The 141,026-nt window shown below is 43.4% G+C and overlaps 6 protein-coding genes and 2 long non-coding RNA genes across 15 annotated transcripts; 4 read left to right on the top strand and 4 right to left on the bottom strand.

The window, feature by feature from the left end:
• Window positions 1-21,512: 21,512 nt before the first annotated feature.
• Window positions 21,513-24,287, top strand: LOC135444930 (uncharacterized). Its single transcript, XR_010439363.1, has 4 exons — window positions 21,513-21,655; window positions 22,489-22,545; window positions 23,284-23,483; window positions 24,224-24,287. It is a non-coding gene; the product is annotated as an uncharacterized LOC135444930 (long non-coding RNA).
• Window positions 24,288-27,991: 3,704 nt separating this feature from the next.
• On the top strand, window positions 27,992-37,129 carry LOC135445699 (uncharacterized). Its single transcript, XR_010439580.1, has 3 exons — window positions 27,992-28,058; window positions 28,313-28,579; window positions 30,099-37,129. It is a non-coding gene; the product is annotated as an uncharacterized LOC135445699 (long non-coding RNA).
• A 638-nt stretch (window positions 37,130-37,767) lies between these two features.
• On the bottom strand, window positions 37,768-46,679 carry PSMB1 (proteasome 20S subunit beta 1). Of its 2 annotated transcripts, XM_064708571.1 has the most exons (7): window positions 46,514-46,672; window positions 45,193-45,300; window positions 43,969-44,050; window positions 43,379-43,508; window positions 41,723-41,829; window positions 40,175-40,372; window positions 37,768-38,102 (listed from the first exon to the last, which is right to left on the bottom strand). In XM_064708571.1, exons 1-6 carry the CDS (start codon window positions 46,615-46,617, stop codon window positions 40,187-40,189), a joined length of 717 nt encoding a protein of 238 aa, XP_064564641.1. In that variant the 5' UTR covers window positions 46,618-46,672; the 3' UTR covers window positions 37,768-38,102; window positions 40,175-40,186. The 2 variants fall into 2 exon arrangements, with proteins under 2 accessions (XP_064564641.1, XP_064564640.1); XM_064708570.1 differs by lacking the exon at window positions 37,768-38,102 and having other exon boundaries at window positions 40,096-40,372; window positions 46,514-46,679.
• A 1,857-nt stretch (window positions 46,680-48,536) lies between these two features.
• Window positions 48,537-58,270, top strand: TBP (TATA-box binding protein). Of its 2 annotated transcripts, none has more exons than XM_064708567.1 (8): window positions 48,537-48,604; window positions 50,206-50,442; window positions 51,097-51,428; window positions 52,495-52,582; window positions 54,519-54,610; window positions 55,775-55,942; window positions 56,247-56,341; window positions 57,533-58,270. In XM_064708567.1, the coding sequence occupies exons 2-8, from the start codon at window positions 50,389-50,391 to the stop codon at window positions 57,610-57,612; spliced, it is 909 nt and encodes a 302-aa protein (XP_064564637.1). In that variant the 5' UTR covers window positions 48,537-48,604; window positions 50,206-50,388; the 3' UTR covers window positions 57,613-58,270. The 2 variants fall into 2 exon arrangements, with proteins under 2 accessions (XP_064564637.1, XP_064564638.1); XM_064708568.1 differs by lacking the exon at window positions 48,537-48,604 and adding an exon at window positions 48,607-48,676.
• Window positions 58,271-60,100: 1,830 nt separating this feature from the next.
• Window positions 60,101-64,648, bottom strand: PDCD2 (programmed cell death 2). Its single transcript, XM_064708566.1, has 6 exons — window positions 64,324-64,648; window positions 63,994-64,245; window positions 63,448-63,624; window positions 62,339-62,454; window positions 61,035-61,151; window positions 60,101-60,519 (listed from the first exon to the last, which is right to left on the bottom strand). The coding sequence occupies exons 1-6, from the start codon at window positions 64,622-64,624 to the stop codon at window positions 60,355-60,357; spliced, it is 1,128 nt and encodes a 375-aa protein (XP_064564636.1). The 5' UTR covers window positions 64,625-64,648; the 3' UTR covers window positions 60,101-60,354.
• Window positions 64,649-64,870: 222 nt separating this feature from the next.
• GNPAT (glyceronephosphate O-acyltransferase) lies at window positions 64,871-84,817 on the bottom strand. Of its 3 annotated transcripts, none has more exons than XM_064708562.1 (16): window positions 84,547-84,817; window positions 80,999-81,190; window positions 78,419-78,595; window positions 77,458-77,587; window positions 75,136-75,263; window positions 74,602-74,677; window positions 73,872-74,023; window positions 73,651-73,781; window positions 72,750-72,973; window positions 70,412-70,657; window positions 69,922-70,001; window positions 68,056-68,196; window positions 67,067-67,166; window positions 66,880-66,973; window positions 65,872-65,933; window positions 64,871-65,571 (listed from the first exon to the last, which is right to left on the bottom strand). In XM_064708562.1, exons 1-16 carry the CDS (start codon window positions 84,781-84,783, stop codon window positions 65,528-65,530), a joined length of 2,214 nt encoding a protein of 737 aa, XP_064564632.1. In that variant the 5' UTR covers window positions 84,784-84,817; the 3' UTR covers window positions 64,871-65,527. The 3 variants fall into 3 exon arrangements, with proteins under 3 accessions (XP_064564632.1, XP_064564633.1, XP_064564635.1); XM_064708563.1 differs by having other exon boundaries at window positions 80,999-81,187; XM_064708565.1 differs by lacking the exon at window positions 84,547-84,817 and adding an exon at window positions 84,413-84,453 and having other exon boundaries at window positions 80,999-81,187.
• C3H1orf131 (chromosome 3 C1orf131 homolog) lies at window positions 84,755-91,424 on the top strand. Its single transcript, XM_064708569.1, has 7 exons — window positions 84,755-84,905; window positions 85,050-85,342; window positions 87,439-87,495; window positions 88,529-88,624; window positions 89,314-89,400; window positions 90,404-90,456; window positions 91,088-91,424. The coding sequence occupies exons 1-7, from the start codon at window positions 84,770-84,772 to the stop codon at window positions 91,215-91,217; spliced, it is 852 nt and encodes a 283-aa protein (XP_064564639.1). The 5' UTR covers window positions 84,755-84,769; the 3' UTR covers window positions 91,218-91,424.
• A 2,082-nt stretch (window positions 91,425-93,506) lies between these two features.
• Window positions 93,507-134,037, bottom strand: TRIM67 (tripartite motif containing 67). 4 transcript variants are annotated; one of them, XM_064708561.1, is made up of 11 exons: window positions 133,631-134,037; window positions 132,844-133,522; window positions 127,693-127,788; window positions 123,818-123,940; window positions 122,471-122,581; window positions 120,149-120,302; window positions 112,529-112,686; window positions 109,563-109,701; window positions 108,293-108,596; window positions 101,550-101,712; window positions 93,507-99,426 (listed from the first exon to the last, which is right to left on the bottom strand). In XM_064708561.1, the coding sequence occupies exons 1-11, from the start codon at window positions 133,756-133,758 to the stop codon at window positions 99,361-99,363; spliced, it is 2,121 nt and encodes a 706-aa protein (XP_064564631.1). In that variant the 5' UTR covers window positions 133,759-134,037; the 3' UTR covers window positions 93,507-99,360. The 4 variants fall into 4 exon arrangements, with proteins under 4 accessions (XP_064564631.1, XP_064564628.1, XP_064564629.1 ...); XM_064708558.1 differs by having other exon boundaries at window positions 120,143-120,302; window positions 132,844-134,037; XM_064708559.1 differs by having other exon boundaries at window positions 112,529-112,674; window positions 120,143-120,302; window positions 132,844-134,037.
• Between the last annotated feature and the right edge of the window lie 6,989 nt (window positions 134,038-141,026).

Raw genomic sequence — 141,026 nt, 5'->3', positions numbered from 1 at the left:
CTTTGTCTGAAAAAAACACCAACAGCACTGCATCCCCAGAAGACATGCAGGCCAATCAGTGCCCTGCAAGTGTCAGTCCCAGGGGAGAACACTATTATATTTCTGTCAGGGAGTGATGCTTTGTGGCTGCTTTCTGACTTTCTCAGGCATTAGCCAAGATCTATAATTCTGCTGGGTTGTGCCCATTGTTTGAGCATGCAGTGTAACACACATCTTCCCTCTCTGAGAAGTCCTGCGTTCTTGTGGTGGTCTCTGACTAGGGAGCAAGAGAGGATCACAGTGGAATTGAGATGTACTTTACTGTTGTGATTTACACCCACACCCCCACACTATCTTTAAAGAAAGAATTTCATGACGTTTGACTTGCTGATGGGACAAAAAAACCCACTTGTCTCTAATTTGGATTTCACGTCCTGCAGTTGTATCCTTGAAATATTTGCTGGCAGAGGATCCTCTTGGATTTCTCAGCACCTTTTGTTGTTATTGTCTGGTAAATGCTTTACAATGTTTTAACTTTATGACTTTCTGCACCTTCGTATGGTTCAAATGAGCAGAGATGCCTTGTTAATACCACTCAGCCTTTGGACAAGTCTTTGTTAATAACACAGACAGATGGGATAGTGATGGTTTCAGGGGGGCTTTGGTGGATTGCTTTTTTTTTTTCCCATCTGACTAAATAAACTAAGTCTTAGTCAAAGAGGTTTATCCATTGCTCTGTTCTTGCTGATGGGCTTAAGTCTTCCGTCTATCCTGTTAGCATTGTATGAGGAAGCCATGTGCGTTCGACTTAATTCAGTTCTGAGCACTGAAAAGGCCACAGCTCACTCTCACTGCAGACTTTGATGTCTGCTGTCCCCTGTAAAACTGCTCTGCACAACACCACTCGGATGCCTATTGATTTTTACTTGGTTGCTTTCAGCTCGGTGCTCAGCACTAAATTATCTTTGGCAAGCATATCCATCAACAAGTTGTCTGGATATGTGATTTGTTTTCCCTTTGTCACCCTGGCTGATACATACCTAGTGTCTCCTTCAAACCTGTTCTTTTGGGCTCCAAGGGCTTTTTTTCTCAGCTTAACTATTATTTATTGGTTTCTATTTTTTCTCTTTCAAAAGAATCACTCTTGCTTTGAGATGTAAGTTGCTATCATATCTGGACTGACAAAGACACTTCATGAAAAATGCAAAGATAGCCTGGTATGCAAAAGGGCTTTTCCCTGTGAAATATCCAAATTTGTATTATCCATTTGGTATTTTTCAGTGCTGTTATTTTGGTTGCCTTTGCTTGAAAGTAAAACAGCAACACCACCAGAAACTAGTGAACTCTTGCAGCCACAGTTTCTCTATTGAAAATGCAAGGACCCTGGTTCTTTGCAATGTTCCTTGAGCATCAGCACATGATCTATTGCATCTTACAGGCAATTGCAACTCCTCTGTCTTCTCAAGTATCATGTGCGGGGAGTATTTTTGGAGGGCTGTGGGTTTTGAGTTTTGTGGGTTTTTTCTTTCTGAAGACAAATTCATACCACTTGGATCCTGGCATTTTGTTTTTCTGGAAATGTCTCCCTGTGCAGCCATTGCTGCTTTAACCCTTTTACCCAATGACACTCCAGAAGATCCATTTTTGGCCATGGTTATTCATATTTTTCATTATCTTGAATATGTGATGCTTCACTTTTGTTCAAGCCTCAGGCAGCATCCTGAAACAGAATCTGGTTGCAGATTTAAGCAGCTTTCAGAAGAGTATTTTCAAATGAACAGTCGAATGTGACTTTAGCTTGGAGCTTAGCATTCCAAAATTATGTGAAGTGTTTGGACCCTCACATACTCTCTCTGTTGTTTCAGAAACATTGACTTCTCTCTCCACTGCTTACCTTCACTGATATAACAAATTTGCAATAGAAGATGTGTACAGGAGGCAGCAGCAAAGTTAACCCTCATGTAAACATAAGCAGAATGAGCACATGCACCATGAAAACTGATATTGGGGTATTCAGTTTTCATTTATTTGGTTACCATCTTGGAAAAGCTAAACCAGATTGACAGCAGTAATTTGTCATCTAGCTACTAAAATGCCTAGGTAAGTTCTGTAACAACAGCCAAACCAAAGAGATGATGAAAAGTCTGATGATTCATATAAAAATAAATTTAATAAAACCTTCCTAACTTAAAATTTGGCCCTTTGAATTATACACTGAGTTACCAGAGTAATTGATTAAGAATAGCAATGCTCTATTTCCACCTCAGATAACACTTGAACAGGAATAGGAGGAGGAATGCAGCTATTCTTTACACTATCTCTGACTTCCCCTAATCACACAGAGTGTGTGAAATTTTAGCAAAAAGGCGGAATTTGACAACTTCAGTAAGATAAAACAGCAAAAAAATGCAAATATGTACTTCCATCAGAACAAATTGCTTGCATTCAAATTTTTGCTTTATTCAACTCATATAAATTTCTGATATTCTCTTATTTTTCTGTCTCCCCTTTGGAACCAGATAGAGAAGTCTCCTGCTACTGGATTTTCACAGTCTTGAAAACTGAAACCTTTCCATTCATTCTTTACTGTCTCTGTAATAGGAAGTGACTAGACGGATCTGGACCAGAAAATCATTGAAATGAATATGTTCCTGGGAAGAATTTAATCTTTATTAAAACAACATATATAGCAAAAACTTATGGGGTTGCAAATGCCCTCTTTAGGCCCAGAGAGCAGTATTTGGTAGTGCCATAAATTAAATAAATATTACCCTCAGAAAGCAACACCCTGTGCAGAACACTGTTAGTACACTTCTCCCACTCACCTTTCTTTGATCACCTGCATTTGGATGCAAGACTAAATAATCTGATTGGTAAGGCAAATTAACTGCCTCTATAATGTTTTGTATTTTTGCTTTCATTTAGATGTTTCAAAAGGCCCATAATGAGCAAGGCAGGGAAACTTGGGAATCGTGCACCTAAGCAAATTAGTTAAAATTTGAGGCGAGAAATTCACAGCAAGAGTAGAGAAACTGGAAGAGCATGATGTCTGTAGGATTTCTCCTTTGTGTTTGTATACTCTGATGTTTAATAAAATATTGTCTCTAATCGAGGTTTTTCCCCATGTCTGAGAAATTTGTGATGTCTCCCATGCAGATTCCCTGCACCTAGTAAGCTTTAGCATTTGATAGGGACTTGTCTTCAGTGAGGCCACAAACAGAACCACCTTCCTCAACCGAGGTGTCTATTTACATAGAGACTTGAAAGAATTTAATAATTTGTAGTGCAATTTCAACTTCCATCAAATCTGGTGGAGAGTGGCCAGGCAACTCGAAGGATATTCAAAGGGCTGAGTGTACATGAATCTGGGCAAATGTACAGAAAAATTATTGAACAAACCTCTCTTTTAGTAAACTTGTTTTAAAATGGCTGTTAAAGATCAGGCTCTTATCTTTGTTTAATAATATTCTGTCGTCCTCCTGCTTTTGTTGCAGTTGTGAATCCCTGATGTATTGGGCACTTTCTTACCTGCTGATGTGTCCATTTAGGAATGTGATGCCAAGGTCACTTTTCCTAACAGCATATCTCCTTTGAAAATTTAGGCAACTCCAATGAACACAGATATATGTCTCCAAATGTGAGGTTTTGTCCTATTTCAAACAGCTCTGCATGCTTGAAACCATTGGTCATTCTTGCCTATTTTTTTTTTCCTATGCCTTGGAAAACTTGAGAGTCAAACACAGGGAGTAGATCTGTCTTAGAGCAGGACAATTAAGGTAATTAGCCAAAGCAACCACTCAGTCTGTGTAAAGCAGAGCTGAGGAAAATAGGAGGGAGTTCTCACCATGAAAGGAGTAATTGAAGTTACCTCCATACTCTCGGTAGCTGCTGTCAACTTGAGAATTTAGCCACATGCAAACCCAAAAGAACAATGCCCAAGCAAAAGCAAAAGGGAAAACAAGGCATTTAAGGCTATCCCAGAGGAGATTAGACGAAGATCCCACTACAGGAACTCTTGACACTCCAGCCCAAAGCTTAAGAGAGTGCCGTGAATTAGAGGTGTCAGAAAGCAGAGCTAACAAAGGCCACTGTGCCAGCAGGCTGAGCCCTGCTCCCCAGGGGCCTCAGTGCCCATCAGAAATGAGTCACTGGGACAGAGGAGGTGGAAGAAAGGGAGCCTGCAAGTCCAGTGAGCAGCATGGGCAGGAGGTGTCCCTTGGGATTGCTGCAGTACTCCCCATTCAGAGCAGGGCTAAGGGATAACTGCTAGCAGTAGGGTGTGCAACAATATTTGAGATCTGATCTGCCGTGAAAACACACAGATGTTACTGAAATAAATCATCTGAGGTGCTTAGAGATGATGGAATTAGTGTCAAAACTGAGTGGCAGTAGAGAAGCACTAGGGCAAGCGTAAAGAGTAACATTTTGCACTTGTCTTTTTCCAGCCCTTTGTTCCCTCAGTATTTCCATTGCGGTGGCATTTGGACCATAGTGGGACATGCTGGTGCCACCCATGCTCGTCCCTTTCATGGCAGCCAGTGGCTGGTGAGATGTGGGAGTGGGGGCTCTCCTGCACCACAGCTACATTCAGGAAACACTTGGAGCAGGGTGTGCTGTAAGCCACTGCAGGGGTTGAGGGATGGTGGAGACATCGCTTTGCATTTAGAGCTCAAGCTCAGGGCATTCCTGGAGAACTCCTTGCAGACAGTGTGCCATAACACTCTCTGTAAAGACACTTCCACCTGAGCTCATAAGAAGAAATGAGGAAATGTAGATGTATCTTCAGTGATTTATCTTTCACATAAATTTAGATATGTGTCTTTTCTAAAAACTCCAACTCTTAGATCCTGAGGCTGTGTATTGGCAGTACTGTGTGTTGCTGATTGATCAGAGGTTCAGCTAGGAGATCTGTACAGGGAGGCTGGGGCAGGGCTCCTGCTAGCAGGGCTTGGTGAAATGCATAGCTTGGCAGGTGAGTGTCCTTCTGTTCCCCGGGATCTATCCTGCAGGGTGCTTGGCGTCACTCCTCTCACACACATCATGGTGCAACACACAGGAGCAGATACCTCTTGTCATTAACTCCACCAGCTACTGGTTTTCTAACCCTTCCCTTCATCTGAGTGTCAGATTTTTCACTTGCAAATATCTCCCGAGCAAGCCTTCTCATCCAGAGGAAGCAGAAGGAAATTGCCCTCCTTAATGAGCATGGGCTAAAAGAGGAGGAATGCTTCCTGTCTCCTATGAACGCAGTTGGTCCATCACAGATGCTGTTTGATGTGCCTGAACTTCTCCTTCAAACAGACTCTAAAGGCAGGCTCCTGACTCCTTCTTCTGTTACTTTTCACAGCTGGCAAGTGCCAACTTGCGCATTGCAGCTAAATTCCACTAAATTTGGAGTAACTGAACTTCTCCCTCTTATCCACATGGCTTCAGCTCTCTCTTGCAGGTGTTGCCCCAAACTGTTGGGTAGCACTTCATAGGCTAAACAGCTTCATTGTGCCACACTTGTCAAGGGCAACCTCAGTTCATCAAAAAGTTTGTTTTGCACAGCATTAGCTACAGGCTGAATCCAATGGGGGGTTCTTACTCCAGCTGGTGCATCCCTTGCTCTCGGTAGAAATGTTGTGAGGAGAAGGTTTAGGTAAGGACTGCAAAATGCCTCCAGCCCTGGGTCTAAAGTCAAGCAGACTCCAGTGACAGTGTTGAACTTAATTCCTTCTCGTCAGCTCTGGGAGACTGAAAAGGCTGCTCTGTCACCAGCCAAGTGCAGCCGTGGGATCTGAGTCTGTATGTCCCTCACACACAGCAGCACTGTGGAATTCAGAGTTAAAATAGCCTGTGGATTGATGTTGCCATCATTGTATGATATCTTTAACAGGCGAATACAACAGCTGATGGGAAAAATCCTGGTGGGTTTTTGGTTTGTTTTTTTTTTTTAGTTTTGTCTGGGGTTTTTTTGTTTGTTTAGTTTTTGGGGGTTTGGGATTTTTTGCTTTGGTCTTTGGGGTTTTTTTTGGGGTTTTCTTTGTTTGGTTGGTTGGATTTTTGTTTTTTGGTTTGGTTTGGTTTGATTTGATTTGGTTTTTTAATGACCAATAGGTCAGCTTTAAAAAAAAAGTTTGACAGGTTTAAATAAGAGCTCAAAAAGATCCTGGAAACAGAGGCACTTCTGAGAACTCCAAGTGTGAAGCTGTAAAGTCTTCATATGCTAAAAAAGAGGATCTTTAACACTTCAGCATTTGTCCTTTATTCAGCTATCTTGTGTTGTTGCAAATCCAGTAAGGACTGAAAACAGGCAGCCTCTTCACAGTGGTTTTTTTTTTTTTTTGGCTGTTTAATAAACATACACTAGATACAAATTTAGCCAATAAAAGGTTCATGTAGTATGTATGTATGTATAATACATGCACAAAAGGGCCATTCAAAATGCATAGCAACCACTCGGCAGGGTTTAATTTTCCTTAACAGTTTTCCATTTTCCTTTAAATTTGAGATGGGAGTGGGGGGTAGCAATCAGAATCCTCGGCATAAATAGGATAATAATAAGGAAGTTCCTGGTATTGTTGAAGTAACAGTTCTTAGCAAAGCATACAACTGCATTCAGATAAAAGAAAGTTTCTGATTAAAAGGGACTGCATGAATGAAAAATGTGAAAAGTTATTGGAAATTCCTCGTAGCTGTAAAACACTGCTGTGTTAATCATATGAGAAATGAAAAACTAGCTGATATTTCTGTAACACATTTCTTAGTCTGGTTGACACTTTTAAAATATATTTTAAACACTATTAGCATTCTGCATGATAGCACACATAAATTATGTCAGCCAAACAGTACAGCAGGTTACATCATTGCCTTCTGTGACATTTATGAAGCCAGCATCTGCTGTGCACCATGGGTTGGCTTTTTCCAAAGCCTATCTAAGGGGTTTACAGCTGGCTTTCCAAATATACGCCCTGCCATGTTCTTAAAGTGACACACACAAAAACACACGCAGACCCCGCATCATTGGCAGGTTTAGATTTCCATCCACTTTTCTCACTTAGTGGAACCTGTTGGAGTGTCAGGTCCTGTGTGTCCTGGCAGGGAAGACCCAAGTGTTAAACAGATGTTCCTGCTACAGTAATGCCTGGATGCCCAGGTTGAGGCCATAATTCCATTTTAGCACAAGCAAAGAAGTAGAAAATATTGGTAGCTGTTTTTAGCACAATGTGAGGGTTGGCACTGCTGAGTGCTGTAAAACCTGAAGAATACAGAGGCAGGGGTTATTTTTAAGTTTTTGATGCCTAATGATAAAGATACAATTTTTTTTTTTTTTTTCCCAGAATCTAACCTTCCTTCTGTCACTATAACCTGGTAGGTAGCTGCCTTCAGACACTGAATGGCCCGGAGGCTGGGCTCTTCTCAGGCACCTAAACAATCTAGCTTCGGCATTGTGCTGGGAAAGGAAAGGCTGGGAAAGTGCCTGCAGGGTTTTGTGAATGCCAGGAAGATAGGGTTTTAAAGAACCTGGCCTCTAGAAAGATGCAGAATCGGCAGTGGTGGTAAAATAACATCAATTCTGGCAGCCTCGGCAGGGCACTGTGCGAGTCAGACTGCCTGGTTCATTTGGACCTGTTAGGTTTTTGGTTTGTTTTGTTTCTCTATTGAACAGCACAAATCTCCTGAGATGTATTAGTGAAATAGGTGGAAGAACATCATCATCTTTCTGTTTGCTTCTTTTTCCTCCTCTGCTACAGAAATAACTTTTTGCTGTCTAGATGGACAGAACAGTTTTGTGATGCATGGGTGCAGATGCATGCCTGCATGCACATGTGCATACGTGCCTCTGTGTGTGTGTGTGTGCACAGATGCAGATGAAGCACTCCACCCAGAAGTCCTGAAATCAAACAAAGCCTGAGGCCCCTGCTGTGCACCAAATCCTCCTGCAGGTCTCAAACGTGAGTAATGCAGGCAGCACTTCCTCAGAGAGGCTTTCCATGCCCCTCTGTTTACCTGGTTTTCTGAGAAGCAGGCAGAGGTTAAAATCATGTTACCAAGAGGCAGCTCTCTCAGCTGACTGAAGGAATCAGCTTCAGATCCCGCTGCAAAATCCACCTGCAAAATGCAAAGCTGCTACTTTGCCCCCTTTTTTTTCTTTTTTTTTTTTTCTTTCTTTTTTACCCTTAAGGTCTTCAGTGGCTTGAGATACCCTTCTTTGGGGCAGCAGCTCTTGCAAAAATCCAGTCATTTCATCAAAGCCCCAGACTCTGGAGAACATGGGCTGTGCCATCACAGGGCTGCTTTTCAAGGAGGCATCTGTGCTTAGCATATGGCAACTATTTATTATAGCTGTTGCATTGAGAAACAACAATTCCCATGATAATTGTCTCTCGTATATCAAGATGCTTCAATCTCTGTTTCCCACAACATTCTGCTTGTCTGGTATGTGTGTGCCAATGTCACCACAGTCCTAGCAGACAGTTGTCTACGTTTTGTCATTACTGAGGGTAAACAGACATGACTTGAGTGGGAAGGAGAGCGGGGGAAGTGGACTGCTAATTTAGTCTGTCTTTAGTAGTGCGCTGTGAAAGCAGCTCTGAATGATTTGTGGGCAATATTTACAAATCTCCCCTCCCTCAATGCATCCATCCCTTTTCTTCAAGCACACATTGTTTCAGGGCATTAATGCTCATTATTTGCCAGCCTGCAGTGCAGACGATGCTTGGTTTTGCAAGGGGATGGGGTGACTTTTCCACCCCCCCAGTCATCTACTGCTCTCTCCATTATTCCAGAAGAAGCACTCCTGGGTTCCCTTGCAAATGCACAGCATGTATGGACATTTACACATGTATGAGTACACTTTCAGCATTATATACAATGTACACCTTTTCTCCTTTTACATACAGTGATCACATACATACCTTTCATATGCTAGATGTCAAAATCCCTAAAGATATAGAGTAATTATTAAAAAAAAAGATAAAAGGAAGGAAGTGGCGGAAGGAAGGAAGTGGCGGAAGGAAGGAAGGAAGGAAGTGGCGGAAGGAAGGAAGTGGCGGAAGGAAGTGGCGGAAGGAAGGAAGTGGCGGAAGGAAGGAAGTGGCGGAAGGAAGGAAGGAAGTGGCGGAAGGAAGGAAGGAAGTGGCGGAAGGAAGGAAGGAAGTGGCGGAAGGAAGTGGCGGAAGGAAGGAAGTGGCGGAAGGAAGGAAGTGGGAAGGAAGGAAGGGCGGAAGGAAGGGGGAAGGAAGTGGCGGAAGGAAGTGCGGAAGGAAGGAAGGAAGGGGAAGGAAGCGGAAGGAAGTGGCGGAAGGAAGTGGCGGAAGGAAGTGGCGGAAGGAAGTGGCGGAAGGAAGTGGCGGAAGGAAGGAAGAAAGAAGGAAGGAAGGAAGGAAGGAAGGGAAGGAAGGAAGGAAGGAAGGAAGGAAGGAAGGAAGGAAGGGAGGAAGGAAGGAAGGAAGTGGCGGAAGGAAGTGGCGGAAGGAAGTGGCGGAAGGAAGTGGCGGAAGGAAGTGGCGGAAGGAAGGAAGGAAGTGGCGGAAGGAAGTGGCGGAAGGAAGTGGCGGAAGGAAGTGGCGGAAGGAAGTGGCGGAAGGAAGTGGCGGAAGGAAGGAAGGAAGGAAGGAAGGAAGGAAGGAAGGAAGGAAGGAAGGAAGGAAGGAAGGAAGGAAGGAAGGAAGGAAGGAAGGAAGGAAGGAAGGAAGGAAGGAAGGAAGGACAGTGGGTGTAAAGCAACCTCCCAAAGTCTTGTCAGCAGCAAGACCTCAGCTTCTGCTGCCTGACCTGGCTGTGATGTTCACTTGTGGGCTTTGAGTCTTGGAGAAATTACAGGAACATATTTTGAAACTGCATCAGTTCAGCATCCTGTCTCTTTGTTTCATAAATCAGTGCAACTCCATAGACTCAGCATTTGTGTCTTGGCCCATGCCAGGTGAGATTTAGGTCCATGACATATGATAATTCTCACTTTTTTTGGTTTGTATGGTTGTTTGGGGAAGACAAGGGATTGGATGCACCTTGTATGAGTTACTGAAATTGTATTATAACTGGAGATGGGTGAGCAAAATCAGCATCTGAGAGTTCTGTGCAACAGATAAACATTGTGCTCATTTACTCAGATAGCCAGAGCCACTCTTGAAAAGCCGTAAGCACTGAAAATCATTATTTAATTTATATAAATGGGATTTGGGACTTAAATTATACATAAAGGTGTAAGTTTGATGCAGCAGCCCAGACTTAGGTAGGAAGGGTATTGGCTCTTGTAATGTTTGAACATAGGCCAAGCATAACCAAGATTTGATTTTAGATTGTTCTGTGAGTAGTAGATAAGCAAAAAGAAGAGTCTATTAATTTTTGAGAAATTAGGGTCTATTAAAACCACACCATTGCTCCCTTTTGAAGGTCCCAAGATTTTCGTGTCATGTCAAGAAACGCTCAGCATTTACGAATCTGGCTCTTGTTCTTTTGTGCAGCACTGTTGTGTTTACATTGACCACAGGACATCCTCATGCACTGTGTCATTCCTAAGTTCCTCCCATTTCCATCAACTTCTGTGCTTTTGTGTTAAAGCCTGAGATGAAACAATTTTAGTTGTCACACGAGGTGGTGCAGATCTTTCTGAAGTTACATGACTGCTGCTTTATACCCTCTTGACTGGCTCCTGTATTTGCATGTAAAAGTCTGACTTCATAATGCTGCTTTATTTTTGGCTTCGTGCAAGCTGTTTCTAGTTGAATCAATAGTTAGAACTGCTCCTTAAGGCAGATAAATATGTAATTAGTAGAAATAATGGAGCAGTAGTCAGTCAGCTGCAAAACTGATGCTTCATCTAAATGTGTGTAAGGCACTTTATTTAGTTGGCACGTTTCTAACATCTATTAAGTTAAATTATGAGAAGTGTTTTGAGGCCTTTCACACAGAATGTGGAGCCTTTCATTCCTTATTTACATGTGTGAATATATATGCATGGAGATTTCAACCCATGAATTAACTCCAGAGGAAAACAAACCACCAGATAAACACAAAGCCTGGGGTTGTGTTTGGGTTTAGTATTTCTTCCCTTTAGAAAGCAAAGAAGCATCCTTACAGAATTTTCTGATTATTTTATTCAAAGAACTTAATTGATGTATCACAACACAGCGCTATCATTTACATGGCATGAAAAAATGGAATTGCTTAGCTCATCACACTGGCAGCAGCCAGCTGAGGGACTAGCATGAAGTCAACCTTTGGTGGTCATTTTTGTTAATCTGAAATGTGTGTTTCTATTTAAGTCTGACTGTGCAATGCTTTATTGACACCAGTTAACACTGGTAGGGATGGGTGGATGGATGGATGGATGGATGGATGGATGGATGGATGGATGGATGATAGACAGATAATTCCAGGTCCTGTTGGAAGTCACCATACATCTAAGAGTTTTGATGTAGACACAAAACTCTTGCAAAGCAGCTTCTGGTCTTCCCTACTGGAAGAGATGTTTTTAATTTATCCCACCTGATCGTTCAGGGTTTGGATCTGGGGACCTGGACACCTCTGCGGGTGCAGAATGGGGCACAGCTGAGACCCAGCTGAGACCTAGGAAGTGTCAGGTCTCAAACAATTGATGTCTCAGCTCTGCAGCCCAAGGTTCTGTACCAGCAGCTCTGCCAGGAGCTGCAGGGGAGATGAGGGGGGAGAGGAGAATAGATGGGTGAGAAGAGAGTGTCTCCCTGTACCAGGGGGTTTTACCAGTAACATAAGAATAGCTGGAAAAAAATACAGATCTTTGGTTTTTCATCTCCCTGCAAGCACCAAGTACCTTGTCACACTGCCTCATAAAGATCTTAAAGATGATTTTAATACTTGAAACTTCCTCTGTCTTCAAAGAACAACAAGGCTTTGAGACTGAAATGTGGGAATTCACTTAGCCAAGCACTGCAATTTCAGTTTGTCTGCAATGATCTGCAAACCACAGACTCCGAAATGAGCAAGGGGTTATGTGAATGTTCCTTGTAAGTATTTATTTTTATTTTCTCTAGCAGGAGCTGTCAAATAAAGCATGTCCTGCCCTTCAGAGTTTTTGCTGTCTGTGCAGAGCTTCTGCAAGCCAGGCCTTTGCTTGGTACACTTAATTAGAGTTTGCTTATTGTAACAGTGGAAAATACAAGCTGGTTTGACTCTGGGAATTAAATTTTGCTGCGTTCTATTCTTGGTTACCATCAGTTGCTTCCTAGTATTGGCAAAGATGCTCATGAAATCTGGGCATGTCTGGAGCAGGAAAGGTTAGCAGATTTAACAAGGAGGCATTAAAAGTTGATTTAATAGAGCAGTAGCTTGGACTTTAGTGTGTAGCATAATTTCATCATTGCTCCAGGGTAAGTATTCAATTTTGACTACTTTTTTTTTCTTTCCAGACTAAATGAAACAGATGCCTCTCAATACTTGTCTTTGATAAACATATTCTGAGAATCCTCCATCCAATTGTTAGTGATTACATGGCTAAAAATGCAGTCTGTAACAGAGAAAACAGATGTGGTGATAATTATCCCTGTGCCCTGCATATCAAACATTAACTATTGCTGCTGGAAAAAAACGGGGCTGAAACCAAACAGAGTGGGATTTGCTACACCAGATCAGACCATCACTTCACTTCGCCTGAATCTCCAGATATGGGCTGAGCCTGATAATTGATAAGGAAATCAGGAATGCTTCCTTATAACATTGTAAAGAATGTATAATGTTTCTTTGGTTCACTATCAGTTGCTTGCATAATTCTTCCACGACAGACAAAACTCAGAGTGTCCCGAGTCTAATTATAATTATTTGAGGGTTTTAAATCTATAGCCCAAATTTTCCATACAGTTTTACTACCCCCAAAAGCAGTAGCCAGCTGTGCTCTGTCTTCAGTTCTATGGGAATTGAAATGCCTTGATAGGAAGTTTGAGGTTGGATCACTGAAAATAGCTTATGCCTGTGGCTGTTGTGGAAAATTCCATGTGGATGTGCAAGCTTATCATCTGACCCTCCAAGATGCTGGTGAGATTAGCACTAGCCAGAGTGACCAGGATGTGTGCAAGATCTCAGCCCAGGCTGGAAGGCTTCTTCCCTCAGCAAAAATCACTGCAGCCATTTCTGGTTGCTCTTGCTTTGTTGCCACACAGCTGAAGATGATTCAATCTGAAGACCTAAGTGTACAATAAGTAGTCTGCAACATTAATTTAACTCTTCTGGTATTTTTTTCTGATTCTTTTTAAAAGGGTTTCTGTTCTGCAAATGTGAAGCTCCTCTCTGAGGCTTACAAAGGTATCTTTGGCAATTTTTTGCCCAGATTCCCACCAACTAACTGGAGGCATCTAACCTATGATGCCTAAGGGCACTCATCCAGCACCAGCTGCCTGAAAGCTGCCAATCCAAACTGGCAGTCTGTCTTTCTTCACTTGCTAGTCCAGGACATGGCAAGTATTTTCAGAGGGCAATTGTGGCCCTCATAAAACAGGTGGGAAAATATTCTCCTAGAGGCACTGCCTGTTTTGTTTCTGACTGCACAGGGAGCCTGCAGTGCTGACACAAGCTAGAAGCCCGGTGGCTTGGTGGTGGTGGTGGCTTGGCTCCCTGAGGTGTGCTATCCCGCTCAGCCTCATGGTTCCTGTGCTGCTGCTCCAGCTAGGGGAAAGCCAGTTTCTTGCACAGGTTATTCAGATCACTTGAGACCCAAATCTGTGCTTGGGAAGTGCTGCTTTTCCTTTGGCTGTCAGAAATGGGCAGCTCAGATAGCACTGGGATGAAACCAGATTGTTTTCCTAAAGTATTATACCAGAGTAGAGGGAGGGAGGATGTTTTGCAGAACCCAGGAGCTCTGTTGGTTCCCTGGAAGTCTCTGGGGCCTGTTGCTCTCCCAAATAAGGAAGACGAAGTGTTACCATCTATGGGACAAAAATGCCATTCCAAAAGCTTTGGACTTCATTAAGTGAAAATATATGCTATATTGATTAGAAAATAGTCTGCTGTGACATCTGAGCACAACACATTCACGCTCATACATTTAATTAAATCACCTGCTTTTATTTTAAAAGCTAAATATAATGAAAAATTAAAACTTGCCAACACATTGCCCCACAGGAGTGGCCTGGCTCATGTTCATCCTGATCACATTAACACAAGCTAGATGTACGTGCCACTGTCTTCTGATGTACAGATAAATGTCGTAATCTCTTTCAGTTGTCCAGAGTGGTTGGTCAATAAGATCAAGCGAGTGTGCCAGGCTTATCCCTTCAGTTCCTCCTCAGCTGGTCAGGCTTGGACATGGGATGGACTCGCTGATCAGGAGAAGAGGCATGACCCTGTAACACAAGCTAGCCAGAGGCTGGTGGTTAAAAGAGGAAACTAATGCAAACTGCTTATCATTGACGGGCAGGTAACCTTAGAAATTGGGTGAACTCACCCGTGTGAGCTGTGTGAGAAATAAGGCCATGCTCTCTGTTAACCTGCTTTAATCTCCTTCAGGGCACTGCAATTTATCATCCTCCCAGAGTCAAAGCCCTTCTCAGTACAGACGAATGGGCTGAAGTTTCATAGCCAGGATCCTTGGGACACAAGTGTTCAGGTAAGAGAAATCTCATGGACTTTCTGGGTTTGAAATACTCCTGTCTACAATATGTTCTGATTATATTTTTCTGTTGCTCCACACATGTCAAATACACTTACAGGTTGGTCTCCCAAGGGATGTTGTGGGGGCAGACAAGGCTTGTTTTCCAGCAAAAGTCTCAAAAATTGGGCAAAATGTTTAGCAGTATCACATATGTGCACTCATCCAGGAGAAAGATGTGATATGTTAATGTGGAAAACCACGTGTCCTGCTCCTGTGATAGATGGAAGAGATGAGAGAGAACTCTTGGGAGCTGAAGGCAGCTCCCAGGACAGAGCTGAGAACAAATTGGGCTGTTCAGAACACAAGACCTTTTCTCTGCATTCTCCTGCACCTTGTGCTGAGCAGCCGCAGGAGCAGCCACTGCTTTGGTTCAGCAGCAATCACCATGCTAACCTTTCATTATTGTCCAACACTAATTGGCACGCCTTGAGCTCTTTTAGGAGCACCAGATAAATCCTCACAGCTTTTGCTAGGCAGAGGAAAACTTTCATTACCTGACCAGATTTGCTGATCTCCTGGTAGGTACCTCACTCCTTGCACTGCTGTGAGGCCAGATTGTATCAGGCTGCTGAGCATTTCCAGCCACAAACAAGAATGATCTTGTTTGATTTTGAAAGCCATGACTTGGGCAAAATCCCACTGCTCTTTTCTGATCCATCTCTGCTGACATCAGCTTTATGCCTGAATTCTTTCCAATCACAGTCAGAAGAACAAGCTGCAGGTTTAAGCTCACCGTGGGCAGTGAATTCCCTCTTGCATCTTAAAAGCCTTTTGCTTTTCCACAACTCTGTATCATCTTGTAGGTCTCAGAGGGGGAATTACAAGTTGTAAATTTCTTTACCCGGCCCTCTTTCACACTTCTAAGAGTGAAAAATAAAATGCTGCCAGCATTTTATTTTTGCAGCAGGGCCATCCCTCTGCCTCTGAATAAACATTTGTGTGAGGGCTCTCATTCCTGCCAAGGTGTTAGGATAACATTCTCATGCTGATGCCCCTGTCCTCCCTCAGCACCCCAGTGCTGGAGGTTCACTTCCGAGGCTTTGAAATGGCCACGCTCTCACCTCATCCCATACACATGGAAATGAGATCACCAGAAGGAGGGAGCTCGTAAATCCCATGGGGAAGCCAACAGGGCAGGTTAGGAAATTGTGACCTTCAGTGTATTGATGGTTGGGTGAAGAGCTCCACATGGGCAAAGAGGCTGCAATGAAAACAGAGGGTGCCAGGTTGCCCAGGGCATGGAGGCACTGCTGAAGGCCTTGGGCATCTTTTCCTTCAAATCCCACGGCCCATTTCACCATAGTTTTAGCAAAAACCAAAGCTTTTCACTGTTGACTTCTTGTTACAAGCAAAAGACAGAAGATTTCCTATTATTAGCATCAATTATCATTATCATTGTCTGTCTAAGGGTTTGGATGTAACATGACCAAAGCTGAGCTGAGAATCAGCAGGGAAAGTACTGTCATCGTGCTCATCTCTACACATGCACACTCTGCAGAGAGACCAGGTTCCCAGGCTGCTTTTCATTTGGCTTAAACATCAGGTGTAAATACTTTTGTGTACCTTATAAATCCTGGTGAAGGTCAGTACTTCTCTCTTTAGTGCAACAGAGGTGTGTTAAAACCCAGCAGGATTTACACCCATGTGGGCCTGTCTTAAGAAGCTCAGCTGTAAAAATAATTCTCATCACACATTACAAAGCTGACTGTGGTGTTAAACACAGCAGACATTTGGTGAGGCCTACTCCTGGACAGGACCAAGGAGTTGTTAAGCATGCTAGGAAACAGTTCTCTCATTCAAACAGAGGCCACCAAAATGGTTTTTGAATAAGAACTCACTGAGTTTTCTTTCCCCTTTCATCTTGTCAGGAAATCTCTGTGAACTTCCCTCCTCTCCGTTTGCCTGCCTTCCCCTTTCTCTGCTGTCATTTCCCAGCCGGGCTGTTTTCTTCAAAGCACCCTCTAAATGTCACAACCACTGAACAACCACAGCAAATAATGGAAATGCCCCGGTAACCCTTCCCAGAGCACTTATATACCAGCGCTGCATAATTTGACCTGCTCTCATTCTTGTTCCCATTCTTGGGAACATATTTCACAGCAGTGGCAGAGGAAAGAGAGTGGGTTCAAGATTTTGTTCCCTTTTCTCCTGGTTCTCTTTTGATGTAAGACAAACTCTACAAACACGAACTAGAAAAACCCTACAGCCCAAACCAGACACCCCTCCGAAGGAGTGTGCCAGATAATGCAGTGTGAGGAATATTTCCATTTTGAGTGCTGGTGTGCATGCTTCACCATGTACCCCTAATTATAAGAAAATTACTTAAAAGTCCTCAGGGACATCTAAAAAGAATAATCCATAACAATAAAGGCCTTGGATATAGCAAAGATATGCACATGTTTGAACACAGAGTTTCACCCTGGGAGACACAATCTGTGATACAGGATTTCAGGCAGAAATCCAACTCTTACTTAAGTTTTTAAAAATCAGGAGTTTTTCAAAGAGCCATGAGAACTGCTCTTTTGCTGATTCTTTCTAATGCACCAAAAGACACTTACTGGAAAGGCATTTAACCACAATAAAATATGTTAAGATACCCTACTTGACTGATATTGGAATTTTTGTATAATTTAATTCAGTGTTGGTAAAAGTTCTCATCTCCCAAATAACTTACTTCTATCTGGTTTTTTATCTCTTTGAATTTCACACTATTTTGTATTCAAGGTATGCCTGAAGCAGTGCCCTCAAACCAGGTCTTACCCAAGATGAGAAAACAAATATTGAAGTCAGAACTTTAGCTTTGAAGATGATCTTATTGTAGCCTCAACCAGATCTCTGGATCTAATCTAGATCAGGGTTTTGGTCACTGCCCCCTTTCTCTTTTACAGGATCAGGGCAATACTGAATGTATTGTCTTTCTCATTATGGTTTCCCCTCCTTCCCTCCAGGCCTTTCACTGTACATAATTTGTCTTTCCCTAAACAAGCCACAGGGACCTTATCTGCTGTCACCAGAGAGACACTTCAGACCTAATCTGAGCTACTCACTGGGTGTTACAGGTCAGGAGTGAGCAGAGGTGTCCCCTGCAGCTCCCAGAGGTGATGGTTTAGCCACACACATACCTGTTCACACATAAATTCCTCCTGAGCTGCCTCTCATCTGCATCAAACAGAGCAGTAGCACTGAGTGCAACCAAGCCCAAGTCTGGGTTCTGAAGCCCTTTATCTCTCATCGCTCAGCTTTGTGGTGAGGATGATCATGGCACATGTGGTGCCTGGTGTGGCATGTTCCCAATCAGCCTTGTGGCAGAGCACATTCCTCTTTGGAGCATGACCCTGGGAATATTGCTTAACCCATCCTCTGTGTTATTATTTCCCAAATTTAAACTCAAGTTGCTGCCTTGTTTGCTGAATTGCATGAGCAAATTAATCAACCTCTCAGAGAAATTTAGTGACATAAATAGGGCTGGCCAGGAAACTCTTCTCAAACTCTTCAACATTATTGCACATCAAGATAAAACAATCTTTCAAAGGCTATTTGGTGGATTGGTAATTGAAACAAATACATACATAGAACAAACATAATTTTGACAGTAAGTGTCTTCTTATGGAATGTGGATTCTCATTCAAATTGTCATTGACTTCAGAGAAGGACTCGAACCTCGGGCTTTCCTTTCCTGGAAAACTTCAGAAATATGGTACATAATAAAAGCTGGTTGTGTTAAGAAAAAAAAAAAATCTTTCTGGATCTGAACATAGTAAGAATAGGAAGAATGCGATTCATACATGCAAATTTTAAATATGGACCAACACTTAGAGAGAAGGTAAAGCACAAGGGGGGAAAAAAAAAGGAAGAAAGAGAACACAAAAAGGCCTGCATATCTATCACCAAATGTGTCTTTTCCAAAGCACGTGGGAAAAGAGCATCATGGAGAGTGCAACGCAGCAGGCTAGGTGCAGACTGAATGCATAAACCTGTCCTCAAAGCCCTGAGTAGTGAGGTGTGAAACACACAAATATAAAGGAGAGATGTGTCAGCAGCAGCATCAAAAATGTAGAGACTAACACAGCCTTGTTTAAGAGAAATTAGAGGCAGGGAGAGAGGGAGGGAGAAAGTGTTGATACACTATAAGATTATCACACATTTCTAAAGAGGCCTGAAAGAACTGACTTCCTGCTGGGGGGTTCCTCTCATGCTGGTGTGAAGAAGCATCACACCATCACCTGCAAAGGCTTTAAGTGCAAGTGGTGACACTTCAGTATTCACTGCCTGCCTTAGAAAATCCAGGGGAAGCAAAAGAAAGATGAAAAACATGCAAGTCAAAAGGGTGTTGCTCCCATTGTTCTCTTTGCTGCTTGGTTAACTGGGAATCCCTTTGAGCAACAGAGGGGTCACATCTGTCCAGATGTGATGTGCCTGCATCAGAGAGCAGGGCACTGTGGAAACAGCTCCCCACAAACGCCTTCCATGATAATAGTACAATTAAATCCCCCTTCTTGGCAGGACCAAGCTCTCACAAAAGCATGTTTTCAGCAAGAACACCACTGGGGAGGATGACTATTAATTACCCCTGATAGGGCAGCACAGAGCCTTTACAGGACAGGCAGGACTGGAGCCACTCAGGGCTGTCACGAAGCCCGTGGACTTCCAAGACTGAGCTGCCCAAGATAAGAATGGGTGCATCTGGACCCTCTCCAGTGAGGGCCTTGGCCATGACTGCTGCCCCCCTGGCCATGAGCTCCTGGGGATCCCGGCCCTGGCCTGAGGACTGGATGTGCTGCTAAGTAGGTGAAGACCCGAAGGTGAAGGAAACCATTTGTGGCTGTGACAGAAGGGACCCTGAGCCTCTCAGTGTAACAGCAATGAACAGTCAGGCACCAAAAACAGAGGGGAAAGGAAAATTAGCCTGAGTTCTTGACACCAGGGAAAGTGGTGGATCAGTGGGGTCACTGGAGGACTGTGCTGAACTCCAGAAAGATGTTAGCCGTGTCCCTGTGCTTTGCTGCAGGTGTTTCACACCTTGTAGGCAGTGCAACACCACAGAGCTCTCCCAAAGCTTGGATTCTCCTTTGGAGTCTCTGTGCCTTGCCTTTCAAGGGGCACTCTGCCATCTCCAGCAGGGAGCAAGGGGCTGCCAGTCTGGCCTTGCTGTGGCACAGTGTAACAAAAACCTGGAACAAGCAGGGCTCATCAAAATCCTTCATTTAGGTGATACAATACAAGTAACAAAGCCTGGCTTATTTTTCAGGAAGGGATGCATGAGAGGGTTTCTTCTGGGGGTATGGGGAGTATGCTCTCAGTGTATGCTTGCCTAGTTTTAATACTTATTTCTGGTTTGGATAACCTCTTTCATTTGATGTCCAATTCTATAAAAAAGACACAAATAAGGATGAGAACTAACTTTGTGATGCACAGCCCTACAATATCCCACAGCCATTTTCCGAAACAAAAAAGCAATTCATGTTCTTGATTCTTCTTGGGAGACAAGATGTTTTCTATAACCATCACAAAAAAACAATCAAGCAAACTTTAAATGTTTTACTTTTCACTCTTATTAACCCCTCCCCAGCTGTCCATTCCTCTTTTGAAACAGTGATATAATGTGTCTGGCAGACACTCACTAAAGAGCTGTTTGAGCTTGCCTTCCCTGCGTTTCAAGAAAAAGTTATTTTCCCCCTTTTACTGAAAATTCACTTCTTTTGGTCCTCCCGTATTCATTTATTTTTGAGGCCTTCCACCTCTGTTAACTGTGGGAAAGGCTTTGCTTTGCCAGGGTACAGCACGCATTGTAAAAGTAATTCAATTTTACACCATAGCAATGACATGATCAAGGGAACTTTGAGCAGGCTTTGTGACCAAGAGCATTTAACAAGTATGTGAAAAGCTTCCAAAGAGCCCTCATGAAAGACAGAAAGGTTATAACAATGGGAGAGGCAGTTTGATAGTGGTAAATTAAGAGTCATAGGGGTGACTCTAATCAGGTTAAGCTTTAAAGAAAGAGAAGCACCTTTATATCTCTTGGGTACAGGCCTGAGTGCATTAAGAACTGTTGAATTTGTGTTGGGAAGTACACAAATCCCTGTGGCATTGAGAATTTGCCCCTCCTTGGGCTGAAGAATTTGACTCTGCAAGGAGAAAGACTCCCTAGGCAAAATAAGCAAAACTGCAGAACTGGACTGAGTACCTTGGAAAAAGAACACTGAATTTTTGAGTCTTTTAGTTAATATCTAGACCTCTTTAGGAGTTCTTATCTTCCATTTTGCTCCCTGTGGAAACCTTCTGGCAGTTCCAGTGCAAGCATGGGGACAGTCTGTGCATAAAAGTAATGATGAACAATTCACACATGTTACTAGTTTTAGGATCTGTGGAGCCTGAGCCAGATGCTGCCCTGAGCTATGCCCCAGTGAAATGCATCATGTACCTCATGCACGTGACAAATATTTATATACACCGTGTGTGCTCATAGGCACATTGGGTACAGTGGTTCTGAACATATCATTAAAACTTTGGGTTGGTAAAGAATGTGTACAGAGATGTACTTTTTTAATGGAGGGTCCAGCTATCTAAATAAATAACACAGCTACAGACAGACCATCAAGTTGTGAGAGTTAGTTTTGTTGTTTCTCACATATGGCTTATTCAACAGCTTTTATGTATGTGTTACTGTGAAAAATGCTTAGAATTTATTTTGCCAAGGAAAAAGGTTATAACTTGTCTTTGTTGAAAAAAAAAAAAGAAACGAAAAAGTTGGGGCTGCCTCAATTTTGCAATCGACAGGGACACCTACAGGAAGACAAAATTAACACATTGGCATATTGGGTGTTTTCGGCTTTATTTGTTCACAGCTTGAGCCTATTACCTAATAGAGACACAAGAAAATGGCCCATCTGTTTGCAGTGGGCAAATGTGTGAGCAGCACTCTCAGGGCTGCGTGGGAGAAGGGCTGCTTTTCAAGGACGTATTTACTTTACTCTCTGTTTTCTCAACGGTGTATATAACTCAATACTAAAAGGCTAATTTGTTTAAGAAAACCAAACCTGACTTCTTCAGTTAATTGCTTGCAGAAAAGGCGTAGGTATTGCTTGGATTCTGTGTGCTTTGCTGAGTGCGCTGGAGTGGCCTCCGCTCCATGGCCTAAAAGCCACCTCGATGGCAGCAGAGCCCTCACTGCTCCTGTCCTGCCTGCTCTGCAGCTCTTGGAAAATACTGGGGATGTGTAAGGAGTGGGGGAGAGACGGAAGTCTGTCTATCAAGGAATGGGGATGAGGCAGCTGGGAGGGAGAGTCTGCTCGGGGGCACGTGGGGTTTGGGATATGATTAATGCTTTGGCAAAATGTTAACAAGAACAGGATCTGGCAACTGAGAGGAAATGCCTCTGTGTTCTCTTGCAACCAGCCTCGAGCCGGAATGGGAGCCTGTGCTTGTGCCAAAGTGAATCCAAGCATTTGCATGTACATGAGTGGAAACAGCCTGTAAGAGAAAACATGGAATTTGGAGACCCGCATCCTGCTGGACCCGTTCCTCCAGTGGGAGCTGGGTCTGCTTTGTAGCTCCTTTTATCAAAGAGCGAGAGTCTTGGTAAACAGCAATGCTCTCTCCAAACAATGTCAGCAGTCTCTGCATCTTATCCCCAACATCTTCACCACTCAAAATTTAAAAATAATTTTTAAAACTCCCCCAGTCAAAACCACTGATGCCAGAGGTAGCCTTTACTTCTCTCCAGCCTGCAGGGGCAGAACTGCTTGAAGGTATTAGCTATGCTAAGCTTCTTAAATAACTATTAAACACATAAAACTCTTAAATGCACGCAAATCCTGTGTAGCAAATGGCAAACAATAAGGAAAAGCTGATCAACCATTATACAGCAATTTAATCTATGCAATTTGCATAATTTTCCCCAACAGAAGGAGGCTATGGCAGAGTTGCTTTCTGAAGAAAGGCAGAAATGCTGTACCAAACAGGTAAACAATCAGGAATGAGGATTTTGCAAGTCCTTGGCAAATTCTTGGCATATGGACAAAGGGAGTGTGATATAATTGCAAAGGATATGATGCAGATGAACTGGAGAACACAAAAGACAAGTTGAGAGCATGAAAAAGAGTCATTTTGCAATCAAATTGGGAATTTAGAGCAAAGGTTGAATATGTACCTTTAGCTCAGTCACTCTGTATCATTGCTGTAGACTTAGGTGTTGGCATCCTTTACCTGAGCCATAGAACTCAAAACTCCCACAGACAAACTGCAGCTACCTGTGACACTTGTGCCTGTGCAGCACCTTTGTGTTTGGAGACGTCAAAGCCTGGTGACTTCCAAACATTCTGCTTTACTGATGCTTTGCCACAAGGCAAAGGAGCCACCAGGACCAGGGGCCACCTGACAATATAGCGCATGTCTCCTCTGGGGCTCCTACAGAAACTGTTTTCTCTGGTTTGCAGTCCACAAGGTGGGTTTTGTATTTCTGGTAATATGCCTAGCACGTTGTGGACTCCATAACACCAATCTAAAGTCACATATTTAGCATGCAGATATTTCAGTGACAGGAGCTGTGCAGCTTACTTGTAAGTAAATAAATTGAGGCTGCATGTCACTGCAGAGCCACCTGCTTAGGGGCAGTCTCTGCACCCCATGAATTTACACCAGGAGCTCATTAACAACTTAGTGTTGGGCTGCAAACAACTTTTTTTTTTTTTTTTTTTCAGGAATATCCACTATTATATTCCCAGCAATCTGGTGGTCATCAGTGCCTTGCTGATAAACTGGAAATCCTCACCTTCTTCTATCCTCACCTCTCAAATGACCCATGAAAGAGTCTTGGAGATCAAAGAAATCCTCTTCCATCCTTATCCTTCGGACAGAAAAACTGATGGGATTTAGCACCCATGTGGGAATATGAGCATTGGTAACTGGGGAGTGGCAGGGGTGGAAAATGACTGGGGGAGGTGGTGATGGAAGAGGCCAGAAGATAAATTACCTGGGGAGGAGGTGCATACTGAATTGTGGTCTCCATAGCAAGTGTGAGAGGACAGGAGAGAAATTACTTCCTCTGCCCCAAATAAAGATCAAGGGGTGTTTGCATTCCAAGGAGTTGGGTTGTGCATGTACCTCTTTGTCCCACTTCTTTTAGCTGGAAATCCTCACTAATTAATTGCTCTGCAAGTTCTGCTTCTGCACATCATATAACTGAAGGGCTTACTTGTTCCTCCAGTGCTGACTGCATGTGTTCCTTGCCCTTGCATTTTGCTCTCCAAAGCCAAATGAAAAGTATAAAGGAATTAGGTGAGAAAATTAGGGGATTCTGTGAAATTCTAAAGAGATCCTTCAATTCCAGTGTGTTAAAATATAGACCTATGTGCTACAGATGACCAAACAAAATGTCCAGTAAGAGTTATCCATTGTTATTCCTATTTTTTTCCCCAGCAAGGGTAGGTTTTATCTTGAATTCACTTAGTAAACTCAGCAACTTGTGGTCTTTTCACAGCACCTTAGGCAGGCTAAAGTGGAACTGATGAATAATCAGTGATGCAACAGCTGTTATCCAGAGATAACAGAGGACTTCAGGCTGCAGATGTGCATGGGGTCAAGGGAAACAATGTTGTGCATGAAAAAGTCATACAATGGAGTTCTGTGTATTTTCCTCAGATTTCAAGAACAAAGAAGCAACGACCTTTTGTCTGCTGCTGTCATTCCCTGCTTCACCATTAAGGTAGTTTTCTTTTCTTTTTTTTTCCCCTTAATGGGAGGTATTTTGAAATAGACCCCTGTCAATCATGCCCTGAAAAAGATGAGCCCATCCCTGAGCAGAAGCCTTTTAAAAAGTTTAAAAATAGTGAATGTCAAAACATGTGGCAGTAAGGTTAACACAGGACTTTGAATACATGTGATGTGAATTTATTTATTTCAAAGTCAGGTTCTTTTTTAATCACTAAGAATGTCAAGTTTTAAAGGAGAAATGAAAAATCAAACAAAACTTGTGTTCAGTGAAGGTCTATCCAGCCTCCAAGAGTGGTCAGGAGAACTGTGTAAGAACAGGGCTAGCAAAGGGAGACAATTCTTCCTATGCATCCTCCTGGTACCTGGCATTTTGTGATTTAAGGATTTCTGAGTTCATGTTGCATCCATATCTTTGTGTTGAATTGCACTTACAGACCATCTTTATCTAGCTTTGTTTCTTTGTGTTATAATTGATACTATACAGGGAGAGAAAACATTCTCTGTTTGTTTTGACCTTGCTGTCTCATTGTTTCAGGTGAAATCCATTCATATTTTTACTGCAAGAAGCGATGAAAAGCTTTTCCCTTGTTGCCTGTGTCTGTCCCAGCCTTACACAGTGCTGCTGCTGCTCGGTCAGAGCCTGTGTGCTCAGTGTCCCCTTCCTCAAAAACCCCCTCAGCTTTTAAGCATCTTTGTGCAGTACGTGCCCAGCTCCTGTGCCGGGCTGTGCCCTGATCCCGCGGAACGTGCCGGGCTTGCCCGAGCCACGAGCAGTCCCTGGCACAGCCCACACCTCTGCCGTGCCAGGTGGAAGCACGCAAGGACAAATCCGTGTAATCCACGGGCACAGCGCGCCAGGAAAGCCAGCGCACGTCGCCTGAGGCTGGGCACAAACCTCTACCTCCCTCTTGTCGGGAAGGAGTGCAGCTGTGGGTTCAGGGGCCCCAGGGCAGGGCCTGTGCCAGCTGTGTGAGTTCAGGGGCCCCGGAGCTGAGCCCGTGCCAGCTGTGTGCCAGCTTCGTGCCAGCTGCGTGCCCGGAGCCGCCTGCGAGCACCCAGCCCAACCTCTCCCTGAGCAGGCCCCAGGCTGTGCCACGCGCCAGGCCGCCTGTGCCACTGCCCCACCGCCCTGCCGTGCTGCAGTTATTTATGTCTCACCTGAGAGCCTCGATGAAGTAATTACATTCTAACTGATGGGATTTTTTGTTTGTTTGTTTGTTTGTTTTTAAGGAAGGTGAATGCCCACTGATCATCTCCCCAGCTAGGCAGGGGTGCACTCGCCCTCTGTGGAGCATCCAGCATATTGAAGAGCCGGAGCTGTGCTGGGCTTAGTTGAGAATTGTGATTGAGAGCACACAGCAGCCCAGTTTATTTTTTATGGTTCCCATCCCAATTTATTTTTTATGGTTCCCCTCCCCAACAGAGGACAATGGCTTCTGTTGCTCTTACAATTCATGAGAAGCTGGTGCTTAACAGTACACTCCCAACACTTCAGTTCTGTTTTTCTGTTTGGGTTTTATTTTACTGTCGTTAGGATTGGAGCTCTTTTTTGTTGTTGTTTTGGTTTTTTTAATTGCTTTCTCCCCTCCTCCACACTTCATTCTTTTGGTATAGGACTGCCACTCACCAGCTGTTCACAATTCCTTCACCCCTTCTGTTTTTCAGTACCACACTACCACAACACAGACTCAAAGGACATTTTATTCCTTGCAGGAGGCTTTCCACATCCACTGAATACATTTAATGAAAATACTTTTCTCTCTCTTTCCTACCTTGGAGAAAAGTTAATATATCTGTACTTCCCACAGAATTCATATTGACCAATCTATCATCCTCAAACTGCCTAAGTTTGATTTCTTGAATGGTTTTAGATCCTAGAATGACTTATTTTTCTCTCTTCTTGAAAGAACAAGCTTGTCCACAACGTGATTACACAGTAAGTACTTTTCAACAAAATTTTGCTTATCACCTCGTAAATCTGATATATAATTCCCTGCTATTTCCATTTTGCTTTGTGTAATAGGATTTTTCTTCTAGGCTGAAACTTGTCCAAAAATCAGCACATTCACACATTTCAGCAACTGGTACCCAAAAGAGGAAAACTGGGATTGTGAAGCAATCAGTTACAGCAGGTCTGCTGAAGGAAGAAGAGCTATCACTGGGCAATGTGCAGGGCATGGTAGCTCCCACTGTTGCTAATGGAAGAAGAGACTGCTGAACCCCTCTCAGGAATGTAATTTCAATTTCTGTTTGAATTATTTGTTCACTTGTTAAAGAATTCATCTCTTAGGGCAGTGACTCTCAAAGACAATAATAGTGGCTGGGTACGGCCACCAGGGAATTCATTGCAGCCACAAGGCAAAAACTTGCTCTGGTTGTTCTGTTGTTTTGATTTTAGCTGTCAAAACTGTGGCCACCATCAATTTATTGTGATCACATGTCACAGCTGCTTGTCTGAGAGTTGCTGGTTAGTCCCCTCTCTCTTTTAGAAAGCAGGAGTGCCCAAGGTGGAGTTTATTGGACCACACCAACTCATCTGCAAAGCCCTTCTAACACGCATCATGTGTGTTCTACCCCACACTGGCACTGTGTCTCTCATGCTTGGAGAAGGAGCATGGATAGACTGCAGGGTGTTCTGTGGCTCCAGAGGCAGTGGGACCCATCACACTGACAGTTCATGTTTGTCTCAGAGCAGGTCTCTGTCAGTCTCCACTCACAAGTGACCAGTGCCTTCTTCTGTCTAGGTTCCCAGTCCCTGGTTTGTATGTTGCAGGTACCTCCTTTGCCTGTGGAGCAACCTCACAGGCATCAAAACAACCCCAAAGCCTGTTTGTCTAAGGAAACAGCCATGCCAGACTGTGTGTAAAAAAAGACCTTAATCCAAGGGTCTCTCACAGCAAGACCAACTCAGGCCTAATCCCTGTCAAAAAAAGATCCTACTGATGAGATAGCTTCTCTTTCATTGCTAATGAACAATGACTAAATTAAACACATCACACAAACATATTTTCCAAGCACAAATTTGAAGAATTTCACAAAAAAGATGCACATTATTTTTATTAGTTTTACTACTTTCTTGTTTTTTTCTTTGATCCTTGGAGAAGCCAGTGCACAAGGAGAATCAGGAGTGTGTTTCTATGATGGAAGTTGAAGGGCAACATCTGCCCTGTTTTATTGCACTGTTCCCTTACCATAACTGTTCCTCACATTAAGCAGTTTTCTCTCCTTTAAATGTTCAGTTTTGTTTTAATTTTTTATTATTTACCAGCATAACATCAAACCCTCTGTTTTAACAGCCTCTATCTAAAGCCCAGCTCTGTAGAAGCATTTGCTTGTATGGCTGAACAAAGGACTTGCATATGGTTCAAGACCTGCAAAAAATAACCCAAAAGAGCAAAAGAAACTCAAGGACTTTGGCTTTAAAGAAAAACATCAACTATGGACAAATATTAGCAATGTTCTAACAGTGAGATAAGAAGCTATTGATTTGCTACTGCATGAGAACTGCTTGCAACAGGAAAACAGGGGACCTCCGAAATTCCTGAGACATAACCAAGAGGTCAGGTGGAAACATTTCTTATAAGAACTGCAGCCCAGGTGAAGTGAGGCATCCAGGAAGGGCTGCAGCTGAGTTGAGTAAATGCTGATGAAGGAAAGTCCACAACAACCTGGGTAGGCCAGAAAGAGCAGTAAGAAATAGACTCTGCTTCTGGGTTTGGGGTTCTTCACAGGGGGAGGCTGGATGAGACTCCCTCTAGAAGAGGTGAGGGGTCAGGACCAGTGAAGCTTGGATAAGGAGATGCTGAGGGCTGGTGTCTGAATTATTGTGTTTTAGGAGGAGAGTTTGATCTTTCTGGCCTTGTGAACTCTTTCAGTGTTTGGGCAGATAGTCCAGGCGCATGTGCATGATCTGTGTGGGACATGAGCAGGGGCTGGATGTGCTCTGCCTGCACACACCTGTGGTGCAGCATGCAGGGTGTGTCTGTTGCTGCTTGAACCTCAGTTTGTCCTCTCCAGGAGTGCTGGGGAGTCTCCAGGGAAGATGGGGTGAAGATACCCAGATCAGCAGCATCTGCAGTGGCCAGTTGAGGTTAGTGGCTTGCCTGTGGGTTATGAAATGCTCACAGTACACCTGAGCAAGGCTTCCGAGAAAGAGAGGTGCTGCACCTGTGGCAGATGTCCTTCTTTGCTGGTGATGAAGGAGCATGACGCCAGCACCAGGCTGCTGTGCCTGTCTCCAGCTGCTGACAGAGCCCCTATTCTGCTGCCTCTGGTTCCTCTCAGGTAGGTGGTACATGTCTGCAAAATTCACAAGTGGCTTAAGTCGCTAAAAGTCTCACTTGCTCCTCCTTGATGTGTAGAGGCTGAATTCAAGAGATCCAGGAAGTTACCTGTGGCCAGATGGGACTTTGTGCCCAGACCCTCCTCAGGGACAAGGAAGGCAGCCCTTCCTTCTCCTTTACTCTCACAAGCATAACAAAAAACAGGGATTACTCTTTTTTAAGGGTCGTGTCTGTTAAGATAGCCAGCCCAATTGTGTCTGGCACTGTAAATAAGGCTAAGGTAATTTAGAACCTTCTAAGATGAGACAGCAGCTAAGCCTATGTTTCATATTGGTTGGGTTTTTTTTTTTTTCCAAATAATTACTTTGGTTTTTTTTTTTTTTTTTTAATAAAGGAGCCAGTTTTCTCTAAGTCAAAATCTCTTTCAGTTCACATCCCTCCCCCACCCGAAACAGAATGTAATGAAATAAAGCTGGGTCAAAATACCTTTGTGATGCTTCCTAAAATACCATTAACCCATGTTTCTGTGGCAAGTCACTTTTAAGGCTGAGATGTATATCAGTTTTGTGAGACGCTGTGGGCTAGTATTTGATGGTGGGTGCATCCCAGATCACAGAACTGCAGCTTCAGAATCTTCAGTTGAGCAAGTTCACCTTTATCCAGAACAGCTTCTGCTCTCAGCAGTGAAGGCAGCTTACACAGTGTGAAGCTGCTGAAGGAAACCCAAAACCTAAAAGTTTTTTTTTTCCCTACTAATACTTCAGTTCAAAAATGTGCCAAGCCAACAGCAGCAAAAGGGCACTGCATGTGAATGCAATACAGGGCTCTCTCAGCTATGACATTATCTCCTCTGTTTCAGAAACAATAAAGTTTTCTGGCATTTAAAGCCCAAATTTTACTAGATCTGTTTTATCTTGAACTCAATGTTTTGCACCTATGTCTAGCACATGACACGCCCATTAGAAGACACAGCTGTGCTGGAGAAATTCAATGTGCAAAATAACCGTGAATACTGGCTAACACCAGGCACAAGGGAGAGGCATGGCAGCTTGCTTCTGAGCTTATCCTAAATCCTTTGCTCCCTTAAATGTGCCAAGGGCTTGTGGTCAAAGCTGGGCTTCTTCCAGGTGAGGAGGGCACTGAGGTGTGGGGCCAGCTCTGCCAGTTCCCTGGGGTTCATCTGCACTAGCAGAAGGGCTGCAGCAAGCCTGCCCTTTCTTCACACGAGGGAGGGAGCTGGGGGTGCAGCTCAGTGCTTGTCAATCCATAGCTGTGTGACAATATTTTGTGCTTCTCTGGCAGATTTGATATGATCAGCTTTGTTTTCAAGTACTGCTGTGGAGATTTGTCATCAATTTCTCCATCGCATCATCACTCTGTCCTCCTCCCCTCCCTGCCCTCTGCCCCCTTATTGGTGCCCCCTCCACCTTCCCCCTGCTCAACCGCACTCAACAAGACATTCTGAATTTTCCATATCTATTTTTTTTTTCTTTCCCCCCTCTTTTGTCTTCTGGTAACAGCGTTTGGCATTTCCCGGACAGCCCGTACTCCATAAGGCCTCAGTGTCTGAATACGAGGACGGCTTGAACGTTGCCTGCTGAGACTGAAGAAGAACTTGAGTTAAAATAATCCTCTCTTTTGTTCCGCTTGGGTTGCTTTTTGTTTGCCTGACAGATGTTCGGCCCCTGTGCGTGTGCAAGGAGCGGCTCCTCCGCCGGGCCCTCTGATCCGCCAGCTTATTGATTTCTGCCTATCTGTGCGCCTTGTCTGCAGCCCTTACAGATGCGAGGGCTGGGGCGGCAGCCCCTCTCCTTCTCACACAAATAGGGCAATCCTCTATTGTCAGGGGGCCAGCGGAGGAGAGCGAGCCTCACTCCCTCTTGAGCCATTGTGACAAATTCAGTCGGGTTTTGGGGGGCAGAGGGGAGATTAGGCGTGAAGCACCGATGCCCGTTCTGACAGCGTGTGACGCCGCTGCACAGGTGCCTGAGGAAACGGGAAGGAAGAGGCTGAGTGAGGGCACCAAGGGCTCAGAGCTCTGCACTGTGCCTGTGTGTTATCTCAAGTTCATATTTCAGTCATTTTATTGGGGAACATAAGGTTCCAAGTTGTGGCTAGGGAAAATCTTGAAAACTGCAGTTTTGCTCTGCTCTTCCTAAATGGCATTGCTGTCCACTGCTCGAGTTTCAGTGACTGGACTAACCATGAAGTCACTTCCATCTTGCAGGTAATGGCCCTGTAAGCCACATGTAATACTTTTCTTCTACCTCGCTTTTTTGGTTTATTTTGGTTTTGACTTGATTTTCTGCCTCCTGAGAAATGTGTCAGGGTGCTCTGCAAGAGAAGCACGCTGCAGATCTGCATCCACGCTTTGGCATACAGTTGCAGGCTCACTTTGCTGCTGACAGCAGCTTGGCTTTTGTTTAACCCTTGACATAAGCCCGCAGAGGTCTGACCTGTCACCGGCTCTGGTGCTCTGGACGGAGTGTGGAGAAGGAGGCAGTTGTTGTGCACCACTCAGCTGTCTCCCCTCGTTAAGCCCCCATCCCTGGAAAGCAGTCATTGTGCGTGCTGCCCAGCACATCCCTGTGGCAGCAGCTCCTCACTGCTGTCTGTGATGCACGTGTGTGCATGGAGGATGCACTCACAAGGAACACCCCTTTCTCTGGGGCTGGGACAAAGGCCATGAGAGCAGCTCCAGGGTGTGCATCTCCCACCCTGCCAACCTTTTGCACCTACAGTGAGCTTGCTGTCTGCATAACAGCTTTTCTACTCTGTGCCAAGTTGCTCTGCCTCGTTTCCCTCTCTCTGAAGGACATCATTTATTGCTGTGCGCATCAGAATCTCCAGAGCTATGACTCTGTGGTGGCCAGGAATGGCACATCCTTTGGCTTCAGTGATGCTACCAGGCACTGGGTTGTCATTTACTGCCGTGGTAGCTGGGTACCAATTTATTGAAAACTACCTGGTTATGTGTTAATGACCTGCTGCTTAACAGAATATTTTACCCCACAGAAACAAATATAGACACGCTAAATATTGCTCTTTGCTCACAAGGGTTGGGGTAGCTCAGTTTGGACTTGTTAAGGCAAAATTCCCACTCTGACATGTTGTGGTCTGTTGGATCTTACTGAGAGGCTGTCAAGAGCTGGCAGAGGTACTTCACATGGTGTCAAGTGATTTATACTAACATGAAAAGCAGGCAGAGAGTTTTCAGCCTGTGGTGGCCTGCGTTGCAGCTCCTGCTATGTTATGGTTACCGGATCTGAGACAGAAACCACAGCTTGGTGCCTCAGTCCTTGGTGGATGCTTCCCACCAACAGCTTACTGTGACAGGCCTCAGTCAGAGAAATGGCTCTGTGTAATATCTCTTTGAATAAGGACTAGCAGTAGGCTGGGAAGAGAGACTTGGACAGCATATATGGGGCAGAACAGATGTTCCACACAGTCACATGTGCCCCTGCCCCTCCATCCTCTCAGTGTACAACAGCATCACAGGGGTCCCCTTCACTCTCATGAGTAACAGGAACACAGTGTTCTCTCAGCACCAGCTCAGGTCTTGAGATTTGCTTTTATGATCTGTGTGTCACGCAGTCCAAGAGGGGTGTGTTTATGGGCCTTTAATTTGGGGGAAGTAACTTTGACAAGCCACAGTGAATTCTGGAGCTAGCAACTTTCATTACTCTGTTAGTCTTGGATCCTCCTCAACACATATTTAAAAATAAGGCAAAGTGGCTCATTTGGAAAGAAGTGATTTGTAAAATGCTCTCTGGTTTGACAAGCAGGACTTTGCCATGCCTGTGGGACCTCCTCTGATGTCTCTTTCAGCGTCAGCAGAAGAGGATTGTAACCACTGAGAACCACTCAATGAACACTCTGCAAAGGAAATTTTATCTTGGGAGCATCACCCAAACACTCCATGGATTTGATTGTGTCCCAGTGACATTTAAGGTGTTGTGCTCAACACGCTGAAACAAGTGAGACCTTGCCTGTAGCAAGCTGTGGGGATGGCCAGACCCCTAGCTCAGACCAGGAGGGACAGCAGGTGATGTATGAACTGCTACCCAAGGGAGGATGAAGACACAAAATTCCAAAATCCATACCCAAAATCCTCTGCATGGATCACACCTGAAAGTCAGGGCGTGGAGTGATAAAAATATCCTCTGGCTTTCAGGAAGGAAATGCCTTGTGGGTGTAGGTGGATCAGTGAATACAGCCCTGTGTATCAGGTGGTATCTGTAGGACAATGTAACGCACTGCCTGGCACAAGTGATTTTATATATGTGCATTTTTGCAAAGGCCATGCTATACCTCTCTGTAGGCTCTGTTGGACCAATAATACAGTGGGAGTTATGTACAGCAGTCATATTTCATAGATGGCACCTGAAACCCAAGCTGTGCCCATGCTGAGTGTTAGAAACGGAAAAATCAGTATTTGGATTCATCCCTTTCGCTTGTTTCTGCTTTACTCTCAGCGCCCTTCCCCTTGCTCCACAGCCTGTGGGTGATGTTGTTGTTTGCAGGGCTGTGTGCGAGCTATTCTGTGACTTTTCTTTAAAGCAGTTCTTTGAAATTCTGCTGCTCCTGCAATGGGGGCTGAGTGCGGTTGCGTCACTGTTGTGATGGTCTGTCAAGCCATCTAATTGGTTTGTCTCATTAAAACTTACAATTGGCGTTTACAAGGCAGCAGTCCTGTAGTCCAACACTGTAGCTGGAGCCACACTGGCTGACCAAGCGCTTGCACGTGGGTTTTGGGATGTGGATGGAAAACTGCGACTCTCATGACTTCATCCCACAGCTCCTAAGATAAATCTTGAATGTATCAGACCATCTCTGACTTCACCTTCTCTGTAGTGAGACTAACTGGAGGAATTCACTTAAAATCAACAAACAGCTGGCTTTTAATCTCCAGCTCAGAGCCAAGACTGCTGGGATCTCAAATGGGACACTCAAGGGCCATCCATTAGCTGCTGTTGGATAGCTTGGCCCGTATTGGATGTTCTTTTGTTGGCAAGAGGGTGGGGAGGAAATGGTGCAAGAAGAGGGCAGATTTCTGTAGCCTCTGATAGAAACTAAATTCTTGGAGTAGTTTCAAAATGCATTTTGGCTTTGAATGGAAACATTCGTGAAAACAACCCTCTACCTGTGCAAGTCAAAATATTAGTTAAAACACTACAAGTGCATTCTCTTATAAGAAGTCTATTTTTTATTTTATTTTTAATCTGAGCCAACTAGTCAAAAGGACCTCACTTACATCAGGAGTCTGATTCATTGTCCTTTTTAAATTTAAATTGCAATGATGACTTCTGGCAGCATAGTTAAATTTATCTGAGAGCACAAATTAGAGTTCAGAGCTCTAGGTTTGTGCAGAGAATGAATATCAGTGTAGATTTTCTGCTAACACTGGGCTTAAACTAAGCACTGGGTTTAAACTAAACCACCAGAACCTCCTGTTAAATGTTTGTCAGGAATTTTATGGGTTAAATTAGGCATGTGAATGCCAGCATACAGATACTGCTTTGGCCACTGTAACTTCCCAGCTCCTCAGAGAAGAGCATCTTGTCTGTTTGGTGCTTCACTGTGTTTGATGGAGAGTGTCCCTTTGACAGAGAAGGATCTTAACAGAGGCGAAGGGCACCACAGCCACTGACTTTAAAGGCTGTAGAGCCAAACAAAATCCATTGAGTGGTTTGGATGTAACAGCCTGCACTGAATCAAGAGTGTCTCTTTTCAAGGCTGTGAGCTCAACAGCTCTGCACTGAGAGCCTGGAGAAACGAGGAGGAATCGAGCTACGTACCAGCTGAAAACACTTTGCATCACCCTTTAAAATGTTTTCACTTCAAATGTTGCGGGTTAGCTCAGGGTAAGCACTTCTCTTGGCTTTTGAGAAAAGCCATAAACCCCTAGACTTTGTGACTTATTTTAAATCTGAGAATGAAAACACATTGCATGGCCTTTCCAAAGACAAATTATCTTTAATTTTTAAAAATCCCATCTAATTGTCATTAATCAAGCCATCCCCTGTGCTAATAAGATGAAGGCAGGGAATAACATGCCATTCCAGCTCAGGCAGCTGTTGTGCATGTCAACCAGTTTCAAAACGCTTGGCAAAAGTTGTAAATGCAGTTCTAATGAGATCGGCTTGTCTGCAACTAGCAAACACATACCAGCCGCACCAAAATGTTTGTTTGTTGTGGGACTAAGTGGAGATTGTGTTAACTGTTCTGCCTTCAAGGGTACATGTCAGGAAAAGTTCAGATCAAGCACAAGGCAGTGACACTGGAATGCAGCTTTCTCTTATATAATCCCTGGAAAAAAGCCTCCACCTCAGTTCATGGTTTTTGTTGTGCATTAGGGGCATTTCCCCTTGAGGACTCTTGACTTTCTGGTATCTCAGTGCACGAGGTTCTCTGCAGAGGCTGCATAAGCAAGCTGCAAACAGAAGTGTGTTTCCTACTGGGATGTTTGAAGATGGGCTCCTGGTAGGAGCATTCTTCCAAGGCATTCTACAGCATCTCTCACCTGCCAGGTATCTCCAGCTGGTTATGCCTCCATCAGCTGCCCAGGATGGAGAGGAGGTGCTCAGCTGAGCCACCCAGGGGCTCCAGGGTGGGAGCACAGCCTTGAAAGAGCAATGACCAGCTCAATCATCCACCCAGCCTGACTGCCAAGCTCATCACAGCCAGTTCCACAAAGCCTGGTTAAACAGAGCATTGGTCCAGATTGGTCCAGAGGGGCTGCAATCCTGCTCAGCTAAGCCACCTCAGTGGGCCAGGCACTGTGGGTGTCACATACCCGCACCTGGCTGGGCATCAGCACGTTGGTGACTTCTTGTAGAACCATCCAGGAGTTCACCAAACCTGTGCAGCTGCAGAAAACTAAGCAGCAGAAATACCTATGCTTCAGAGAAGCCAAATCTTAGGAAAGTCAATAGCACTTTACCTCAACCATGAAGTATCCATGTAACCACAAGTTTCAACACCTTGTTCCTTTTCCTCAGCACAAAAGAGAATCCTATTTTTTAACTTTCCTTTTATGGTTCTTTGAGCTTAAGCACAAAGGACTGGTTAAATTTCTGGTACCGTGACTACTCTCTTGCCAGTAGCCCTTTAATCTGTGTCTTGTGCCAAAGAATATTAATTATTGTAGGCTGCAGTGAAGTCCATCCCTACCCCCACTTGAGCCTCTGAAATGAACAGTGAAGTTGAACTTTGCCAGCAACTGTTAGGAAAGGGGCCAAGAACAGCCTAACAGGAAAGATACTCAGGATTTTTTGTTTGTTTTTTCTGCTAAACCATGTTTTTGTGATTATGAATACTTTGTTGAAATTGCTTGGAAAAGGAAGTACAGAGAAAATGGTCCATACAATTAAACTAACTACATATTAGTGTTGAAAGAATATAAAACTGGTCCCACTCTGTTGCACTCACACAGACAAAACCCCTTCTCAGAAGGAATTTGGCTTGAGAAGAGAGATCTGGAGACAAATCTTAGTTAACTTCAGGCCCATGTGCCTTATTGTCTGGTTTATGACTGCCCCAAATGGCCTAAAAGCAAAGGACATTCACACTAAACAAAAGCAAAGGCTGAAAGAAAGAGAAAAGAGGAATTTGAAAGCTGTCATTTCCAAACCCCTTCTACTCAAAAGTTGATTCCTGACTTTCCATAAGGAACCCTGAATAAGACAGCAGTTACTTTATACTCCTAAAAACTATCTTCAACTAGACTGGAGAGAAGCAGTACTATTTTAATCTGCTTGGATTCACATGAATGCTGCTTTAATCAGTCCCCACTTGCTTCTGCCACCTTTCCCCAAGTTTAGGTTTGTAAAATCCTGAATTGATTGCTAAATATACAGAAAGAAATTGCCAAAGCAGCTTTCTAGGATGTATGGTTAGTGTAAAAAAAAGCTTTATCAAATGTGGAAAATTACAACTTTGTCCCCTAAGTTAATAAATACTTGAGAATATAAAGGAGTAAGATGCAGTAGGACCACTTTAAACTCCTGTACTTCATGTAGTGTTTTAGAATTTCCATTTAAATGGCTTTCTCTAGTCAGCAGCCTGGTTCTGGCTCCCATCACTCTAAGGCATATGTAGTGTTACAGGCATATGTCAGTGTAATAGGAAAAATGTCACCCTAGAGAGAGAAAGTTTGGTATTTGGTTTACATAACAACATCTTATGATTCAGCCTCAATAAAGTCTTGGTTTTAGTTAAAAGAAAATTAAACTTATCCTTGACTGATACAGTGAACTAAGCTTTTAAAAGCATATATGCAATATTTATGTCCTGTCAAGCACTTTCACTTTCCATAGTAACAGGCCCTCTCTTCCATACTTAAAATGGATTTGATGCATAAACAATATTGCTGAAAACACGTCCAAAATTAATGAAGACGACTTTGCATTACAAAACTAGTTGTTAAGGCCGATTGTGACCTTGTACAGTCCCTTACACAAGCAAGGGTACACAGCCATTCGGCTGAGATGAAAATAAAGCCTCCCCTCTCCTCAACAAACAGTACCCAAAGCGCATTACAGCGGGCACTGGGAAGTGTGTATGGCTATTTCCACCCGCCCGGGGGAATTGTGCCGAGAGCTGCGAGAGCAAGCAGCTATTGCCACCTTGGGGCAGCCCTTAGTACTGCTGCAGGTGCAGGGGAGCTGCCTGCTCCTGCTCTCGTTGGACACCCCTAGAGCTGGCAGTGCTCGCTCCAAGGTCATTCCAATCCTGCAGCGCACCCTCTCTTGAAAGGTACATACATTTAAAATTAATAAAAGGTTCCAAGATTAACATTTTTGCTCTCTCTCTCCTTTCTCTTACATGAAATTGTGTTAAAGATGTCTAATCCCCATCCAAGTAGATCTGCCAAACCCAACTCTTTGCTTCTAGCACCTCTAAGTGGCATTGTTACAATTGTTTTGCCTAGCTGCACCTCTGAAGCCTGCCTAGACAGCTCTGTAACCAAGTAAGGCCCAAAATGCTTCATAAACTGTTAATTTACACTGCAGAGACAGTGCTAGATGAATACTAAACTGATTTACACATGGGAAGTACAGGCATGGAACTAAGGAGAGCTGCAGACAGTCAGGGCCTTCCCACCTTTCATCCTGAGGTGATGACAATGTTCACAAACTAAGATAGGGAACAGGGTGGATTAAAAAAAAAAGCCTTTCACCCATAATATACATCTGATATTTGGGGTGTTTTAATACTAATAAAGCAAGTAACTTCTAGCTGAGCAGCCTGTGAATACTTTTGTACTCACACATCTCCTGTCACTCCTGCAACTCCTCACTCAGAGCACAAGCAGTGATGGCATCAGGGCAGGGCATAACTGGAAAGTCAAAAATGTGGGAAACAAGCCTCCCCATCTCACTGGTTCCAAACCCATCCACAAAGGGAGTGGACACAGTGCTACATTCCTTGGTGAAAGAAACTTGGTATTTTCAGTCCAATGGTCCTATGAAAAAGCTTCCTTTCCTGCTGGTTCTTCAGCTAGATGTACTCTGCAGGGAAATCTGAAAAGGAGAAAAATGGCCATCTCACATCAGTGCAAATGCACCAACAGGATGGCACAGAGTCAAAACGGGTACCTGCTCTTATATCTTTTCTGAGACTGCAAATGACACCTGAAAATTCTAATTACCTTGTGTTTCTACTGAAAGAACCTACAGAGGCAAGCCTATCCACATCAAACTAAAGCCAGTAATCCCTAAAATCTGTCAACATGCATTTATTTGGGAGGTAAAATCTACCCTTAAATATAAGAGCAGACAAATTTATCAAAACTTTTGAGTTAAATCACTGCAACTCTCCTACATGTCTGGCACCCTGCAAGAACACTGAATTAGTTCACATAGAAATTAGACAGTTCCCCTTGTTTGTTGCTGTTTACTGTTTAAAACTTATATATTGCAAACAGACCTGTCCAAAAGGCAAGCATGTGAATTTGCTACCCTCTCCTGCTTTTCTTTGCAACTGAAACACTATTTAGTTTCAGTAGACTGCAACAATTTTGCATAAACCCCCAACAGCGTATTGTGAAATGCCTGAGCAATTCAACATAAATCTGGTACCAAAGAGAGTTCAGTTTAATGTGCTTTACCTTAATTTTACAGATGTAACAGAGCAGGGATTTAATTTGGTATTGCTGATTGTATTTTAAATAGGCACAGGCTTTCTGTTCTTAGAATTATTGCATTGTGTACCATTTGCTCAGTACAGACAGCATACAGCTTAAGTCATTCATACAATCAACCTTGTCCAGCTGAGATGACTTTTGAAAATATTAAACATCCCCTCAAGACACCTGAATGCATCTGGAAGTTCTGACTTGTGTGCCCAAGTGACTTCAGCCACAGAGTTATTCAGACTGGGATGCTGCGTGCCTTTCTTACAGCCCAGCCACCCAGGAAGGAGCTGCTCCCTCCTTACCCGGCCCAACACTGGCACCCAGCGGCCAAGTGCCTTCGCAAACACCTCGGGAGAGTTTGTTTAACACCACTGGTTGTTTCACTACTGATGTTCAAAATGCTACCCACTATTGAAACTGTCTACAAAGCCTGAGACTGTCATCTCTGGTCAAGATCAGCTAGAGCTTGGATTATAGCACTGCACCCAAAACGCTGCACTGAAATCAGCCAGTCACACCCAAACAAGAGACAATGTTACCTACCATAGGGTCAAGCATGTCAGCAAAATTGATCTTTTAAGGAACTAGTGGGTCACCTGAAGCAAGGAGATGTTTTATATGTCCTTTTTTAAAGAGCTACAGACTGTGAAAGGACTCTTGGACAAGAGAAAACTATCTTGCCCTTGATGATGCAGCTCTGAGTCCTAATACTGAAGCCAATATCCAGGACTGTGATACAGCACATCAAACAAACTGCACTTGATGCAATTTCTCAAGAATCAAAGGCAGCAGTAGGCCCAACAAAGGATCCAGGCATTAAAAAGCACTCAGGTATCTCCATTCTAAATTATTTTCCATCATTAGCCACAAAGGGGACAATGCTTCAAATTCTGGACATTAACCAAACAGAAACACCCAGAGTGAGCCCAGATGCAGAGTCCAGGACTAAACTCTGAAAGCTTCAATTTAACATTCTCCCCTGTAACACAGTGATACTGGTTTCAGATGACCAATACAGTCTTTGCAAATAAATAAAGTCAAATGTCAGGACAGCACATCAGAGAAATAAAAGAGAAGACAGGAAAAGCAAGCTATGAAGTGCAGAGAAAGCAGCATGAACAGAGCAAATCTTTACTCACTAAATCAAGGCTGAACTGAAGGGATTATCAGAATAGTCTGTGAGTCTAAATTTTAATACCCCCCCCATAGTTCAGCATAAGGGATTGTGTGAAGGGGATTAAACTTCCACTAGAATTAGCCTGACTGATAGATTAAGATGAGATGAAGGAAACTGACTTGTAACTTTAAACTGCTTCCTCACCACGAACTGCTCTGGTTTCTAAAAAACACAACTTCTAACAAAGACAGCACCACAGTAGTTGAACTCCTTGAAAAAAATTTAATTGGACAAATGTTCTCGTAACACAGGTAAATTGTACATACAGATAACTTGCTTACACATGAACTGAATTAGTCTTTTCGTAACTGGACAGTTTGCTCTTTAATTCCATCTTTTGTGACAATGCAAATCTTTAGTGCATCCCCAGTGTACACATCTCTCTCAGCAGCAGAAATGAAGACATCCTTAACCAGCTGCAAAGCCTTTTCCAGGGTCAGAGGTACATGCTCCACATTCTGCATGTTCTTGAAGCCAATCTGTGAAAAGGTAAAAGTGTATTTGTATTTTATCCATCTATGAAAACTGATTCAGTCTCTGCACTAGAATGAAAGATTTAGATGAATTAAAAAGAAGAAATCGCCAGTCTATTTAAAAAACCCCAAAGCTGAAAAAGTATTCCTCCAAAGAGTTTACAGCTGAGAGCTTTGCCAATACAGACACTCTTACAAAAATTACCTAGAAGCAGATCCAATATACAGCCAGCATAGCTCCTCCTGCTCATTCAGCATGAACAAGATCACAATGAACATTTGGATCTGATCTAATTCTTCATAAACTTCTCACAAGTTTGGCAGTACCAGAAATGCATGTCAGTCTTTTTTTCTCTGGTCACTTGTAGTTAGGAACATTTCTTAAAAGCAAATATTCCCTGAGATATCTAGACTTCAAAACTAAGTCTATACTGGAGCATATCTGGTCCTACCAAACAGCATTAAGTTAGCTCATAAATATAAGCATCAACTTAACCATCAGAACAGGAAAAGGGGAAGAGGCCCATGTTTTGCCTGAAACGCATAAGCAATAAAAAATTCTTTATGACAACTTGTTTTTTGCAGAATATATTTCCTTCAGTTAATAAAGTCAAAAAAAAAAAAAGAAATATTCTATTTCTTTCTCATCTGGTAAGAATCAAGAATTCTTACTGCTTTTCTAAGCACAAAAGCTGTGATGGCATCACGTTCAAGTGACTAAATACCAACACCAATGTCAAAAACTTAAAAGGAGTAAAACACGCTTTGGTATTTCTCCCATTCAATTATTAACAGCTTCAACTAAATATGAAAATATTCTTCAAGTATTTCAGACAGATTTAGCTGAATAAGTTTCCAGCAGTTTTAAGTAAGGACACTCTTACTAAAAATGGTATCTGAGTTGTACAAAACTGAAGACTTAAACAAGGGTATGTTAAATGATAAAATGTATGTATTAATTCTATCTTCTTAATTTGCTATTATTTCATACTAAGTAACAGGCATATTTATGTTATCGGCCAGGAAAAAACTCCCAAAACCCCTCCAAACAACTTCTAGGATAAAGATAACTCCCCAGTTAAAACATTTCTGCCTTTTAAACAGGCACTGCAAATACAAATAATGTATTGAAAATCTCAACAGATCCCAAAGCAAAACTTTGATTTCTCTTGAGAAAGCAAAGCCACATAATTTATAAATGTATGGATTATCAGGTCCTACCTGGGTAATAGATTTAAAACTTCTCTCAAAAGTAGTATTCTCCAGAAGTAAAGCTACATTAATTTGAATGTCACAAATTTTTACTGAGATAAAGAAAAAAACTAAAATAAAACAAAAGCCAACAAGCTATTTTACCTGGTTATCCAGCAAAGGCTGCAACATTGCACTTGCTGATCCACCTGCTTTGAAAGTATCTCTCTCATAGGAGCCCACTGGATCAAAGCTATAAACTGCTCCCTTCCCTGAAAAAAAAAAAAAATTAGTACATAATTCAGAAAGCTGCCCAATACTGACAAGCATCTTCAACAAAACCAGCTCTCTGGATAAGCAGTATCTGGAACATTGCAGATCCCAGTAAACCTTTACCAAATAACACTGACTATGTTCAGATGATGCCTTTCACAGAAGACTCACTATGGCTGCAGCCTGGTACAATATCCAAGGTTATTTTCTTTATTTAAGCCACAACCATGCTTCAACAGATGTTTCCTACACTACTTACCACGGAAAAAGTGTTGATGCGGAGTAATCAAAGCAGAAAGATGAGCTAGAGTGTAGTGCTGCACAAAGAGCCCCAGGGGTTCCAAGGCTAACACAAACAAGCAGCTCACACATCGCTCCTGAATGATACATTTCTTGAATTACCTCCAGAAAGCACGCCTGGATGCCTCTGCATCAAACTCCCAGAACCAGGGATGATGCTCTGGTCTCCTGCACACTTCCCTCTGAAGCCAGAGCAGGTGGTGCAAAGTTTACTGGCTGGCACCAACATCAGAGGTGCAGACACACTGGAGCTCTGAAGCACCAGGGCTTGATGAGGACACGCCAGTCAGAATGCAGCTGCTGGCCAGGAAGCCCAGCCCTTCTGTGCAGACAGGCTGCACACAATTCAATTAACTGGCCAGTGCCCTTGGCAGCAGAGCACAGGAGCTGAACAGCCCTCAGAAAGCCAGCCAAATCAACAATCAATCTTGCTGGACCCTAATTTAGTCCTTGCCAGCAAACCTGCACACTGATTCTTATCAGCTGCTACAACATCCTTATAATCTGAGATTTACCATTATGCAGGGCAGACTAATCCCCTGCCAGATCCCACAAATCATAGACATGTCTTAACAAGACTGGGAGAGCAGTATAACTTACTGGTAAAAACAAACTGCATGGAATGGCTAAAAATTATCCAAACAAGACCACCTCTGAGCTCCTTCACAAAGCCAGACAACACAGTATTTCAGCTACTCAACCAAATCACTGGACAGGAACCCAGTAAGTTCTGTACATTAAACTACAGCTTCTGAGTAGAAGTAATGATTTTCATTACAGGTTAGTTAACATTTTGAAATAAGTTTGTAGAAACCTATCTCTGGAGTAAGTCTTCATATTGAATAGTCTTTAACACACTCACAGGTCTGAGTGAAACATACACAATTTTACTGGTGACATCTACTTTAATGATGCAATTTAAAAATCCAGCAAAACAGCTGTAAAATTTTCCAGTCTAAAGTATTTATTATTTCACTTTAGAGATTTTATCTGCAATCAAACAATTATAACATAGTTTTTAGACCTTCAGAAATGGAAAATCAAGTGAATAACAAAAACTAGGAAACAAGCCAGATACACAATACGTATTCAATCTGTGTAAGTAGTATAATGCCTAAAGGCAGGTGCTAGGAATAGCAACACAAACTTTGTTATTCAATCACTACACTGAGATGGAAAGGAACAGCTATCCATGCACAGAAATGCAGCCTCCCTTTTCTTTTTTTCTTTTTCTGTTTGAAATCTTACCTTCTTCATCAAGTCCACCAATTATATTGTAAACATAGTAGGGAAAGAAACGTCGAGAGTACAGGATTGTAGACAGCATTGCTGCAATAGCCCCTGTAGTCATGGTCTTGTTGTTGGAATGCTTGTACATCTGCCAGTGGTAGAGCACATCCAAGAGGAAAGTCAAACACTAAAGCTGACATTCAACCAGAAATACATTTTCTGTAACCTCACTACATCATCTTCTTCATCAGAAGAATCTGATGCTAAGCAAAATTATTAACCAGCACAATTAGTGAAAACACGCTGGTCTAACAGGTAAAGCCTCTTTACAAGACAAACATTAACATATCTTCAAATTTTTGTAATTAATAGGTGTTGCCTCATTTACAATATCCTTTCCAGCTCTTCCATTCCATAAATTTGTGGTGTCACACTTAATAAGAACACAGCGCCGATTTTCCCTGCCAGATCTTTCATTAGCAAAACAGTTATGATACAAACTTGGAAAAAACCAGCAGAAGTTATATTTAAAAGATATCATATTATTGGTATTATAATTTATAATATTAAGAATCTAAGTTTCTAAATACAGTAAGATTCGTAGTTACCTTTAATCTGGCTTCAATAATTTTAGTAAGGGTAAGGCAGTCTCCATGGAAACCAGTGCATCCAATGACAGTTTGTTCTGTTCTGAAAAACATAACATTTTGTTGCAATTTTACACTTAGCATGAACTACAGCAATTTCTTATACAGTAGGTTACTATGAAAACATCAAATGTATTTTCAGGTTTTTTTCCAGAAGGCTGCATTAAGCTTGTACAATGGTTAGGTGACATTTATGGCTTTGGTGGCTTCTGTCAGCACAAACAGAAGTTATGTGGCTGCAGATGCACTACAGAAGCTTGGCTCTCTGCTCAGTTTTGAAATGCTTTATGAACACTAACCATGGAAACACACACTTGAAATTTTAATTCCAGGAATTAGAAAAGTCTAGAAACATTAACACACATTGACCAACCCAAAGCAGTCATTCAGAAGAAATCTTAAAGTCTTCTCTCAGCCTGTCACTAGAATGACACAAAGTCATCATGTGCAGTATGTATCCTGCACCAGACTAATCTCCATCCAGACAGTATCAGAGTCTAACACATAGTAGTAACAAGTTAGCCAGGAGAAACCAAGCTGTTTTGATTTCATGTCATCAATTTAGAAAAAGAAACAATAACCCAGACAAAAAGAAGTTTCTGTAGTTGATGACAGCCTACAAGGCAAGGACCTGCTGCAGTAAAATGAACATAAGTAACGTGTAGCTATAAACTAAGGAGATGCTACCCAGCTGACTCAAATGAAGCCTAAAATGGGCATAGAAAGTTCAATTATGGAACTACACATAGGTTTAATTCCCTTAAAACAAACACCTCTCTAAATTGCCAGGTAATTAACCAGAGAGGTACAGTACAACTGGCAGCAGTGGGCACACTTGTGTACCATCACCAGATCTCCTGACAAAGCAGAGTTATCATAGGATTAAGTTTAGCTACAGTTAAGTTAAAAATTTTTCTGATTATCCAGACAAAAAACTCCATGTTAAGGTTTGTATCACGTGAAAAATGTTCTGTTCTCTCTTAACTTCAAGAGCATGAAATAAGAAATCTGGCTATGTTTACAACATCACATCACATCCTACATTACAGCAAAGGTCACTGCGACTCCAAAATCTACTTTGCTACTGTGCTTTTTCTTCTAAGAATTCTGCTTAAAGTAGGAGACGGGTGACATGGTCAGCAGTATATTTTCCATCTTTTTCAATTCTTGCAGATCTGGACTTACAGCTTGTAGCATTTGGGGCTGTCCCGGGAGTGAATGGAGTAGCCTTCACTCAGACGTGTGTCAGAGGCAACGATACAGAAGTCTTCTCCAGCAATCGCCAGCACAGTCCTTCAAAAAACAGTATTGATAAATCATGGCCTTCAGCACAGGCATCTTCTTAGGCAACACAGAATCAAACTAGATAGCAATTCTACACCCAGACTCATGTTTTGTCAAGTATCTTACATTCCTTGCTATGATTCCCACTACGCACATCCCTACATATTCACTCTGTCTAGTGAAGAAGACACTAGACAGACTGAAGAAAATATATGCATGTGCCCCTCTACTCTGATTTAAACAGTAAGGAAACTTGGTAAAACAGAGACTCTACACCAGGCAAGAACCAGATCCAATGGATGAGGTATTTTATATACCTGATAATAACTCATCTTTCTAAAACAAGCAAAGTATTGAGTAACAGTATCACTACACTAAAATAAATAAATCACTTTTAAAATCTGGTATTATTACTTCCTAACAACTAGTATTGTGATCACCACAGGTGTACCACCATTAAGTAACAAATATGCCCTTCAAAAAGGAGTAGTCATCATAAGAAAAAATAAACTTACCTGCCCAGATCATGCCACCAACTTAGGTATGTAAAACATCACCTGCCTTTAAGAGTTACAACAAGGTAGCATCCAACCCAGTAACACGTTTACTAGCAACATGGTAAAAAGCAAAGGCCATAAACTAAAACACAAGAAATTCCACCTCAACATGAGGAAGAACTTTATGTTGAGGGTGGCAAAGCACTGGAACAGGCTACCCAGGGAAGTCATGGAGTCTCCCTCTCTGAAGACATTCAAAACCTACCTGGACGTGTCCTGGTGTCACCTGCTCGAGGTGACCCTGCCTTAGCAGAGGGGTTGGACTGGGTGAGCTCCTAACCCATCCAGCCCTAACAACTCCGTGATTCTGTAACAGGACCATTGCCTGGGTTTCCTAAGCCACTATAAAGAAACAACCCTGCCGGTAACGAAAGATGCGTACTTAAGACCAGTCGACGTTTAGGGAGCCCGAGTGTTGCAAAAGCCACACGGGCAGGCAAGAACACCCTGAAAGGCTGCAAGGCCTCAAGGTAAGCCCGAGCCCAGCTCCTCCTTGTGCTGCCGCTCTCTCCCTACAAAGAGGAGACCGTGAGGGGAGATAAACCCGCACTGAGCACCGAGGAGAAGCAGGAGTAAGGCGAGGTAGCCCCGGCGCCGCTGTCCCCTGGGCCTGATGCCCCGGGCCGAGGGTGCCCCGTCCCGCCCGCTGCCCGCCCGGCCCTCACCCTCCGTTGAAGGTGTACGGCGAGAAGCGGTAGTGCTGCACGGGCGCCTCCAGCCCGTAGCCCGCCTCGGGCCGGGAGGGCCCGCATCCCGCGGTGGACAGCATCGCGGCCGCCGATCGCTGCTGTCTCACGGCGAAATGGCGGCACCGGAGGCGGAAGCGGAGCCGCTCCGGGAAGGCAGGGCAGGGCAGGGCAGCGCCGCCTCCTCTCGGCTGCTCTGCCGGGCGGCAAGCGCCGGGGCCTGGCCGGAGGGCGGCAGGACCGCCGTGGAGCGGAACCCGCCTGCGGCAGGGGGTGTGCCGGGGGCCCGGGGCAGCGCCTGGACAAGAGCTGGTGCCGGCGCTGCCCTGCGTGCCCGCTGGTGGGAACGCGCAGGCTGCTCAGTCGTGAGGCCATGAGCGCCTTTGGAACCGCCGTGAAGAGCAGGAGTCGGGAATCATAGAATCATCGGGTGGTTGGAGTGGGAAGGGACCTTAAAGATCATCTAGTCCTGTCACGGGCAGGGACACCTTTCACTGGACCAAGGCGCTCAGAGCTCCGTCCTGCACTGAACACTTACAGGGATGGGGCACCCACAAATTCCCGGGGCAACCTGTGCCAGTATCACACCACCCTCAAGCAAAGAACTTCCTCCTAATATCCAATCTAAACCATCTCTCTTTTCGGTTTGAGGCCATTCTTCCTCGTCCTGTCACTACATGCTCTTGTGAAAAGTCCCTCTCCACCTTTCTAGTAGGTCACCCTGAAGCCTTCTCTTATCTAGGCTGAATAATCAAAATTATCTCAGCCTTTCCTTGTGCTTCATCCCTCTAAGCATCTTGGTGGCTCCTCTGGACTTGTTCCAACAGGTCCAGGCCTTTCATGAGCTGGACAGAGTACTCCAGATGGGGTCTCACCAAGTCCTCGAAGTGGGCCACAGGGTGTGGTGCCAGGCACCATGGCAAAAGTGGAAACAAGTGGGAAGGGCTGGGAAAGAAGCTCAAAGAGGTACTAGGGGAGTACAGGGCAGGGACGGTGAGACACAGGAGACAAGTGGTGCTCCTGAGGAGAAGTGTGTTGCCCTGCTTGGGAAGCACAGCTGTGGAGGCTGCAGTCTCCATGGGCACTGTGCAGACACAGCAGCGAGATCTGCAGCACAGCAGTGTGGAACTCGGTACAGCTCCAGTGTGAGGAACCACAGCTTCTGTGAGGGGCTGGTGCACTCCTAGGGACCCCCACAGATTAACAGGATCTGGAAGAGACCACAGGGGGTCATCTGGGGCAACCTTTCTGCTCAAGCAGGGTCATCCTAGAGCACCTGGCACAGGGTTGTGTCCACATGGTTCTTGAACATCTCCAGTGAGGGAGACTCCACAACCTCTCAGACAATCTGTTCCAGTGCTCAGTCACCTGCACAGTAAAGAAGTTCTTCCTCATATCCAGGTGGAACTTCCTGTAAATCAGTATCTGCCAATTGCCTCTTGTCCTATTGCTTGGCACCACTAAGATGAGCCTGGATGAATCCTCTTCACAACCACCCTTTATATATTCATTCACATTTATGAGGCTCCCTTTCAGCCATCCCTTCTCAAGGCTGAACAGGCCCAGGTCCCTCAGCCTTTCCTCATAAGTGGATGCTCCAAACCCTTAATTGTCTCTGTAGTTCTCTGCTGCATCTACTCCAGGAGCCCCGTGTCTCTCCTGCCTTGAGGAGCCCAGAGCAGGACACAGCACTCCAGATGTGCCTCACCAGGGCTGAGTAGAGGGGCAGGATTGACCTGCTGGCAATGCTCTTCCGAATTCATCCAGGATAGCCCTGGCCTTCTTGGCCACAAGGGCACTGCCGGCTCATGGACGGTCTGTTTGCACCAGGAGCCCTTCTCCACAGAGCTGCCTCCCAGCGGGCCGGCCCCAGCCTGTGCTGGTGCATGTGGTCACGCCGGTGCAGGACCCTGCACTTGCCCCTGTTGGATTTCCGAAGGTTCCTCCCAGCGAAGGCTCCTGTCCCGCTGGCGGCGGGAAGTGACGCGCCGGGCGCGCCGGTGGCGCGGGGGCGGGGCGCGGCCGGGCTCCGGCGGGCGCGGAGCGCGGCGGGAGCGGAACGAGCGCCAGGTACCGAGTGCCCGCCGCTCCCCCGCGGCCGCCGCTCGCCCCTGCCCGCGGCCGGCCCGCTGGGGCGCGATGGTGCGGGGCAGGCCGGGCCTGGAGGGCGGGGATGGTGCTCGGGCCGGGCTCGCTCCGCGCTCCGGGGCGGCCTGAGCCGCGGCCGGGGGAGCGGAGAGGGACTCCCGCGGCGCGGAGGCGGCGGCCGCCTTTCTCTCCCCCGCCGCGGGCAGGGGGCGGCGGGCGCGGGATGGGCGCGGGCAGCGGCGGGACCCTGCGAGGGCGGGCGGGGGCTGCGCGGGGCCGGGGCCGCTGTGGGCGGGCAGCGAGCAGGGCCGGGGGCGCGGGCGGGCTGTGGCCGCACGCCGAGCGCTGCCGTGTGGCGGGGGGCGAGCCCGAAAGGGGCCTGGGGTGGGTCGGGGCCTCCTCCGGGCTGGCTCCGGCTGCTGGACTCTGTTCCCTGGACCGAAACGGCGCCCGGCGTTTGTAGTGGAGATCCGAGCAAGCCGCGTTAAGTGGGTAGAGGAGGGAGCTCTGCGTAGTCGGTGCCCTGGGTGCAGGTTTTGGCATGCCTGGTATCCAGCCTCCTTACTAAATAGCTGGGCTGTCGAGGAGTTGACTTTGTTTCTTCCAGGATTATGTTTAGGCCTCTAATGTACCCACGTTGTAAAACCTGGGTGCTCTGCTCGATATCTTTGGTGAAGGTAAAGATGATAATGACTTATGGTCATAGGTGGAAAAAGGCAGGCATTTCTAGCTACAGTGCAAATACTATTGTAGTTCTAAGCTCTCATATCTTAAAAAAAGGAGAGGCTGAATAGGCTGTCTTCAGATTTTGAGGTAGCCTACCTCTGGCCTAATAATGACCTTGAATATTTCTTAGCAATAATTAAGAAACTTAGAAATTAATGGGTAATATTTTACATCATTGGTATCATAACATTTAAATTCTCCACTTCCGTTGTTTTTTCCATAAAACAGCAACAGAAGTATAGTTAAAAAAATGTGAGAAAATCATTGCATGTTTCACTTGTGTACTTGAAATTGGTTTTCACATGTTTCTTTTTTCCTCATGAAATGCATATCATTACAGTTTGAAATCTGTTAGGGCTTTGTTTTATGGAATTGGATGGAAGATGTTTCCCTAGCTGTGATTTGAGCTGCAATGCATTTCTCATAGAAGAAAAAAGTAATTTTTGAAAGCCCAAGCCTTAAATTCGCCAGGAAGAGACTTGCAAGCAATGCCAATTAGTAGCCAAGGGAATTAAATTCTTTAAAAAATCAGTGCTTTTGCAGCTAAAGGAAGCTTGGAGTAGAAGGAGCATCAGCAGCTTGAGCTGTTTGTGCAGGAGGGTTTGGTTGGACAGAGGCCTGCCCATGTGAGTCAGGTGACCTGCCAGGGACTTCAGCAGAATCATGCTGCAAAGTTTCTGTGGAGTGTGCCTGAAAAAGGTTATTTTTATGGATTGTGCATGCGTGTGTGCGTACGCGTGAATGTTCTTATATGTGTTTGTACGTGGGTGTCTCTTATCTGAGTCAGCAGCTGATAGGCTTGCTTTTGGGTTTGTGTTTAGATATTATTCTCAGGATATTCCTTTTTTTCTTTCCAGGCTTTGGTTGGTGTTGTAGACTCATATTTCTCTTAAGCTGATGTTTTCCTAACACTTTCAGCTTGGCTTTAAAAGCTACTTTGCTGGAATGTTTTAAACGGTTAAAAAACCTCTAGGATTTGAAGGTTATTTAAATTAATTGAAGGAAGTACTTCTGGCCTCACCAAAGAAATAACTGGAATCATGGATCAGAACAACAGTTTGCCACCCTACGCTCAAGGCTTAGCCTCCCCTCAGGTAAAAACAAATTATTTAAAATGTAACTATGATGTGAATTTCCTTTATGAAAGTGCTTTCTCTTTCTTGCATCTAGCTTCACATTTTTTTGTTTGCAGATCTGAAAATTTCTGCCAGGGATTGAATAATACTAGTATAAGGCAGAATTTTGAAACCATTGATGTCTATATTCAGAAGTATAAGAAACATGGCGTTTCTCATACATGGAATATATGTGGGATTTCTTAATGCGATTCCTCTTAATTTGAAACATGACTGACAGCTTGAAAAGATTAATTTAATTTTGGTGGTTGCTCCTTAAAATTTGTACATAATGGATTGTTACTGGGCTTTGAATACAGTGGATACAGTGAGCACAGTTGGTGTTCAGACAATTTCAAGTTAAATTGTGGGTCAGAGCTGAGACATGCTTGCAAGGTAGTGTGAGAAGTATGTCATGTTCCCTAAATTCCTTTGGGTAGTACTTTATTCTATAGAACATCTGCATTTCCAAGGATTTTCTGATTTTAATTATTTACTACAATATGCTTCAGGTTTGATATGAGCAACTCAGCTAACACAGATTTATTTTTGATTCCTCTGAAAACTTTGTCTCTTAAAAACAAAATGGAGTCATCATGATCTGTGGTTTTCATGTCATGTTTTCTTGCGCAGGGTGCAATGACTCCAGGAATTCCAATTTTCAGCCCGATGATGCCGTACGGCACAGGACTGACGCCGCAGCCTGTCCAGAGCAGCAACAGTCTGTCCATCCTGGAGGAGCAGCAGCGGCAGCAGCAGCAGCAGCAAGCGGCACAGCAATCCACGTCCCAGCAAGCCACACAGGGAACATCTGGTCAAACCCCCCAGCTCTTCCATTCACAGACTCTTACCACAGCCCCCTTACCAGGAACCACCCCTCTGTACTCCTCTCCGATGACTCCAATGACTCCAATAACTCCTGCGACACCGGCGTCAGAGAGCTCTGGCATAGTGCCACAACTACAGTGAGTGCCCCTGTGTCAGTGCATCATGTCCTGTCTCAGATAGCCCTTTAAAGAAAGACTTAGGACCAAAGTCACATCAGGAATTAGGTACTGCATTTTGGTGGGAAGGGAGGTCCTGAGAATTTATGAGTCTCCTGTAGCAATATGAGTAATTTTTACTTTATTTTTAGCTTAGCTTCATTACTAAACCACTTAGTAATATAAACAGTTTCTTAGTAATTTGTCAACGGTACATCTTGGGAGCATAGCAGTGGAGGGTTATATGTCTTCATTTAACACCGTCATAATTTTTAACTCCTTGCAGTTTAGGAGTTCAGGATGTTTCCTTTCCCAATGCTTGCCTAGCACTGAGTTTGTGAGAAGGTAAAAAGCCCTAGAACTAGTTGGAAGAACCCTAGAACTAGGTCTGGAAGCATTTCCAGTGAACTTCAGTTTTAAAGAGACTACTTCAGAAATTTTTGGCTGGGACAAGGAGAAATGGTTGATACCATGAATTGAAAGAGTAGTTTCTCATATTTTTCTGACTTTTTTCCCCTCACTGAGGACCTTTATATTTCAGGGTTTTCCCAGAAAACAAAATTGTTTATCTAGTAACTTTTTTAAACTATCTAGAGACCTGCTATCCCATCTCCTGGCAATGCATGTACCTCCTGGGTCATTCCCACTTAGTTTTGCACCCTCTTCCATGAAGGGCATAGCAAGGAAAATCTCAGATGATACTGTCTCATTTTCTCCTGTTTCCAGCAGCTTCCATGATTGTGGTGAGGGCTCTCAGCATCAGTAATTTTTCCTCCCAAACTGAAATAGAGGTTCTTCTCATGGGACACTTTTCTTAATAGCTGACAGATAAGGAGGAATCAGCAATTATGCCTTAGGAGCTTCTGCCCTACAAAAGGACATTCCTGAGCCAGAACATTGCTCAGTGCTCATGTTAGGAAAGATGCCATTCAAACTTGCTTGGAGAAACAAAATAATTTTAAAAAATTGATTGGGCCTGGTTAAAAATGAGGAAGACACATGAATTCCTTATTGTTTTTTTAAATATATTTCTGTGATCTGTCTTTAGGAATATTGTGTCCACAGTGAATCTTGGTTGCAAACTTGACCTGAAAACTATTGCACTTCGTGCCCGAAATGCTGAATATAATCCTAAGGTAAGAGAAATGTATTAACAGTTCATCCTATAACAGATAAATTAAAGGCACAGGTTGTGGCTGCAGGCTGCTGCAATAGACTGAAAAACCTACCTGCTATATATGCAGTTTTATACTGTAGTTAAAAGGGAAAACTTAATAAACTTAGGACATTTAAATTAGCGAAAAGCATTTTTATGCTGAGGTAGCTGTGATGTGCACCAGGTTGTAAGTTGTTAGATTTAGAAAAAAACGAATCAAGAGTGTAGTACACTGGCCAGGCTTTTTGTGGTGGAGGTGGCCTCTGCTGCTGTTCATATGGGCATATTTGTTTGTAGTGCTCAGTGAGCTCTTTTTGCTTATTACTGTGAAATGTCTGATGATGAAATCTTTTTCCCTATCTCCCAACAAGGAGAAAGGAAAGAAGAGTTAAAGTCCTGGACTTCTGCCAGAGCTGTGGTTTCCTCCACCTAGCTGCTCCTCTGGAATTCTTACATTCACTTATTTTTCATAGTCTCACTTCCCTCTGTTCTCTCATGTTCTCCTCCAGTACTTCTGCCATCTCATTGCTTCTGATGGCTAGCTTGGTGGAACATTAAAATGGATCAAAACAAAACCAAATAAATTGATTTTTTTTTTGCATGCTGACTTCAAAGTTGCCTGCTGCTTCTTAATAGTAGTAGGGTTCTAAATAAGTGGCATCTTTTTAGCTTGGGAAATCTGAACAACAGCAAAGGACCTGGAGCATGAAATAAAAAAAAATAATGTTGCTTCATGTTTCTTTTGGGTGGCTCCTCTTGAAAATGTTATCTTTGCAACAACAGTAGCTGGACACTAACAAAGTTTAGATGTTACATAGTTGAATTGGATTGTCTTGGGAAGGCTTCAGTTTTCCTGGGGTGTGTGTGTTTTTTTTGTTTTAGCATTTAGTATTTTGCTGCAGTTGACCTGAACTCTGCTCTTAAAGGTTAAAGCACACATGCAGGCATATTTGATAAATGACTCTTACTGTAAGTTTATACCAGTGATGCTGTTACATAATTGTGAGTAAGGTATGAGCGCAGCAAAAATGTGAGCATGCCTTGGTAACTCCTAATGTAGGGGGTAGGTGGCTGTGTAAAATTTGTAGGCTAGAATAATCAATATCAAACACTGTTTCCCATGGCAGAGGGATAGAAGGGTTATGTAACACACTCCTGACATTTAGTCAGTAGATTCATCTATCAAAGAAAGATGTTGCTTGGCTGTATTATTTAAGTCATATTTTGACAAATGTGCTGTTGGGTAACCCACGCTACCGCCTTGGTTGTGTCAGCAGAACAATTCATGGGACTGCAGGGTGAGCTGTTCCAAGTTAAATATAACAAACAGGAGTTTTTGCGTGTGTGTGTGTGTGTTTCCAGTATCTCTTGCTTCAAAGAATTTAAGAATATTTAGAAAATGCTTACTGAGAATGAAAAGCTGGAGCTAATGAGGTTGCTGTGTCCCGCAGTGGTAGCTGAGGTGACTTCTGTTTACACAGGACTTTGATCTCCAGCTGTTCTGTTTGCTGGTATTGTAACACTGTAATCCATTTTTTTGGATATCTTCCATCCTACTTACAAGATGAAATTCCAACACATATGGAGGAATTTCTTAAAATTGTTTCTATTGCTCTGATGCAAATGTTAGTGTTATTTATATGTTACATACATAGGTGTATATATATATATATAGTAATGAGAGATAAACAGGAATGTTTACAGTGGTAAATATCCTTCCTGCCTGGCTCTACCTCTCTGAGTATGTGCTTGAAGGTACTTATAGTTTAAGCATTTCAAGTAAACTTTGAGTGATCTGTAAGGATGTTTGACCTTAGTTTTCCTTGCACTGCAGTGTAACTTAGATGATGCAGATTTGGTTTTAATGTAATGATGACAGCAGTATATCACTAACAGTCTCAATGCTCACACTTCAGCGTTTTGCTGCTGTTATTATGAGAATAAGAGAACCACGTACTACTGCACTGATATTCAGCTCTGGAAAAATGGTGTGCACAGGAGCAAAAAGGTATGTTTAGGCATTATGAGCAAACTAACTCAGGCTGTCTTTTCTTTTGTACCATGATGCTTGTTTATATAGACACATCAAAGTTGTACAGGTACAACTAATGTTGCTTCACAGTTACCTCAGATTATACACATTTCTACAGAAAATGCCTGTTTATGATTGAAGAGACTTCCTAATTTGTGGGGAAATGGTAGTTCTAGTTCTGAAGCGCTTTCATTCAGTCTCATATACTGGTTTGCAGAGGTTATTATATTCATTTTTTACCCTTGCAGTTACCTGCTTTTTCTAATAATTAAAAAAATTCAGCAACTATGCATTGGAACTGCTTAAATTGTGAGGATGGTGAGAGAAGAATTTTATATTTGAATAGCTTCATTCATCACAGGACAAGAGCTCCAAATCTCTAGTTCCTGTAGTCTGATCTGTTCTTAATGTGACCATTGAAGGACAAGAATTGAAAGCTAAACATAAGCTTAACTCTGGTGGGCAGGAGAGAAATTCTGCTCCAAAGAAGTCTGCTAGGAATCCAGAAGGAATAAACTAATGAGCAGAAATGAATGAATAGATCTGTACAGGGGAACATTTTCTCTGCTTGGTGACACTTGAAATTCAAGTTGTCTTACTCTGCATCAGCAACAGATTCTCAGCTGTTTACAGACCTGAAGCAAACTGAATTCTGCAACAGTGGGTAAAGCTGTGCAGTTGTATTAAACCCATGTTTGAATGCCTGGGCTGCATCAAACAGAAGATTTTGCCAGTTTACAGATTTTTATAGAAATCTGTATTTTCTAGCAGTAGTAGTTCAAGGTTGTTCTACAGTGAAATCTCAAGTAACAATCTAATCTTAAGTACTTAATCTTAAGTAACAGTCCCATTAGAGGGACTGGTCAATATTTTAAAATGTAAAAGGTATGGATTTATAATTTACTGGTTTGTGTCATGAACAGTGAGTGCAATACTAATGGTGTCCAGGAGCCTATTACCAGAATTAGCATGAAAATCAGTCAGTGGTAGTTGTTAATTTTGGATGTAAAAATGTTGCGTGTGAACTCCCCTCCCTCCACACAGACTTTTTTCCCCAGTTAGGTATTTGTGGTTTAATGCTGTGTGCTTGAAGTAATAGTTAACTGAGGAGGTAATACAGATATCCTTTTCTCACTTCAGTGAGGAGCAATCCAGACTGGCCGCAAGGAAGTATGCAAGAGTTGTTCAGAAACTGGGTTTTCCTGCAAAATTTTTGGATTTTAAAATTCAGAATATGGTGGGCAGCTGTGATGTGAAATTTCCCATCAGACTGGAAGGATTGGTACTCACACACCAGCAGTTCAGCAGGTAAAAAAAGGCTTGTTTATGTTTCATTCTTGTTGCATACTATCTTAGAAGGTGACATCTCTTTAGATTATTCCCTTGCACCACAGGGAAACCTGCATATTTTTTCCCATCTCTGCACTGCCTCAGGTGTAACTGAGGCTGCCCAGTGTGAACCTGTCAAAATTTGGTTTTGACAGGTTCACATTGATACTCTCCCCAAGTTTCAGGGAAGTCTACATCTGCTCTGCCAGTCTAGACTGGGCCCAGAAGATGGGGTGGAACATGGGTCTGCCAGCACATTTAAATACTCTCTCTTCTCTTACAGCTACGAGCCGGAATTGTTTCCTGGCTTAATCTACAGAATGATTAAGCCAAGAATTGTTCTGCTTATTTTTGTTTCTGGAAAAGTGGTTTTAACTGGTAAGTGAAGACAGTATCTTACTCCAAGAGGTGAGATTTAGACTGTATGACAGAGAACAGACAGGGATATGTAATCTGCCAGGTACTTTTCCTTTAGAGATGACAGTACTGAGAAAGGAGATTTAATAGGGTATTCCATGGATGGAATGTTAAGGAAACTTCCCCTGTGCAGCCATCCAGCAGCCACCCTGGCAGTCAGAGCCACACCAACTGCAGCAGGACCAGAGCCTGTTTGGAGTGGGCAGCTTCAGCAAATCCAGCAGGTGCTTGACTCCCTACACACTCCACTCACAGTCAGACCAGGTTTTCTTGAGGCTCAGCACCAGGCTTTGTTATGCAAAGATTCAGCGGTTCAGGCCTCTTGCCTGGGTGTGCTTCACCCAGAGCTCAACCTGCAGCTCAGCACTGCCACTGCACACACAGCTGCCTGCACCGTGTTCCTTAACAGATGGGAATGCACAAAGCAACAGCACATTTGGCTAGATCAAAGGAACAATCATCATGAACCCTAGTCAGGTGTGCAGGTGCCCAAAAAGCAGTAAGAATGTAAGATCTTTCTGGCAAAATCTGAAAGACTTTCTGTGGCTGAGCATGTGACTGAGCTGGCTTTTCTTTGGCAGCTTGGTTGCAGGCTGCTGCCATGATCCATGATACAGCAGCCAAAGAAGGGGAGATACTTGAGCTCTAGGACATCCTCAACCTACTCCCTCCATTTTTTCTCATGCTGTGTCTTACTAGGAGGAAGAAACCTGCAAGACCCACAGACAAAAGGATCACATCCCTGCAGTGTGGGGAAATGCAATTCTCTGCAGTGGTCTCCATTGCCAGACCTTCCTCCCCCTGGTACTCACACTCTCAAAACAAGCTGCACCAGTTAGGCCTTTCTGCACAAACATCCTACAGGGCTGTGCTTTGTTGTTGGGTCTCTTGTGGAAATCATGTATATGAAAATTCCATTTGCAACACAGCATCATGGCAGAGATGCTAGTGAAAGTTTTAGCAGCTGTCAGATTAAACAGAGAAGGCTGGTAATGTAAGCTCTATGAAATGTGTTAAAAAGGATTGTAAAAATGGGGATTTATGGATACATGTAGGTTTTATATAGAGTTGCATTCACATACACATTCTAAAAGCTGAAATTAAATATTTGGCAAAAGGTACAAACTAATTGAATCCCTTCTCTTTCTCCAGGTGCTAAAGTACGAGCAGAAATCTATGAAGCATTTGAAAACATCTATCCTATTTTAAAGGGATTCAGAAAGACAACGTAACAGTTTCTACACATTTCAGAGAAATCAGGGGTATATTTTAAAAGGTATTGTGTATGGCACAGCAGTAACAAGAAATGGACTTCCAGTGCAACTGCAACACCAGGACTTGGACTATTTCCCAGTTAGTGCCTACTTCCCTGATGCTCAAGGGGAACTGTTTTCTTGAATATGTCTACTGAGTTACTGTGAGTTGCTTTACTGGGCTGTTCCTGGAGCAGCCCCTCCAACTTTTATTTATATTCTAGCTTTTAAATAGTTTTAATGCCAGTTCTATTAATAGAAAAATCTGTAAGTTGGTTTAAAGACAAATGCAACTGTGTCACTCAGTGTATAAACCACTTTAATTGCCATGTATATATGTTTTAAGTTCCTTCCATAAGACCATGGTTTTTATAATTTTCAGAACTTTAGCTTTTAAATTTTTTCAATTTTAAATTTCTTTGGTGCCAGACACATTCCCTCTTTCCAGTATTAAGCAAGATAGAATAAATTTATTAATTAAAATGGCTCACTGTACATATATATATAATATATACCTTTCTTCTCTTTCCTTCTTCAACTCCACATGTACAATAAACCCTGTTTATACAACTGTGGGAACTGTCTTAATAAATTTTAAAATTACCCAGCTGGTAGAATGAAATACATTGAATTACTTTTTTTATTTAATAGATTTTTTAATAGCAGATGCACTGCTATAAGTGACATGTTGTTTTGAGAGAATCTTAGCAGTGCTCTGGCTTCCTTACCAGCAGTCACACCCTTGGCAATGTCTACCTTGAATATTTCCAACATGTTAAAGCAAAAGAGACAACTGATTAAAGAAGCTTGTGTTTGAGTATGTGTTGCCATATGTTCAACAGATGGGATATAGGCAAGTCTTAAATAGCTGCACTTGACTGAAACAATAGATCCCTGCTTAGCTTCTAGAATTTCTTTAAATTACTATCTTTGTATTTTACCAGCTGTGAGAGCCTCACTATATTAGTGTTCCTGTAAAATGTCAAACCCTTCCAGCTGGAGTCAGCACATACATAATATTCCTTCTGAATGATGCTTGAAGCCTAATAGGCTCAGAGCTAAAAATAAACTTTTTTTTTCCTTCAGGAAATTTCTAGGAATAATAACCTCTCTATGACTTACACGTTATTTCAAACAGCTTTTATCTGAAACTAACCCAAATGTAAGCAATGGTCTCATTTCTAAGTTGGTATTTCATTCCAGACAAAATTAAGTTTTGGCTGGCTTTGATACTGCTCCATTTGCACATCCTAAGTGACCTTAATCTTCAGTCTTCTCTCTACATCAGTGTCTCTCCGGGTGTCCTGATGACTGCTTTCATGGCTCTTACCAGAAAGATGCTGTTATTAATGCAGCACTGCAGGATATGCTCAAGCACTGTGTTGCCTTCAGTGCTGTGCCACTCTGTGCTGTGAGCTCATGAATGCTCCTGAGAGCTCTGGGCTGTAATTGTGTGGCTGTCCATGCTCTGGTAGGACCTGAACTATTACCACCTTATGTGCAAAACTCTTCAACTCTTCAGAAAGCTTGAAGCCCCAAGAAACCATAGGACAGTTTTCAACACAATCAGTCAAGCTGTACTACAGTGACTTGAGACAGTTTGCTCTTTCACAACACAGACCGGGGCTTCAAACTACCCTGCTAGAAATTAAGTCCTGTGATAACAAAACCACTTCCAGGTACAGCATTCTCTGCCTGCTTATTTGAGTACTTTCAATGCCTAAATGATTTCAAAACCCCCACGGTGGGCCCCACAGAGTCACAGGTAAGCAGCCATGATTGGTTGGAGCACGGGAAGGGAATATGTAACTGAAGTCAATTCTATAGGGAAACACACAAAAAAGCCTTTTCTGCAGATACTGCCATGGCCATAGGAGTAGTTCAGCAACTACCACAGTAAAGTTCAGCATTATGGTTTCACTATTCTCTTGCCTCAGCTATTTGGCAGTCATACAGTGGAAGAATCCCTGCAGAGGACACTTATTTTTAAACTTCACCAATGATAGCAGAGTTTAGGTACAATTCAGCCTGAAAATCTGCTGCTACAGGCAGTGTGTAACAGACAAATGTGTTCTGCTAGGGCTGACTTTGTTTAAACTGCTTCTGCACCAGGTAACTGAGTTAAACTACTGCATGGGGCTAATAGTTTTAAAGTCAGATAAAACACTTAATTTTTGTGCATTTTACCTCAACCAGTCAGTCAGAGCATGGGACAAACTCCCAAGTTGGGTTTATGTACCTGCTGAGAAAGGGAAGTAGATTTAAATTCCACAGCAAAAGGTTATATAGCTTTATTTTAGCTGACTCCTGTACAGCTCTTCAACATAAGCACTGGTGTGGGTTTACAGGAGTCTGCTTTTCTTTGAATGAATGCTAATTTTTGAGTAGCCTGATGAAAATCCTGACAGACTACAATCTTTTAAGTTTTTGAAGTTCTGTTACCAACAAAAGATAATTTCACCAATCCAAAAGTTTTTCATCTTTATTTAATAAACTTCCAGAAATGAGATTTGAAATAAAGCTTTCTGAACAAATGCATCTGGCTTCATTACCAGATTGAAGTAAAAGCTCCTCTGGAGCACAAGAGAGGCTGTCAAGGTCTAGTTACAGCAGTTTTATCACTGTTACAAGATGCACTGTTATCAGTTACTTCAACTACCTGTTTGCACAGTGCAGAGATGCAGTGAAACAAATCAAGTATTCCACTTGGATGACTCAACTTCATAAAGTACAGCCCATGGAGTAGTCTTGCTTCCATATGAACTCCTCCAGGTATGCACTCTCCCCGCCGCAGCTGTCAGCACAAGTGTACACCACCAGCGTTCCCCAGTCAATGCTCTCTCCAAGGCTGTCAACCTGAAGGTGATTCAGGAGCTGTGGCATAATCTTCAAGGAAAACCAAAAGGTTTAGAGGCAGGCCACAGACTTCTCCCCTCTCCCCATTTCTCCTGAAGAACAGTCCTATATTTGGTGTAAGAATTTATATTCTCTTACACCAAAATCCCAACTGAAGCTACTATGTATATGGCAGCTCAAATAAACCAAATTTGGAGTTCTAGGTAAGTTTTATTTGGCCTTATAAAACTTGCCTGATTTGTGAGCCTCCCACCATTTGAAATTCCATTAGTAACTCTGTTTTGCCTTTCTATGACATAAGTGTGTTCATCATACATACACCTCTAGCATTCAAAGTTCTACAGCTGAATGCTTCCAGCCAAACTTATTTATAATGCACACAACGAATTGAAAGAGCACTTATAGGAGTAAATAAAGGCTCTGTACAATCATTTAGTGTAGTTAGTTTGTTGCAACTTCAACCTTCTTGCTCAACTTACAAGCCAACAATTAGATCCTGAGTCGGAAATACATTACCTGTATTATTTTTAAATGAGCTTACATACCTGGAATTCAAATATCCTTTTGGCACCACACACACAATTTGGGATATCTTTTTCTTCAGGCCTATTTTCACCTGACACCCAGAGTGGACCTTCTCCTCCTCTGCAGTATCTAATAATCTGAAACCAGCAGAAATTTAAGTTCTCGTGACTATCCTTTCATCTTGCTATAAAAGAGGTGTTTAGTGACACAAAGCTGTATGTAGATAGAGCAGAAAAAGGTCAGTTCTTTAACAACCATGGCAAAATATAATTTGCAAATGCAGCATTCTAAATAAGACAGGCTGCTTATATAAGTTTTCTTAACTATGTGAATCATGCAAGTATTCGTATCCTATTTTTTCAGTGATCCAGGGGATTATTTGTAATTCCCTAACCAAGGGATCCAGAAATGCAAGGTTGTGTATGTTACAGTCTTGAGACAGAGAAAAAGCAGCTGGAGAATTAGCACACAGACCTGCACACAGTTAGGAATGCAATCCAGATCTTTCTGTCTGCAGTTCTGCATCTAAATACAAGCAGACTAGCCTAATGTTCCAAAAGGTATTTTCATATCCTTTGTTTTTCAGTTATTAGCAAATCACACATGATCAGCAAAAGGACACTTGGACAGATCAGTCAGTAGAGAGATGGTCAGAGAGTGAGGCACATACCTAAGGCAGAGAAGGGAACAGACTCAAAGTCTCCTACTTTCTGAGTGTGCACCTTAACCCCTCAGCTACCAGGCAAAACATGGAGAGAATTTCTTCTTCACCACTTTGATGGATTAAGGACTGTGTCTTCTCTGAATGAAACCAGGGACCATGGTTTTGTTTGACAATGTAGCTTTTTAGCCTTTTGCAGTAAGAAATAGCATGGGGGGAAAGATTTCTGTTTTAAATAGTGGAAATTCTAAAGCCATCCTTCAACCTTAAAAAGAGCCAAGCCAGCCCCCAGTGCAGCTGGTGACACTGACAGAGCTCTCCTCTGCAGTTTTTGTTCTAGCAGGGCTGCAGGCTGGAGAACAGCGCAGTGGTTCCCATGTCCTTTGGTTTGAACCATGTCTCAGGATGGTGGCTCCTTCCACACTGGGGGGGATTCAGCACCCTCGTGCCACCTCATCCTGACCGGCAGCTGTTTAAGATGGCTGAGCAGGTGCTAAACTCTTACTTGGGCACAAATTAAGTTCATAAGGAAGATGACAGGGTGTGGGTTAGGTGTGTAGAGGATGAGGAGGCATCCCCATTTCTAACTAGTACAAAACGCTGCATGTGCAGCAAGATGCTGTGTCAGAACCACTACTTTCAAAGGCTGCCCCATCTTCTCACCTGCTCTGGCTCACCAGCTACTCGTTTTTTAAACATCTGGAAGATCTTTTCTTCTGCAGTCTCGTGTTTTGCCATTGCTTCCAATGCCTCTTCATCTAAGGACTGAAATGCTCCATCTAAGCAAGAAAAAAGAACAGTAAAACTTACAGGCTGATATAAGACACTAAAAATTAAAAACAGTATTAGCACGTGTAAATTTATTTTGCTTCATAAGTGATTCCTGGCATAAATCTAAGATTTTTTTTATTTTCATGGCACGTTAAGATTTCGTCACGCACAGGTCCATTTAATACTTTTAGCTGCATTTTAAACACAGATGTCAGTATTGAATACTGGAAAGGGAAGGAGTTAATCTACCAAAGTTTATGGCTCCCAGCAGATATCAGGAAGACTACAGAACTTTCAGGACACCACATTTGAAAAAGGCCTGCATGCTGCTCATGTGCCAGGCTTCAGTTTTTAGCACTGAAGAGTGTATCTGTTACACTCCACACCCACATCAACTGGGGCCACTGAACACTCTTGAGACAGCTTTGGACCACAGCAAGGGACCACCAGGAACCCAGCATCCTTCCCTGGCACCACCACAACCTCTCCACCCGGGGTGTCTTCAAAGACACTTGCAGCAAACCCACTGTGAATTAAGGAGGAGCAGGGAGGAAGGAGCCTGCACTTCAACTGTTAAAATATCCTCAAACCAGTTCTCTGCTAGCATAGACAAGAAAATTTTATTTTCCATAAAGTAAGACAAATTGAACTGAGTCAAGCCAAGACAATCTAACAATGTGCTGATTTCAGCAGCATCCAGCAGCAGGTGCTCAGTGCTGTCCTTCTCACTTGAGATGTTCCTGACCTACTGGAAGCACACAGGGACACAGTGCAACAGCTGCTTCAACAGCTCCTGGGGTCAGAGCTTAGTAAGTCTCTCCCAGAAAAGCAACTTATATTATGGGATGTCTACAACAAACTAGCACTGCAAATGACTGATTTTTAAGTGTTCCTTGTAAACTTCTGGTGAAAAAAGGCTAAATGTGCACAGTAGTTGATATTTTAAAGATGTGATAACAGGCATAACCAGGAAGAATTACAGGCAGCACGTTATTTCTGACCTGCAGTGCCTGCACCTCCAAGTTCTTCTTGTTCTTTTGCATCCTTTGATGTACCTTCAGCTCCTTGTTCATCATCAGTGCTGTCAGCAGGAAGTTCTGGTTCCTCAGGTTCTATCAAAATTTCATATTCCGGAAAAAGGAATTCGTTATGCTCTGGAATTGCATTTGCCAAGTCATCTAGAAAACAGAAGACAGACACCACTTCACAACATCATCTCGTATTTCACGTCCTTCTCCCCAAAAGCTACACAGCAAATTACATAGCAGAAGCATTGCATGAGCAAGAAAGATTTACATCACTGCTAGACCTGACCTGAAGGTAAGAAACACTGTTATGTTAAGGACAGCGGAAACCTGCAACAGGCGTCCTGTTGCTTTGAACCTCTGTAAATCCAAGTGGCGTGGAAGGCAGACCAAACAGTGCTAGCAGCGGCATTTAAGAGCTCAGGAGCTGCGGCTCGGCAGCTCGGTGCAGCATTAACCACAGCTGGCACGGGTGTCAGTTCCCGTTGCAGAGGCCCCCGATGGCGGTGTGCGCGGACCCACCTCCGGCGGCGTGCTGCCCGCAGGAGCGGCGGTGCCCGCGCCGCCAGTCCAGCGCCTGGTGCTCGGGCCCGCAGTAGGCGGCGCGGCGGCAGCGCCCGCAGCAGCGCGGCCCGAGGCAGCCGCACACGCGGCACAGCGCGGCGCCGCTGCCCAGGCGCCGCGGGGGCGCGGGGGCCGGGCCCGGGGGCGGCTCCTCGGGGGGCGGCTCCTCGGGGTACGTGTCGTTCCGCCGCGGCAGCTGGCTCCGGAACACTGCGGGAAGACGCGCCGGTCAGCGGGGCGGCGGCCGGCGGCCCTCGCCCCGTCCCTCCCAGCGCCCCCGCGCCTCACCGCGGAAGGGCCCGCCCGGGCCCGCCAGGCCGTAGCAGGCGGCGCCGCGGCAGGCGAACACGAAGAGGGTGCGGTGGAAGGCGTCGGCGCGGCCGGGCAGCGGCGCGTACAGCTGGAGCAGGAAGGCGCAGGGCTGCTGGCAGCGGCCGCAGCGCAGAGCGGCGGGGCCCGGCAGCCCGGCCTCGCCCAGCCACGCCGGCCGCCCCCCGACCTTGCTGGGGAAGTAGGTGCTGTGCAGCCGCCAGGCACCGCCCGCGCCCTCCGCCGCCGCCGCGAAGCCCAGCTCCACGCCGGGAGCCATGCCGCTTCCCGTCCGCCAACTCGCACCCAGAGGGGCGGGCGCTCCGCCGGCTCCGCCCGGCCCCGCTCTCCCAGCCCCACCCCAGCTCCGTTCCGGGCTCAGCCTGCCCCGGCTCCGCCTTTATAACGCGGCAGCAGGGAGCGGACTGGGAAAAATAAAAACCCTGGAAAACTCCGGCAGAACTCTGCCTCCTCAAGGGACAGCGCAGTAAGCGGTGAGACGGGGGGAAGAGACGACAGACACGTAATCGACGGTGCTTTAATTCAATGTTTAAATACAACATTCATTAAGTAATTAAAATAATGCCAAGCTGCCTTAGAAAAAAACAAAAAAAAAAATCAAAAAAAAAACAAAACAAAACCAAAACCAACCCAAACACAAAATACCAAAACACAAGACCCAATACATTTATCAGTTCTGGTTATTGCCCAAGGTTTGATTTGTGCTCTTCATTCATGAGGGCCTTGCCTTACATTTAGCCAGCCAGCAACGTTTTTTTCTAAATATTAATTTTAATAGCAAGTCTTTTAATTCCCTGTTACATTTTCACATCCATGAAATACTTGAAACCAATCACATTCCTTGTTACAAGTCTAGAAAAATGTATGTAGGTAGCCATTGCTGTGCACATCTCTTTCAATATTTATTAAAAAAAGAGACAATGTTTAATTTGTTTGAAAAAACAAAACAAGGTGAGGATGTACATACACCTCTAAGCCCCTCAGCAGCAATTCCTAAGTGGTAATGGAGAGCTGTCCAGCTGAAGAAACACCTCTGTGCCTCCCACGCTTGCAGGCTGGCTGGGCAGGAGGGGAATCGTGTCTGTTCCTATCCCTGCTCCAGTGGGGCAGTGGTCCATGTTCTCAGCAGGAGCTTACATCCACTCTCAGCATCAGGGACCACTCAGAGTCGTGCAGCCACAGGTTTCTGTACAGGTATCCGAGCATCTAACAAAAAAACCCACACTGAACATTTCTGATCAACATGCTGTAAACACCATGCCAATAAACTACTTCTTACTTTACTGCCCTCAGTCACTGGATTGCACAGTATGTGAAATAAAGAAGGGAGATTTCAAAGCTGCAGCTAATGATACAAGAAAAAGCATTGTAAAAAAATATTACTAAGATTTTTATGCAGTTAAGTCTATGGAATTACTAACTAAAATCACTGCATAACATATGTGCATTGTCCAAAGTAATTTATAACTTGAGAAGCTCTCTTCAAATTGATTAGTGAACACTTACCAAACATGTCCAGGATTTTACTAACAGCCTCTTGATTTACATTGTAAGTGAATCCACTGGGCCTACAATTACAAAAAAAAGTTTACTCAAGAAATATTCCTTATTCCAGTAATTTCTACACAATAATCAGAATTAAACATTTTCATAATTACATATTTTTTATCATACCATCATACATATCAACTTTAAGGACATGTCAGACTCTAGAACAGTCATGGTTTCTTTACCTTTTCTCTTGTTCACAGTCCCCAAATTCTGCTGCACTCAATTTATTCCTTTTACTTGAAAGGTGAATTTAGCTATAGACATTTACCTTAACCTAATCATTTTATGAACAGAGGCATAAGGAAACAGCTCAGATCATCAGCTGCCATCTGTGTTCTGAGGAACACTCAAGACACTGCAGGGACTTGCTCTATTGGGGACTTCCAGGATCACACTTCTAAACACAGTAATGAGCACCACAACACAAATTCATTTGATAACAGAATAACACCATACAGCAACAGGTGCATTTTAATCTTAGGTCTATAAACCATGAACTGTGTAAAAGGACTCAAATGATCAAGCTTTCAGTTAAATTGCTTTGAGATCATCTCAGTGCTGAAGTTCCCCCAAACTACTGGTATTCCTGATTATTGCTTACATTCCTGATTATTGCTACATTGCCTCACAAGGCTTACTGTAGCACACAGTATTACAAATAAGCAGTGCTCTTCTTTTCTTATCAGAAAGAAAAAAAGGGAGGAATGTTGAAAACCAAAAGGTAAAGGGAATCAGAAGCAGCCTAATAGTGAGTTAATGAATTTTTTTAGGTCCCACTGGAGTCTTTCCACTATAAGGGCATGCCATTCCACTTCCACATCATGTACAGAAGGGAACTTTTGGGTCTTCTCTATGACTCCAGTCAACCTCTGGTGCTCAGGCAGTTGGGGTTGTCTGCCAGGAGCTCAGACATTAAGAATTGCCACTAAGATTTCTATACACCAGGTATGTAACTTTACTTACATTTTCTTCTTCTTCACTGCACCCAGTTGCACAAGAGCTGATAAGGCATTTTTCTGCATGTCAGAAGACAGTGCTTCATAACATTGTGTACTCCCTATGGAGAAGATAGAAACACAATTAAAATTTTTATAATTTTCAATTAACAGGCTACTCTTGTAAAACCATATTGAGTAACAGCTGTACACACCCTTCTCAAGAAGTTGAAAAACAAAGTTGCGGACTCCAGGTATAAACTGCTTCTCAGTAAATGCTTCTTTCATTTCCTTTGAGAGGTATCTGAAAATTAACTAACATTTTCAAGAAAATGAGCATTCCTTTCTTTTAGATTGTCAGCTTGTAATGAGTTATAAATAGATGTGTCCTTGTAAGTAATACTATCCACTTTGAAAAGCATAGGAGAGGACCTCAAAAGGTATTGCATAGGGCTTCTGAAAGTTTTATTACTGTTTTACAGGTAAAAGACTCCCAATGTGAAAATAAGACTCCATATTTCTATAATAGCTACCTTAGACATTAAATTTACATTCTTATTCTTACAACTCAAAACAGTTTAACTTTTTTAAACCAATACCTGTTCTGAAGGTGAGAAAAAATGGGCACATCAGTACACCTCACACATCAGATCACTAACTACATTCCACTATGTTGAACACCTCCAGTCTCACCAATCTTATACTGATTTAGCTGAGATTTTATCCTTCTGGGTTTGTATGTATTACTTACTACAGGAATGTAAATGTTTCATTTTATTAAAACCTTGGGAAAAACCAGAAGAATTTAACGAGAAATGGGTGGAATTAATGATTCCTATAAAAGCTCTCAGATAGGAGATGCAAACTTATTTCCACACCTGGCAGGACAACCCACATAAAATGAATTAAGCAAGAGCTCCTCATAAAAAAGAACAATGAACCTGGTAGCAGCACACTCCTTATGAATCTCATAAACCCACAATGAGCCATAACATCACATAGCAGTTACTGCTTTGGCAAATTGGACAAGTCTGAGCCAAAAGCTAAAATTGGGATCCTTGGGGAAGGGTGGGTTTAAGATTTATTACTGCTGTTTCTTAACTTTTGTATTTCTCAGCCTATTTACACAGAGGTATCACAGCTCTCTTACTTTCCCTACAAAACACAGGAAAAAAAAGAGATCATTTTCTGAAGGACAACATACCTGATAACCTTCCACAAAAGGTCTGAACATAGCTGACAAGAAAGACACTGTGCCACTTCCTTTGTCAGTAGGGTAAATCTCCTGTTGACTCGTTTGAATGGCATCACATTTTGTGAGTAGAAAACATCCTTCCTCAAAATCCTGGGCAAGAAATGCATAACTAAAATTCTAACATTTACAAAAGTGCAGCTACCATTCCCACAAAATCAACAACAGAAACCACAACAGGGCACCACTTTCATTTCTGAACTCAGTTGTCAAGAGACTTGAACTAAAATTTTTCTGTCTCCCAAAAATACCTATATAAAAAGGCAGTGGGAACATGTTCTTAAACACAGCAGTTCCTCAATGCACAACAGACCTTGGCCCAAAGGAAGTGGCTGTGGCTGCTATTGCAACAGCCAGCCTGAGCTCCCTCAGGATTTTGTCAAAACATGGTCAGGTTGTCCAGTTTAGGGTTTTTTCCTGGGGGTGTTTTTCATTCATTTACCTATTTTTAGACGAAGGGTTTGCCTTTATCTCATGTCCAGTGTTTGCAATAAATGATAATACAGATCACTGACCTGCCCTCTACCAAACAGAAAACAAATGGCCAAAAAGTTACAAAGTATGGAAATGTCAAGGTCAAAACCATTTTACTGCCAATATGGGCAAAAGGGGAACAGATTACACAAAGGGATGGGACAAGGACATGACAGACATATCAATGAATAAAGCGGTGAGTGGGTGGCTAAAAGATCCCTTAGCATCACAGCAACTCTTTCATCTGACTCCAGCAAAGTCAGTCATAGCCAGCCACCTTCCTGCTCCCTGCCACTTTCTGCTATTTCAAAAAAGCTGCAAGAAGCAAAAAATTGTCAACAAATAGAACTTAGCTGTGCCAGTCAGCCTTTAAAAAAGGCCCAATTCTCATCTATATAAAAATCTATGAGATTTTAATACATTTGCAAGTCTTGAACATTCTTGTGAAAATTATACTCTCTTTTTTAAGGCAGGAAAGATCATAACTATCACCGTCATACATTTGTCCTCAGAATTGATAAAAATAACATGTAATCAGTTTAAAATCCAATTAAAAACTACACATACCAATTTATATTGGGTGTGAGGCTGAACAGCTTTTTAACTGATAAACTTGTTTTCACCTGCATTTCAAGCAGGCTGGACCAGAGCCAGCCCTGACCCAGCAGGTTTGTGTACAAACTGACAGAGCAAGTCCTGCAGAGAGCCAAGGGCTGCCTGCAGTTTTCCCAGCTTGCCTGTATCCAGCTGTGCTAGGGGTGCACACAGGCACACTGGAATAAGCCCTGGAATAAGGCAGTGTGCAGGAACAATACTGGCTTTGTATGACTGATGCCTGCATGGGGCAGGAGGTAAAATGAGGGGAAATTCTTTTCAAGCAAAAAAGGATGCAAGTAAAGCTTCCAAAGACTCTAAGAGGGAAACTATTTTGCCATTAGGAAAGCTCTCACTTCTAAAACCTTCACAGGCTGCACCCCTGACAGCATTTACACTTCATTGAAAAGACTGCTTTAACACAGATTTTCAGATCTGTGCTGGAAGACTGGTAGCTTTACGTAAAAAAGCCAAAATTGTGCTACAGTTCATTTTAACAGTTCAGAATTGGGCAATTTAATTATTTTTAATTTTTTTTACTGGAATGGAGAAAAAAATTGCATTGACAACCTTGTGGATTCAGAAAATATTTCGCAATCAACATAATGACCCCCTTTTTAGTTCTCCCACTTACAGATCAAGGTAAAATCCCAGTAGGTAAACAAAGCACTTGTTTAGCAGAGCCCTGGAATCATGCTATTTTAATTGGTTGCATTACTATCAGTATTTTTGTATAAGGGATATTTTTACCTTCAATGAAATGCCAGGAAAGAAGATGAACTCATTAGAAAAAACATCTCTCAAGAAGTTGAAGCAGCTATAGACTTCCTCTGAAAAAAATATTGTAAATGCAAGTGAAGAGCCATTTACTCCTTATTTAAGAGAGTACCTACTTCAAATAAAATATGGACTTGGCATTTGAAGCATACATACAAAGGCAGAAACCAAACAGAACGGCAAGTACTCAAAGCACTTGATTCAGCTGTAAAGAAAAGGAAAGAGCGGGGGCTTGCAGCTTCTCAGAACATGCATTAGATGCCACAATCAAATCCTACAAAAGGATCAAAGGGTAAACAAACAAAAAAAAGCCAAGCAAAATATCCCCAATGCCCTCCCAACACGTCCACCTTATCCCAAGCATAATGGACAGCTGCCACTAGCAGTCACAGGAAGCTGGTGCTCCTCTCCCAGCTGAGGGCACAAGGAGCAAAGGCAGCAGCTCCCCAGAGCCCCAGGGTACCTTTTCTGAAGCTGGGTGCCATCTGCAAGGCCACTGCCACCAGGGCCGGGCGCACGAAGACGTTCAGCAGCTGGTTCCTGTACGTGGCACACATGAGCACGGCCAGCGCGTGCCTGAAGACGATTTCCCCTACGGCTCCATCTTCCACTCCCTTGTCATTCAGGACCACGTGGCCATCGACAAGGCCAGCGATGTTGGAATGCAGGGTGAGGCCAGACAGGACTGCTTTTTTGGCACACAGGTTATCTAGGAGGAAAATACAGCACTCAGGAAGTTGCAAAAGGGAGCATAACTCTATTGAAACAGCCCAAAATGCACCAGTATTTCAGACACTACACCAAACATTGAGTTAGAGAGCTGTTCCAATAGAATCCATACCAGGAACTGGCAAACCAGGCATAGTATGACATGGTGAGAACAAATTTCAGACATTTCTATAATTAAAATGCTTAGAATTCTTCCACTTAATAACAACTGCAAATTGTAATTGTTCCTTTGTCTCTGGAACAAATATTCTGAGCCTTCAAACGGAAAAAGGCTCTGTTTGATGGAAACATTCATTAGTAAGGAAACAGAGACTATGCTTCTGCTTAAGCATTTCTGACACTACAAGTTTTGAATCATAGGTACAAATCTTTTTATAAACTTTTTCATCAACTCTCATACATAAGCAAGGCCTCATCCCAAACTAAATTTATAAAAATTCTTAGCATAAATATTGTTACATAACATACCTACTCAATGAGAAACACTCCCTGCACAAATTGGAAACAATTTGACAAGCAAGCAATAAAAACTTCATATTTAACACTAAAATACATTTTATATGTTCATTGCACCACAGGCATATCAAATCAATATAGCCTCTGACAGAAAAAACCCATCATATTCCTTTCCTTTAATACAGATTTCATGTAGAGTCTCCTTTCATCTTATTTACTCCTTCAACCTACTTCATTCGAGTTTTGCTAAAGCTCCCAAGTTTCTCAATGCAATAGGAAGCAGAAGTCTGTGCAAGTAATTTTTACACTTCCTGTTTTGAATATAAAATTTTGCAAATGTTTTGCCTGTAACAACCAACCAGCATGATAAGGGCAGAAATAACTAGCTGTTTAGAGACCAGAATGAAGAGCATACATGCAGTTGCTGGCATCAGCAAATTGGCCTTTAAAATTCTTTCAAATTGACAATCCAAGCCAAAACAACAAACCCAGTATGCAACTGATGCTTCGAGCACAGACAGCACACTCCAACAAAATCCACTCAGCTCTTGTCACTCCTCCATTTCATTACCATGCCTATTTGCTATTGCCTGACTACATGACAACTCTACTAAAGTAAATGCTTACTAACTGTTGCTAAGAAAATAAACAAAATAAATAAGCAAATCTGGATGCGGTATATTTTTCAGTTTACTGTGTAGTAAGACTCTAAATGTTGTTCAAGTATTGCCATGAAATTCTTGCTTTTACTAGTCTGGCAGAAGCAGACCTTGCCTGCATTCCCTGTAGTGCCAATCCCTGAAAGAAGTGGGGTTTTTTTTCCCAGAGGTGACAGAGTTCTTTTATACCAGTAGCCTGCTCCTATTTCTTTATTGTAGCAGTGAGAGGGATCCTTGATTATACACAGGACTACAAAAGCAAAGATCCTTGACTTAAGTCTACCTACAGCAGAAAGGTAAATGTACTTGCATTGCACAATGCTGTCCTTTGTTAGCTTTACCACTTACATCCCGAGGCTCTAAAATTGCCTGTGTCACTCTGGCTCACAGAGAGAAGTTTCAAACAAAGTTTGAAAGCACAATCAACCTTTCAGCAGCCAATATATACACTATACACACACATATATATATGGGGGTGTATATAAATCATCGTTTCTGGAGATAAAATGAAATTTAAAAATAAATAGACAACTAAGAGTTTTGATTTCCTCCACCCATTTGTTTCTGCTAGTTTTTTGCACCAGTAACAACTTACACTGTAGTCAATACCAAGCACGAAATGTAGCATTACACAGAGTTAAGTGGTGCAGATCAGACAACTGCCTGTGACTTACACACAGTTCAGAAACACAGACACTACACAAACCATAGTACTCTGACAAAGTACCTTATAATTTCCCTCTCACATGATACAACAGTAAAATGTCTGTTCTGTTTCCACCTGTTTTTCAAAGTACAGGCTCAGTCAAAACCTGTCAGATCTCAGCATAATTTTTAGCTTATCCTAAAATCCATTTATAACTCTAAGAATTCTGTTACTGTACATTGCTTCCATAGAAATATAATTTATTTTTCATAAGCAACAAGAGGAACAGAAATAACACTTTCTCTGCATACCAGGCCATTCAATGAATCCTCCAAAAGTCTGTGTTAAGCCTTTAAGCCACAGAGTCTTTTCTATTAGAAGCTCAAATTCCATAGCTGGCAAATTCTGGAGCAGGACAGCAGCAACTAGCACCCAAGGGCTCAAAACCATGTTTTCTATTTGCAGGAGCTCCATTTTATAAGCTACATCACTGACAAATTCTTGGATATCCTCAGATGGCTTTTGGGGAAGATGCCTGAAAAAAACAATGCAATTTAAGGTAAAGAGCTCAAAAAGTCTAATAGAAATAACACCCCTCTTTATTTCTTTCATATTGTTCCCAGATCTGTCACTTTACAGCATCTAGCACCTGCAGGGTGATTCTGTGTGCTATGTAAAACAGAAGTATAGAGCAAAGCATCAGTAGCTGCATGACAGTACCTGAAGCACAGACCTCTCTACTGATGCTGTATATTTGCTGGCTTCAAACAAAATTCAAAAGCATTATGTTTTACAGAAAAAACTGCAAAGGCAACACAATCCAGTCACAGCTACAGCTCTCCCTGACATATGGTCACTTAACAGCTTGCAGGAATAATGCAAGAAGTGAGAGGGAGGTGAAAATTTTAAGTGGCAAAAGCACCACATTCTCAGGAATCTGAGTTTTGCCTGGTTCATGCACCACCATTAAATTTTAAAGGGGCGTCTTCTCAACACAGGGAAGGCCACAAGGAACAATTCATTTCAGAAACACCCAGTCACAAGCACAATAAGCCTCTGCTCAGACCAAACAGGTTCAGCAGTTTGAACAGGCAGATGGAGGGAGGTGAGAGAAGATGAAAACAAAGTACAAGAGAACATCTTAGTTAGTTCCCATAGGTGTAGACTAAACCAACGTTTTTCCTGTGCATACACCATGGAAAGATGCAGTACCTGGGAACCAAATTGTACGGGCACCGATTGATCCTCCCAGATGCCAAGGTTCTAAGGGACACTGGCTGGCCAACGTAGATATGTATGGTACCAAAATTGTCACTGAGGATTCTCCTGGCTTTTAACAACCCCTATGAAAATGAGAAGAGGAAAACTTAAATTCTGGTGCTACAGGGTGTGTATACATCCACTTATGTTGTGTTCTTAAGGAATTTACATACAGATGTAGATTCTTTGGGCTTTGGGACTCCTAGGAGTTCATATGCATAGAGAGATTCTTCTAATATCCTCTCATAGCTGATGCTGATGGGAACAAGGTATGTGTCAAAGACCTCACGTTTGAAAAAGGGTTCCATCACAATGCTGAGAAGACCTGCCAATTGGGAAAAAAACCATGAATCACCTGTCTCTTTCAAAGAGGGAAAAGCAACTGCAATTTAACTTGGAAAAGGATATCTTTGTATTTTAGAAACTGCTAATAGGTGTGCACTGTGTCTGTTCTCTCTTCAAGCAAGCAGAAGCAAAAGACATTGCCCAAGCCTTAAAACAGAGGGTAAATGGAAGCAACACTTGGACAGCTGTTTGTGCTCTTTTCAGCAGCACTGCTCTGTGCTCGCACAGCATCTTCCTTCTAAAAGATTCCTGGTTACTTTTACAGTTAGAGCTACAATATTTCCCTGCTGGCCAGTGGATGCCTATTGTCTAGGAAGAAAATGGTGAAGAATTATTGAATTTAGCACACAATGGGGCAAAGGGAACAAAAGCAAGTGAAGTGTATTGCTGTTCTTTGTATGGCCTCGGAACCCAGCCATGGTGTTTTCCATACTCTGACAGACTTCCCCAGTTTCCCTCTACATTAACATCCCTTCCTATCCAAAGAACTTACAAAGCACATGGCCACTAATGAAAACACTAATAATATCACAAGTTCCAAATCTTCAATAAACATACCAAATTTTGGAGTCAGAGTCTTGGCAGTGCGGCTTCTAGTCCCCTCAAGGAAAAATTCAATTGGGGCATAGCCACTCTTCAAAAGTAAAACATACAAACAAAATCTAGTCAGAAAAACATTTCTTCTTTATTGCCCACAAATAGTTTTAAATACTTCAAATGTAAGTAAGTTAGTTTTTATAATGAAAGACAAACATATCTAACTTCATTTATCTGTAAGCCTACATTCATCCATTCTATTTTTCATACCATATAGTTTAATTAACAAAAATATTGAGTATTTCATGAGCTATGGGCAAACAATACAAAGCAACTGATGAGGAGTAATTTGTTTATCACTTACTGAACTGTGTAATAATAATAGAGTGCACACATGGTCTTCACCTACAGCACCTGAGGTAAAAAGCACTTACTCAGTGCTTACACCATGAAGACTTTCAGTCACACAGCCAAGACATCCTGCATATCTCACAAAAATTGTTCCAACAGAGTACTTCTTAAGTACACATTCTGAGATCTCAGCAAGTTATTTACCCTTAACATGGTTTTTACATATTCAGCAAACACTGCCCAGTAGAGTCTGTTCCCACCGAAGGAACGTCGCATAAAAAAGGCACCTGCCCTTCGTAGCAGCTCACCAACTATTTTCATTCCAAGGAAATCTGAAAAACAATCAAAGAAAAACCAAAACCACACACACAAAATTTACTGATTAATATCAGCCAGCAGAATCAACCACAAAATTTCTATCACACTCATTACCAGAATACAGAAGATCTCTTTCAAGGATTCCTTTGTTGCCAACGCATTTATTTGCTTTCAAATTGTCTAGCAAGACTTATATGGACAAGAATGGCATATTATAATAGGTTTTCCATTTTTTAAGCTGCATTCACTTAGAGCAATTCATTTTTATAATTTAGATGGCCAGAGTTCAGCCATAATACAGACTAAATTTCTGAAGTATATTATCTCACTCATCTTTAGAAAAAAGCAGCTCCTACTGAACATATTCCAGAAGACACAGAAATTAGGCAGCCAGTTAAACTACATTAGACCATCTATGATCCTGACTCATCATTTTGGGGGATGTACACCTAACCAGCTAAAATTATCTTATAGTTTTTCAGTTTTAAGCAATGATAGTCAATGCCTAACTTGTCAAAAAGCAGGAAAAAACACTTCACATTAACTAAGTTGTTATTGAAGCATTTAAAACAAGTCCACACATCAGCTGGCAATGTGCCACTCCAACCTCCTTGCCACCTCACTCCAACCTCCTTGCCACCTCAATCCATGAAACACTGGCGAACAGATACTCACTCAGCCAAATAAATTCACATTTCTATAGCTGCAACACTGGCAATGACTGCCCTGAAGATGTCACAGGTGGCAGAAACATCATCCCAACACCAGATAGATTCCTGCTAATGTACTGTATGAGGTACTGGCAACTTTACCTTCCCTTAGCTAATCCCTACAGATCTCTCTGTATGCTTGAAGCCAAGAGATAACTAACAAAGCAAAGGCACTTACCACCTATATCAGGAGAGTCTCTCCTCTCAGCACAAGTGCTCATTTGAGAGTGACTTTGTGAATATCTAACATGATATGCAGTTATGAAATACAACTACAACCATAGAGAACTGTGTTTTCTCCAGAGGAATTTAAAATAATACATACATGCAGGCAGCATCAAGCTAAAAGCCCCTAATTCCTTAGGAGAACTTTGACCCTGAAGCACCCAAAACATTCAAAAAATGTTAATCATTAAAAAAAAACCTTGTAAGCTAAATTAATAATATCTTAAGATACTATTTTGAGGTCCAAAACTCAAAAATACTCTAATCCAAGTCAGCAAAGGATTACACTAATACCTATAACAACACATGGGCAGATTCTGAACAATACACCACAGGCAAACTGCAACACCTTGATCAAGGCAGCTGTGAAACATGGACTTGTGAATCTAACCTGCATCACCCAGATGCACCAAACTCAAACACCAGGGAAATCTTCCAGAGCAAGCCCTTTCTCAAAGCTTTTATTAGTCTCGCTAACTTCTTGACTGGAAAAGCAGACAACAGTAAAGCAGAAAGTTCCAACATCTCTGCTAGGTTACCTTACCTGTGCATAGAAAGGTAACAGTACTGCACCAGACCTGAGTAGTTTTCTGCCTGCTTAGAAGGCCTGTTTGACACTTCTGACTTCCAAGATCAGGTTTCTAAGTTAAGTGTTGACAGCATCCAGATTATCAAAAAGTACATTAACTTGGAAGACACTGTTCAAGCCCTCAAGAATTGTTTCCTACAAATTTACTGGCTTCATCTGCTTCACAACTAAATATGCCCAAAATCCTGACCTCTTATATGCCATATCATTTCCCTGCCAGCTCTGTTCTCAGCATGTCACAAAGTTCTACCAATACTTCAAAGGAATCAGTTACATCAGAAACAAGCATGAGATGTCTGGTACTTTGTATCTGGCTGCTGTGACTGCACTTCAAACTGTATGAAGTATCACAAAAAGTTCTGCATCCACAATAGTAGCTGGACAAGTTCTTGCCTGTTACCAGGCTATGAAAGCAAATAGAAGGATTCTTCACAACCCTTATCTATGCCCCAGCCTCAGGTCTACGGATGGGCTACTTCTGGGTGAACTTGCTAAGAAAAATATTCACCTTTGACAGGACTCAGCACCAATGAGAAGCTTTCAGACACTATAAGCAGCTTACCGAAGGAGGATTTAACAAGACATATTTGGAGCAGAAGTTAAACACAACTACTTATAGTTGCAGCTACCAGAGAATGCTGCCAATTCTCTGAATCCTGAAAACATTGTTAAAAAAATACTTGCCTATTCCTGCTGCAATGACAGGCAAGGCCAAGTCATAGGTGTATAACAAATAAGACAGCATCAAAAAGTCCACGTAGCTTCGGTGGCTGGGCAGCAGCACCACGGGGTGCTCCTGAATGGCGTGTTGCAACTGAAAAAGAACAGTGCAAACAATATTGTCCCAATATTTACTGACTGTTGAAATTTGCAAATACAGACCTGCACAGGGCTTAAGGCAAACAAAACCCCATTTGCTTGAGGGTTGTTTCTCTGTCCACACAATCAATACAGATCTTTCAGCACAGAATCCACTGGAAATTGGGAGCAGTTCTTTCCAGAGTAGCAACCTGAAACTCACAAGCTTCACAGGACTCAAAAACTAGGGGCACCCTGTCATGGGATAGTCTAATTCCAATCCCTTTGGAAGGGGATGGGAACCAAACCAAATAGGGGCTGTCAGGACTGACATTGCTGACTTCCAGGGAATGCACTGCACCCTCCAGAACAGCAATATCCTGAAATGAAATAGGGGGACAACAGTTCCCAGAAACTGAGGAAAACCTAAAGCATCTCTTGCCTCAGAGGTGCACAGTGTTTCACCACACTTAGCTGTATGAGGGTTTTGCTGAATAGTAATATTATACTATGAACCCTAATTCAGCTAAATGCATTCTTATTTTATAACACCAAATAGAAAACATTCTCTCAGTGGCTGATCTAACATACTTACAGGTACATGGTATTCCTTATTATAGGAAATATTTGGAAAATATACAAAAAATCCTGACAGCTGTTTGCCTCTAAAATACTTGCATATCATCTGTCTTTCCTCCCACATTTACTAAGAAATGCACCAATAAACAAAAGTGAGTGCTGTCTTTTTTTTAGAGGGTGTTTTTCACGTTTGTTATTTGTGATTAGAGCTCTTGTCCAAGCGACTGGTCCGAAAATATTTTAACTTTTTCTTCCCACCAGTACTCACTCTCTGCATTCCTTCTTCATTCACACAAACTCTCTGGAAAAGCTGTTTAAATATTTTGCTCAGAGTGAAGGCAAAAAATCTGACAGCTCCTAGTTGCATACGGTGGCCCATCTCATCCAGGATTTCCGTGGCTTCTTCTTGAATAATATCAGGTGATTCTCCCATTTCTTTTGCTAGCTAAGGAGAAACAAAACAGCAGTGACAAGTTGTTCCCTTTTCCTTGCCCATGCACACCATTCTAATGTGCCACAGCTACTATAGGAGAACTACTACAATAGTCCACAAGATTTTGTTTTATGTGATAGGTGTGGATCTAATCATACAGGATCTGTTTGGTGCCAGCCAACAAAGCCAAGTTAAAGCTGCTTAAAAACTAAAATAACCTTGGATGTCAATGGCGGGGGGAGGATGTACAACAATCCTCCCCCCAAATACAAAAACCTCCCCTCATGTGAATGTTTTAACTTGCAGCATATTCAGAGGATATTTAAGTTCAAAGAATATTTCCTATATTATCAGTCTGAAGAAGACTCTGTGCACTTTTCTTTCAATAGTAAAATGAAGCCTATGTTTGTAGAGACAGTCATAATGTAAATATTTTAATTGCATTTGGGTTAGTGTTTACAAAGAACCTCAGCCTATCACACTACCATTTCCTGGTGATGCATTCCTTTGGCAATGGAGAGCTGAATTGCATACAAAGCACTGTCTCTACCAACTGTGCATATCAATGATCTTTCTTCTGTTGCCATGCACATTCCCTTTTGAAGTTCCTTGAAACAGACTTAAATAACGGCCATCCCTCCAATTTGGTATTTGAATCTAGAAATATTTAATTGAAAAGTTAAGCCTCTTACTGTTATGGAATAAGGAACATGACTTTTACTCAACATTGAGGAGGAAAGGAAAGGAATGTGAGAAGAAAAAGCCTCCAAAAAAGCTCATCTCCATTTGGAAGCCAGTGCTACTTATCTATTATTTCCATTTTGTGACATATAAGAAAATCCATCTCCTCCAATCTACCTCCGTACCTTACTATCACATCTACTAGGTCAAATGTGTTTTCTTAAATGCATTACCCATTATCCTACATATTTCCACGTGTATTTAAACTGATTATTTTAGCCACTTAAAGAAGCCAAAAACTGCTTTCACTTAAGCCTGAGAAAATCAGTCTTGCTTAGAAAGCCAAAAAAATCCTCGTTATTCAGCAGGAAGAGATTGTGTTCTCATCTACCAGCAAAAGGCTTACCACACAGTTCACTTGTGTGATTTAAGGGCAAATCCACTATGGAACTAAGAACCTCCCAAAATCAGAAAGCAAAACCCCAGACCAGTCACATATAGAAAGCTAAAACAAACAAATGACCTTAACTTCCCACGTTGAACTTTAGTAACTGCAGCAATTTGGCACAGGAACAAATTCAAGTACGCCCCTGTAAAGCTGAGCAAACCCTGCCCAGGCAGGAGGGACCCTCATCGTAGAGGGCTGGGCACATTGCCCAGGACACTCTCAGTCAGAAATTTCCAGTAACCTCTAGCACAAAACCGGGAACCAGGCTGCAATGGCAGGTCTGCTAACTCCCTTCAACCACTTGATGCAGCCAGAAAATATTCATCAAAATAATTTCCTATCAAGAAAGTACTTCAGAAGAAAACATCACACAAACGTCTTTCTATCAAAACCTCTGTATTTTCTTTCAGTACATTTTTAGAGTCTCTGGAGTTGAAAGATTTTTTTGGCTATTTAGCAGTCCATAATGGAAACAGAACTACTTTGTGGCGTAGAGTGACATACTTTACTTTGTCACATTATAACACATTTTGATGTATCACAGGTAGTACTAGTCATTAAAAGAAACAAATAGAAAAAAATTTACAGCAGCCTGTCACTCAGGACAAACCAAAACACCTTAGGTATTTCTACACACTAGCAATTATTTTTTATGGCTACTGAAATTAGTTTATGCTGCTAATTAACACACACACACATTTCAGGTATTTAAAGACAATGCAAAGTATCAGCCAGCCTAACCATAAAATACTTTATTTGTTATAAAGTAGTAGCTGCCCTTCATGTTAGAACAAAAAATATGGTTACATCTTAAACAGCATTTCTAAATCAAAGAATTATCTGTGATATAGAATTCTCATTTTAGTGAAAGTAGCATTTAGGACTTGTTCATAAATGCATCATTAACCTATAAAATTCCTACAAGACACACCTAAAGTACAAAAACATCTGCTAGGAAGGAGAGTGCTAATGTCTTTCACAATGTTGTTCTGTGGTGAGAACAGTGGAGTATGAGGAGAAGGAGAAAAAAGAAGTCAGGCACACTGGATAAATTAATGATGAAGTGTTGTATATGCAAAATCAAAACACTGTTTCATGAACCTGACAGTTTTAGTGGCAACTCCAGTATTTTCTTTTTCCTGCCAAAAGAGTTATTTATTTACTAAACCATCTTCCAAACTACAATTACCATTTTAACAAGGCCAGCAACAATCTCTTTTCCCTGCTGCCACACAAAGCTTGGCTGTGTGATCCACCTCATCCTAGAGCTCATTGTCCAGACTCACCTGCTTGATAACATACTGAACCTGCTCTGAGTGGAGAACAGCACTTTTGATAGCGTTGGGCTTGCAAGGAGAAAGTCCCTTGTAGATCACCGGGGTGTAACATTTCATGGCGTATCTCAAGTCACTGGACAACCGCCTTTCCTCCAAGATATCCTCAAACTCATCTCTCTTCTTTGATGTGAGCTCTTTCTGCTAGGAACATACAAATGAAGAATGAGACACTGTCTCAAGCTGTTTGGTGACCTGCTTGGCTACAGCACCAAAATAATGATATGCACTACTTCTGCAACATTTGGGGGTTCTTCTTAGCTTCCAGTAATGTCTGCATGCTACACTCTGTGACTGCAGGAACCAACACCACCTGCTTGCAAGAGTGATCCAGAAAGAAACTAAAAAGCAAAATAAACAAGCAAACATACACCCTCCCAACCCCCCCAAAAAAACCCTCACTCTAATTCCTTTCAATTGCAAAGATCCCCAAATCACCCTATGCCATGTTACTTAATTCTTCCTCCCCCCCTGCAAAAAACCCTTACCCTAATCCCTTCAACTTCAAAGATCTTAAAGTCACCCTATGCCGTGTTACTTAATTCCACACAACAGAAACTGAGAGAAGACATGGGCTTTTAAAGCTGAAGTGCCTTGCCTCCAGCCTCTCCATAATTAATAGGTATTAACTAAAACACTTTTGATTCCAACTCTCACAGCTTCATTAAGACAATGCCGTGATTCACATTATAAAAAACCAATCATCAACACACAGAAAATAATCCCTGCTACTTAAAAGTTGTAGCTGGGGCCTTGGTGACTTGAAGCTTTCACACAGCTTGGATGTAAGGTACATGAAACATTATCAGGCAAGAACAAATTTAAAAAAACCCAAATCACCTCACAGTCAGCCACATGAATGCAATATGGTGCTCACGTAGGTAAAAAGAGAGCACAGCCTCTGAGTAATCAGCACCACCACTGCTAAGCAGGAAAAACCCCAGGGCACCAAGAACTAATTTGTGGATCAATACTGCTGCAAAAAATTCACACAAAACTCTTCCCTTTGGGCCAGTAGACCCTTGTGCTGGAGAGTGATGTCTCCTATTATCTCCTGTATCATTCATACAGTTTGTATGAATGACCCCTCTGTCTTCCCAAGAGTGAAACCGTATTCTCCAAGCTTCAAACCAGCAGCAACAGCCACCAGGTAAGACAACTGGAGTAAGCCTCTGTTAAATAAAAAAAGTATTAGTTATATTTTTTGGAAGATATTAAAAATAAAAATGCTTATGTCTTCCTCCACAGTTCCACTTGAAGGGTAGCACTGGGAATCTTTTCATTCATTCTAACTCCCCTTTCTATATCTGATCCATGCAGAACCAAACTGATAATGAAGGGTAAAACATGCTTCATGAGCTCCTTCAGTGACCTTTTCTGGTGCTGAGTGGAAAGCCTGGCCAGCAAACACACAGGGGAACACCAGCAACAGATAAGCCAAATGCCCAGCAGTGGCAGCTGGGTTTTCAGCCTTGGGAGAGGGAGTCGGGTTTCACTGCCAGCCAGCCACCCAGAGCCACATCAGCAGCACTGTCACAGCAGCTGACCTTTGCCGAGAGCAAACCTTTAGCTCCCGTCCATTCATCACCACAAGGTAATCTGGTGTAACAAAACAAAACAACTCAAATCAGGAATATCTCCACTTAAGAATGACAAAATATCCTTCAAAGCCTCATCTGTAACAAAAGTCAATTTTGTTTTATTGGAGGACACAAATCCCACTATAACGTTTGACCTTCTCAAGTTCTTTTACCCACACAGCACAGGCAAATTTGGAGACCATCCCTCTACTATAATTGCATTTAGTAGATTGTATAACTTTTCTTTCCACAGCTGCAGTTTAGAGAATTACCTCATAGTAACTGCAGAACACACTCAGCAGGGACTTTCAAAACAATCCCATACAGGTATTAAAACTTTTAGGGGGTTTTGTCCTGTGTGATTTAGCATTACAGCTTTCAACCTCTCTTCTTTCACAGCTTTCAATTGGTTAGTATTTTGCAAGAGCTGAGTAAGTGAAGATCTGTTAAGATGACTGTAAATAGTTTATATCAGCCATCTGTTGCTGTTGACACCTTATATCAATCCCCTTGATTAAAATAAAACAGAAATAAATCTCTTATGTTGTATAATGGCAAAAAAGCTCAGAATAGTAGCAGAAAATGACTCTAAGTATCACCTACTCAGATAAGATGTGACAAGTCATTGCTCAGAACATCTAAGCAATGTTTATGTCAGTTACAAAAAGTTAGAATCCTGCAATCTGCAACTACATGAAATCCAGACAAAGAAAGTCAGCACTCAGCATGGGCATGATCAGCCACATCAGCAGTCACCACACTGCTACAGCTGTTCCCCAGCACAACTCCTGTGAGCAGAGTTTTGCTATGGCCATGGCCCACTGAAAAATCACCTCTCTGCCTCTGCTCTTCGTCTGAGGTCTTCAGACTTGATGTGCAACTGAATTCTCTCCATGGCAATAGTTATTTTCACGCCCTGTTCTGAAGGACCACTGAGGGAGCCAAACCACACACTTCACCAAATACTAAAGATTTGCAACTGTGCTTTTACACATTACAGCCAAGCTGTTGTTCCAGCTTCAATTGCCAGCTGGTAGAGAACACACTTGGAAAACACACTGTTGGAAACCCGGACATCAGAAGATTCAGTGGCACGCACTGTTACTGTGACAGTGGTGAAGTGTGGAAGCAAACCAGCAGGAGCCTGGAACTCCTCTGTTTCCATATAACTAGGATATGCAATGTAACGATGGTGCTCACGATGCCCTTGGGATACTAGCACGCAGACAAGACACAGAAGAGAAGTTCGGGAATCTGCCGAAACAAGGAGCCGTTTCCCTCTCTCCCTAGTCCCCTCCTCCAAACGCTAGGAGAGAGGTGGGGTTTAGCACCCCACACCTAAACCTCCCTGTCTGAGGCTGGCGAAGGAGCTGCGGGGAACGAGCAAGGTCAATAAAGTAATTTTCACTGAGTAACACGGAGAAACCCGCTTCGGCCGCTCCATGCCCACGCCAACCTCCCAGCGCGGAGTTCCCCACGGCTGGCAGGACAAGTTGCTGCGGGCTGAAGCCCTGCGGAGCACCCGGTGCCCGGACCCCGGGACACTGCCTCCCTCAGGAGGGGACATTCCCACCGCCCCCAGCCCGGTCGGCCTGCCACGGCAGCTCTGAGGGAGCCGCGGCGCTGCTCGGGATCGGGAGCTCTGGCTGTCGCGACTGTCACGACAGGCAGCGAAGGGCGCGCGGGAAGGTGAACTGCTGAGGGAAAACGTTCGGTCCCGCCGGGGCCCGGGAGAGGCCTCGTCCCTCCCTCCGGAGCGCGGTTCCCCTTCCCCGGGGACACGAACCGGGGCTGAGGGATGGAGGGGCAGACTGCGCCAAGCGCCGTCATTCCTCTTCAGAGAGAGCAGCGCCGCCGCAGCGCGGGTGAGGTGAGCAGCCCCTTCCCCGCAGCACCGCTCCCGCCGCCGCTGCCGCCTACCGAGTACATGGGCGCCCCTCGCCGCGCCCGCCCGGGCGCCCCCGCCGCCGCCGTCGCCATGGTCCTGCGAGCTCCGCCGCGTCGCCCCGCGCCCCGCTCGCCCGCCCTAGCCCGTCGCGCTGCCCTGCCGCCCGCCGCCGCCTCCCGCGGCGCCCATGGCCCCGCGCCGCCCCGGCCCGGCTGCCTGGCGCGGTGCGGCGGCGGAAGGCGGGGGCACCGCGCCATGGGCGGCGCCATGTCGGGTGCGACGGGAGCCGCCGGGGGTCACACGCCGGCCCGCCCGCCCGCCGCGGCAGCCATGGGACCGCGGGAGCCGCGCCACCGGCTGGAGGCGGTGCTCGGCGCCCTCTACGACCTGGGTGGGTGCGCGGGGCCGGGGCGGGTGCTGCGCCGGCACCACGGTCCTCTCTGGGGGCCAGGGAGGGGAAGGGAGGGGAGGGGGCCGGGCGTGGGCGCTCTGGAGCGGCGGCGCGGAGCTGACCCACGGCATGTGCTCGGCACAGGTGAGGAGCCCGGCGGCGGCCGGCGCGCTGCAGAGGACGGCGAAGCGAGAGCTGTGCCGCCGACAGTGGAGGAAGAAGAGGAGGAGCAAGAGGAGAGACGGGAGCCTCAGCCGGCGGCGGGCGGGCGGCGCGGCGCCCGCGGCTTCTTCGGGGAGCTGCGGGCCGAGCTGAGCGCCGCCGGCCCTGCCCCGCCGGCCCCCGCCGGCCCGCCCGCCGTGGAGGTGGTGGTGTTCCGCGGGAGGAAGAGGAAGGAGCGGCACGGCCCCTCGGCAGCGCCCGCCGGCACAGCACAGGTAGAGCCGGGCGGGCGCGGTCCCCGCTGCCCCCGAGCCGGCCCTGCCCGACGGTGGGCGCCGTGAGGCGGGGAGAGCTCCAACCCCCTGCCGTGCCTGTGTTTGTCCCTCTTGTGGTACAGCTGCCTGAAATCCGCTTGCTTTGGCCATCCGCGTCCTCAGCTCGATGGCATCTGGTCCTGCTGATTCCCGATGGGGCTGCTGGAAACGGGCAGGATGAAGCAGGGGAGGGGGCAGGACTTGAAGACCAATCTTTTCAATTTCTGATCTCTGTATAAGAATCCTGTGTTTGAAATAGGCGCACTTCAGCAAACTTAGTTGATTTGCTGACAGGCCTGATGTTACGGCAAGAAGTGAAAGAGATGGAAGGCTAATAAGGCTCATGGCTACTTCAGTGCCCAGGAGTTCTATGTGCTGCTCTGTTCCTGTCAGTAGCTGTGGATGCGAGGTGCCAAAACTTGCTTCTCTTCTCTGGCATCACAGCAGCACTGGACCATTGACCAGCAGCATTTGTTCTTGGAGGATCGGTGTTGGGTAGTCAGTGGGGGATGGCATGACAGCATTAGATATCAGTCCACTGGTTTGGTTTCCTGCCGCCAAACTGCTTTTCACTACCAAAAATTGTAGCTGAGTTTCTTCAGCAGGGATGTCTGGATAGGTTTGGCTGGAAACTGAGCTGAGGGGTTGATTGGTCTCCAGATTTTACGGCTTTTCTGGTTGTTTTCCTTGAGTTGTCTTTATGGCCATAACATCAGAAGCCCATTCTAAAATAAGCTCTGATGGGCCAACATATGGCTGTCTTGAATTCAGAGAGACTTACTGATACTGGGGTTTTGTTTGCTTGGAATTGGGGACTTCAAGAGACTCCAGCAGTTGTTTGAATCCATAAACTTCTGTGCTTTTCCCAGCATGTTTTCCTCTAAAATTTTTCTCAAGTTTTTTATAACTGGAGATTTTTATCTGAAAATACTGGTGTTGCGCTTGTTAGCAAAATGCTCTGAAGATAACCGGGTGTATTTGTGGTTGAAATTGCAATTCTATACTATATAGAATTGCAGAACTGAGAGGAGTTTGGCTGTGGTGGATGCAGAGGTAAGCCCTGGTGTAACCCTAGGGCCTGAGCCTGTGACTTATTGTGCCCTGAGGTCCTGCAGAGTGAAAAGGAAATGCATTAAATGTATTTCAGTTCAGCTGTAATGCTTATGTAGTACTCCTGTTTCCTCTGAGCGGATTGTACCTTTGGGAGCAAACAGGGAAGGTGAACAGGGTAATATCTTGAACAGATGGCAGTTTGTTGGCAGAGCTTCCACTCAGAGAGGTGCTTCAGAACATCCTCCCTGAAATCAGAAAGCAGACGGTCTAAGACAATCCTGGGAAATTTGTACCTGCTCCACAGTGTCCCATGTGGGACACTCCTGTAACAAGCAAGCATGGAACTCTCTCTCTCCCTGGGGATTTTGTGCTTCTTTTTCTTTCCAGGAGATAGTGTGTTCCCCCTGGAGAGTGCCCCTCCAAGCTGAGAACTGCTGATGGAAGGCGTCTGTGTAAATCGTGGAGTAGATGTACTTTTCTCTGAGCTCATTTTGAGCCAGTCCTTTCTTCAGCCTGTGCTAAGTGGGTTCTGCCATTGCTGACAGTGCACCCTTTGGAGCTGTTTCTCTGGCATTAGTGAAGCTGGATATGGACACTAATGTATGTCCATGCAGTTAGGAATTAAGCTTGTTCTACATATTGCCCCAGCTGTGAGTACTTGCACTATTGTCAGTGGACTGTCTCAAACAAAATGGCAGTGAGCTAAAATTCATGAGCTATCCTACTTTAGCTGTTCAGGATGGGTTTGGAAATGGATATATGAGTGATACATTGTTCACTTGTGGCAGTTTTTCTCTTACTTACCTAGAAAAATGCCACTGAAACTGTTTATTTTAACAGATCCTGGTAATAAAGCTAGAAGAAAATGCTGCTGGAAACCCGTGTATTATTCCATACAACTGACTTTACATTTCACTGCTTTTCAGAAAGCTATCCAAGACAGCATTTAAACTGGCGTTACTTGTCATATTCATTTGAAATATTTTGTTTTGTTTTGTTTATAGACCCAAATAGTGAATGAAGAGAAAAATGCAGTCAGACAAGAATTTAACTTTGAAAAGGTAAGTCAGTAGCATCAGACTAATGTCACTAGTTTAGTGTACAGTTATGTGTGCACATATACTTCAGAGAGCTATGATGGGACTGATGGGAAACCTTTCCAGAAATGGCTAGGTGAGGATTGTGGGTGAGGATTTCCTAATAGGAAATCTCTCTTGTAGGTGAGGATTTCCTAATAGGTAATTCTGGCTACATGCCACACCAAAGGAGGAACAGGCTGGCAGCAGTCAGCTGCTCCATGTGGAGAGAGGTGTGTAATTTCATGGCCTTTCTTTCTGATGTTCCAGTGAGAATTTGAGGGGAATGTGTAAAGGTGCTTGAATTCCCATAATGTTTAACATAGTTCTTTCTGCCTACAGTTTTAAATCTCTGATATCTCATATAGGAAGGGAAAAAAAGTGTATTTGCATCTGTTTTTGAAACAACAAATGCCTTTTTCCATTTGTCTTTTTTTTCTCATCTGTTCTTTCGTGAACATAACTAGCATTGGCCACCTTAGCTACCAATTTGTTTACAGATCTGTGCAAGTTGTTTTGTGTGCCTAATCGTGGCTCAGGGATGTGTTATGATCCAGTGGAGTCTCTCTCTGGAGATTCTGCATGGAGCTCGGTACTGCTAAGGAGGGTGAAGATTTAACCACAGATTTAAAAAAGATTATGGATTCATTAGTGGTTTTGCCAAGGTATGCTTGTGTAGTGGTAACTCTGCCTATGTGTGTAGTCAAAGCACCATCTGCCTGTCCATGTTTCTCAGGGATGAAGAGCTCATGTTTTACATGGAAGAAATGAGTTGTGTTACTTTATGTAAAATGAGGAGAATTGAAAATTGTCCCTCTGACAGTCCTCACCATCCAGAGATTAGTTGGACAGTGGTTAACTGCAGGATAGCTCTGAACTCAGTTTTATTTTATAGCACACCAATTTCCAGTGTTAGCCAGGATTTCCTCAGGAGTATGACTTCATTGAACTCTGCCAGGCATTGCTTTACAACAGGTTGGACATTATGAAATGCCTGCAATTTTCTGCAATGTTCTAGGCTCGCCTGGAAGTGCACAAGTTTGGAATCACTGGCTACAAGAAGCAGGAGCAACGTGTTTGGGAACGGGAGCGTGCTATCATGCTGGGAGCCAAGGTAATTGTCCCTTGGTTTGTGGTGCAGGTCACCCAGCTGTTACAATGCAGAAAAGCAGTAAAGAATATGAGGGGCTTTGGTATTACTCCTTTAAAACACAAAATCCCCTGCCCTGACGCTTCTCCCACTTCATCCTTACTTTTACATCATCTGTTGTCTTGTCTATTTTCTGTAGATGATTAGAAAATTAGTATGGGTGTGTTATCAGGAAAGTATTACAGATTAAATATGACTGATCAGGCTGAAGAACAACATTTACTGATCTTTAATCAGGCCATTCAAAAAGAAATAGTTGGAGAGCAGGGCTCACTTTTTAAATCTTCATTCTCACAGACAGATAAAGTTGGAGAAAAGTTTTTAGTTGATCATAACTAGTATAAAACAAAAAAATAATGTTTGAGGTATTTTTTAGGAAGTGGGTTGGGTTTTTTTGCTCAGAGTGTGTATGTAAACCTTGTAGGACTGATAACAGAACAGAATTGTCTCTCTCTGCTGTCCTTACAGCAAGAAAGAAACAATTTGTGATTACCTGACATCTCTTAAGTCCAATCCTCTCACCCAAAAGGAAATAAGCATTTCTAATGTTTTGCCACCACCGTGTGAAAAACGCTGTCTGTACAAGTGTGTGAAAAATTTTTGAACCTATTTCAAAATTTAATCAGCAGTATCCCTCCCAATCTTTGTTGCAGCCCCCCAAAAAGGCACATATGAACTACAGGACTTACCAAGAGAAACTGAAAGAGAAAAAAGCAGTGAAAGATGCTGATAAGGAAAAGGTTTGTATGAAATTTTCTGTAGGAAAGGGCAGCATGTAGGAGCCAGCCCTCTTTAAAAGAGCCTGACAGATAATAACACCTCAGGTGCAGGAGGAGTGCCTGAGCTTGACACCTGCTGCTCCCTGTGGATTGGGCTCCTGGCTCCTACAGGATTAATCTCATTGGTAAAAGCTGGTTGTGGGCAGTAGGAAGACACAGAGTTAGGCTTGTGTTGTGGTTGGTTTCACTGCCTCACCCTTCCAGGCTGACAGACTGATGACACAAAATCAGCAGTGGGTTTTTTTTTATCCTTTCCTCTTAAGAGGAAACAGAATGGTCCCCAATTAAAGTTTGTTGCATGTTGTCTGACCATAGAGAGCCAGATCTTCAACTGCTTTTTTATCAGCACAATTCCATCTAGGATCCTACTCATTATTTAAAGCAAGGGTGAGGCCACTGTTGCATCCATCCTCTAGCACAGCCCATCTGGCTCTAAGCCTACTCTCTGCCTCCCTATGGAGCCTTCCCATGTAGGTGGGAGCAGGCTGGTGGGGGTGGTAATTGCTCTGTCAGCCTGTTTCCTGCCACCCTCTTCCCCAGGGACCTACTTCTCCTGCTCTGTCATGTGGCTCAAAGGGCATGACCAGTCACAGCTGAACCTGTTATTTGACAGCTGCCCTCAGCTGGGTGACAGGACTCACCTGCCTGGTAGCAAGTCCATCTTCTGACCCTGGGATCTGTCACGTGCCCCAGGAGGAAGCCTCTGCTTTGCACGTGGCAGGGACAGCACGTTGGTCGTGAGTGGGCTGTGCTTTCCATAGGCATTAGGAAGGGCTCTGGGCACTCCTGGCAGTGGCTCCAGAATGAGTTGCATCACTTGTTCTGTCAGAAGGTCTCCCAGCTTGCTTTAAGTTCCTGCTGCTCTGTGAGGTAAAGGCTATTTACTGAATGTTCTTTGTGCAGGTGATTGTTTAACCAGCATGCTCTGTTCCTTTTTCATTAAAATATGTGTCTTTAAAAACAGGAACATAAAGGTGATTCTCTTAAGAAGAAGAAGCAGAAAGAACAGAAGGAGAGGTGAGGTGTTTTTAACATGGTCTCCCCAGTGTATGTCCCCTGTGTAATTGCACAGTTTTACTCCAGAAATCATGCACATCACAGTGCAACAAAATTCTCCAGGTGCTAGCTCCTCAAAAAATGGTGACACTGCTCAGTGCCTAGCTATTCCAGAGGCTTCAGTTCCACAGCTTTACTTGAGAGTATGTCAGTTCTGTCCCAACACATCCTAAGACTGCAGCTGGAGGTCAGAGGGATGAAAATCCCTGTGTGCAGACTCAAGAAACACCGCTTGCTCAGAGCATTTGCCCTAAGAGATAATTTCTGCAAAGCATAAGCTACAGTCTACAGGGGCTTGAAAGTGAGCTGACATTTCCGAATCCTAGTGCTGCAAGTTTCCTCTGTACTCTGTCTTCCTTCTCTATCCAAAAATCTTTGTGTTTCTAAACATTTAAAAATATAAATTGTGCTGTAATGTGCTGTAAATTTTGCATGTCTATGAAGGAAAAATGTTCTGAAGTTTTTACATGCTATGGTGTGATAGTCCATAATACCAAACTCTGCATAAATAGGTGACTTTTTCACCATTTTAAGCATTTACCTGTGTTTCTGCTGTTTATTTTAATTTTTGTTTTTCCTCTCCCTCTTTCAGGAAGGCCAAGAGGAAGAAATCAGTGCCTAGCATTTGGCCTGCAGGACAAGTTGGAAAATTCAGAAATGGGACCTTGATTCTGCAAAGCCGTGACATAAAGAAAATTAAATCATCTAAAGTTAGCAAATGAACTTCATGATACAGAGGGAAATGGACAATATGCATAAGAGAATTCACGTTGCTAGCAACACAGACTTCTGGGGCCTTTTGCGTATCCACCATATCCTAATTTTTTAATCTTGTTATTGCAGGATTTTTATGTAACATTCTGCCTTGGGATGGATATTAGAATTTACTATTTTATAAATAAAGATTAGAGTTCTTATTAAGAAGGTTATACAGGCTATTTTTATTAGTCAATATGTGCTAAAAAAGCCCTTTTTTTTGTAGAATCAGCTTATTGGCTGTAAGTAAAATAGTTATTTAATCCATAAATTAATGGATTAATATAAATATATCTTTCATATGGAAGGAATTTGGAAAAAGCAATATCTTACTCACTCTGAACTGGAAGTAGATGTTCTCCAAACATTTATTGGACATAAATCTGTTTCTGTATCCTTATAGATTTTTAGTGGATAGTGGAACTGCATAATAATTTTTTTTGTCCAGCAAAACCTCTTAATGGTCAAAATTACCTGCTTTGGAATGAAAATAATACTTTTCTGAAGTTTTGTCCCAGGCAAGAATTACACACTCATCTTGTATAACTCTGTAGAGATCTTCAAATCAGCACTTTGGAATAGTGGTTTGGTGGCTTGGTTGTTTGATTTTTAAAAACAAAACCATGTAAGACTGAGCCAAATGATCATGGACACTCAAAAGCTACTGGTTGTTCCAGTTAACTCATGTTTGATTTGATTCCATGCTTCTTAAGGCCTTTCTATGAAATCTTTACCAAAACTGCCTTTTGGTGCTATGTGGATTTCAGCAGTCTGGTGTTTCTGGAACAACACTGATTGTTTTCTCTAGCTAAATACTTAATTTTGTTACTTTTAAGGCCCAACCATTAGAAATGGCAATTGTTAGTAACACTTCCAAAATGAAAGTTGAGTATTTTAGGGGGAGACAAAGATAAGGGTAACTTAGATGACAGAATTTGTTGTGTGTTGTAAGGAGATGTGGAGCTTGTTGGAACAGCTCTGGCAGTGAAGGATGTGTACATGGTAAGGAAAGCAGCCCTTACAGCAGGAACTTGTTCTAGGTGTTCTGGTATCCCTGTGGGCTGGGAGCCTGAGCAAGGTGATCCCTGACCCGAGGTCTGTGTCTTGCCAGGCTTGCAGCACCATTGGAGCTGCCCCTCCCAGGATGGGAAAGTGTTCTGGGGTAGGGAGAGCCACACTGTGGACAGGGATGCTTTCTGGCACACGGCTTCCCCCACACCTTCCACCTTCCTTTGCTCTGCCAGCACTGAGAGCACCAAGAGGAGGGAAAGGGCCTGGAGGGATCAAGTGCCAGAGAGCAAGCAGAAGGGAGTGTTTCTGGACCCATGTAGGAACAGAAGGGGTGTGCAGAGTTTGGTTGCTAAATGCTGTTATCACATTTCCTAATTGCATAATTTGATTTCTTACTCAGTATTGGTTGCAGATTCAAACTAGAATTAAGATTCCTGTCTGGTTACAGACTTAATGACTTATTTGACATTAGGGAAATGTCAAATCACAATGGTGTGTGAAGGTGTAACCACTAAGAATTTAGTACAGAGCATCAAGACTTGTTGAGGCAACAGCTGTTGCTTTGGATGTTGTAAGATAACCTGTATTTTACAATTCATGGTTAATCCTTGAGCTTAGTTTTTACTGCTCACTTCATGATAAAGTTTTGTTCATCTCACTTGGCATATAATGTGGGACTTCATATGTTCTCCATCAGCTTTGGTAAGTTAAAGTGTTCACTTTCCACCTCCACAGCTCCCAAAAGCTACTTGGGAGTGAAACTTAGTCAGAATGGAGTGTAACTTTTGCAGTTGAGCTTGTAAGATCTGTAAAAAGTTGAAAAAAAATTAGTTCTTAAATTAAAAAGTTGAAAACTGAAATGCCAAGTCAACAGTGGAATGTGAAAGCTTTTGGGGAAAACGAAAAGTTTATTCGAAGTTTTGCACTTTCACACTTAATGTGTGTGTGCATTATGAAAGGCTTCTGTTACATGGAGATAGGTTTGCTTTTTCATATCATGTCTCCAAGTTGTTTCGAGGTGTTCTGTAAGCAACATGAGCCAGAGCTAGCAGAGAGAGGTGTTCCAGGCCACTGAATCAGGGTATGGCTGAAGCTGAGGCACAGATGGTTGCTCCAAGGAAGGACAGTCTTGGCTTTCTCCATTAACTGGATTATTCTTGACTGTAAGTAACAAAGCAGTATCAACAGTAGGAGATAGGCATGCAAACTGCATGAATGCCTCATCTATGTAATCATAATCTGTAAAAATAAATAGGGTACTGATGCTGGATTTGTTGGCAATGTTATAAGAATTTATTTATAAACTGTAAAACAGCATAAACTTATATGTCAGGTTTTCCAAAAGGGTAATAATAGTAATAATACACAAAGTTTTAGTTGGACCAAAAGACAAAAAGCAGTTTGTTTCTAATTCAAAAAATACAAACGTTTGCTGCAGGTACAAAATTATAAAAAGTTTGTATTTTCCTCTTGATCTGGTGACAGACAATATAGCAGAGATGTATATTTCACCAGCTCCAAATTCATATAAGCTATGGGAAATGATAGTCAAGAAAAGAAATGTTGTAGTTAAGAAAACTTAGAAACAACTTCTTGTCTTCCATTTAACTGGAATTGAACACCGTTTTCTTTTTCCTTTGCAGTTTTTTAGTTGCCAACATTTAAATTAGTGTTACTCATGCTTCATATAACAATCAGAAATAACAGCAGGTTTACCTCATGCATTTATTTTTAATATTCATCACATAATGTCTTCTCACCATGCTACCTAGGAAGGTTAGTGTTTTTATTGACAACATTTAAGGGAGGTGGAGGATAAAGGAATGCAATCAGGATCCAGGAATATTTCTATCTACTGCTTCACAAGAAAATGTTAGAAATTCTCCAATTAGCATAAAAATAATTTTTAATTAATTCTGCTTGGAACTGTTTGCAATAACACATGTAACAAAAAGGTAATTTAACAAAGGGGAAAATGCTGCTGAGTGCCTCTGTCAGTGAAACACACGTGTCTCCTGTATTGTGCAATGATGCAGGAGCCCCACACATCTAGTCTCTTGGGTTTGCATATGGGCTTCTTTCTGCACCTGGGAAGACCAAGTGTGTCCTATCAATGATGGATTTGTGCTTCAGGCTGCTGCTCCACCTGGCTCTGTGTGTGTGCAGCATTCACTAGAGCTGGGCAGAGGAACCACCAGAAATGTTGTCAGTAAAAACTAGAAGCAGCTCACTTTTTTTCCCTTAAAAAATAATAATAAAAGGACTCTCCATCTTTGACTGGTAATTTTCAGTGACAAGTGCCCTTTACATTTGCAATGTGGTTGATCTGTAACTGTAATCTCCCTTCCAAAGTTGATCTGGCCAAGATGCTTGGTGTTTTCATATTACCTTGCCTGGTTCAAAATTGAATTCTTGGTTGTGCTATTTAAAGCAGAATGCTGCAAAGCTAGTAAAGCCTGAGATAAAGTCTAACAACTCTCCTTCCTCATCTTTCTGTTTGTGACCAAAGGATGTACCAGGTGGCACCAGAAAGCTGCTGTTCCCAGGTTGTGGAATTTTGTGTCCCTTTTCACAGGTGATGTGAATTGTGGTCCATAGATGCACTACCTCTTGTTGGCAGTTGCAAACACAGTGGTTTTCATACAGTGGTGGTGGCAGCTTAGCCTTAATCTCATCTCGCTTACCTTAAGAAATAGTCATGTAAGAAAACAACAACAACAAAACAAGCTGCGTCTCACATTTCTTCTTGCTCTACAACAACTGGGAAACCAGCATGTGGGGTGGTCTCTGTCATCTTTACTAACTGTGCTTTGAGGGAAAAAAATAAAATAAAAAACAACTTACACAGCACTACCACAGAACTCTATCACCAGCCAAGAACAAACTACAGCAATACACTATCATGGCATTATTTACAACATGATGGAACATTATGCATATAATAAATTACATTTAATACTTTTTCCTCTTAAACTCTGATAAATGTAAGCTCGTACTTATTTATTTTGTTCAGTCCAATATATTTTCCTCTGTGTATCTTAAGTGCATAGGCAAGTATAGGAGGTGACAGTGCTGTTTGCCCATCTTTTCTATGTTTTTAGAAGTCAAATTGCTTTCCAAATTTGTAATACATCACAGTATATTACTGTCCTCACTGCGATTTATTTTACAGCACATACCCTTCCACAGCAGAAGGAGCAAGGGATTGTCAGCTACATGTGTGCTTATATTGACATTAAGTCTTACTAAGAGATCTTGTGAGCTCTTTTCAATTGATGAGGGAAAAGGAGGAAGTGGAATTTGTATAGCATTGCATGCCTTGACAGTGCTCCTGAACTTAATAGAAATTGGCAGAGGAAAGAGCCAGGAAGAAGGTTTACAAAAGGCTAAGGTTGGGGCTCCCAGGGGTAGGTGAAAACTGAGAGTCCTTTGTTGCTCTGCAGGACAGAAAGTTCAACTGCGGTATTTACTTTGCAGCTGTTCAGAGGTTCCATACTGGTGTGTGCAGAAGTCAAGCTTTGTGTTTGTTAATAAGGGGAGGGCCTGTTTGTGCTTTGGTGGGGTTTTTTAAATGTTAAGTCAATTTACAGCTACCTCGTGTAGGCTCTGTACCATAGAGGATGGGATTTGCCCCAGCGCAAGGGGCTTTGCTCTCCTGCTTATAAGAAGCAATCTGGCCTCTAGGAGCTGAGGAGTCCCATGACAGGCAGCTTTGGGTGAGCTTGGAGCCCCAGAGAGCTGCAGAAATACTCTGAGGGAACAAAAGGAAGAAGAGCACACAAAGTGGTCCCCTTGGGTATCTATTCCACTCTTCTGCGCTCTGGGTTCTCCCTGAACAGTCAGCAACGCAGTTTCTACAGGGACTAAATGCTGGCTCCCTCCCAAAGAAAGGACTTGGAGGAAACAAAAAGAGATACTATAGATGAAGAATGTGCAAACCACTGGGTTTGTAATGAGATGGACCTTGGGGAAGATGCCTGCAGAGAAGGAAACTACCTCCAGCCTGAGCAGAGCAATGGGAGTGCCCCACCTCTCCCTGCTGCTGTTCAGATGGCCCCTGCAAGCTCTGCATAAATATTAATGTGTGGAGTTGTTAGTTTCCTAGAGTAATTTTAACTACTTAAGCATTATTTCTGTTACTCAAACTAGGAAAATGCATCCAGCTGAAGTCACAGGAGTGCACCATATGAGGATAACAGGTTTATTGCTACAGGCCATGCCAAATGTAAGTCCTTGATTGTGTACACAACCAACACATGCAAATGCTTTGTTTAGTTCTTTACCTAAGGTAAAGTAGTCTTACTAATGCAGGTAGCCTACTTCTAACTGTTTTTCTGTATTTGCATTTCTGCTAGGTTAAAAGGAGACTATAATGGTAGCTACCCTACTTTTGTGAATGTTGGAATGCATGGAGGGTAAAAACTGAGCTTCTCTACTCACTGTTCCTACCTACTGTCCATATATTCATTAGAAATCAACAACATGTCACTCAATGTGTTCTCCCCAAGATATACACCAGGAACTAACAACAAAGCAACTATGAAAACGAAAAATGAGTACTGCAAACACTTCTAAAACTCATTCAGAATTAATTTCAAACATCTGGCAATGGTTGAAGATTGGAAAGATGTAAATTCATTTGAGTTTCCTTTACAGAAGTTGGGAGTAAAGACAAAGGTTCTGTCTCAGAAGAAACAATGCCCTGTCTTTTTGAATACAAGTGAAAGTGGAGTGTCTTCCATATTAAAATTATCACAGGATGTTTCCCCATATAAAAACTATGTGCAATTTATGTATAATATTCCCATACACTATTCCAACTGGCAATACTCAAAGCCAATGCTATGATTACAACTGTTAGGTTCATTGAAGAGCACACTCAAGAGGAAATTTGGGGTCTGGTAGCGTTCTAGCTGAGGTAGGTGAAAACAGACCTGCTAATTAGAAAATCTTGCATGAGTTCGTATGGTATTGAATGAAACCGAAGATTATAACACAGTTGGTCTCTGATATTCTTTACAAAACCAAGATAAGCATAGCACAGTTATTCCATTGTCTACAAGTTTACTAATACAATCTGTTCCAGACTTTAAAGGAAGTGCTGTTGCTTCCTCACTTAAAAGCATATGTCATTATTTTTCCATTGTTGGTTTTATTTCCTGTTTCAGTCTCGACGTTGCTGAAGGTGCGTTGCTGTCCTGCAGGAGAGGTGGGCTCCAGGATGCTTGGTTGGCTACAGGCAGCAGGATGGCAGACTGCTTTGTGTCTGTGCAATAGCCCAGCTCTGTTCTGGGCTGCCTTTCCCTTCCCACAATGGCTGTGAGCTGGGATGATCCACGGGAGATTCTGGCTGTTTGCCACAGGGAAGCCTTGCCATCACTCAGCACTACCTGAGGGATGTGCTCCAGACAGAGAGCAGAAGGGGGCCTGCAGCAGGATATCTGGGGGCTGGCAGGATGCCTGAAGGCAGGCCTGGGCTGTTTGTCCTGTGGCTGTGCTTTAATGCAAGGCAGTAAGCTGGATTTTGGTTGGAATATTTGTTTTCACGTTTAATAATTACACGCCTGATAATATGTGTGTGCGTATACGTATGCTTGAAGAGGAAAATTTGTATAAGCAGCAGGATTTTAAAAAAGGAAATAGTACATTGATAGGATTTGAAAGTTTATGCTCTTCTTGTTTGATAGCACCACATTTCTGCAGGGTTAGAATGACAAGAGTCCAAGATGTCATGGGCTCACCAAGCCTGCTGCATCTCGTCCTCACACATTGCCACTATATACACACACACACACACACTTGCACATGTTAACTGGGTTCAGAGGAAACGAAGCACACAGGCAAACTAGTGCTTGGTTTTCTGACAACTGCATGCAGGTGACAGTGCCATGGCTGTGAGAAAAGATCACTGTCAGTCAGACTCCAGTTGTCACGGGCAGCACCTGAAATGGCTGCTTGTTTTTGTGGGACATGCCAGGCACAGGTCAAGTCTTGCAAAAGATTTATGTCCCAATCCAGAAAAATTCTTAGGGATGGGTTTTGCATTACTGCTATTAATCTCTCTCAAGTGTTTCATTAGGATCAAGACTTTAATTAGCTCACAGTAATCTAGAAAATTAAGGCTTCAGATCTCAAAGCTACATTGGAACTACAGCTGCACAGGTTTTATTAGGATCAAGGCTGGAAAGCATCATTTCTCAATGTGGGAGACTTTGCATGTGCCATATTTAAATAAATCTTATATCATTTCAGTTCAAAGGAATCTCCCATGCACTGTTTTTTAAGAGTTGTGCTGATAACCACAGCCAGATCTTCTGTAAGTGTCTCCGTAGTCATGCCTAAATAACAAACACTAAAATGCATCAAGGACGTTTTTCTTTCAACTTTCTGTACCTGAATTCTGCATGTATCATGGTGTTAGCTAAAATGAACCCAGCTATTTCATGGCAGCATTTGGGAACCAATCTTGTTCTCATTGCAGATAAGTTCTTCCACTGAATTCTAAGGGGACATTATCCTATAACTTACTGCAGTCTAGAACCAGAAGGAATAATCCATGATCATTTGAGCCCCTGAAAGGAATTGACAACCAGGAATTCTTGAGCATATCACCTCCACTTCAGCTGTCAAAACATATGCTTTCTTTATTTAAGGACTTCAGGTGGCAAGGGAATCCAGTTCATCTACTGGTAAACTGCTCCAACATCCACTGTCCTTCAACCTCACCCATTTTTTCCAGCACCCCTAACATTTAAGCACAAATCCAGCCATGAGAGAGAAAATACACTCATTTAACCTTTTGCTTTACAGACGTGTTTGTGTGTGTGTGTGCACATGAGTGTACATATGTATGCAACGCAGAGTAGATATGTTCAGGTACCCATCTGCAGCTGAGTGCCAGTCCAGTGGATGTGCTTGCTATGGCTGTTAAATTGAAAATGGAGTGGCCTAGTTCTAACCAGCCGATTACTCGGTGAGCAGCATGCTGCACAGTGTTTGAAGTCAGGGAAGAGGATGCTTTTTTACTGACTTACTGAAAAGTGCGAAAACACACTGAGAAAGCTTGCAGAATCCAGCACAGTGTCACACGGGGTTTCATTAGTTGTTGGGCAGCTTGGGCTGTTTTACAGATTGTGGCACCTCCAGTCCTGTGTGCAGGGTCACCTGCACAAAGAAGAAATAACATTAGATTCAAAACTGAGACATCCTCAGCAAAGAGCATTTGTGAAGGCAAAGTGCAGGCAAATGACATGGAAAGGGCTGTGGGACTGCAGGTCCAAGTTTAAATCAAGACTATTAATGGAGATGATATCTAGTCTTAGAAATGAACAAGTCTCCTTCCCTCCTGAATACTTTGGGACCGAGAAGCCCGCTGTCTGTATCTTTTCCCAAATCTAGCCACCAGTTGTGGAAGGAAGGAAGGAAGGGGCGGAAGGAAGGAAGTGGCGGAAGGAAGTGGCGGAAGGAAGTGGCAGAAGGAAGTGGCGGAAGGAAGGAAGGGGCGGAAGGAAGGAAGGGGCGGAAGGAAGGAAGGGGCGGAAGGAAGGGAAGTAGGTGCGGAAGGAAGGAAGTGGGAAGGAAGGAAGAAGTGGCGAAGGAAGGAAGGAAGTGGCGGAAGGAAGGAAGTGCGGAAGGAAGGAAGTGGCGGAAAGGAAGGAAGGAATGGCGAAGGAAGGGCGGAAGGAAGTGCGGAAGGAAGTGGCGGAAGGAAGGGCGGAAGGAAGTGGCGGAAGGAAGTGGCGGAAGGAAGGAAGGAAGGAAGGAAGTGGCGGAAGGAAGGAAGGACGGAAGGAAGGAAGGAAGGAAGGAAGGAAGGAAGGAAGGAAGGAAGGAAGGAAGGAAGGAAGGAAGTGGCGGAAGGAAGGAAGGGCGGAAGGAAGGAAGTGGCGGAAGGAAGGAAGTGGCGGAAGTGGCGGAAGGAAGGAAGTGGCGGAAGGAAGTGGCGGAAGGAAGTGGCGGAAGGAAGTGGCGGAAGGAAGGAAGGAAGTGGCGGAAGGAAGGAAGGAAGTGGCGGAAGGAAGGAAGTGGCGGAAGGAAGTGGCGGAAGGAAGTGGCGGAAGGAAGTGGCGGAAGGAAGGAAGGAAGGAAGGAAGGAAGGAAGGAAGGAAGGAAGGAAGGAAGGAAGGAAGTGGCGGAAGGAAGTGGCGGAAGGAAGTGGCGGAAGGAAGGAAGTGGCGGAAGGAAGTGGCGGAAGGAAGTGGCGGAAGGAAGGAAGGAAGTGGCGGAAGGAAGTGGCGGAAGGAAGTGGCGGAAGGAAGTGGCGGAAGGAAGGAAGGAAGGAAGTGGCGGAAGGAAGGAAGTGGCGGAAGGAAGGAAGTGGCGGAAGGAAGGAAGTGGCGGAAGGAAGGAAGTGGCGGAAGGAAGGAAGTGGCGGAAGGAAGTGGCGGAAGGAAGGAAGGAAGTGGCGGAAGGAAGTGGCGGAAGGAAGTGGCGGAAGGAAGTGGCGGAAGGAAGTGGCGGAAGGAAGGAAGGAAGTGGCGGAAGTGGCGGAAGTGGCGGAAGTGGCGGAAGTGGCGGAAGTGGCGGAAGTGGCGGAAGGAAGGAAGGAAGGAAGGAAGGAAGGAAGGGAGGGAGGGAGGGAGGGAGGGATGTCTGCATGAGGGATCCCAAGTGCTTCAGGACTGAGGTCACGCAGTGGAGCCCATGGAGTATGATGATGAGTTTCCACCCTGGCTGTCCTGGTCCTGCCTGACCTAAGCTGACCTCCCTCAGTCCTCGGGCTCCTGGGTGTTTCCACAGGTTCTCTCTCATACCACACCTGGTTTCTAGCCATAAGCAGTGGTCTTGAAGTAAAAATGCATTATTGTTATAGACAGTTTCTCCAAGAAGAAAACCTCTTGTACGCAGAGTGCAAGAATGATGTGCTGACTGATATGCTCTGTTGTGCCAATTCTCTGACTTTTGTTGCCTTTGCTCTCCTTACCACTGTGCTGTTCACACTTCAGTCATTTGCCAATGCTAATTATCTCCAAATATGAGATCTAGGAGGAATTAAGATGGTTTTTAGTCAAACTGGCAGGGGAGAACTTTAGAGAAACTGCTTTCCAAGTGGAGCATCACAGGAACATCAGAGCAGGAGTTAGTGCATACAGGTACTTTTACTTGCTTTACAGCATTACTCTTCACATTGGTTAGGCAAGGCAGAAGGTCAAATGCACTAAAAAGTGTGAGTAGCCTAGAAGAAAGCCTGAGAAGCGAAAGAGCCCCTGTCTGTACTGACTACCCACAGATGATGCTATCAGCCCCTTTAGTTGGAAACGGCAGCTGTGGCTGGACTGCAGATTTACCTGGACGTTTCGATTGAGGCTCAGTGCAGGCATGAAGACACCCTCGATGTTTTCAAACGCTGGAGGCCCCTGCTGCTGCCCATTGATGTAAAAGGTCAGGTTGTGCTTGTTCAGATCCAGCAGCACACCAACAGTGGCACCTTTAGAGACTCCTCCTTCAGTCCTAAGGTACAAAGGGCACATTGTTGGTGAAGGCAGAGCACACTGTGCTGCTCTCTCCAGGACAAACCAGCCTTACCAAGCAAAGGGAGCGCAGAGCAGCACAGGGAAATGGTTATCTCTGAGGCATTTGGTGATGACTGATACACACCTTTATCTGAAGCATACATAGCCCATCCATGGGAGCTTAATGAAGGGATCCTAAACAGAAATTAGATCCCCTTCTCCTGCAACTGCAATTTAAGAGGTGAAAATGGGGTCCAGAGCTAACAGCTAATGACAAACTGGGAGGTGAGCCAGGGGAGTCCTGAAGACACATCACCTCTGAGTATCCCTGTTACAGAGAAGTGATGCATGGCAGGAAATGAAAAAGCAGGAAGCTGTTTAGCTAGGTGTTCATTTCTAATCAATGTGCCTGCTAACAGCTCCAGAGAGAGACTTTAAGTTCAACTATTCACCTTGGCATGCTCTCAGGGAACCCAGATTCCCAGAGCCCAGGGAGGAGCACAGGCACAACAGGCAGAGGTTTGGGGAGGAAGGGAAGCTGGGACTGGTTAGGCCTAAGCGTAGCTTCTGATTGCCAAGGTGCTCAGCTAAAGGACTGGGAGCTGTCTCGAGTGTGCAGGCCCAGTTATTAATACCAGTGCTAATTGGTTGTGTCAGGAGCAGCTGCTGAGAGCTCCTGCAGTGTCAGAGCTTGCCAGGACACACTCAGCCAGCCATTACACGCCTGGGTGATTTGACATTAATGCACTTTGACTTGGGGGTTAGTCAAACTCAGTATTACTTTAAAGGACACTGAGCAAAAACACCCACTAGATATGCAGATTGGCCACAGGCACTGCCATTCTGCTGATATCATGGAGGTCTGCAATGGATTTACAGCCTGACACTATTTGTCCAGGGTAAATCAGATTTCAAATAATTTGCAGTAGGAAAGGAAGCAGCTGTCTTGTGTCCCATGCACTCGCCTCAGGCACACAACATTCACAAGATTAACGGTATTTTATCGTAAAATTTATCACAATAGGTAGGCAAAACATTAAAAAAAAATTAAAAAGAAGATGGGGACTGGAATACGATTAGGAAGAATGCAACACAGAGTAAGAAATTTTCCTCTTGTCCACTAGGTGTCACAAACTGTTTTCCTTTAGACTAAATGCGGCACGTGGCACTTCATCTGAAGGCAGATTACAGAAAACTGTTCTGACTTCTCCATTTAAAAGTCTTCAAACAATAATAGTATAGCTAAGAATCATGGATTGACTCTGAGAGGTTTTAGATGTGGAAATTCACTGTTCTCAGATGCCTTTGATTTGATTTCTGGTCCTAAAAGCATTAATAGGTTTCTCACTGAGCTCTTCTCCAAAACCAAAAAATAAATTATTTTCCATCAAAACTTAAGATGCTTACCTACCACGAGTATCTCACTATATAGACTGTTTTTATTAAAAGCCCTCAATCATAAAACTATGAGATTGTGGGAAGCAACAGTACTATGATTTGGAGCTATTTACAAGTAGATTACATTTTTTTTTCCCTGTTTAGGAACAGCTTTGCACGTAGGACACCATATTTTAGATCCTGCTTAAAATGGATTTTATTGCATCCTTTTAAACGACATAGATTCTCTTAGGGAAACAGAACCAGCAACTTCATTTTTTTTTTGAGATTATGATGTTCTTTCCTACATGACAAGCTAATTTGTTTCTCGTGGGCTGATTAGCTGTGTGCTGCACAGTGACATTGAGTGACCCCTCTGCAGCCCCCGGGGACAGCTCCAGTGAGGAGGAGACAGATTCTGCCTGCAGATTCTAGCCAGGCAAGGGCAGGACCCAGCTGAGGCCCCTGCAGGAGCCACAGGGGTGTGGGGGCAGAGCACAAGGATGGGGACCCTCTCCCTTTATTCCTGCCTCAAGTTCTGCAGGAATTCAGCAGGTGGATTGCCCCACTCCTACCCCATCATCTCCCCACAGTGAGAAAGCGGCTCTGGCAGGATTTAGGGAGGACAGAAGCGGGCAGGAGCTCTTCACCACATTGCTAAAAGGGAGGCTGGACTTCTGCTGGAGCTGAACAGCTGCTCTTACTCTGCATCCCATGCTTCCTTGGGAACAGTACTTTGAGGACTCCAGCACTTTTTGGACTATTTTCCTGGTTCCTTTCTCTAGGAAGAGAGCTTGGGGAGTCTGTTTTATGAGAAAACTTCTGCTATACATTTCCTCGCTCTTATGTGCACCATTTAGACAGCATTACAGGATAATTTCTCTAATAAATGCTTTTGTTGTGGTAAAAAAGCCAAATAGCTCAAGGGACTCAAAGTGATGTTGCTCCCTCCTGGTACACCTCTGTGTCACCATGTAAAAAACCTGCTCCTTTGCTGTAATGCATTTTTAAACTACTAAATGACACTTACACCACACAACCCCAATAACCTTTCATGTAAAAGGAAAATCCAACTTTTTTGTTGTAATGCTCCCTTAATAAATACTTAGTATTTATTAAAGGACAATCCAGTTCTGGAGATAGGTAACACTGTTTCATTTTTCTAAGTAAATCATCTGAACATGTTGATTTCTGTGTGCAACACTAAGTCCTGAGCGCAGAAGTGCTGTGCAGAAGCCTGGAAGGTCAGAGTACAGAAAGGGGAATTTGGCTACCATGAAAAATGCAGTTGCCTGTGGCGGTAGAGGCTGTTATTCCAAGAGGCTTTCAGTAACAGCTTGGACAATGTGCAGAAAGAATATGATTGCATGAACTGACTTGAGGAATTAAGAGTAGTTTTGCTATTATTTAAAAATAAATATTAACAATTTATGAACAATTTAATAATCTGAATAATTAATTCAACTCCCCATTACAATACTTTAAGTATTAGCTTTACAGCATCTTAAAAACTTTATGATATCTATTGCCAATTATATAATTTTTCATTCAGTTGTAGCATTTTTGTGTGATGAAAAACCTGCTCTTAAGATATCTGAAGAGACTCTCCTGATTGCAAAGGACTTTAAAGACTAAAATGCAAATACTCTGGATTTCAACTTTCTGTTGTTTTTCAGTATAAAATATTTATTTCAAGGAGATTTACATCTCCTTCTTTCCATAGACATGTAGTGGCTGGAGTATTGCCTGTAGCACCTGGTAGTCCTGCTCTTGGGAGCTTTGCCAAGGAACAGATCTATGGCATTGAATGTCAGTGCCTCTTGTTAATGGGCATCCAGCACCTCTCAGAACAGTTTGGATTGGAGGGGACCTTTAAAGGTCATCTAGTCCAATCCCCATCCAAAAAACAGGGACATCTTCAATTAGGTCGAGCTGCTCAGAAGCTCACCCAATCTGACCTTGAATGTTTTTAGGGATGGGGCATCCACAACATCTCTGAGCAACCAGTTCTAGTGTTTCACCATCCTCATTTCAAAAAAATGTCTTCCTTATAGTTAGTCTGAATTTATCCTCTTTCAGTTCAAAACTATCTCCCCTTGTCCTAGAACAAGAAGCCCTGCTAAAAAGACCATCCCCATCTTTCTTATAAACCCCCTCCAAGTACTGAAGGACCACAATCAGGTCTCCCTGGAGCTTTCTCCTCTCCAGGCTGAGCATCCCCACTCCCTCAGCCTTCCTTCAAAGGAGTGATGTTCCATCCCTCTGACAATTTTTGCCCAGGACACAGCTGTCCTTCTGCAAGGGCTGCAAGTGCACACTGACTCCCAGGCTCAGCTTTCTGGGAACAGCAAGACTTAAAGGTACATCTGAAACCTATATCTCTGCCCTAAAGTATTTTCTCAACCAATTTCCTCAGCCTGTTGTCAAAAGGATCCCTCTGTTTCTGGATGCATTATAATCTCCTGTTCATGCCCCTTCCATCATTACAGAAGTCATGCTAGATCCAATTTTGCATGCTGTGAGTGAAAGGAACAGAAAATGTGACAGGTCACACAAATTAGTCTTTTAAGTTCTATCTCAGGTTATCCTTGAAACTAGTCACTTATTAATTACCTTAATTTATTCTCATGAAGATTAGGAAACAAGAAACTATTACTAAGGTGTAACTTTCATCATAACAACATCCCAGAGGCTAAAAGTTGACAATGAATTCGCTTTGGATTGTGATGCTGTGCTATCATGCACTCGTGTCCAGTGGGGAAAAACAAACAGGCAGCAATAACTGTTTCCACAAGACTATTACAGCTAATGAGTTAAAAAACTGACCTAGTTGACTGTCACAGTTAAAAATATAATGCCTAGACCTAATTTCATTGAAGCGCATGTGATTTCATAAGACTGCATGCCCTTTGCGAGTGTACTTCCCTTGAACAGATATTCCATGGGTCTATCCATGCCTTGCACATGCCTTTTGTGTTTTATCAGGTAAAAACTGGGAAACTATCATCAACAGAAAGCACTTTGTTCTCTTGATTAAGCAGGATGATTGGAAACCCTAAGTGTTTCCATTGCTTGTGCTTCCCAGAAAAAAGCTTTTGCTTAGCTTGTGTGCTGCTTGCCGGGAGGAGCATGCCGAGGACCAAATCCATAAAATAGGTTTCTGGGACAGTGGTGCACAGAATGGTTGCCAGCTTTTTTCCAGAAAACATAAGCTGTTCCACAGAGCATTAAAATTAATACAGCTTAACATTACTTCCGCCCTGAATTGAATCAAGATGTTAAAGGGACAGAGAACTTTTTGGTGTATTTATTATACTGATGTTATTTTACTCTGTATTGTCTTAGAACATGATCTAAGGTTTTTGGACCCATGGAAAACAATCCAAGTGACTTCAGACAGCTTTTGATCCAGCTGCAAGGTCCTTCCACCTGTCTGTAATGGACTGCAAAATCAAACCATGTTTCAAACAGAAATTTTCAGCAATTGCAGTGTACTTACTTAAAGCACAGGTATGCTGTAGAGTATAAATGACAATGCAGTGGGAGACATTACAATCAACCTTAGGACACAGTGCATGTTGACACAATCTTATGGCTTCAAGGAGATACCTGCATTTCAGTGTTTTAAAAATCACTGTAAAACTTTGTTTTAATCATTTGGTATAACATAAAAAACACCTGAGACAGTGAGAGTCTGGTGGGACAGTCAGCAGAAAACTAAACAGAAGTTGATTCCAGCTCTGCCACAGACCTGCTACATATCCTTAGTCAGTCACTTTACTCATACATCAATTTCCCATTGTGATAGAACAGGTATATGAATACACCATATTCCAAAATAAGCAAGTGAGTTCAGATCCTTTTCAGAGATTTTCTCAAGGGTCTCAGTACCCAGCTGACCTTTAGCTAAGGCTGACCCTCTCATGGGACACAGAAAGAGAGCAGTGCAGTTCTGCTCTGATACCTTCAAGCAAAGTTACCATGTGTCCCCTGCACAGTCTGGCATGACTTCAATGAAACAGAAGCCAGCACTAGGCAGAAGTAACTATCCTGAGCACTGAAAGTCATGCAACCGTGTCGGCACAACCCAGGATCTGTGCTGACAGTTGTTCTCTCTGTGTGATCCATCCCTGAGGTACCTGCAGCTAGAACATGTCTCTCCACAGCTCAGTTGCATTGACAACACAGAGCCTCTGAGTGGTGGGACAGAGAGGCTTGGTAACAGTGGCTTGGGGGCATCCTGAAATCCTCCTCTAAGCTGTCTGTACTAGTTGAGGTGCTTTTCAAAGCTCTTTGGTACAATGAAAGCTGTCACTCAGCCCTCACTGCCAAACAGTCCCTTGTATCCAGATCTGCCTCTGTGTGACCTACAGCAAAACCCTTAATAGCTGTCAGAACTGGAGACAAACACCTGCAGCATAATTTTGTACAATCTGCAGCCAAGATTCCTCCTAATGAAGAGGATCAACCTCCTGTCTCCCTCCAGCAATGACAGAAGCCCTGCATCCCATTGCGCTGTGCCCCCGTCTGCTGATGTGGGTGGGACACGCAATAATGGGTTTAAATCCCAGCAGGGGGCATTTAGGCAAAATCTCAGGGAAAAACTGATAACAGTGAGGATAACAAACACCAACACAGACTGTTAAGGTGCAATCACTGTCACTAGTGATTTTTAAGAAGGAATAAAATGAGTACATTTAGCCAGGAGCTGGACTAGATGGCTTGTTGAGACACCTGCCTCGGATGCAGTGTCACGGACATGTTTTATGAAAAATCCTTTCATTAGGATCTTTTCTCCTGAGAAGCTGAGAGGCCTCAGAAACTAAATGTAAACAATAATTATCTGCTGCTGTGGAATGCAATGGGTGCATCTTTGATTGGTCTCATGTGGTTGTTTTTAATTAATGGCCAACCACAGTTCAGCTGTCTTGGACTCTCTGGTCAGTCACAAGATTTTATTATAATTTGTTTCCCTTCCTTGCAAGCCTTCTGATGAAATATTTTCTTCTATTCTTTTAGTATAGTTCTATAGTATATAATTTTCTTTTAATATCATGTATATCATAAAATAATAAATCAGCCTTCTGAAACATGGAGTCAAGATTCTCATCTCTTCCCTCATCCTGGGACCCACGTGAACACCCCCACAATGCAGGGCAGAGGAAATGTCTGCAAGGATAAAAGCCCCAGGCAGCACTCACCGGTTGGTGTGGGAGTTGCAGTGCATGAACCAGCTGCGGTTGTTGTCCACATACATGGCCCAGGCCTTGTCGTCCTTGCCCAGCATCATGTCCTTGACCACGTTAATCCTGGCGATGCCGAAGGCCGGGTCCGGGTGGTTGTCGTAGCGGTCCACGTGCAGCTCCCAGTAATGCACGCCCTTGGAGAAGGCGGCGGTGCCCAGCACCACCCGGTCATCGTAGCTGTTGCAGGTGGCAGTCTGGTTGTCATTGGACAGCACTATGTCTCTGTGGGCTGACGAGGGGTCAAAGGTGAACCATGCCACTGTGGAACGGGACAAGGAAAGGCAGGATTAGATCAGGAGGGGCTGTGTCCATGTGCTGTCTGTTCAACTCAAGTAAGAAGGATAAAATGCTGCCTTTGTAAAGACCCCACTGTACTCTGAGGTAATAAAGACCATCTTTCCTTTTTACTGTAGGCAGCTACACAAGATTAATCTGAGCTGGTACCCTGCTGCTCTTCAGCTCAGAAGTGCTTTACATCATTTGTGCTTGTTCCCCTGAAATTTAGCTGCTAAGGGTAGTGACATTCTGTCCACACACAGGAACAAAAGAGTCACTGAGGAGACAAAGGCTGCTCCATGAGATGGAAACTGCTCGTGTCAGTGAATTGGTTCAGGATCGCCCTCAATGGAAATGGAGATTAGCTGCATCCATGCTGGTTAGGATTGACTTCAGCAGTTTTCAAAGTGAAGGGTTTTTTTAAGGAAAGGGAAAACAGGCCCCAAAAGCTCTTAAAATATAAATATTTTATACTGGCCTATTTTGGCAACACAGCATAAAAGTGGAAGTGATAATAGCATGCACTTCTCAATTCATTACAATATCATTAATGAAGATGAACTTCCCGTAATGTCTGTATGGATGACAAGCATAATTACAGAGAAACAAGCATGAGTTCCCATCTCTGTATTATCAAACCTTGCAGGGAAATTGAAACAGTAGTGAAGAAAAAGGCAAATCCCAAAGATGTATGTAGAAAGGCAGACAGAGTGGAACAAAAAAATATCCCATGAGTTGCATAACTGTTTCTGTAGGATAAAGAAACTCTCTTGGTTAGATCCTAGACTTTTACAGCAAGCTAAAATCACACAACTTGAAGCCTGAAGCGTTACTGATAATGGAAAATGCCAGTAGGTGTCAGATACATTAATGGGTGTAAAGGGATGAAAGTGTCCTGCCACTGAGACCCGCAGCTTTTCATTTAGAGAGTGGGAAAGGCCCAGCTCACCATCCGATGTCTGTAAAATGACCGTCTTGCTGTAAGGACCAACGCCCGAGGAGTTGAAAGCTTTGACCCTGGCGTTGTAAGTGCTGTTGAAATGAAGGCCGTCGATGGTGCAGAGGGTCTCCTTGCCAACATATACCTCCTAAACATTCCAAAAAAAAGAGAAAAAGAGAGAATGAGGGACATAGTTTAACATAGTTAAGACTTCTAAATATAAGCAAAAAGTGAACAGCTTCTCTTTGCTTCCCAGGATGAATGAGTTATGCTGGTATAATACAAACAGCCACAGCATGGGAGACATCAAGGATGGTCAGCACTGGACAAACTAAGGTGGAGATGAAGCTGGAAGGGTAAAGCAATAAAGGGCAACACAGAAAGATCTTCATGCTCCTCTTATCCTAAATATCTACTCCAAACCAATAATTTAGAGAGTTGTCCCAGTATCTGACACACTGTGGCCACTATTTTATATAAGACAAAAAAAGGGGGCATTTTATAAGAATAAAAAAAAAAAAACCAAGAGCAGATTTGTTGTGTTGGAAAGGTTCTCTCACGCTTATGTTAAAATATGAAGTTGAAACCTGAAAACATAGATCCAGAAGAAAATTAACTCCTAAAAATTAGGATTACATTCACCACATGATGAAACAGTATCTAGACAACAGAGACATCAAAAAGATCTTCAAATATTTATCATACAGCAAGTAGTTCTGTAATGTGAAATATTTCAGAGGGAGGAACATCTAGGCAGACCAGTGAAGAGGATCAGATTATGCAGGCTACGATGAACTGAAAGAGGCCTAGAAAATCCTGTCTTGGCAGCAGGTTGAAATATAATTCCTTTCCACCTCTGATTTCTCTGGTTCTGTGAAATCTGTAGGTTTATGGTAGCAAAGGCACCAAAGTGCTTAAACCTGTCACTAGGCAAACCACTCAGATCCCAGTTCAGTTAAGACTTTAGTAATGCCCAGGAATAGTTCTGATGGTTAAGGCTCTTTCATATAAACCCAAAAGGATGTGATGAATAAGACAGGAATTGATTAAGTTTACAGCAGGACATGTATTTGTCCTCTTTGCTACTATGGTGGCTGCTACAAACAATGAAATCTCTTGGGTCCTGAGTTAGCTGGTGATCAATCATGGAGACAAAGAAGAGTTTTAATAGAATAACTTAATTTACCTCCATGTCACAAGAGATGCTGACTGTGAAAAAATTTTGTATTTGTTGAACTACTCTCATATTTTCTAACCCACTCCATGTTTACCACTGTTCGCTGCTTCGGTTTATGCTGGTTGATGCTCTCTGCTTCTACAAAAATGTTCTTTAAATCCACCCATCAAATACTGATAAATTGCAGTCAACATCTTTGCTTTCAGACATAGAATTCTCCATTTAAAATACCAGCAAACCATTATTGAGATGGTATTGCTGAGAAGCATGCCTTTTATATTTTAACAGGTAAAAACCAAGGATGCTTTTACCACAGCAAGCAGACCATTCCCCTTAGAAGCTGTCACCTTACATTTTTAAGGATTGAGAGAGTTTTGTATCTTTTTCAATCCAAAACCTTAACATGGCACTGCTGGAAGTCCTAAAACCTTTGGCAGTACCAAAACTCACCCTCACAAATGAGCTTGATACGCAGCAGCTTGGAATCTTGTTATTCACAAGACATGAATATCACTTTAAAAAGTTTATCCTGGATAAACTGGATAAAAGATACTGGAATTCTAATAACTTACTCTACCTCTTCATTCATCACACACTGATAACCCTCTTACCTACTAACATTGACCAAATTGGCAGCTCTCAGCAGTCATTCACAAAAATACCTTTTCACACTTTCAGTGTGAAAGCTCTTCAAATCCCTGTGAAATGTTACTTGGGCAAAGGAACTGAGGAGACCTTCCGAAAACCACAATGCCCTCTTCAAAGCCTCTTCTAATGAGGAGTGTCCAAATGAGGCACCTTTGCTGGCTATGGGTGTAGTGGTTTGGCAATTCCTTAGGTGGATCCATGCCAGGACATTTTCAGCTTGAGAAATCTTTAGGTTTCCTGGGAGAAGCCAGTTTGCAGCTCCCGAAGAAATGCCATCACAAGTTTTTGGCAAAACTCCCCGTTTGTGAAGAGAGCAGCTGTGCTCCACAATGATGTCCAGATGCTTTGGAGGCACCAGCCCCTAGGGAAGCACTGGGCCAGCCTGGTCCTGAGCAACAGGAGCATGAAGCCTGCCTGAGGCAGAAGGACCACAGCTTCTAGGAGGACATGGCTGGAAGAAAGCTGATTGAATTGCTTCTTTAGTTTGTTCATCAGGATGTGTTGAAAAAGTATGGGAGCCCATAAGCACCCTGCACCTGCAATCAGGAGCATCACACTGGGGCATCAACCAGAGGATCTGGAAGGCAGCACTTGGGAAGCCTTTCCATATTCATCAATTCCATCACAGCCTGACAGTGGAAAAAGTTTCCACCACCCTGGTCTCATCCATTCCCAAGGGAAAGGTTTAGAAACCCTGTATTTTTATGCAGGATCATATTTTTACTCAGAAAATCAGGAAAGACAGAGTTGCATTTCTGGACCAAGAATGTCAGCTGTTGAAACAGGGTGCAATGGACAGATGAGAGTAGGGGCTTCAAAGAAATTTCTAGTTTGTGCAATGAACCACTTCCAGCTTCTCATACTAAGCAAGCTCATATGGGATTTTCTACTCCGGAATGCACTGGGTGTATCTCAAGGCCCTCTTTCCAAGAGCCCTGAGAATAATCTCAAACAAACTTCCTACCTAGGCCAGTGGTCCTTCTATTAAGCAGCATCTGCACTGCTTTCTCCACCAGCACAATGGAATTAGGGATGTTTTGACAACCCAATCTTCCGTACCCCTCTTCCCACCCTCAGACAGAAACAAATCCGTATCTGGAGGAAACTCACATACAAAGAAACACAAATAAATGCTGAATGAAATTCTCACTCGGAATTGGCCACCATCTCCATCATCAAGTTCCAAGATATAGCCCTCCACTGGGTTGTGGCTCAAAGGTGGCATCCTCCAGGCCAATGTCACACTGTTGTTCCTGGTGCAGCACTTCTCCAGCTGCAGCAATGGGACGGGTGGCACTGAAACAGGAACTGGGTACAGGTTAGTGTAACTCTGCCCTACCCCGTTAGTCTGTGCTGTGAGAACTATGGCCACTGCTCACCTCCTTCCCCTTGCAGGGGAGCCAGTGTTTGTTAGGAAGAGAGTCCATTCTCTTTCTTGAAACAAAAGGCAGTAAAATTACATAACAAAATGTTGTTACCCAGTTAGACAAATCATTTCACTGAAATATGTAGACAGAAACATATCTGGACTTGATTGTCGTGTCTCATAAGAACTAGAGTCTGGGGAATCCATGTGTGGCTTCCCTCCCAGAAGTCACTGTCTGGAAAAATTCTTTTTCACACCAGAGCACCCACTGTCCCCAAAAGGAGGGGCAGGGGTGTCTCAGGCCATAGAGTGGCATGGCACAGGCAATGCTGCCAGGGAACCCAGTTAACAAAGAATTGGGTTGTCAGCAAGCAGAGCAGCCATTTCTCCCAGCACAGCTGAGAGACAGCCTGAACTCCACCAACAGCAGGAAAACAATTCTTCACTACAGTTGGAGGGGGGGTTTAAAAATCTAATTTACCAGCCCTCCCTCTCCTCCTAGTTTTTCATCAAAAACACCTTGGATGTGTTATCTTTATGGCAACCATACTTAAAATAAACTGTTGAAGCAAATTGTTCTGTTTGCAAACTTTATCTAAATCCCATGGTTCAGGTAGCAAAAGGAACTTCTGCATCACAGGAGAGTCCTCATGGAAATTACAAATGCTAATTTTTCTACCAACATGCCTTTTTAGGGACTTGCTCAGAAGAAACACCAAGAGACTGTTTGCCAGACCAGCATCTTAAAAAAAAAAAAAAGAAACAGAGTAAAATATTCAGCAGTGTCTCTGGGAAAGAGACCTCTATCCAACCTCTCCTAAACAAAACTAAACTCTCACTGTTTCCTCTTTGCTGGCAATTCTAAAGTGAAAATTTAGTCTTCTGGGTAGAGCTGGCATGCATCTTATGCACTGTTGAAAACATACAGGTTAAGTTAGGATGCAAGTGATGCACAAAGTCTGCCTGGTCTTCTGCCCAAGGCTAAATTTTACCATTCAATATCTCAGTATCATTTCTGCTGAGCTCAATCATGTCTTAGAAGAAACTGAGTGCTCTGAGAATTCATTACCTTAATAATATTGGTTTGCTCTTCTTTTATCTACTCTGCTTTGACCCTCTAGTTTATTTTCCTCCTTCTGTCTGCGTGAGAGCTAAGCCCTTGAGCTGTTCCTTTCGTCCTATTTTAAGTTTCTGGATAAAAGAGGACTGTTCATGTTCTGTGTACCAAGCAGACTGTGGGAAAATGGATGCTACTGTGTGACAGGGCTGAGGTTTCACCCCCACTTTGGAAGTGACTCGAAAGTCAACATCACACTTGTGATAAACAGCACAGAAGCTACCCCGGCTTTCCGCTGGCATTATCCATCACCACAGTGAACGCAGATGGTTGGTAGCCCAGAAGAATGAAACAAAAGACCTTTGTAAATTAGCTCTTGAAGGTTTTTCTCTGAAAAGGAAGCCTTGTTCCTATTCCTTGATATTTAAGGATGATTCAGAGGGTGTCATAAATAAAAACCTGCTTGTTTTCTCACAGGGAAAGTTCAGGGTTTTCTCTAGGAGACACTGTGTCTGGAAAAGTCACAGAAATGTGACAAGAGTCAAAAACCTGAAATTGAGGAATTCAGAGGTAATGGGATTTCTTAGGTGAACCATTTTAAGTTTAGAGTTTTGTCTGTGTTTGTTAACCTGTGTATTCCTGGTGACTGATGAGCCTGGGAGGAGACAGGCCTCTATCAACCATCCACACTCCTGCCGCTTTTGCTAGCTGGTCAGCCCTCTCAGGAGGCATTTGTCTGGTCCTCCCCATTTCTGAGACTCCTCCTGGCAAGACTGGATGAAAACCCAATTCCTGAAGTTTCTAAGATGCAAAACAGACAATTCCCCTTCACCTCTGAATAAACCACTAACCTTTTCAACCTCTGAAAAAAACCTCATTACTCCTAGGAACACTGATTTGAGGCTTTCAGGAACTGCTCATGTAACGCACAATGCTGGAAAAAATAGCAGAATTTTTGGAGGAGGGTATGTGTTTTCCAATTCCCCTTTAACTATGTAAGCAGGAATGCTGTCTAGGAATAAAATATGTTTTCATCCAGTAGAGTGCTGTTTTTCCCACTTCCCAGGGGAAGGGGGAATTTTGGCCCAATGTGTGAGAGTCTCACATATTATGGGGAAGTGCCTTGGCTTCTTTAATGTGTTGCTGGATATTAAAGGCTTTGTGGGCAATCCATATCAGCCTCCTGCTCTCTTTGATCCAGCCTGAACTGCACAACTCTCCTGAAGGAGAGGCAAGAAGCTCCTGACAAGCAGCTGTGTGGCTTTGCTGCATGATGCTCTCTGTGCCTGACCTCCTGCTTCCTCCACTGCATGTGGATGGGCAGAGATTTGCCTTGATCTCAAATTCCCTATGGGAGGAGAAAAGATGAACACTTGTAAAAATCATAGGAAAGTGCACAGTTGAGTAATCAGGATACTGGTGTATATGTCACAGCAACAAGCAATGGAATAGGACTAAGGAAAGAAAAATATAGGCCAAGTGCCAGGAAAAAAAAAGACTTGGATGTTAAATTACAGTTCTGTCCCATTTCTTGACCAATTTAAAGTTCTCAAGGGATTTTTTGGAAGGAAAATATTAAAAATATAAAGGGAGAAATGATAATGCATTGGCACAGTGGGACTTATTAATGAGTCTGAATGATGTCCTGCTATTTTAAAAGTGCTTCATGCAGGTCACTCTTTGATAAGAAATGTGACACTGACTCATGTCTCTTGTCAACAGAGCAGTTCCCAAAACACATTGCTCAATGCATCTCATGGCTGATCAGGGTAGTCCCCTCACAGGGTACAGCAGACTAGTTTTTAAAGGACTAAATGCACCTCAAGAATGGGACCCCCCAGAATGGGACCCCCCAGAAACAGGAAAACTTTGGCTTCCTCCAAAACTGCAGTGCAGCTCTGGAATAGCTTGAGCCACTGCTGTAGCAAGTGCCTTCCAAACAATGTAAGGAGAGAAGGAGAGACCACAAGGAGCTGAGTCCATGACATAGAGCAGAAAGAACCAGAGGTAAAGCTTAAGATGAAACAGCTGTCCTTTAATTATAAAGGCAGTACAGTCCATACCTGCAGAAGCAGAGAAGATTTGTGGCAGATGTGTGTGGGGAATCTTCATGGTTTGCAGAAGAGGGAAGGAGTCAGGATAAGGAGACAGGGTATATGAATGAATGTTCAGAGGTGGTACAGAAAAGTAGAGTAGCTACATATTTTCCTATTTTGTATCTAGTCCTGTTTTTTCAACCAGTGAAGATTTCATGCCAGTTACAGCTGTGTGAACAAAGCAGACCCAGAAAGTGCATTTGCCTGTGCCAATAGCTCCAACTGAGAATATGTGAACTACACATTAAGCCAGGCATTAGAGGACAGGAATTTTGTGACATGGCATTCTGTAAAAGCCTCAGAGAGAAGAAAACATGGACAGAGAAAATGATCTGGGAAAGCTCAAAATGCCAGCAACCAGTAGAGCTATGTGAGTGCCTCTGAGGTCAGCTGGCCCAGGGAGTGTGGGACTCAGTGAGACCCTCTGATCAACAGGACTGCCTAAGCATTACTTCTGCACCTATCACATCTCTGCACATTTAATTTGTTCTCAGATTGCTTCTTCTTTCTGCAAAAAAGAAAAAGAACCCTATGATCTCTATTTTTTAGATGAGCTTTAGATCTGTGCCTATAGAGAATGCATCTGTAATGTAAATGAACTTGTCATCAAAGCAAATGCAATGTGATTTGTTCTCATTTTCATTCTTTGTCTACCACAGTGAATCAATGTTTACTTTCAAGCATGCTTTCACTCTAAATGACCCATGCAGGCTCAATGAGGTTGAATGAGGCCAGAATTTGAAAAAAAAATAGAAATTCAGTCATGTACTAAGCACTGATAACAATAATACAGATATTACATGGCAAAGTTTTTGGAAAAAAAACAACTTACAGTTGGAAAAGCCCTGTTCTCCTAGATCTCCCCAAAAATTCCTTTACAGATCATTGACATCTTTAAAGCATCTGCTCTTGTCAGATCAACCAGTAAAATGGCTTAATAATTCTCACCTCAACACCAACATTTGGCAAAGACTGATGAGTTGTTGGTGTGCTGGCGTAGGTAGGATTGAAGAAGGAGGAGCAGATGAAAGAGGAGGACATTTTTCTTTGTGAAAGTGGATGCTCAGAAATACGGAAGTCACAGAATCACAGAACAGGTCAGCTTGGAAGCGACCACAGGGGCTCATCTGGTCCAACCTCCTTGCTCAAGCAGGGACATCCTAGAGCACATGGCACAGGACTGTGTCCCTACAGTTCTTGAATATCTCTACTGAGGGAGATGCCACAACTTCTCTGGGCAATCTGTCCCAGTGCCCATGGTGATAAATAGCAAAACATCACCATGCAACTGCAGCTTCTCCTTACAGCCAGCAAAGGGATGTTCCAAATCAGTTTGGGTGCTTCCTCCTGAAATGCTGAGTTGATTACTCTGTGATAGCTGTATTTCTAGATGCAAGACCATTCTGTGTGAGAAAACGCAAATAGTGCATCTGAAGAAGGCCAAATCATGCCTAGAAAATTTGGTGGCCTTCTATGACAGATTAATAACAGCAGTGGCAGATGAGGGAAGATGATCTGGTGTCACCTACCTGGACCTGTGCAAAGCATTACCCATATAACATCCCTGTCTCTTAGATGGAGAGACAAGAATTTTAATGGATGGACCTCTCAGCTGATAAGGAATTGGCTGGATGGCTGCACTGAAAGAGTCATGGTCAATGGCTCCATGTGCTATGTCCATCTCCAGGGCCCCCAACATAGGAAGGACATGGAACTGTTGGAGTAGGTGTGGAAAGTGATCAGAGGGCTGGAGCACATCTCCAATGAAGACAGGCTGAGAGAGGTGGCGCTGCTCAGCCTGAAGAAGACTCCAGGGAGAGCACATTGTGGCCTTCCAGTACCTAAAGGGGGCCTTCTAGAGAGCTGGAGAGGGAGTTTTACAAGGGCATGTAGCAATGGGACAAGGGAGGATGGCTACAAACTGGAAGAGAGAGGGTTAGATTAGATATTAGGAGGAAAGTCTTTGCTGTGGGGGTTGTGAGGCACTGGAAGAGGGTGCTCAGGGAAGCCATGGATGTTCCTTTCATGGAAATGTTCAGGGCCAGGCAGGATGGGTCTCTGAGCAACCTGATCTAGTGAAAAGTGACCTTTCCCAAGACAGAAGGTTGGGACTAGATGATCCTTAAGGTTCCCTTCCAATCCAGATTATTTTACTATTCTAAAATAATGCAGAGTTGGTTGAGGTCATAGAAGTAAAATTTCAGGAAAAAAAAAGGCCAAAGTGTCAGACTGAGAAGTTCAAATGGAAATAGACTTGCTGTCATAAATGAAGAAAGATAAATAAACATCTACATACTAAACAATCCCCAATATCTATAAATGCTAGCTTGGAACTGGTCAGAGGCTTGTTCTGCTTAGGCACACAGAGGTCTGAAGGTGAGTAACACATCCATCCCTTATGCACCTTAAGGAATGCTGGCCAGGTTAACATCTTTCCATTGTTCTTTGAGTGGTGTGTGCATGGTCACACTGGGTGTGCTGACCACCCTGATGGGACATGCAATAGATAATCCCTGGTCAGGACCAAGACAGCTCAAGCAAAAGCCCTTCCTGAGGGCTAACCCTGCCTCTGGGGAGCAAAGCCCAAGGGTGTTTGGAAGCTCTGCACAGGTTTGGGCTGCAGAAGTCCTGTCTTCTTCTCTGCCCCTCAGATTGTGTCTAACTCAGTACCAGAGCTTCCCTGCCATCTTATGAGAAATGAGAGCGTAGCAGAAAACACTTTAATTCAAAAAGCACAAGTGAATCTGGCTCAATTAAAGTTTTGTAAATCTTCAAGCTTAAAGCCAGGTGAATGTCCACAAGCCAAATACCAAAGCTGCTCTCACCTCAGGTAACCTGTGGTTAATTAGCAATCTCGGTGACTAGTTTAACTAAATCCTTCCTATGTTTGTAAAGGAGAGAGGTGGGAGATTAGTATTAAATATATTTCACAATAAATATGGCTAGCATTAAATATAAACTGATTTTAAAAAGACAAGTGCAGACAGCATTCAGAGGAGTTTCATCAGTGATATTCCTGCTCTCTTGACTCCACTTGCCTGTCTGACAACATTTCAAAGGAGCAGTTCACAGATGTTTATTGAATAGCTTTAACACAGCCTGTTTATGCCAAGATGCAAAGCATTCTTGGTGAGCAGACTCTGGCCTTTAACTGTTTGTACATTGTTCCTCCACATATCTGCCAAATTATCCACCCTAATTACTTCATCTTGGGTGTCTTAGATGCAGAATTAGGCCCAGAGAGAACACATAAGTGGGACAAAGTTCTTTATCCTTGCTCAAAACAACAAAAAAAAGCACATCTGACATCACTACACGATATCCTTAACTCATTCACTGACTTCTGGCAGCCTCTATCCTGTCACCCACATGTATAATTAGGGCTTGAATCACCACTGAGAGAAGCTAATGACATCATTCCCAGGGACCACAATGGCCTTCAAACCCAACTGTTCTATGGATCTAATTCTGATGCAGTTCTCAGCTTGATTCATATAAACTAACCCCATTAAAAGCTCATTATGCTAATTTTCTTTTTTTTTTAATGTCAGTGACATGTCCTGTTCATCAGCTTCTTCTTTTAGATATATATTTTAGCCTCAGTTCTCTCTAATTCTGTTCATCAGATTTATCCAGATACCTGGAACCATGGAATGGCACAGCCAAAGAGCTACTTTCCCTTTGTGTGGTACAGCCATGGAGCTGCTTTCCCCTTGTGAATCTCTTCCTCAAGATTTTTTTTTATTAAGATGGGCAATTTTTGGAGCACAGTCCAGATATCAGTCAAATAGGAGATTTTGTTTCCTATTCAAGCATTTGTGTGTGTGTTTGTGCAATATTTATTTTCTACTTCAGCTGTTTCTGACAAGATAGGGGTAACTGGTATCTTGAATTAACCATGTCAAACTTAGGAATGATACAAAATGGCATGAAGTTTCATGCAGCTCATGTCTTATAAATCTTCAAAGCCCTACTCTGAAGAAGCTATCTTTCCAATCTTTAAGTGCATCTGGTATTTCTATCTGAGCTTGTTCAGCTCAGATAGAAATACCAGATGCACATGAAGATTATACATGTGAGGGGAGCACACCTTTCCAGGAAACACACAGTAACCTGAATTTGCCTGAACACCTTTTAAAACTGTCCAGCAAATTCAAGTCATTCCTCCTTTGGTGTCCTCACACCTCCCAGCACTGTTCCAACACATGCATGAAAAACAGGAAAAGGAAAATCATAAGAGCTCACCCCTACATTTCATCTGAATAAAATCCAGCTGGTGAATTGACTGCAGTAAAGGTTCACTGTCCAGAGTCAAGTCAAACTCAGCAGACACTTTTGGCTCCAAGGCTCCTTTCACCCACTGTTCCTGAGATACCTGAACACGCTTGATTAAAGCATCTGAAATCTGAAAGAGAGCATCAGGTTTATAATGAAATGGCAAATGCACACATTACAAATGACAGAATGCCTGTCAGATACAGCACAAAGGAAACAGGATTAAGGCAGCAAAACAGATGAGATGGGATCTGGTGTTTTGGGGTGAGGTCCATTTATGTTGCATCCTTTCATCTTGTCTTTTCACAATAAAGGTCATATTAGGCTAGGAAAGTAAAAACTGCATTTATAAAGCCTGTTAAGATTATGTTGTGTGTCATGCCTTTGAATGCCACATATAATTCTGTGCTCTGTTCTCTGATCTGCATGGTCTACTTTTGCTCTCCTGTTTAAAAAGAAGTTGCACAAAGAGAGGCTTAAATGTTTGAGTCTCTCCATTCAGCCGAGATGATTCAGTGGATGAAAGCTAAAGGATTAAAAAATCAAATGGTAAGGAAGGTGTATATTACTCACAGTGAGGGTGATAAATTGTCAGATAGATTTTCACATATATGATGGATTTTCTTCCATTACATCAAAACCGAACTTAATTTTTAAAGCTTTGCTCTAGCTCAGCCCACAGACAATCAGACCAAAAGTTAAACTGAAATTATCACAACAGACACTTCAGGAAGTTAAATCCTGGCCCTGTGGAAATCAATGAGCTCAGCTGTCCTTGAGTTCAGTGAAGCTGTCATTTGGGTATCAGGAGCCCCTGACAGTGAACTTCCTGTAAGTCAAAGAGAGTAGAATTTTTTTATGGGTATTGCAGAGAGAGTTTTCCTTTGTTGCAGGAATTTGGATACTTTTCCTCATTACTTTTACTGAGGACACTCCTGTCTGAGCCCTTGCACCAACAGCTCCTTATCAGTCTGTGCAGTAGGTGGAGGAGCATCCCACAGCCTCCTGTAGCCTCGGAGCCACTTACTGGGATGCTGGATCCCTCGCCTATGTCTCAGTATCCTGGCTGCAGGAGTAGTTGCTCAAAGTAATGCAGTGCCTGAGCGTCTTGAAAGCATCATTAGATAAACCAGGAAAAAGTAAAAACAAAAATGGTTTTTTGGTTTTTTTTGTTTTTTTTTTAAATAAAGGGGGCTGCAAAAACTGAAGCCACAGAAGTTACAGGGAAACTAAGCTGAAAAGAAAGTAAAGCATATATCTAGATACCATGCAGCATGTATCCCCAAAGATTTTGTTTGTCCTGTAGAGTCCAGCCAACAGCCTGTTAAAATCTGTGTAACCTTGAGATTAATCTACACCACACATTCCCCTCCCCTGCTTGAGACCAGACATGACAGTAACAATCAGTCTGGAGTGTTAATAGGTTTAGGTTGGCTAATTCTCATCCTGTTTTTAGGGATACTCTGACAAACCCCTGACATTCATGCATTCATATGTGCAGGTCATTTTGTTTGATGTACCCTTCTTTTTAGGAAGTAAACAAGGCAACGAAACCACTAGGGCAAAATAAAATTATTAATCAACATATAAGATTAAACAATGAAAAATAATTTATGGAAAAAAACCCACTGGTATGTTTTGTCTCATCAATAGACATTTTCACTGTTTGCACCTAAGAAGCAATATCCTGCAAATTAAGGCAATTATTGGCTGGGCCATATTTTGCAAAGAAAAGGTACCTGGAGATGCCACAGGTCTTGATGCAACAATCTCAGCAAAGCAAAGCTACATGCAGCCCCTTCAGACTAGACTTCCTTACAGGGGAGGTGCTGAAAGGACTCTTTTACACAGGAAAGCAAAGGGGAGAAGCACAAGGGGGAGAAGTATCACACTGCTGAGTCACTGACCTCTCCAAATTAATCAGAGAGCTCTGTGAGTCCCTGTGTTGGGTTTCTGAAATGAGAATAAAATAATACTCTGCAAAAAGCTATCATCAACTGCATAGCATATTTTTCTTATCCCAGAAGGAAGGGCTGGCAAGAGGAAAGACATCAGGAGTGAGGGCAGTGGTGTAACCCCAACTCCCCACCTCAGTCAGGGTGCAGCTGTTAAAGCCATCTCTTTGCTGGGACACTGATGCAGTCTCTGGGCTCTCTGAGTTTTTAGACAGTACTTACAGGAGTTAAGGTGAACCTGCCTTGGAGGTGGAAGGGGCTAATTAACAAAGCCACACATTTGTAGACTTAGTTTTAATTTATTTTCTTTTTTTTTTCCCGAGAGCATTAGGAAGGAAAATACCTGTAAAAACCCAGAGGGATCATTTTCTTTGATAACTTCTAGGCAGTATTCCATGAGCCCTGTTGACTGGCGTAGCTTCAGTGTACAGTGATTTATCTGGTCCCAAACAACCTGGAAAACAAACATCAGTACAGTTCTATGACTGCCTCAGCTTGCAGTGAATTGTAAAAGATTATTCCAGAAGAGACAAGGAATGGGAGAATGTGTTAAATCTATGCTTAATTTAGCTGCCATATGGCCACTGCTGTATCTCCATCAGCTTCACTCACTTGCTCTGTATTGTAAATAGCGATAATTAGCTTGGCAAAATGTTGTGCACAGGGAATCTCAATTTTCAGAGCAGATTAGTCTCTCAAAGATTAGGCTTGCTTGGGGCAGAGAGGGCACAGAACATGTCTCTGCATTTGCAGCGTTCACATTTCCAGTCACACTTTCACTAACATCTGAGCTTTTTAAAAGTCCTTCACTTTAGAGGCAAACTGCTGGAGTGGTTTCTTGCAGATCATACCCTAAACATTCTCTTCACAATTTATCATTGAACCTGCTCTGCTTAAGAACACATTGCTGGAATTAAGAAATAAAATAGCTGCATTCCATTTTTCCAGATTTTGGAACTGATTCTGCTGCCACATGGCTGTGGACGAGGTCTAGTAGCACTGTGTGCTGTAGGACAACTTGTGACAGCAATAAACTGCAGAGTTTGCTGTGCTGCCAGCAGAATGTCCTAAGTGCTGGTTCTTGTTAAGCAAGCCGAATGCTGATCTCAGGTGGATTTTGTTAACTGATATGTTAGATAATCCATTTCACTTTTTCCTTCTGTCTTAGATACTTTTAATGTGAATGGCACCATAGTACCTCAAAATCACATTAAGATAACCATTTTAAGAAATGTGTCTATTTAAATATTTCTTAAGTGCCACTTCATACAACCATTTTAGATTTCTTCTTGCCATCTCCTTTTACTGTGTTTCTTTAATATATTTTGATTAGCTCATGTATTTCTGGAGGTGGCTTACCTGAATTTAAAGATTCAAGGAGATATCAAAATCACAACTGTTTACTTGGGCAGAAGGTGCCAAAATCCAAACCACACACAGGTTTCACTGATAAGCACTCCTAAAAGATAGCCCCAAACCATAAGATAAATAAAGATTGATGGCCTGATTCAACAAACTGCTGAAGTATATCCATCATTTAACGTGCGTGGGCACAGTTCCATTAAACTGCTGAACTGGACCTGCTAAAGGAACTTTAGAATTTGGTCACTAGGAGAATTCATTGTCAAGGGAAACTTGACAAATGCCAGCAGGTATCTCTCTCAGCTGAGCTGAGGAGAGGAGTGCTCACCTTCAGCTTGTGCTCACGCTCCTTGGTGACCTTTGTGAGCAGTTTTGCCTTCTGCCGCGTTAACGCGTCGACCAAGGCATCGCACTGAGCCACGAGACAGGCTTCGTAGTCCAGCCCGTTCTCCTGCAACCAGGACAGAGTCACACACATCAGAGACAGCACAGTTTGCAGCTTCAGCTATTGCTCGTACCTGTTTTCCTGCTCAGAAAAGATTTCCTTTCAAGACCCTCAGCATTTTTGTTGCCCTTCTGATTTCATTACAACTGTACCAGTAATAGCTGCATGCTGTAAAATGAAACAATAACATGCCATGCCACAAATGGTCTTATTCAAAACCATGACTTACTGGCACTTTCCTGATGACAGATGTAGTACAACATGATGTAAATGCTAAATGTAACATACACAGTGCATATATACATAAGAGGATTCCGCTCCAATCTGTTTTAATTATCCCACTGTAGCAACTTTGAAATCACTGGCTCTGTACCACAGCAATTAGAACAGAATTATGGACCAGAATCTGGTCTACTGGCTTATTACAAGGAAATTAATGAGGTACAAAGCCCTAAGGTTTGTGTATTGCTTCGAGTACTTTTTATAAAATAGCTAGAACTTGGCAGTGGAGCTATGTACTTGATTAGCTTTTAAAAAAAGAGGCAACTTTCTATTCACATTATGGTAAAATTCTTTGCTAGGCAGAAACCAGCATGAGGTATACAACACTGAGCCTTTAGTAGGCTCTGGGAACAATTTAGCATTACATAAATTCCTGGAACTGCTTCTCTAGTACCCATTCAAAGGAAGACTCTCCCTCACCTCCTCTGCTCCTGAGACTAGAAGAAGAAAACTTTCAAGCTCCTCTTCCAAGGAGATGTTTAGGTGTGCTATCAGCTTTCCTCCCAAACACCCCAATTTAAAAAGAAAAAAACATCATTAAATGTGAGAAGATTTTAAGCATGTACTGAAGGAGAAGCGCCTCTTTGCTAAGACAGTGTACTCTCCTAACTCATTATTATCTCTTATCTCTTTATCTTTTCTCTTATTTTCTACTCATTTGCTTTGCCTTCTTTCCTTTGAGTTCAAAATAAACTCAAAATAAAGAAACATCCCATTCTCCAGCCGATGGATGCAGGGTCAGCGTTCCCTGGGGAGCCCCAGTGCAGCCCTAGACCTGCCGGCCAGATGTGTGCAAGGGTTTATCCAAGGCTGAGGAGACACCAGACAGCTCAGCTCCTGCTCACAGGTTTGTCTTAGATTCTTCCTGTCTGCATCTCCCCCTCCTTGGCTGGTGTCACTCCCAGCTCCCCCTTAAGCCCATTTCCATCCCGGTACTCCTGAAGTGCTGCTTTGTGCACAGAGCCTCAATCAGTCGGTGGCTGCTGCAGTGCATCGTTTCTTTCTCTCCTCATTTTCTGCTCTCACATCAAACAGGGTGTTTGGCTATATGCCTCCTTCAAGTGAGAAAGTATGAAATTGTTACAGCAGATGGGAAAATGGGAAAATCAGATCATGACAGCAACAAGGAGAAGCAAGGAAGCAACAGGAGCAATAAGGAACAGGCAGTATCTGAAAAGAAAACACCAAGAGATATAAAAGTGATCTCAGAGAACAGAAAGGCATGAAAAAAAGAGGGGGAACAACAGATCTGCAAAGCAGGGAAAAGAAAAATAGATTATGAATTTGCAAACTGCCCCAGGTAAGATGAAAGCACGATTCCTGGCACCTCTGGCAAACTCAGAGAGGAGATAAAGAATGTGGGTGGCTGCCTGGTCTGCAGTGCATTGAGACAGGATAATAAAATACATATTGCTTGATCTTTGGAATAAAAGTATTGCTAAAATACATTTTTGCTGAGGGGTAAATGTCCATATGTGAGTGTGGCAGCAGTCATAAGATCCCTACTGTAAATAACCTGCTCTGAGATATGTGTCTGGCTACAAACCTATGCACAAAGGCTGCATCTGTTCCCCCACAAAGTAACAATACAAGAACAGGTTTTTGTCCAAATGTCAAAAGGCACAGACTGGCTCATGACACATCTAAACCCCTTCCCCTTGAAGAGTGGGGCTGTACCAAACCTGACTACCAGGAGCACTCCCTGGTATGTGCTATCATCAAAGGTGGCTCAAACATTGCATAAGAGGAGGTCAATTTGTCATGGGAGAAAACCATTCCAGGAGCTCCTTAAGGGTTAAAGTGTGTGAGTGATCATCTTGGAGCCATGCCCCAGTCTTGTTTTACTTAGGAATACAATATGCAGCTGATTAGTCCTGATGTTTTGGTTTGCTGAAATTTGATGTTTCACTCAGACTCAGGATGAAGATTGCCTCAACATGTGAGGGTTGGATTCAGATTTGTGACCAGACTTGGCTAAATGTTACTGGGTACTGCTGGATAAAATTTCCTCTTCTGAGCTCTCTTCTAGCATTTTAAGCAATAAGCAGCATCAAATAAATGGATTGGTCTTTTGATCCAACTGTAGCAGCTCCCTTATGCAGAGCAATTTAGCAGTGATTTTATTGAAGCACATTAAAGGATTTTACAGCATAGTCATAAATAGTCATAATAGGCCACTTCTAGGTTTCAGGAGGGAAAAATACATTTGTAATGGAGCTAGATGACTCAAGAAAGATTGGTGATAGACTACTGTTTTGGATGTTTTATCCCATCCTAAAATAGCTGTTCATACCTACAGGAAGAAATGATCTCTAAAGGTGCCTGCCTTTTCTCCTTGGACAAATGAAAGAAATTAAATGAGTAGACTAGCTGAGCTACATAATTGTTAAATGGGTAAGTCAGCTGAGAGAAACCTCACCCTATAGCCAAATTACAGCACATTACAAGTGCTAGTCAGTGGCTTTGCACTGGTTTCTTTTAGTTAAATGTCCTTTAATTTTACCAGTTCCTCATTTTGGTGTGCTCCCTTCCCCGCGTGGCTGTGGCAGACTGTGAGGGTGCCTTGTTAGGCTGCCCTGAGGCAACCCAAGAGCTTGGGCATCTCTTGTGGTACAAATTCATCCTCTGAGGTTTTAGGTGGAATACTTTAATGAATAAATAATAAACTTTTTGAATTTCCGCTTTGTTTTTCCCTTACTAACAAGCGCAGGACACAAGTGTCCCCTCCTGGACACTGCAGCCCAAACTGGAGTGGCACATTTCCAGGTACACTCCGCAGGGCCAGAAGGACCTTCAGGATAGTCTGACCTCCAGCACTGATGAGTCTAAATTTGATTGAAATCAAGGCTTGTTTCATTTTGGGTTTGTGCCCTCAATTACTGCACTCACTATGAGCTCTTTTTCTGACTATTAAATCTGGACAATTACAGGCATGAAAATAACTTACGCTCCAATAAACGACACATTGATTTAGCAGCAGTTCCTTTTTTTTTTTTAGGAGAATATTCCTGTATTTTTGAGTGTTTGTAGGACATTCTTACAAGTACTCTAATAGGCAGGCTGACTGGATTTTTTTGCAGAAATTAGTGCATTTTTAGGAAATGTAAGATGAAAAGCTAGCAACACATTTTGAATCTGTTAAAATGAGAATTTTTCCTAAATGCCGAATTCAAGCACATGCAGTCAGGGAAGAGCCTAGAAGCATGACTAATGGATTCAATCAAACACTAATCAACACAGCTCAGATGTCCAGTATTGAGTATCAGCTTTTTGCAACAAACAGCAAACAATCTAGAAGCTAAGAGGGGCTTGCAGGCATTATTTGATGAACATTTTTACCTAGCAAATTCATTCAAGAAAGGTCAGATGATTCCAGGAAATATGCGAATAGCATAGGAAACAAAGTCATCAAATAAATTATTCACTCAGTTCTATTGATTACTTTATTATCAAAACAGATTATATTTTACAGTTACCTGGATCTGCTGCAATAAATTTTTCAGCTGAACCAAAAATTCTTTAGCTTCCTTTGCTTTATCTGATACACCATTTAAAGCCTGAGACAGCTGTGCCTGCAAGGGAGAAAAAAGGAGGAGAAAAAAGAAAAAGTTAGTGATAAAATGCAAATTTTTTTCTTAGTAATCCTTGGATTTGATTATTAGTAATGTGCAAAAAGGCTTACATGTATTCCTAATTCCACAAAGTGTTTCTGCTAGAAAAGAACAGTTAAGATTTTACTGTAATCAGATTTAATGAGGGTGAAATATGCATGTGGGGGCAGTCAAGTATTGTGTCTGCACATTCCACTTTTATTGCAGCAACTTGGTAAGTCAAACACCTTTTTATAAAACAGCTACCCACGTTTATAAGGAGGTAGTAGTCTTACACTTACACAGTAGCATCTGTCATGCTGAAAAATCCCCAAGTGCTTTCCAAAATGACACTTCTTTTTCATCCAAGTCTGAAATCTTTACCAATGTGGTAGATCCTACCAAACCTGAGATACACCAGGACTTTAAAGACAAATCTGCCTTCTCAGACTTCATAGTAATGTTCCTTTTGGTCTCCAGTTTCCCATGTTCCAACTCAACAAATGGGTGAATGTTTCTGCAAAAGTTGGAAAATCCCCTTCCTCTAACTTTTGACTGGTAAGGCACATAGAATATGTCTTTTTAAAGTCCACGCTCTAGGCCTGACCTTCCCTTTCCTCAGCCAACACGTGAGATCCCTAAGCTGAACCAGAGGAAGGAAAGAGTGGTTTTGCCCCTGGCAGACCCAGTGATGCATTTTGGGGTCCCAGTGTCCTGAGCTGGAGGACCATGACTGTGAGAGTGATTAACTCCCAGTCAAGTCCAAATTTGTGCAGGATTTTCTGCTCCAGAAGGATCCCTGTAAGTCCAGGAGTCCCAAGAGGATTCACTCAGTGTACTCAAAGAACTGGCTGGTGCCATTGTGCGGTTCTGCACCTGGGATGGAGCAACCCTGGATGTATGTAAGACAGGGGAACAAGAGGCTGGAAAGTGGCCCCTTGAAACACATTAGTGCTAAAATCTAAATGAGAATATGCTTTACAAAATTCATTCATAACAAATGTCAAGGGAAGACACATTACTGTGCATATTTCTCCATATTTGAATCTCTGCTATTTTCTTACACAAACCTTTGTAAATGCACAAAAACCTGAAATTATGATGTTTGATATTAACACTACAGGAGGCCATAGAAGCAAACTCCAGGTCCATGAAAAAATGTCTGTTTTCTGTAAAACCAGACAATCAGGACTTGAGGTCAGCCCTGCACAGGCTGATCACGTTTGCCGAAGTTTGAAGTTTTTGATCACACTTTCTGTTCCACTCACAGGGCACATCTGAGCCTTTGATTTGTTAAGATGACACAGAACAAGGTTAAAGCAGCACATAACAAAGCAGCTGGGGTGTAAGCAAGAAAGAAATAGGTGGCAGAAGCATTATATTCTCTGTCATTGACTGTCCTGACCAAATTGTCCCAGGGAGGAAAGGGTTCCTTTCTTTCAAATCAAAACCAATGGTTGGTCCCAACAAAAGTAAAACTTCCACTTTCCCAACATCTGCCCCCGCTCTCAAATCATCTCAAAGTGCATTTCTCCACATCAGAAGAGACAAAGGCAGCATGTGGGCATCACAGCACCAGTAGAAAACCACCACTGATGAACTGTAAGCAGCATATATACCAATGGCAATCAGCACAGTCACTCCTGGCACACTCCCATCACTGAGATCTGCAACAGAAACTCAGCCATGTCACTGTCTAAAGGGCTCATAAGCAAATTGATCTGTTCATTAAAACCTGTGGTTGCATTAACTTGACTGCAGCATGAGGCCCAGTAGAAGGCCAGATTTCCATTTGTGAAACCCATTTAGAGATAATAGCCTTGTTTTCCAAGCATTTGTAAAAGATACCTTGCAAATCAGAGGAACTTAGTCATGCACTTCTCATTAAAATCAAGTGGAGCTACATGACTAAGCCCCCAGTAAACCAACCAAGCCATAAAAAATGCCCTGTACGCCCAGAGCAATCTTTCATACCACAGAAATATTTATTGTAAACCAGACTGAGATGTAACAAGCTCCATTGACTGGGACAATTAATACTCCTGACAAACGTATTCCACCTGGTGTTATCCTCACTTTCATACCTGGTCTTGCAACCAATAATCTGAGGGCTGGAGATGGATACCAAGTTTCTATTTCCACCAATTACAGGAACACAGAGATCACAAGGATAAGTAATTGAACCCAGATGGGCAGGGAAGACTGCTGCTTTCAGAAAATGAACCAGATAATGGCCATGTCCTTTTTCAACCAAACAGTTCATGCTCATTTACCTTGCCTTCCCTGCATCCCTCTTTAGCAGCAGATTGACAGATCCAGCTGTGGGTGTTTTCAGCATTTTGGTACATATGTATAGTTAACCCTTTAGAATGGGCAGAGCCCATCATTCCTCACATTCACAGGTCTAAATTCCTATTTAAATGTGATTACACTACCACTGTACTTGCTAAGAAAACATGAAAGGATTAAACTTCAACAGAAGACTAAGGGTTTTTCTTAATAACCTTGAACTGCTGGTCCAGAGGCACTTTTTAGGCAAATGAATATAATGAAGTCCAGCTAAACCAGGGGATTTTCAAATATTTGTGCCACTGGAACCTTGTTGTCACTTTACAGCAATTTTACTTTGTCTGTAGGAGAAGTTACACACAGCAGCGCAATGGGGAACCTGCACCACTAACAGGGGCCAACCAGTCCAGTCCAGCTTTGGTATCAGCAATACAGCTGAGAGTGAGGGCACATTTCTCTGCATGGCCCGCAGCACTGCCTGGACAAGCTTTTACACTCTGTAATTTGCCACTAGGTCACTGTAATAAGGCCCAGACAAAGGAGGAGCCAAACAAAGGGCTAACACAAGGAAGGCTCCTTGGCTAGCAAACCTTTCAGCTGCCTCTACCAGCTATGCCCGGAGCATCTGCAGAGAACACATAAGCCTTAAATTACCTTTGGCATACCAGTCAATGTAAGTAATTTATGGTTTGGACAAAGTAACTGCAGGTAATAAACTTGTAGAAATTGCTGTATCAGAAAACTATTTCTAAGCAGAAGTATCTAATTCCAAAACACTTTATCTGAATGAATGTGAGATGATTTAGGCTGCCTGGCTACACAGTTCCATTATATTTATTTTGTGACAAGTGCATTTTTCTGGGAAATATAATATTCACAAGAGCATAATTTCAGAGCCCCCAAATTACTTAATTTTGAGGGTATCTTTTCACTAGAATTTTGACATTGATTGAATATGCAAATCAAGAGAAAAATAATGTTCTGTGATACCTCAGTCACAGAAAAAAATGCAGTAAAAATACCAGCCAAAAGGGTTTTTACAATATTTGACAGTGGGAAAGAGACAAAAATTATTGATTCTGAACTTTGATTAGACTCGACTGTCATGTTCCAAAAGGCATCAAACAGTTTTAACTCAAGGTAGACCATAGCACATCACAAGCTTGTCTGTCATGCCCTCCAAAACATCAGCCACCTTTGAACTGTGAACTCAGACCCTGCTCATCAAAACAACTCTGCTCAGAAGTGGATTCTGACACTGGGGTATGAACAGCAGCTGCAAATTTTTAATCTGCAAGAGAACTGCTCTGCACAAGCACTCATCATGTTAGGGAGGAATGATGGCTGAGCTGCTGGCAGAACATTCAAACAAACACTTCCAGAAGAAGTTTGTCTTTCTTCTTGGATGGATCAACAAAGCAGATCACCCCAAGGGGTATCTTCTTTGGATCTTAAAATAGAGAGTAGTTTTTTTGTCTTGCCAAATACCTCAGCCTATCTTGTGCTGAGCCACTCCACGGCCGAGGGGTGATGAGACTAGTCTTGATTTTGACCTTTTCTGCAGTGTCTGAAAGGATCTCTGTGCTTTCTTCACTGCTAACTGCAAGCAGAGAGTGAAAAGAAGGGAATCCTGCAGCCAGCAGAGCTGGTCAAGTGCTCTTTGCACAGCTGTGGGAGAAGCCCTTTAACCCCAATACAGCAGGAAGCTCCAAAAGATTGTCCTCAGCTCTCAGGTATTGAAGTCCCCTTCCTAAATTCATATGTATGAACTAATCATTTCTCCAGGGTCTATCATTCTCAGCAAGACAAAACTAACTTCATACATTTTTTCAACTTCTAAGGTCATGTCTTGCTCTTTATTCACATGGTTGCAAAGCCTTATTTTTAGCAAGGAAAGCATGACCAAGTAACCCACTAGCTCTCCCAGACCTCACTAAACCCCTGTGTAGCCAAGCAAATGGCTCTGACCTCTCCACAAAGGAATCCAGGGAGGAGTAGGGAGCATCACTTGCAGGGAAGCAAGAATCAGACAGTGACAATGTATGAATGAGAAAAAGCTTTACTTGTCCCTAGTCCCCATCTACAATCCCTTATTTATCTCTACAATATTTTATTTATCATGAAAATCCCTCCAGCCATTACTCCTGGTTTCTTTGGGAACTGAGCGGGAGGAGATCTCTCTAAAGCCCAGGAGAACACCCAGTGTCAATGATCATCTGTACCATGCTTTCTTGTCTACAGCATTTGCGTGGCTGTTGGCCACTCTCCCTCACTGACATACAGTTGTGGCAGCTTGCACAGAGTCCTGGATGAAAGGGAGGTGGTGAAAGGAAGGAACAACCACCCTGCTCCTCACAGGTAGCTGCTGCCACTGCGAGAGCATGGGAAGGCTGAGGACAGGATGCCCAAGGATGCTGTGGAAGGCAAACAAGTTGGTGAGATGGACTTGCTAACTCCAGCTATCTGCCTGAGACCTGGTGGAACCTCAGTGGTCAAGGTGAGGCCAACACGAGAGGGTGTCTGGGTTTTCCAACCCTGAGCAGAGACTGCGGGGTCAGCGGGAAGTCAGCAAGGGCCAAAAACCTAAGAGCACCATTCCAAAGGGAGAAAAGTCTGAGAGAATGATGGGCATGAAGGACCTCATGTCCCACAAACTGCAACTCGTTGTTGGGGCATTGGGATGAGCAGACCGCAGCACTGAGCATCACCCCAACTCTGGGCATCACCCGGCTGGCTGCCAGGACTCACCTTGTGCTGCTTCCACATGGCTCCCAGGGCCTTCACGTCGTGCTTGTTGTGCTTGCCCTCCTCCAAGCACTGGTAGCAGACGGGGCTGCGGCAGCTCACGCAGTACATGCTGTAGTTCTCCAGGTCGTGCTCGGCGCACGTCGGCAGCTTGCGGCCGCCGCCCGCCCCCTTCCCTCCGCCGCCGTCCCCGCCGCCGCCGGGGGCGCCCGGGTGTGCGGGCGGCGGGGTCAGGCGGTGCTTGGCGAAGGGCCCGCGGGCCGGGTGGCAGCGGAGCTGGCATGCGGCGCAGTAGAGCACCTCGCACTGCTCGCACAGCACGGCGGCCGGCTCGGGCGGGCTGCGGTCGCACAGCTGGCACTTGGCGGCGGCGGCGGCGGCGGCGCGGCCCTGCTGGTAGCGCTGCACGATGGCCTCCAGCAGCCGGTTCCGCTGGAAGCCGCGCAGCCCGCGCTGGTCCAGGGACGCGCTCCGGTGGCACTGCGGGCAGGTGAGGGAGGAGCTGGCGGGGCCGGCGCCCCGCGGAGCCGCCGCCGCCCCCGGGGGCGCGGGCACCAGCGGCAGCACCCGCACGCCGTTCGGGGACTTCAGACTGGGCGTGTAGGAGCCGTAGCCGCTGTCGGTCTCGCTGTGCAGGCTCAGCTTGTCCGCGTGGTCCCCGCCGCCGCCGCCGCCCGCCGCGCTCTCCGAGTCCAGGCAGGCGGCGGAGCCCGCGGCCGCTCCCGGCCCCGCTCCCGGCCCGGCGGCGGGCGGCGCGGGGCCCCGAGAGTGGAGCAGGGGCGGCAGGTGCTGCTCGCTCTCCGGGGTCTGCACGGCGATGGTGCGGGCGCAGGGCAGGCAGACATTGTGCGAGCAGGGCAGGATGATGGGCTCCCGGAACAGCGAGCCGCACACCGGGCACTTGAGCTCCTCTTCCATGGCCGCGGCGCGGCTTTGTGCGCGGCTCCTCAGGCGGGCGGCGCGGGGTGGCCGCCGGCTGCCCCCATCCCCCGCAGCGGCCCCTCGGCCGCCTCCCTCCGCTCCGGGCGCCGGGGTGAGGCCGGGCGGGCTCCGGGCGCCGCCGCCGCCCCGCGCCGTTCAGCACCCGCCGAGCGCAGACAGCTCCGCACGGCCCGGCCCGAGCCCGGGAGCCGCCCCGCGGCCGCGCTGTGCCCGAGGCACGGACACGCTGCCCGCCGGCCGCGGCGCGGGCACGGAGCGCCGTGGGACTGTTTCAGCGGTGGTGGCATAGAGTAATAATATATGGGGAAGGGAGGCGGGGGGCGGAGGCAGGGCAGGAGTAGGAAGGGGCGGGAAGAGCCCTTTCCAGCAAATAAAGTGGTCGATCTCTCTACGGCTGGGAAAGGCTAAAACATTTTTTAAAGGATCTCCACGCAGCGATGTCTTCATATGTTTAAATAAAGCCATTGTTTGGGTAGCAGATTGAACGCAGGCGGGGTTTCGTTATCTCTAGTAGCCCTCTCTCCCGTCCCCGAATTAGAGGAGGATGCTCACCAACAAACTATGCTCAAATCACACGGCTCTCACCATGCCGGAGCACAACCACGATGCACAAAATGTCAGGCGCTGACAGAGGGAGGGATGAGAAAGGGGTTAAAAGGGAAGCACGAAGCCCAGCTACGAACACTGTGGCTGGCGGGGGACGTGCCACATCGCCCCAGCTCCCAGCCCTGTGACCCCAACAGGAATCTGTCGCCCAGATAAATCAGGAATGACAGCTGAGAGTTTATGAACTGAAAATAACCACCCTTAGGAGAAAGAAACCAGCAGCGGGAAATCCCCCATCTGTTTTGTTTACGTATGCTTAGCGTGGATGTAGCAGTAGTTTATTTCATAGTGAAGAGATTACATGTAAGAGTGATTTCACTGATTTTTATTATTGTTTTTCGTCAGTCTTGTTTAACAGCCACTACCATACTAAGCTCAATTCTATAAGCATATCCTAATTTTTTGTTTATTTTAAAATGTAAACTGGTCTTTTCAGAACAGCTATTTAAAAAATGAAGGACTGAGTGGTATTGAATGAAAATAACTAAAAAAAAAAGAAAGAAAAGAGAAGAAGAGATAAGGTATTAAAACATCATAACGTTTCTCAGTAAATGACAAGGGTTTTTGTGACACTGGTTAGGAAAGGGTTTTCTAGTTTCAGGGTTTGCTTTTGCCAGATTGTTAAAAAGGTTGATGCACAGAAAAGGAGGAATGGGGTCAGAGAGTAGGAATATATTAAAGCTTCAAATTTTTTTCAGTCTTTCCTCTCTGGAATTCCTTTTTGTATCTCGCTCAGCCACTCTCATGACAAGCTGAGGGGAAAAAATCCCCAAGGGGTTTAAAGCTTTGTAGCTCCCCATTTCAGGGTGAAAAGCAGCAAGTTTGGCCTCTGGCACAGAGCAGAAACAGCCGTGACCCACATAAACCTGCCTGTCATCTGGCTAGGTGTCTTCTTCTTTTATGTGACCTCTGTGCTGAGATGGAGAGTTTCTAGACTGAGTGTGTGTTTGGGCTACCTGCAGCCAGAAACCTCAGTACTGCAAGAAGTGTTCTGAAACACAACTGATTTCACAGCTACCTTATGCTACTGCATAGTAGGAAAAACCCGTGGGTGAAATTCTGTTATCTTCATAGTGGCTGTTCTCTGCTCCACCATCTGTCAGCAGCAGGAGTGGATGTACTCTAAAGATTTCTTCCAGACCTATAGGGGAATCCAAGTCACATATTTCAAGTCTATGTTCAAGCCATAATCCTAAAGGTAATTAGGAAGGCATGGTAGCTTTTTCATGGACTTTTGCCTTCTTTCTTTACCTGTCCTGTGTGGAAGGTGACAATGATCATAACGTGCATAATAGTAGCATCAGGTCTGAGACATCAGAGAAAAAATGAACAGACAGGTAAATGGTGGAAATGTAAAGGTATGAACACCAAACCTGACCAACTGCCTTCATAGCTGCTTTTTAGCTGGGCTTGCAATTTCCAGAGTTCTAATGCACTGAATTTTACATATCCATTTCCAATCTTACTCTAGTGTTTATGTAAAATCCTAGAATCGTTGGCACTTGACATGGGAAATGGCAAGAAATAAACCATCTCAGTAGCACATGCTCTTTCAAACACAACTTTTCTTCTCTCCTCAAACCTGACTTCATCTGAGAGCATATCCCTATAGTAGGTGACATTTGAAATGGAGCTTAAAAAGGTGATCTGTTGTTCTCTGTTCTGTGGTGTGACTTTTACATCATTCAGGGTCTTTCTATTCTTCTGAGTGAGTCTGAAATGTTAATGCCCAAGAGAGCTATGGCTTTGAGAGCAGGGAGAGCTACACTTGTTTACCTGTCCTACTGGTCCCAGGACAGCCCTTCTTGCCAAGGAGTTGTAGAGTTTCCATGCAGAGACCTTCATCCCCATGGCACCAGAGACTGCTGCTGGAAGTAGCACCTACTTTAACAATATTCAATGCTCTGATGAGTTTAGGTTGCACAGGACAGGTTCTTCTCCTTATGAAAAGTATTTCTGTGTATAACTGCACTGCTGCTGATGGAAATGAACAGTCAAAACATCACTGTAACCCTTACTGCTCCAGGGGTCAGAATGGAAACTGGTCTAAGAGTTGAAAAATGTCACTGAGCTTGAGCAGACTGACCATGGAAAGCCTTACTCTTGATGAGGAACACATCCCACCAAGATGATTCCACTAAATTTAATGGAACTATTAATAAAGAACTATTTGGTCTGAGCCTGAAAGAACTGGGCCTTTACTATGTTTTGTAATCAAGGCATTATTATAATGGCTATGATCCCTATTATATTTTCATCTTTTTATGTTCAAATGAGTCTTTAATCTGTTAGAGCTGTAGCAGTGTATGGATAACCTAAAGACCCTGTACTGGCAGTCCTAGCTTTGATCTTCATTTTAATACATCAGTATCACTAGTATCATCCCCTTAAACTATTTACCCTTTGTAAGAACTTATTAGCATCTTTTATATGCTCCCAATGGGGAAAAGAAAGACAATGAGGTTTATTTATAGATTTACATTTTAAAAAGCCATAAGGCAAGTTGTGGTACAACCCTGCAGTAAGGAGAGATTTGATTAATCTTTCCTCTCTTGTTTTATTGCTTTTGCCTTCTCATTATGCTTGTTGTGACATTTTTGTTGACTTCCTCTTCCTTTTCTTGTACTTTTTAATATTTTATGTTGCCCTCACACATTAACCCGTTTCCTGGTAGTTTTCCTTCTTTTTTTTCTCATTTTTTTCCCTTCAATAGCTGTCCACCAAGGTCACTTCACTTTATTCAGTTTTCTTCTTTTACCACTGCTGTTTCTCCATGGGGAATTTTTTGATTCCAGTATTCCAACATCGCTTCCACTAATGGGCATCACTCCAAGCACACATCCTCTCATCTGAAGGGCAACAGGGAAGAAAAAGGATCTTATCTCCACAGGTTCTTATTCTATTGCAAGAAGGAGAACAGACAAACAGTTCACAAGAGCAGAGAAGATAAAATGCACTTGGGCTAAAGCCAGCAGCTTGTGTGGCAGTGTGAGCTGAGGAGTTCCACTGCCTCGTTAAAAATGCAGGGGGCTCAATTCTCAGCAGAGGATGCCCCCAGCAACCACAGGGGACAACACAGCTGCACATCTCTGAATTTTAGGCTGGATTCTAACCAGTGGCTGTACACCCCACACACCTCAGCACTGGTCCCATGCATAATAAAAAACACAGCACACTGTAACCTCTCCTGTCTGCTTTTTCTTCATCATGTTCTTTACCCAGACTCGTCTTCCCAACATAACCAGCTCTGGCTGGAGCTGACACTGCATGTTCTGTTTGAGGGGTGATGTGGCAAAGAGGCATAGGAAGGTAGACTTCCAGTGTGGCTTAGAGGAAAAGCTGATCTATATGGTCTGTGGATCGGGGAGCCTTGGAAATGGCAGCTGTGCTCCTTGGTTTTGTAGATTTGCATTAGGCACATTATGTAGGTGTAAGAGTTTTGAAATTGATTTTGTTTGGTGTTGTTTTGGTTGGGGTTTTTTGGTTTTTTTCAAGCATGCATTTAAGTAGCTATTACATTATTTAGGGTTTTCAAATATCTGCAAATTGGTCTGCTCATGAAAGGACGGATGGCAAAGCTTGGCAGCAGCCCAGAAGAGTGCCACAGAAGCATGGCTGCTGATAAAAAGCTTATCTGTTGGCTAGCAGAAGACTGTATCTGTAATAGAAATGCAGCTACATATTGAATTTTCTCTGTCAGGAAATAAATCTGCCATGAAAAATGTAATTCACAGCTGAGGACAATTCCATACAATGGAATTTTATTCAGAATGTCTGCTGAGTATATGTTTGTTATGATGGCTAAATGGCAAAAAATGGTGCTGGATCCTAAACATTGCTCAACAAATACTCACACTTCTAAATCTATTTCAGCCGTCTAAGATTGAAATTCAATACAGAGGAAAACAGTGCTTTAAACATACATGCCAACAAAATGGTAGGTTGGCACAGACAAATCTCAGTAACGGGTCAGTTTCAACACTTCTTAAAAATTCACATCTAAAAGAAAGCACAAAGAAAGCACAAAAGGCACTAACCTACAATCACGACTCTTGAAAAATAAGATCTCATGTTTCTGTGATGCTGTAAAAATACATCAGCCTGCAAGACTTTGGAATAACTCCAGGGACATCTTGGCTTTCCTGCTGTGCCAGGAATCCTCTCTTTCTTGCTGCTTTTGTGCAGTGGAGTGAGATACTTTCCCTTCAATGCTACAGTTCAGCTTGCAAGCAGCATCCTCAGGGGTGCTTGCTCTTTTGAGAGGCGAGAGGACGAGAGCACTGGACGCTGAGCAGCTGCATGTGAGGGACAGCAGGGAATGGGGCCCTGCTTTGGACACATTTCAGAGTTAACACCAAAGGGTTAACATCCTCACACTATGATTGTTAGAGTGCTCGTGTCACATTTCCTGCCTTTTTAGAAAGTAACTGTAAACTTCTGGCAGAGATTATTTGGTTTCAATGGTATTGCAGCAGAGACTGGGTTTGGGTTCCTCATCTGTTCCCTGGGCCAGCTTGAGGAGAGAGGGTCATAGGAAGCTGTTCTGAGCACAGCCTGGCAGTCTGCCTCAACCTCTGCACCTGTCCTGACGTGCTTCCCTGCTCCCTCAGCTGTCCCCATGGTCATTCCATTCATGCCTGTAAGGAAAAGTGCACATGGCACTTTAAGAAAGTCAAGAATTACACAAAATCCAAACCCATCCCAATATCCTTGCTTGGTAGGAAGGCTGGAAGCAGGAAGGAAAAAGTAATGGTATCCTAAGCATTGTGGAGTGGATGGGAATAGACAAAACCAAACAAGGGGTAAGTAATCTCAACATTGAAGCACCAGTGTTTCCTAAGAGCAAAGGAAGGGCTGAAGGAAAACTTGTTTGGAAAAGAATCAAGACAGAGTTAGGCACTTTTATGTACAACTATAAAGTGGAGGTAAATTGCCACCATGTGGCAATCTCTTCTCATGGAAAGAAAATACTTACACAACGAGGATAGGGAAGTTTTGTCCCTGAAAGTGTGGGCAGTGTTCTGTGACAAGTGCAACTCACTGAGAAAGGTCTCTAATCACAAAGGGAGGCCCAAGCAGCTTTTCTCCTTTTCTAAATGTAAGAAAAGACAAAAAGTGCTATCCTTGTTTAGCAAGAGACAACTAGCGAGGAAATCTCCCTGAGCAAGGAAGGATCTATATACCCTGAGAAATGGGGTATTGCACTTCTATTCTGCAAGAATACTCTCAAGTGAGCCTGCATGTGTATTTGAAAGACCAAGAGACCTGTCAGACCTGCCTTCTCTGTAGGTACTGGGACAAAATGTACATGGAGCTCTAGAGGGTTTGACCAAAGCCTCCTCTACGTACTGCAATGCCATGCAGGAGCCTTACAAGTTGCATTGAGAAATGAGGGCTGGGAGCCAAGAAAAATGTAGGAGATTATAACTGTGAGTGGGGCCAGATTGACAGGTTGCAGAAACAGAGGCTGCCTGGAGCTTCCCCTTCTCTTTTCAGCTTTGTTTCTGATAAGTAAACAAGAACTCCCACATTTCTATGCACCAGAGAATCAAGACAGGAGAGGCCTCTAATGTGCACAGAGACTCAGGTCCTGCCAACTGCTGATGAGATGAGCACTGTAATCCAGCATAAATCTGTGTCACCGCTGTACAGGAAGGTTCTTTCTGCCACCACCCCCAGCAGCCCGTTATCATCACCTCTCCTGCACTTACTGCAGCTCTCAGACAGCCACAAGCATTAATCCACACCAGGACAATTAGCTTTCAGCATCAGCATCTTGACTCAGAGGTTTCCTTGTGCCTACACAAGGACAGGAGTGGGGAAGAATGGCCCCTTGCAGCACTACTGAGAATTTGTACAAGATCCAAAAAGCCAAGTCTGTGGTGTGAGACATCAGCATCAGTCAGGTGGGGAGGCAAGTCAACACGATGCCAAGGTTTTTTCATCAACACACCTCACCTACACGAGATTTATGTGTCTTTCTCTTCAGCAGCCCATTGAGCTGCCCTACAGGAGGGAGCAAACAGACGTCAGCCAAATCAATCACACTCACACCAGCAATGTATTCTTTTGCTTCATTTAGTATTACATTTCCTGACTTGAAAAACACCTTCATTCTGCTTTTGTCCTCTCTTTGCCTTTGCTACATTTTCCTTTCATCTGTGACAGCCTCTTTGAACATTCTTATATAAGCAGAGAGATTCTGCTTCCCTCTTCCTTATGTAGCTTTCCCTTGCTTCTCTTCACTACTCCTTGATGCAGAGAAAGTCCCTTGATCCTTCACCTTCCCCTCCTGCCTTTCTGCCTTTCTCTTCCTTTCAAAGCTCTGCTTGTTCCCCACTTCACACCGAATCCAGCCCTAGGTGGGGGTCAGCCCCATGGACGAGAGGGAAGCAGTCTGAAGAACAGAAATCCTACAAAAAGGTGGGGTTTATCCCATCAGTCCTCTGCACTGGCTATGGCAAGATACCCTTATTCAAGAGAAGGAAGATGTGCCTATCTGTCCCTAGGGCACAAAGGATTGCCCTTTTCCTGCCCTCGCTGCAGAAGGACCAGCCTGCTGACGGGGTATGATGCTGGCCATGAGGTTTTCCTTCTCACATCACTGTGACACAAGAGGCAGAGGATCCTCCTTGGGG

This window comes from Zonotrichia leucophrys, chromosome 3 (genome assembly GCF_028769735.1).
Source record: "Zonotrichia leucophrys gambelii isolate GWCS_2022_RI chromosome 3, RI_Zleu_2.0, whole genome shotgun sequence".
Lineage (NCBI taxonomy): Eukaryota > Metazoa > Chordata > Aves > Passeriformes > Passerellidae > Zonotrichia > Zonotrichia leucophrys.
This window is presented reverse-complemented; position numbering and strand designations above follow the sequence as displayed.

Bases quoted from the DNA above. Each gene is read 5' to 3' on its own strand.
- C3H1orf131 (XM_064708569.1), top strand. From the start codon at position 84,770: ATGGGCGGCGCCATGTCGGGTGCGACGGGAGCCGCCGGGGGTCACACG. The intron at 84,906-85,049 runs GTGGGTGCGCGG...TGCTCGGCACAG, and splicing joins CGGCGCCCTCTACGACCTGG to GTGAGGAGCCCGGCGGCGGC. The intron at 87,496-88,528 runs GTAAGTCAGTAG...GCAATGTTCTAG, and splicing joins AAGAATTTAACTTTGAAAAG to GCTCGCCTGGAAGTGCACAA.
- PDCD2 (XM_064708566.1), bottom strand. From the start codon at position 64,624: ATGGCTCCCGGCGTGGAGCTGGGCTTCGCGGCGGCGGCGGAGGGCGCG. The intron at 63,625-63,993 runs GTGGGTCCGCGC...TCTGTTTTCTAG, and splicing joins CGGGCAGCACGCCGCCGGAG to ATGACTTGGCAAATGCAATT. The intron at 62,455-63,447 runs GTCAGAAATAAC...TTTCTTGCTTAG, and splicing joins TGGAGGTGCAGGCACTGCAG to ATGGAGCATTTCAGTCCTTA.
- PSMB1 (XM_064708570.1), bottom strand. From the start codon at position 46,617: ATGCTGTCCACCGCGGGATGCGGGCCCTCCCGGCCCGAGGCGGGCTAC. The intron at 45,301-46,513 runs GTGAGGGCCGGG...TGTTTTTTGAAG, and splicing joins CCGTACACCTTCAACGGAGG to GACTGTGCTGGCGATTGCTG. The intron at 44,051-45,192 runs GTAAGTCCAGAT...TATGTTTTTCAG, and splicing joins AGCCCCAAATGCTACAAGCT to AACAGAACAAACTGTCATTG.
- TRIM67 (XM_064708558.1), bottom strand. From the start codon at position 133,758: ATGGAAGAGGAGCTCAAGTGCCCGGTGTGCGGCTCGCTGTTCCGGGAG. The intron at 120,303-122,470 runs GTATTTTCCTTC...GCTCTCTTTCAG, and splicing joins ATCCCTCTGGGTTTTTACAG to ATTTCAGATGCTTTAATCAA. The intron at 101,713-108,292 runs GTGAGTGCTGCC...TTTGTACCTTAG, and splicing joins TGCAACTCCCACACCAACCG to GACTGAAGGAGGAGTCTCTA.
- GNPAT (XM_064708562.1), bottom strand. From the start codon at position 84,783: ATGGCGCCGCCCATGGCGCGGTGCCCCCGCCTTCCGCCGCCGCACCGC. The intron at 75,264-77,457 runs GCAAGTATTTTT...ATTGTTTTTCAG, and splicing joins TGTCATTGCAGCAGGAATAG to ATTTCCTTGGAATGAAAATA. The intron at 74,678-75,135 runs GTAAATAACTTG...TTACTTTTGAAG, and splicing joins ATGTAAAAACCATGTTAAGG to AGTGGCTATGCCCCAATTGA.
- TBP (XM_064708567.1), top strand. From the start codon at position 50,389: ATGGATCAGAACAACAGTTTGCCACCCTACGCTCAAGGCTTAGCCTCC. The intron at 50,443-51,096 runs GTAAAAACAAAT...TTTCTTGCGCAG, and splicing joins AAGGCTTAGCCTCCCCTCAG to GGTGCAATGACTCCAGGAAT. The intron at 55,943-56,246 runs GTAAAAAAAGGC...CTTCTCTTACAG, and splicing joins ACACACCAGCAGTTCAGCAG to CTACGAGCCGGAATTGTTTC.